The sequence below is a fragment of the Rhinatrema bivittatum genome, chromosome 17 (genome assembly GCF_901001135.1).
Source record: "Rhinatrema bivittatum chromosome 17, aRhiBiv1.1, whole genome shotgun sequence".
Taxonomy (NCBI): Eukaryota; Metazoa; Chordata; class Amphibia; order Gymnophiona; family Rhinatrematidae; genus Rhinatrema; species Rhinatrema bivittatum.
In genome coordinates this window covers 20,356,036-20,477,931 of record NC_042631.1, presented here as the reverse complement: position 1 = coordinate 20,477,931, position 121,896 = coordinate 20,356,036, and the positions used below count along the sequence as shown (strand labels likewise).

At 43.8% G+C, this 121,896-nt stretch overlaps 1 protein-coding gene and 1 non-coding gene across 2 annotated transcripts; both read right to left on the bottom strand.

The window, feature by feature from the left end:
- Window positions 1-7,270: 7,270 nt before the first annotated feature.
- Window positions 7,271-55,912, bottom strand: EIF4G2 (eukaryotic translation initiation factor 4 gamma 2; the record flags this gene model as incomplete). Its single annotated transcript, XM_029583088.1, has 22 exons — window positions 7,271-8,099; window positions 8,481-8,602; window positions 10,978-11,186; window positions 20,092-20,296; window positions 24,592-24,850; window positions 26,083-26,298; window positions 26,395-26,496; window positions 30,342-30,467; window positions 30,931-31,038; window positions 37,478-37,641; window positions 37,730-37,871; window positions 38,385-38,483; window positions 38,566-38,649; window positions 48,005-48,115; window positions 48,538-48,689; window positions 48,776-48,842; window positions 48,942-49,073; window positions 50,345-50,447; window positions 50,599-50,748; window positions 52,414-52,479; window positions 53,383-53,497; window positions 55,897-55,912. Coding segments are annotated over 22 exons (2,814 nt in total), but the record flags the coding sequence as incomplete, so codon positions are not given.
- LOC115079562 lies at window positions 30,729-30,893 on the bottom strand. The gene has a single exon (XR_003853326.1). It is a non-coding gene; the product is annotated as a small nucleolar RNA SNORD97 (small nucleolar RNA).
- Window positions 55,913-121,896: the final 65,984 nt, after the last annotated feature.

Genomic DNA, 121,896 nt, shown 5'->3' with positions numbered 1-121,896 from the left:
ATGCTGCCTATTGTCACTCATGTTAAGAGTTTAGAAGTCATGTAAGATTTTAATTTGAATATACTACTCCCAACATCAAAGCAATTATCAAGTCCAGTTATTATAAACTGCAACCTTTGCATTCTCTTCTTGGAGATTTTGAGTTCCATGCTGTGGTTCAAGCTATGCTATTGCCAACTTTAGATCCGTTATAGGACCTGCCCAAGAATGCTTCACGTGTCCGACAAGCACTGAGGAACTCGGGCAAACTTGATACTTGCTTTAAACCACAGACTCATTTCACCTGTTTTACAAGCAGCGTACTGGTCTCCTATTGCGGAGCAGATTGTTTAAAATTGCACTGTGCAGCCAGAAAATGGACTCTCTTCCTTAATTAAACCAGCATCTCCATACTTATAACCCTCACTCATTGTCTATGGTCAACACAAAAAGGGCTGTTGAATGTGCCTTCTCTCCACATAGCAATTAAGACTACTCTTTGAGACCAGCCCCCTTTATGGAATTCATTACCTTTGCAGAGGAGTGACTGTACATAATATTTTAAGTAGTTACTGAAGACATGTGTCAGGCATTGGATAGTTGAGGATATTATATTCTTTGTGAAGGCAGAGCTGTGGTCCACTGACTTTTGTTTATAGTTCATGTGTTTTGATTTTGTGTATGTGAACAAGGTAAACTGCATAGTACTTTGTATAGAGGGCATACAAGTCTCACAATAAATACATTTAACAACCATTCTCAGACATTATTTATTTTTTTGCTAGTAGGCACCATTTATACATAAAGATAGTTTGAAATTTCCCCAACTTCTCACCAATAAAATCATGTCCCAATAAGCCATAGGAGAGGTGACATGGGCATAGTTATTGCAAGGCTCCCTACAACATAGCATATTACTTTATCCCAAAAGCACTAAAACATCTCCATCAACCCTAAATTGAGTTATAAGCATTTGCAGTGCGGATCTGGCTGCCCTAAAGGCCCTAGCTGGGGAAAAAGTTGTGACAGTCTCAGCTGCAGTTCCTGCAAAAGAGTAAATTCCATGTTTATAAATCATTTCATTACAGGTACCTGTCTTCCACTGTAGTCACCACATAAAGATCTATAGGCCAGGTCAGCCCAAAATTGCAAAGTTATATATTTCTTCATATGCTGGACTCTTAAAAAAGACATAATCTAATTTTCATTCCTGTAGTACTATAGATCAGTCCAGACAGCTGGGTTTTGCCTCCTTTCCAGCAGATGGAGCAGTGAGAAGGAAAAACAACAACTCATTACACACCCCTTCTTAACCTGGTGTGCTGCCTGTATCTCCTCCCTGTAATCACTATCAAAGCAGATAAGTAGGAAAGTGGCAAAAATTGCATTAAAAATCAAAGCTCAAGCAAAAAACCAACCCAAGAATTGTCAAATTGAACACCACAGAATAAGAGTAGCTTTCTTTTGGTTTCTTCAGCAAAAACTTCAACTTCAAAGCAGACTCTCTCACAAGGGAGGTCATCTGCTCTGATCCATAGTACAAAAGGAGGGTGGAGTAGGGACCTTCCCATTCACACAACTGTTTACCTTAGTATTTAATTTCATGCACTTAGTGTGCATGTGTAAAATAAAAGTAATCTCCTCAATGGTAAACTTATTGTCCGGTATACTTTATGCTGCACTTTTTTTTGTTCTGATCCATAGTACTACAGGAATGAAAATTATCAGGTAAGAACTAATTTGCCTATACGTACCCAGATCAATCCAGACCGCTGGGATGTACCAAAGCTTCCCTATAGTGGGTGGGGCGTAGAGAGCCCACCTGAAGAACACCACTGCTGAAACTACCATCCCCTGGAGTCTGAACCTCCACACAGTAGTGATGAGCAAAAGGATGCAATGTTTTCGAGGTTGCCGCCCTGCAAATCTCTTGCAGTAACACTAGCTGACATTCAGCCCAAGAAGCAGTCCGAGAGCCTAGCAAATGAGCTTTCACAATCCCTGAGGAATAGGCTGGCCCCTACACAAGTAAGCAGAGAACTTCTTTTAAGCATCAGGCTATAGTAGTCTTGGAGACCTGTTGACCTTTCCGAGCTCCATTCCACAATACAAACAAATGATCTGAAACCTAGAAAGAATTTGTGACCTCCAAATAGTGCAGGAGAGCCCTCCTGACATCCAAACACTTCAATTCCTTAGCATGCGGTGTCTCTGAATCAGTGAGAAAAAGGCAGGAAATTCCAGACTGATTCAAATGGAATGACAAGACCACCTAAAGCAAGAAAGAGGGAACAGCTCTAAGAGACCCCTCCCGAATCAGAAATACATAAAAAGGGTTCCTTACAAGAAAGGGCTTGAAATTCAGATACCCTGCGAGCTGAGCAAATGGCCACCAAAAACACAGTCTTAAGAGTGAGGTCCTTTAAAGGTAGTCCATTTAAGAGGCTCAAAAGGAGCGTCACACAAGGCCTTAAGCACCAAATTCGGGTTCCAAGATGGAAAGACCGGCCGGATCGGAGGATTCAAATGCTTCGCGCCACACAAAAAACAGACTTCATCCGGATGGAACGTGAGAGAACTACCATCCAGCTTTCCCAAAAGACATCCCAAGGCTGCTACTTGATCCCAAAGGGAATTAAAGAACAAGTTTTTAGCCAAGCCTTTCTGCAAAAAACACAAGAATCTCCGGCACTGAAAAGCAGCAAGGAAGGACTCCCTGCTCTTTGCACCATACCTCAAATACCTTCCACACTCAAACATACGTCAACAAGGTAGAAGGTTTGCACACTAAGGGTAGTAATAACATCCTCCTGATAACCCTTCTCTCTCTGTCACCTCCTTTCAAAAGCCAAGCCGCTAGGCAAAAGCTATCTGCCTGATCAAAAAATAGAGAGCCTTGAAGATGACCCAACCTCAGGGGGCCATCCACTGTGAGATTGACTAGGTCCATGAACCACAGGTGCCGCGGCCATTCCGGAGCCACCAGGATTACTCTGCCTGGGTGAACCTTTATGCAATGGAGAATTTTCCCGATGAGAGGCCATGGCGGAAAAACAGAGGAGCACCATGTCTGGCCATGGAAGAACCAACACATCTGCTCCTTCTGCTCTGTGCTCCCTTCTGCGACTGAAGAAGCGAGGCACCTTGGTATTCCTTTGAATTGCCAAATCCAGATGAGGAACTCCCCACCTGCAAATGAGGTCCATCGCCTCTTCAGAGAGATCCCATTCTCCGGGATCGATGCATTGTCAACTCAAGAAATCGGCTTGCACATTGTGTCCCAATGGCGAGATGCTTTTCTGCTCAATCCATGAGTTGCTCTGCTTCTGTGACTGCCCTGGCTGTTGATGAAAGCCACTGTGGTTGCATTGGCGGACAGGACCCGAACTGCCCGATTGTGCATCATCAGGAGGAAGAGCTGCAGTGTTAAATGAACTGCTCTAGTCTCAAGGTGATTGATGGACCATTGGCTCTCCTCTGGTATCCAGAGACCTTGGACTGCCCGGGATTGGCAAATGGCCCCCCAACAAGAGAGACTGGCATCCGTGGTGACTACCACCCACTGGGGAATCTAGAGATTAAGACTCCGTGACTCAGATGTTCTGGAACCAGCCAAGACCAGATCTTGCGGACCGAGTGGTAAAGGGATTTGGAACTCAGACCCCAACGAGAAAGCAATGCTCTCTGTTACAGATTCATGAGCAAACACCTAAAGGACCAACTCCAGAGTTGAGGCCATGGAACCAAGGAGCTGCAAGTAATCCCATACCTTGGGCAGAGGAAGAGACGACAGCCGGCGGATTTGCTGCATCAACTTGGAGATCCGATCCGCTTGGAGGAATACCTTCCCCACCTGGGTATCGAAGTGGGCTCCCAATAAGTCCAGAATCTGGGACAGATGAAGATTGCTCTTCGCCTGATTGACCACCCATCCCAGAGACTCTAGGAGACCTACAATCCTGCTGATCGCTGCCTCGCAAAGTACTTTTGACTTCACCCAGATGAGCCAGTCGTCCAGATACGGGTGGACTAGCACTCCTTTCCGAAGAGCTGCTGAGACTACTACCATGACCTTGGTGAAAGTGCGAGGCACCGTTACCAAACCGAATGGCAGGGCACAAAACTGGAAATGGTTGCTGAGGATCTTGAATCGAAGGAACCTCTGGTGATCCCTGTGAATGGCTATGTGCAGATACGCCTCTGTCAAATGCAGAGAAGCCAAAAACTCGCCCCTGCGGACCGCCACTATGACAGAGCACAAGGTCTCCATCTGGAATCCTGAGGGCTTTGTTCACATTCTTTAAGTCTAGAATCGGCCGAAGATACCCCTCCTTCTTGGGAAAGATGAAAAATGGAAGAGAGTCCCTTTGCGCACTCCACTGGAGGGACTGGTACTATGGCCCCCAGGGCCAACAGCAGGTCAAGTCTGTTGTACCGAGCGCCCCTTTGTGTGGGATCCGCAAGGGGAGAATAGAAAGAGGTCTTGGATGAGCTGAGCAAATTCCAACACGTAGCCGTGTCTCATCACCTCTAGAAGTCAATGGATGAAGGTTATCTTGACCCATTCCTTGGGAAAGCTGGACAGCCGTCTCCTACCCGGGAACCGAGGAATGGGCCAACTATCTCATTGAGTGGACCAGACCCCCTCTCTGGCAGGCCAGTGGCCGCAAAAGGAATGAGACCATGGTTGAGCCCTGCCCTGGGGCTGATGCTGGGGCACCACTGGTGCCCTACTCTGACGGAACCTCCTTTGGCCCCGGAAGAGCACGAGAAGCAGTAAACCCCCGAGAGGGTCTGGGTCTGTCCTCTGGAAGCCGGTGCACCTTGTTTCCACCCAGGATCTTGATCAGTTGCTTCAAATCCTCTCGAAATAGGAATTTTCCCTTGAAAGGCAAATAGCTCAACTGGGCCTTAGAAGAAGCATCAGCAGCCTAATTGTGTAACCAGAGGAGTCTCCTGGCTGAGACTGCAGATGCCATCGTCCTAGAGGAAGTCTGTAGGAGGTCATGAGGCGTCCATGCCACCGCAGCCTCCAGATGCTCTGCCTGCCGTCTCTTGAGGCGGAAGCTCTTGAGAAGTTAACTGTTGGACTCAGCATAAGCTCGCTTGGAGCATAAAGTTACTGCATACAGCTGCCTGAATTCCCAGGGTGGAAACCTCAAAAATCCTCTTCAGCAGAACTTCAAGCTTTCTATCCTGAAGGTCCTTCAGTGCCGCTGCTCCAGCCACTGGTATCCTTTTAGTGACTGCTGATACTGAAGCATCCACCTTGGGAAACCGCAGGAGTTCTAAGACCTCTTCAGGCAACGGCTACAAATTTCTCCCCACTCTTGAGGCCTGCCTCAGGGATGTCCCACTCCTGTGTCATTAACTGCTGGAGTATGGGGTGAAGAGGAAGAGTCCTAGATGGACCCTTCAGTCCCACGAGGACCAGATCTACCGAACCCTGGGGCAGCACTTCATGAGAGGTCCACCCAGAGCTCTGCCAGGACCCACTGGATGAGAGGGTCCAATTCCTCTTTGTGAAAAAGGTGAACCACTCTCAGATCACCCCCCTCCAAGGGAGATGCCTTGTTGGAGTCACCCTCTAGATCGCCTTGAAAGGGATGTAGGAGTTACCAAGGCATCAGATGGACCAGCACCCTCTGCGTCAGGTACCAGGGTGCCCACCCCCGGAAGGGAAGAGTTGCGCAGCTTAACACGCAAAGAGCCCTGGGCCTCGACTCCTCTGGACCTTGCTTAGGGGCCCCTCAGGTCACTCCTGCACCGAAGCCCTCTGTTGATGAGCCTGGGTGGCCAGAATGTGCTTTTAATGCACAAAGCCTAACTCCAGTGAAAAGGCTTCAGCACCCCCCCCCCCCCCCCCGGCAGGGGATCGTGATCGCCATCTGAGCCCTCCCTGGACCACTCCTGCCAGTCCTCAGGGCTGCCGGGGACAGGAGAGAGATCCCCTCCCCCCAAGGCTCTTGCCTGAGCCTCTGCAAAAGTATTCAAAATGGCCTCCGTTCCCACACTCAGCAGGAATGGATCGGCCCAGCTGTTCGAAAGTCTGTCTCTTGAGAGAGCGAGGCAGCACCTCAGAGGTGCTTCCCCAGAGCCACAAGTCTGGCTCCCTGCAGGCAGTACATCTAGGCAGTCATGGCATTGAAGGGCTGGGTAAGGGGAAGGGGGGAGAAAAGGAGTAGAAAATGGTGCATGAGCTGCACCAGCAGCCTACAGAAACATGCACTCTGCAAATCCCATGCTCCCACAGGAAAGCGCCTTTCCCTACTACCCCCAGAACTAACTGTGAAAGCCAAAAATGCACAGCAGCCTGAAACCAAAAGACTAGAAAGGTTCCTTTCTTTTTGCTTCAATCTGACCAGGTCTATGGTGGGGGGTGGGGGGGGGACCGGACTACTGGTAAATCCCCCCCCTTGCCTTACTGTCAAAGGAGCCTCGCAGGATCACCAACACCAGCTCCTAAATGCCTACAACCAGGGGGGATAATCCCACTGAGACCTGCTGAATCCCTGGGAGGCTTCTCTGCTTGATCTGAATTTTTTTTTTCAACTTTCCTGGTACTTAGCCACACTAAATTTTTTTTTTTTTAAAGAACTGTCTACATCCCAACCAAAAGTGCAGACCGCAGGCTTTGCACCACCTCCATCTGCTGGAGACAGAGAAATACTGAGATGTAGGCAGCACACCAGGTTAAGAGCGGGTGCTTTACAAGTTTCTCTGTCCATCTGCCGGAAGGAAGGCAAAACCCAGCTGTCTGGACTGATCTGGGTATGTACAGGGAAAGCTCTGCTGCCAGACCCAGCAAGAGAACAAAGTCATCCAGGACCAGCTGATGCTTGATCCATCAGTATGAAAACAGACCCCCCCCCCCCCCCCCCAAGTCATCTCCCAAAGGGGTGGGGGGAAGAGAATCCACCCCACCAGGACCATCACTCAAAGCCTCAGCATACGTTCTACTGGGTACCTGAACCTAGAGTGGTCTATAGCTGTAGTGTCAGTCCGCATGTCTGCACTATCTGCTGAAGACCATGAAATACTGAAGAGTTAAAGGCAGCTCCAGAGCCCTTATAGGTGGTATGAAATCAGATTAACTTTTTTTTTTTTTGGTCACCATCTTCTGGCAGTGGGGGACATAACCCACTTGTTTGGGATGGGCAGGGTTGGCATAGATGCTTATGTAACCAAATTTGGTTACAAGGTCATTTTGAAATACAGCAAAATCTTTTAAAGTTGGCCACTCTCTAATGCTATTCCATGAGGATGCAACGGCTGGAAAACAAGACACAAATCAAGTATCACAATGTTTATTGATAGATACAAGTATATAAAATCAGGGCATGAACATGACTTGATAAATTAAAGTAGACTTAATTTCAATACTATAATAGAGGGACTAATTCAATTTCTCACTATTTTGTTTCACACCCACAAAACCACTTCCAAGGGCATCTTTCATCTCTCAAAACTGATCAGTTTTTGTGCAAGTAAACCATTTTTATTTTTAAAGACTTGTGCACTTGCCCAGGCTCAAGGATATTAAAATCTAGCACATAAAGCCCATTACTAGAGGTAGAAATACAGGCAATATACTATTACGGCAACAACCATCGATTACAGTTAAAGTTTCTCTGTAACAACCAAATGGATAATCAAATATTGCGACAACTCAAGTATTACACTGAGCAAAGTGCATTTCTACAGTATTCAGTGTTGCTATTCAGTTTTCTAACTTAAAACAGCCTATGGTAACCGGCAACAGAGGTGGTTCTTGCAATGGACTGCCTCTGCTTGAGAACTTATGATGTAATTATTGCATGCTGCTAATACACTGTTATCTAAACATTAAGGATACGCTAAAATATTTGATGGTAGACTATGATTAAGACATTACACTAAAAAAAACCCTTATGCAGAAGAAAAATCCTATTGACATGCTTCTGCTTTAAATATTGCGAAAGTTACAGCGGAATGAATTTTCGCAGTGGTTAGGTCAAATGCAGTTACATCATAGCAACAGTATGTCTGCACAACTTAAGGCTTTGGCTGGTTCTTTAGTCAGCTTCTTCCTCAGACTCTTCTTCTTCTGCAGTCTCCAGCCAGGTAAGCCACTGGTTCACCTGTGAAGAAAGCTCACTGTTAATTCAGAGGATCAAGAACGAACCGCCCACCTTCTCTATTCCAGCGTCATGAAACCAAAAAGGCAGTAATAAAACGGCACTCACACACACACACACACACACACACACACACACACGAAGTGTAAACTACCACCAAAAAAAGGAGAAGCTCAGAATCTGTGCAACAGTTCCCTGGACATTTCAAAATTGTTCCTATACATTAGGAAACCAGTGAGACTAACAGGAAGGAAATGTGTTATATAAAAATGCTAATGCACATCTAACTTCTTGATGATATCAGTTACCCGAATCAAAGGTGGGTATGTCTCCAAAAGATCAAACACATGTAATATTTAAAACTAAGGAGGTCTAGACGTTCACCTGGAATAAAGCTTTTCCCTTCCCTGGAAACTCTTGGGTAATGTCCTCCTTCCAAGCCAAGAAGGCTTCTTCTTCAATAATTTCCATATCATAGAAATGAACAAAGAAGCGCAGTAACATGCCTACGTTGAAAGAAAGCAAGAGCAAGATCATGTTTAGGAAAACAAGTTATAATCTCCTACAAAGAAACTGTTCTAGGTCAGTAAAATAAGGAAGACTAAGGCTATTTTTAAAAACAAGGCTTCCCAAACCTGTCCCGCTGACCCCATTTCCAGTTGGATTTCAAGCTAAGCACAATGAATATGCATATATTGGGTTCTCTAGTGCAGTGGTTCTCAACCTTTTTTCTGTCGGGACACACCTGACAGATGGTTCTCATATGCGTGACACACTGACCCATGATCGTCACAGGGCTAGATGTAAACGTACAGTTTGCATCCACGGGAACCCCCCTGACCCACAATAATGGATGTAAAGCAGAATTATGACATTCCCCATACAACTCACCCTACAAAAAAGATATTCTGGTGTCATCTCAGTAACACCAACTCAAACTCCTTCTACTTCCAGGCTCAATAGCCTTACTTATGAAAAAAAGACAGCAGTTTACCACCAATGCATGTCCTCTTGAGAAAACACAACAAATAAGACTGATACAAACGCTTACATGCTAGTAAAATATCTCAGTAACAGACACAGAACAGACCTAACATACTCCCAGGATCTGTAGTAATGCACATAAACTAATCCGCACACAGTTACACCTGTATTATGGAATACACTCAAACAGGAGCAACCCTATCTATGAAAAGGCAACACTACAAATATTAAATCAGGTCCTAAAAACCAATACACCTCTTATTAGGAAAACAGAACTAGCAAGCAGCTATAGATCCCCACACAGAAGTTATTCTGCTTATTAGTATAGTTTTACAATTAATGTTTCACAACAACTATGAACAGAATAACATCCAACAATTAAAAACTCATAAAAAACTATTAAAAAGTCTCCAAACACCAATAAAATATTTCAAAAAAAGCAGACATCACATAATATTAAATAATTAAAATGGCAGTCAATCAAGAAAAATAAACTTAAAAAGCCACCTTTACTTACCCCCTCCAGCAGCTCTCCTACTCTTCTTCCATGCAGGCTGTAGCACACACCAGAAGCAGCAGTAGTGGCTAAGCTCTATACTCATGGTCCTCTTTCTTAGGGCCCATGTCTCTCACACACACACACACACACCATATCAGTCATGCCCCCATGACCAGTTTCTGTCTCTCACACACCAATCATCTCCCAAACAGTCTGACAAACACAGTCACCTTCCTGAACAGTTTCTCTCATGCCCATACACACACACACACAGGCTTCCCACTCCCGTGTTCCACTTACATATATGGGCTTCTCACTCTCAATCACTCTCTCACACACACTCACCAGTCTCTCACTCCCATGCTTGTTCTCTCCACATGCACAGGCTTCTCATTCCCTGAATCACATTCTCTCTCTCACATTCACACACACACCAGTCACCTTATCAACCAGTCTCTCTCTCATACATGCACACACACAGGCTTCCCACTCCCATGCTCTCTCTCACATAATCAGGCTTCTCACTCCCATGCTTTCTTTCACATACACCCCCACAACACCAGGCTTCTTACTCCCATGCTTTCTCACATACCCAGATTTCTCACTTCCATGCTTTTTCTCTCACACACACACACCAGTCACATCCCCGACTTCTCACACACACACAGTCATCTCCTTGAGCAGTCACTTTCATTGTCTCTCACATATACACATACATCATCTCTCTGACCAGTTTCTCTCAATCACACACATGCTCTCGATCAAATACATTTTCTCACTTACACACAGGCTCTCAATCACACACACACATTCTCTCACACGCTGGCTGGCTGCTTCTCTCTCTCACTCACTCTCTCCTGAGCACAAATGGTAGCTGCAGCAGCCTCCTCCTCCAGCCCCCGCAGGCCAAGAAGGAAGAATTCCATCGACCACGGGAGGCTCATGCTGCTGTCTCCTTTCCAGATTACCAGCTGCTTCTATTGCTCGGGGCCGATGCTGCAGCCGCCGCTGCTACTTTATCACGCGGCACAGCTCTTTCTTCTTCCCGCGCACCACAGCTTTTTAGCACTGCTGTCGTTCCCACTGGGCTTGAACGTGCTGATAGCCCGGCGGCAACGGCAGCAGGGAAGAAAGAGCAGCGGGAGAGACCGGGAGCATGCGACACACCAGCCGGTGCTTGGCGACACACTGGTTGAGAAACACTGTCTAGTGAATACAAGTTTCTTGTGCATCATCCTCATGGGGTCACTGGGACAGGTTTGGGAAACCCTGTGTAAGTTACAACAGCAACACTGACAGTTGAACAGAAATTTGATTTTAGAATTAATCCATTGTATTCTCTGCCCCACACAAATCAGTTAAAAAACAGAAAGTGTTTCCATTAGCCTCCATGCTCACCTTTTGGAAAGTTCTTGTTGTGGCAGTGCACCTGAAGTGCATACAGAGCACTGACTTGTAGATCAACATGGTCATGTAGGAACTTCTGCATTACTGGCTTAAAGGAGAGAAGCAGCTGTTTCTCCTGTTCTAGCTGCTCTTTGGAAGGGGCAGCTGAAAGATCACTTTCTTCAGATGGGCATACCTCATTAGAAATATACTGTAAAAAGCTGCAGAATAGAAACGTTATTTGGAAATTAAGTTGTAACAGTGAAAAATTGGCCATCAGTGTTTTGTTTTTTTACCACCTGAAGTGGGACCAACCACCATAAACATTTAGTTTCAAGCAAGAGGCCAAGATTTTTAAGTGGCCAGTTACTCTGCTAGAAAGCAAGATGGTTTACTGTAAACTGTTCTCCGTAGACTGTTAAGCTAACCTCTTAACTCACAGATTTTGCTCCGAGCATGTGAGGGCATTTCCCATGCAGGCATTGCCTTTGAGCCCATCGGTTGGTTTTTAGAACTTTAGCTAGAAAGCAGACTCCAGGGAGGCTGGCAGGTATTTAGCATGGCTAATGCATCCTGCTGTCTACACCGACCACTGTTTACAGTAAGCCAACTTGCTTTCTCTGTTGACAATCAGGCTAAATTAGCCATGGTATTTTAGGGGGGGGGGGGGGGGGGGGAAGAAGAGTCCCAAGCTGAGCATTTACTGAAAAAGCAACCCAGATCCCCACCATGGAGAAACATAACAGTCTATGCAAAACTGTTTGTGAACCCAGCTACACTAACTGCACTAACCACATCTTCTGGCAACAAATTCCAGAGCTTTATTGTGCGTTGAGTGAAAAAGAATTTTCTCCAATTAGTCTTAAATGTGCTACTTGCTAACTTCATGGAATGCCCCCTAGTCCTTCTATTATTCGAAAGTGAAAATAACCGAGTCACATCTACTCGTTCAAGACCTCTCATGATCTTGAAGACCTCTATCATATCCCCCCTCAGCCTTCTCTTCTCCAAGCTGAACAGCCCTAACCTCTCCAGCCTTTCCTCATAGGGGAGCTGTTCCATCCCCTTTATCATTTTGGTTGCCCTTCTCTGTACCTTCTCCATCGCAACTATATCTTTTTTGAGATGCGGCGACCAGAATTGTACACAGTATTCAAGGTGCGGTCTCACCATGGAGTGATACAGAGGCATTATGACATTTTCCGTTTTATTCAATGTTCCCTTCCTAATAATTCCTAACATTCTGTTTGCTTTTTTGACTGCTGCAGCACACTGAGCCGACGATTTTAAAGTATTATTTACTATGATGCCTAGATCTTTTTCCTGGGTGGTAGCTCCTAATATGGAACCTAACATCGTGTAACTACAGCAACGATTGTTTTTCCCTATATGCAACACCTTGCACTTGTCCACATTAAATTTCATCTGCCATTTGGATGCCCAATCTTCAAGTCTTGCAAGGTCTAATTAGGAAAAAAAAGGTTTATGCAGTAAAGCCACCAACTCAGGGGAGTAAGTTCCTCAGATTCCTCCCGCCCCCAAGTCTTGAAATCCAGAGGCTCTCCCTGCATTAGGCTAATGAACTGTGGTTTTCCCAGCCCTTAGGGAAAGAACTGGAGGATCAGAGTAGGCCTCTCCCATACCTCCATGAACTGTAGAATTCAAAATGGCCACTGTCACACCCTACCAGGCTGCCTAACAGTCTAACTTCAAAAGTAGCTGCGATTTCTGTGAGGCTGCTTTCCCTACTTCAATTTCCTAAACAGTCCTGATCCACGTCAGCGCAAGCCCCACACAAGCCTAAGACGAAAATCTTTACCCGACAGTTTACACATGCAGCACAGCACTTCCTGCTCTGAGGAAGTTACCATGCCTCCAGCATCACACCGAGTCACACATCGACCTGCTCTCCCAGGCACCGCACACCATTCCCCTGAACCCGTACCCAAGGCAGGACTGCCACCACACTCCCTTGCTGAAATCCTCCAAATGTTTTTCTTCTGAGCTTCTTAAAAGGGATAAAACCCTGAAAGCTCAAAATACAGAAAAGAAAACTTCCTTTTTTGTTGGTCTTCCGTGAGAGACCAGGAAGAAACCCCTTTCCAGAGAAATGACAGAGCTACAACTACTGGCTGTCAGACCCTCCTTACTGCACAGCCATGAGCCAGCCAAGGACCACAGAGCCCCCTGCTCAACCCCATCAGGATGGCAGCCCAGAGGATCTAACATCCTGGGGGCAATTTCTTCCAAGGCAGTCAGATTATAGGATGGACACCCCTACCATCTGCTGGAGACAGCATACTGAGAGACTGCAGGTGGCACAGCATGTTAAGTACCTACAGTACAGTAAAGCTTGTGTTCTATTATCTGCTGGTAGGGGAGAAAAATCCATATGTCTGGACTGGTCTGGGTATAAAGAATAGAGCCACTGAGGGCAGTCTTCTTGGAGCCTGATTTTTTTGTAAGCACTTAAAAAATGCTGTTTGGGGGTTAAACGCTAACCCCCTAGCGAGTCCTTGCTGCAAAAATTCAAGCACCCAAGGCAGCAAGGCAACAGTTCTTAATGGAAAAAAATAATTTAAGAAATTGAAATATATAATCAAAGAAACAGATAGGGTTCACATCCGTGCAGACAAAAAAAAAAAAAAGTCTAAAGGGCTCCTGAAGCAATATCCACAAGGGAATTCCTGCATATGCTCAGTACAGCAAAAGCTCTAAGAACTAAGTTTTCATTCGATGCTGTTTGATGTCATTACCCATGTAACATGGCTAATTCTGCCCTGCTTGGCAACAGAAAAACATGCAGTTTTACCTGTCACTACATGTAGTCATGTAAGTTTAGAAAGAACTTAATACTATTTGCTATTTTTCTTCTTACTCTGGGTTCTTTTGAGATCAATCAGAAATGAAAATTGGTTCTTACCTGCTAATTTTCATTCCTGTAATACCACAGATCAGTCCAGAAAAGTGGGTTGTGTATCCCTACCAGCAGGTGGAGTCAGAGAACAATTAGAACTTTGGGCACTGCTCCATAACGAGAGTGCCACCTGCAGTCCCTCAGTATTGGCCTGTACTCAAGCCCACACTAACAGAACTAACTAGCGGCCAAGGTTGAAACCCAAACAAAAAAACGACAACCTGTGGCCTCAGAAACTGCTCCAGAGTAACTCAACACGGAGCTCCGTAATTAAAAACACAAAACAGCAAATCTTAAGGCAATGCAGTCTTTCGGTATCTGAACATAAGAAATTGCCATGCTGGGTCAGACCAAGGGTCCATCAAGCCCAGCATCCTGTTTCCAACAGAGGCCAAACCAGGCCACAAGTACCTGGCAATTACCCAAACACTAAGAAGATCCTATGCTACTGATGCAATTAATAGCAGTGGCTATTCCCTAAGTAAACTTGATTAATAGCCGTTAATGGACTTCTCCTCCAAGAACTTATCCAAACCTTTTTTGAAGAAAAGGGTGGGCCTCTGGTATTACAGGAACGAAAATGAGCAGGTAAGAACTAAATTTTCCTTTCCTGAACATACCCAGATCAGTCCAGAAAAGTGGGATGTACCCAAGCCACCCTACACTGGGCGGGAACCTGAAAGACCCGCACGCAATACACTCTCAAAGGACGATTCATCATCAGCTTTAACGTCCAAGTGATAATGTTTAGTGAAAGTGTGTAAAGACAACCCACACTACCACCCTACAAATCGAGGCGACAGGAGTTGACATTCCACCCAAGAGGTCGCTTGTGCCCTGGTTGAATGTGCTCTGAGTTCCAACGGAACTTGATGCCCTCGGGAAATGTAGGCGGAGCCGATGGCTTCCTTAATCCAAGGAGAGATGGTCGCCTTAAGACGCCTTGTCACCCAGTTTGTGCCACCCAAAACAGGAGAAACAAGCGATCCGAACGTTGGAAATTATTCGTATCCTCCAGGTAGCGCAGCAAATACGGACATCCAATAGATGAAGGTCCCTGCCATGAGAGGAATCCTGAGCCCAGTGCGGAAAACTGGGAAGATCCACCGCCTGATTGACATGGAAGGCCGAAACCACTTTCGGAAGGAAAGAGGGAACCGTGCGCAGGGAAATTCTATCGTCAAATCCAAAGAAAGGGATCGCGGCACGACAATGCCAGAAATTCTGAAATCCGGCGGGCCGAGCAAATAGCCACCAAAAACACTGTTTTTAAAATCAGATCCTTCAACAAAGCCCTGCGCAGAGGCTCAAAGGGGGCTTTGCACAGCGCCCAGAGAGCTAGATTCAAACTCCAATCGGGACATAAAGGCCGGACAGGCGGACGCAGATGTTTAACTCCTTTGAGAAAGTGAGCAATATCCAGATGGACAGCTAGAGACACCATTCAACCGACTCCGCAAGGCGCCCAACACTGCCATCTGAACCCGAAGGGAATTAAACGCTAACCCCCTAGCGAGTCCTTGCTGCAAAAATTCAAGCACCCGGATGATGTCCACCATCAGGTTGCAGGAGCATTGAAGACACCATGCCTTAAACAGCTTCTAAACGCGAACATAAGCCATAGATGTGGCTGGATGGCAAGCCTGTAGGAGTGTGGAAATAACCTGCTTGGAATAACTCTTCAAACCCACCGAGCCCTGCTCTCTCTGACGGCTGAAAAATCTGTCCGTCTTAGTGTTCGCCCTGGTTGCCATCAGATCCAACTGCGGCACACCCCACCGGGCGCAAATGAGGTTCTACGCGTCACGAGAGTTCCCATTCCCCGGGATCGAGCTGTTGTCTGCTGAGAAAATAAATAAATAAATAAAATCGGCCTGCACGTTCTCCACTCCCGCAACGTGAGAAGCTACAATTCCCTGGAGATGGTGCTCCACCAAGGTGAACAGGAGGCGTGCCTCGAACACAACCACGGGACTTCTTGTGCCTCCTTGGCGGTTGATATAAGCTACCGTCGTTGCATTGTCTGAGAACACGCGAACCATGCCGTTCTGTATCCAGGGGAGAAATGCCTGTAAGGTCAGCCGTACGGCTCTCGTCGAGCTGAATGATGGACCAGGACCCCTCTGTCAGACCAGAGCTCTTGGGCGGTTCTTTCTGCACACACACTGCTCCCCAGGTGAACAGACTGGCAACGGTGGAGATTATTATCCAATCCGGAGGATCCAAGTCCACTCCCCGTTCCAGATTGTCGCGGGATAGCCACCACAGCAGACTGAGTCTGGCCTCGGGGAAATAGCGGCATTGGGAGATGGAACTGTTCCAACTCCGGACTCCAGCGCGACAATAGCGCACGTTGTAACTGTCACAAGTGAGCAAACGCTCAGAGCACCAAATCCAAGGTGGAAGCCATGGAGCCCAGGACTTGCAGATGCCACACTGGGCTGCTCGCTCCACAGGAGCGCGTGAATCTGTTCTTGCAACTTCCGCAGACTATCCTCCGCCAGAAACACCTTGCCTTGTAATGTATCGAATCGCGCTCCCAAGTAAATCAGCTTCTGGGTGGGTTCCAAATGACTTTTCCGCACACTGATGACCCAACTGAGTGACTGTAAGGCGACTATCACCGTGTGGACGGACCGTACGCAATCCTCCTGAGACTTGGCGCGAATCAAGAAGTCGTCCAGGTAAGGATGGACCAGAATACCCTCCTTGCGAAGGAAAGCCGCTACCACCACCATAACCTTGGTGAAAGTCCGAGGAGCTGTGGCGAGGCCAAACGAAAGGGCTCGAAACTGGAAGTGCTGACCCAAGACCTTGAAGCGCAGGAACCACTGATTCATCTGGATCAGAATATGAAGATACACCTCCGTGAGATCCAGAGATGCTGGACACTCTCCCTTTCGAACCACCACCATCACAGTCCGTAGGGTTTCCATACAAAAACGAGGGACCCTGAGACAATGGTTGAGTTTCTGCAGATCGAGGATGGGACAAAGTGCCCTCCTTTTTTTTTTGGACCAAGAAGTAAATTGAGTACTGTTCCCGTCCCTGCTGTGCTTCTGGCACAGGAACAATGGCTGAGGTCGAGCAGCTGCTGCAGGGTATCCTGTACCGCCTCGCATTTGGCGTGAGAGAGCACACGGGACTCCATGAACACTTCCTGGACTGGACGCGCAAACTCCAGGGCGTAACCATCCCCGATTACCTCCAAGATCCAGCGATCCGAGGTTATTCTTGCCCATTCCGCGTAAAAGCTAGATAATTTGCCTCAGACAGCTTCTACGACTGAATGTGTGCTCGTGGCTTCATTGGGCAGGTTAACTGTTACCCGCCCCGAGGTGTCCAGGAGGGCCCGGAGCGGCGGCCACCGCGAAAGGACTGTTGGCGACCCGGTGTCGACTTAGGACCCGCCGGAGCGGAATATCTGCCAGATCGAAAATGGCGAAAGTCCCGAAAATGAGCCCGAGGGGGGAAAAACCTTTCTTGGTCGCTCTTCTATCCTCTGGCAACCTACAATGTGGAAAACAGAGAAAGCTAGGGAAGCGCAGGTTCAACTACCTGCCTCTTCTGGGAGACAAATACTGAAGGGATGCAGGGTGAGCACTGTCCTGATACAGGATACCTTTTCAGTTTCTCTGTCTCCCTCTGCTGGACAGGAGGCTCAACCCACTGTCTGGACTGATCCGGGAAAGTTGGGATTTTGAGGAGAGGTCCGCTGCCCAATTCCGTAACCAGAGAAGGCGACGAGCTGCCACCACGGACACCATGGACAGAGCCGAGGTCCAAACGAGGTCGTATAGCGCATCTGCTCCATACGCAATTCTGGCTTCCAACGGGCCAGCTACAACGCTCCACCGTCTGCATCCGCCACATTAGTACTCGCCTCTTGGACCCAGCACAGGCACGCTTGTTGCATAAGACTAGCGCAGACTGCTGCTCGAAGGCTCAAAGCGGCCACTTCAAAAACCCACTTCAACTGGATTCCAGCTTTCAGTCCTGCATGTCCTTTAAGGCAGCAGATCCCGCCACGGGTATCGTGGTCTTCTTTGTGACCGCCGAGACGTCCACTTACGGAATCTTCAGCAGGTCCAGCACCTGACGACAGCGGGTAGAGCTTTCCCATCGCGCTACCCACCTTTAAGCCCGCATCTGGAGTATCCTACTCGCAAGTCCCCAACTTTCGGACTTTTAGGCAGTGGAAAAGCTGTTGATGGTCCCCTTCATTATCGGAATCCTCTTGAGTAACCTTAAGACAGAGGACATCCAGTACCTGGGGAATAAGCGGACAAAGCTCATCTTGCTTAAGCAGATGGACAACAGTAGGATCATCACCCTCCACCGGAGGGAGGTCATCCCCATCAGGATCATCCGTGTCCACTGGACCAGAATCCTGATCCGGATCTGCACCCGGTAGCTGTGCAGATCTGACCCCCAGACTCTGAACTGGCGCCGCCCCTGCCCCAAAAGTCATGGGGATCCCCGCGACCATCCTCCCCAGGACGAGAGCGGACCACCAGGCGCTGCTAGGTGGCTGCAGGACATCCCTGCTTCAGAGAGGGCTCAGCGGGATCCCCAGCACGCCTGGGTCTCTAAGAAAGTCTGTCTACGTGCCAAAAAGGCCTGATGCATCAACAAGATAAACTCTGGGGAAAAATCTCCGTCTACCTCCCCATCTGGGGGGGGGTCCTGTGGGGCTCATTCCCCAGTCTCCAACATCGGATCTACTGCCATGGGAACCAAAGCGGGAGGGGGGAATCCTCTTCTTGCTCAGAGTCTCGCGAGTCACCCCCCCCCCCGCGGGGGGAGATGCCACCCCAACGGGCCTTCCAAACCGGAGCAGTCTGGGCACAACGACGCAGAGTTCAAATTCTGCCCGCGCGCCCCACAGGAGCGGCAGATAGCCAGTTTTCGTGGTGCCATGCCAGGCCACGTAGCCACGCGGTCAGAGCAGCTGAGGGAAGAAAAAAATAGGCCCGAGACCTGCAGCCGCGCCAGTGCTGCTGGCAGCGCAGGAAAAAATAGAAAAAAACCAAGGCCTCCGCGAGGAACCGAGCTGTTCAGCCACCTGGGTACTGAAAACGTGGCCTGGACATGGTACACACACTGCCTACCTTCACTATCAACCCGGAGCCCCGGGAGAGGATGGAAACGAAACTGCGACGGCTCAAAGCTGTCCCCACAGTCTGCTGCACAGCAGGCTCCCCTGGTGCCAACTCCTTACCTCAGACTGAAGAGACTTTTTTTTTTTTTAAACTTTAAACAACTAAACTTTACATGTTCCATGTAAACCGCCATCCTGGCGATAGTTATCTCTGTTACCTGTGAACCGGAGTGATATGTATTTTATACAGGAACTTCCGGTATATAAAAACCAAAAATAAACAAACTACTGAAGCCTGCACTAACAGGGGTTGAGAGAGCAGCTTCGGGGGTAGGAAGACCAGGAGCCCCCGGCCTGTACACCCCAGGACGGAGCGGGCAAAACACAGTCAGTCAGGGGTGTCTAACCCCCTGGATGGCCGGCTTCCATTGAAGGATGGCCCATGAAGGTGCCTAACACCTCAGGAAGCAAAACGAGAAGGAAAAATAAAATAAGTTTCCTAACTACCCTGAAAAAAAAAAACTAAGACTGCAGGAGATGCACCCTACCACCTGCTGGAGTCAGAAAATACTGAGGGACTGCAGGTGGCACTCGTTATGGAGCAGTGCCCAAAGTTCTAATTGTTCTGACTCCACCTGCTGGTAGGGATACACAACCCATTTTTCTGGCCTGATCTGTGTATGTTCAGGATTGGACATCTATTGGGCTTCAGTGTCAAGCATACCCACTAACCAGTATTCAGCCCCTATTTTATAGCTTGTCTATCCCAGCTATGAGCTACTGGCCAGGGGCCACAGACCACAAGCTCCTTCTGAAACTTGACATGGCCAGAGTACCATGGCTGTGCAAGGAGATGACTCTTCAACCTCATGAATTGTGAGCCCCATCTCTACAGCACTGCCAGCCAAGCTGGCCCTTGTAGTCAATGACCATGCTGCACATGCCATGCAGAAGACCTGGACAAGCCACTAGACCAGCCCAAAAACATTAACTGAATTTAGAGAGAAAATAGCCAAGTACTAGAATCTGTGCAAAACAACAGTTTATGACATACTAATTTTTAAATTCCCCAAATTCAAGCACTTAAGGTTGCTTACAAATGTCTCACCTTGTCATCAAAATATTCACAAATCCTTTATCTACATGGAGCTTAGGTGAAATGTTATCTTTAATCCACTTATAGATGGTTTGAGGGGCTGGATCTAAGATTATTTGTTTCAGCAGTTCCTTCTCCAATTTCATAAGCGGAAATAAGAAACTAAGTCCTTTCCCTTCCAGAATCTCCAACATACGATCCTTATTGTGGTCAATTTCTGAGGGGAAAAAATTCAAATACTCTATGTACAAAACAATTTCTAAACTAGATGAAAATACAGAAACAGATCTTAATGCAACTCATGGGGCCAATTTTGTATTCTTTGGTACAGTTAATTTGGGAGGCAACTACAGAAACTGCAAAATGGGCATATGTTAGGGTGCCAATACTAAAATGCTGTATAGACAAAACTGTTACATAATGGAGAAATTACTTACCTGATAATTTCGTTTTCTTTAGTGTAGACAGATTGACTCAGAACGAATGGGTATAGTGTGCTCCTGATAGCAGTTGGGAGATGGAGTCAGATTTCAATCAGATGTCAGCCCTAGTACATATACCCCTGCAGGCAGCTCTGCTCTTCAACTTGGACTGGTTGAACTGATTTCCAAATGGAGACCTCCAGTGCACTCAACCAAAAGACGCTGACACCCGGCAACTATGGGTGTCAAACTAGGAGTAAACTCTGGCTTACCCGTGCTTGTCTTGCTCTCGGGGATTGTCACCCGAGGTTTCCGGATTTTGGAGCAGCCGTGGGCAGCATGCTGAGTCCATCTGTCTACACTAAGGAAAACGAAATTATCAGGTAACTAATTTCTCCATTTCCTAGCATGTAGCAGATAGCTTTTGTACATTTCATTGGTCCTGAGTCTATTCCCGAACCGGGTGGGAGGCTGCCCGTGGCCCATTTAGTGTTGCTCTTGCAAATGCTGTGTCCTTCCAGGCCTTAACATCCAGGTGATAGAACCTTGAGAAGGTGAGAATAGAGGACCATGTTGCCGCCCTGCAGATCTCGGCGGGTGACAGCATCCTAGTTTCTGCCCAGGACACGCCTGGACCCTTGTGGAATGGGCCTTGACTTGTAGAGGCGTAGGCAGCCTTGATTACTTCTTTGATCCAGAGGGCAGTAGTTGCTTGCGAGGCCGCTTCCCCTTGTTTCTTTCCCGTTGTGAAGGACAGACAGGTGGTCCGTCTTTCGTATGGATTCCAATCTGTCCAGGTATCTGACGGAGTCTGCCAACGTTAAGATGGCGAAGAAGGCGTGAGTCTTCAGAGTCCTTATGTTCGTCTGGAGATGGCAGCGAGATGATTTGGTTTAGATGGAAATGAGAAACCACCTTCGGAGGGAAGGGGGGGTACAGTACAGAGCTGGATCCCGGTGTGGATCTAAAGGAACAGTTCCCTACTGGTTAGTGCTTGAAGCTCGGAGATGCAATGGGCTGAACGTATTGTCACTAGGAATGCAGTCTTCAATGGTTAGGAGACGTAGTGACAGACCGCGTGTTGGTCTGAAGGAAGCTTCCACTAGGAAGCCAAATACTAGATTGAGATTCCATAGGGGCCCTGGCCCCTTTAGTGGTGGTCAGGTTTGCTTGACCCCTCTTCGGAAGCGGGAAACTTAGACTGAAGGAGGCCAGCATGGCCACCTGAATCTTGGAGTTGAGGGACAACCCCTTCAAGCCATCCTGCAGGAATTCCAGGACCATGGGAATTTTGACTGTCTGCAGAAGGATGATGCGTTCTTCACGCCAGGCTTCGAATATTCTCCATATTCATATATAAGTTAGACACATGGAAAACGTGCGTGCTCAGAGCAAGGTGTCAATAGCTGCCCCAGAGTATCCGCTCTTCTTCAGGCGAGTCCTCTCAACGGCCAGACCATAGGAGAGAATAGAGTTGGGTCTTCATGGAGGATCTGTCCTTGCTGGAGCAGGTCCCTGTGTTGAGGTAGACACAGAGGCTCCCCCGCCAGAAGTCTTCGCATGTTTGCATACCATGGCCTTCTTGGCCAGTCCAAGGCCAATAGAAGTACTGGTCCCCTGTGGTGTTCTATCTTGCGGATGATTTCACTCAGTAGTGGCCATGGGGGAAAGCGTACAGGTCTTCCTGTGGCCAGGTCTGGACGAGGGCATTGATTCCCTGGGATTGTGGATCTCGTCTGTGGCTGAAGAACTTGGGAACTTGGGCGTTGAACCGGGTTGCCAGAAGATCCATGGCTAGGGTTCCCCAGCTGTTTACTATCAACTGGAAGGCTGTGTTAGACAGCATCCATTCCCCTGGGTTTAGATGCTCTCTGATTAGGTAATTCGCAGTGAGGTTGTCTTCTCCCACGATGTGGGCTGCTGAGATCCCTTGTAGATTTGCTTCCGCCCACGCCATTAGGGATTCTATTTTCAGGGAAACCTGTTGGCTTCTGGTTCCTCCCTGGCGGTTGATGTAGTCAACTGTCGTGGCGTTGTCTGACATGACTGACAGATTCACCCCAGAGTTTGTGACTGAATCGTAGGCCGGCTAGTCTGATTGCTCAGGCTTCTAGTCTGTTTATGTTCCATCCCGACTCTTGTCCCATTGCCCCTGGGCTGTCAGTTCCTGGCAGTGGGATCACCACCCTCGCAGGCTCACATCTGTGGTAAGGCGTGGATCAGTGGGGATAGTCTTACTCCCTTGCTCCGATGGTCTTCTTGTAGCCATCACTGGAGCTGGCTCTGAACCTCTGCTGGTAGCTGAAGGCAAACTGAGTACTTCTGGGACATCAGGCCCATCGTGACCCTAGGTAGCGTTGTAGTGGTCGCATGTGGTCCCTTGCCCATGGGCAGACTTCTGGGTGTAGTCCCATACCTTGGGGCAAGCACAGTTCAACAGTTTTCGCAACTGGCTCATCAATTTCCTCCTCCTTGCAGGGGGAAGGACTACCTTGTCTTGTATGGTGTCGAAGCGGACTCCCAGGTACTCTAGCAATTGGGAGGGCTGCAGGCAGTTCTTGGTTGTGTTGACAACCCAACCCAAGATTCTGCAGTACATTCTTGACTCTGGTGGTCACGGTGAACGTCCGAGAGGTAGTAGCTAGTCCGAAGGGTAGCGCCCGGAACTGGTGATGGTCCAGTATCGCCAAGCGTAGCCAGCACTGATGGTTGTGATAGGCCGGGATGTGGAGACAGGCTTCTGACAGATCCAGAGAAGTCAGGAATTCTCCTGGTTGTACTGCCCTTAAGACAGAGCGTAGGATTTCCATGCGGAAGTGCAGTACTCAGGTAGCGGCTGATGGTCTTGCTGTCTAGGATGGGCCGGAACATTCCCTCTTTCTTGGGAACGATAAAATAGTGACCAGTATTTTGTTGGTGCTTGGGCACCGAGGTTATTGCCTTTAGGCTGAGTGGTTTTGTTAGTGTGGTTTCCAATGCCTGCAGCATTGGTTTATGTTCCATGCAGTGTGCTCCGGGTGCGTGGACAATGTGTGTGCGTGCAGGCTGCTATTTGTGCGTTTAGCAGGGATGTGCGCGCCGCTGTGTGCATAAGGATTTTGTGCGCACAGCTCAGTCGTGCTGACAATACGGTGGTCAAGGGGGGGGGGGGGGGGGGGGAAGGACCCTCACATCGGATTGGGGTCTAGCCCGGATGGGGCTGCTCAACCCAATTTAACAGACACTGGATGGACGATCTGTGTGGCTAGCCGAGCCTCGCAGACCGGAGACTAAGTTTTCTACCTTACCTTGTCTCAGTGCTTCCCAGTCTCCGGCTGTGGGGGGAGAGGGAATATACCTTCACCGCCGCACTCTGTATTGCACCCGCTGCCTCTCAGCCACTTCCATTCCTGGGGGCTAAGTCCACGCCGGGAACCGGCTACTGGACAGAGGCTTACCTCTAAGGGATCTTGGAAATCACCTCAGGAATTCTCAACTGGGGGAGGGACCCTTAGATATCACTGCAGGAGAGCGGGGCTCATCTGTAGAGGTAAGATTTTCTTCTTTGGTTTGGAATTTCTAACACTGTGCAAGCGTGTGCAGAGTCCCAAACTGCTATGGAGACTGAGAAATACTGAAGAGCTGCACTTCCTGCAAGGGTATATGTAGGCTGATGTCAGCAGTTGGAGACCGAGTCAGATTTCAATCTATCAGGAGCACACTATACCCATTGGTCCAGAGTCCATCTGCTACACATTAGGAAATATGGTATTAATACCCTTCCAGATGAGTTAGTTTTGCATATCTGAATGGATTCTACAGTAATACACTTACTACAAACCTTCAACGCTAATATATCTCCCAACTCTGATAACTTTTTACCCAAAAGGACTAGGAGATATTCACCTGTTCCATCCACTGGCATAGCTGAACACAGCCGCAATACTACATTCTACCACAGTTATTTCCACCAATATGACATGCGCTTTAAGTAAATGCATTTCAGGTCTACATCCCTCTTTCAACTAACAACCAGAAGAGATCCTAACAACTAACCCAACTGTCTGGGAAAATTTTAAAAGCCAAAAAAGCTAGAGTCAGATTCTCATACCTGGTAGCATCTTCTGCATATTAACTTTGCTCTGCTGAAAAAGTTCTGTCAACCATTCACGATCTTTTAATTTGGCCAACTGCTGGAGGCAGAGTAAGAAAAGGGGGAAATGGGTGCCGCTCTCAAGTGGTTGTGCCAGCTCAGAAATGCTCACCAACTCTGCAATTATGGCACGGGCTGCAAACTGTGCTAAGTAGGATTTCACCAGTGGTATGTCCACCTCCAGTTTAGGGCACTGATCCAGTACATTCAGGAAAGCCTTAAAGAAAATAGGGATTTCAAATCAGTGGCATGCAGATAAGTCTTAATATAAAAGTGCACCCACTGTTTGAGAAACCATAACATTTCTCTCAGTAACAGGGTTTCTCTGGTAAAAATTTTTTTTTTTTTTTAAACATACTAAAGCACCAAAGCAAGAATGCAACAAGCACAGGTTTTGTCCTTTTAGATGCAAGGACATCTTAGGTTTGCTCAATGAAATTAATGCTGGATCAAATTCAGTCCCTCCCAGATGAAAAATATTTAGCAATAGTTCAGCTAAAACTAGAACCCAAAGATTTTACTACTGCATTAGCATTCAGATCTGAGCAATTCTATTAGGTATATTATCTACGGTGAAATAAACTTTGGACTGAACTAGAAACCATTTCTGTTCAGAAGAGTGCTTTCCCCTCCCCCCGACTTAAGTTTCCCCCCGTTTCTTTGAGCCTCCAGCTCAATTACAACCAGCATTATAAAGCCTGGCGCAGAGCTTTCATACCTGGGGTTTCTGCCACACCCCTAATTCTGGTCATGGCAGAGTCCTCAAGCCAAGTGACATGCACCAGGGCTCCCTCCAGAACCATATAAAATCACAGGTCATATCTAGCCTCTAGACGTTATCCTTATGCAATGACCATGGCTCTCTCTCGCCACCCCATCCCAAACTAAAGGCTGTGAACACCATCTCCTCAATCTCTAGCCCCAGCTAAGTGCTATATTCTAATCTGAATAATTATATTTTTCCCTCCAAAAAATAGAAAACAAATCTTAAAGTCAAAACAAAAATGGGCATGAAACTGGGGAAAAAAAAAAAAGACCCACACGAATTATCCACCAGACATAAGTCTAGGGGTCATGCCCATATAATTACCACATTGCTTACTGTATGTGGTTTCAGTGATAAAATGTAAGCATGGACACTCAAGTGGAGATTGTCACTGTCCATGTAAGCTAAATTTCCCTATTACTTGTACTTTAGAACAAATCCCAAAACTAGGTTGAAATTCTTGTCATTTTTGAACTATTAAATAGATAATTGTTTGTTTGGCCTTAAACCTCTTAAATTGAACTATGGAATAGAGATGTGGGGGTTTTTTTTGTGCTTTTAACTATAGTTGGGGGTGGGATCAGCCAGTGCCAATTACCTTTAAGCTAAAATTTCAGTCTGAGGTCAGTTGGAATTGGGGGAGGGGATAGGATCGGGGAGACAGGAACAAGATACAACACTACCTGCATGAAGTTGTCGCTAGTAGCTATTCCCTCCTGCCGAAGCACCCCAATCAACGAACTGGCCTTTTCTTTATCTTCATCTGATCGGTCTAATGAATGAAGTATTATTTTACTCAGCATCTCTGGAATATAATGCTTTGGAGCTCTCATTTCCCTCACACTGTTGACAGCATCGTTTGCATTTCCATTGTTCAAGTAGTCTGTTACAAAAGCATCCTGAAAATTTAGAAATTAGTTCAGTTTCCAACATAATGCACATATTACATCAAATTTTTTTTTTTTTTTTTTAAAGGGCAAAGACTAATTACTTACAGTTAGCTTAATTAGTTCTTCCTTAGAAGGTGCAGGCTTTTTGCTGTTCTTTGCAGGTTTCTCCTGGATAGGTGGTGGATTTGTTTTGAGACCAAGCTGAGGCTTTGGAGAGGGGAAGAAAAAGTTCATCACTCTCTCATCCTAACCTACAGGACTGACTGCCACTAAGCCCAGAGGCTGGCCTGTGCTGTATGCCACCATGCCATGTGGCGGGACCTGGGTTCAATTCCTAGCCTTCCTCTGCTGCTCTCCAGGTTGTCTAGGAATGCTGTGGGAGGTATTTTACAATGGTGACACCCAGTGGGTAGGATTTAGGATAACATGTGCAGGGCCCCCTAGCCAAGAACTATCACTGCAATGACCTGACAAAGTAAGTTGGGAGAGGACATAAAATGGCAAAATAAAAGTAGCTTGAAGATTGTTGCAAATGAAGGCTCATGGAGCCAGATTCTAGTTCTGGCTACGATTGAGTTGTAAGCAGCAGGAGGAAACAGCCAGATGAAAAAAAGGCTAAACAGTACAATTAGTCAAAAGCTTAGCATTTAAGGGAAAATTAAGTTTGCACAAAAAAAAAAAAAAAAGCTTTTTTTTGCCAGATGGTGAGAACCAAATTCTTTGAACACTTCAAAAGTTCAGTTTATAAAATAACTGTAGTAGATGCATTTAAGATTGTATTTCTGCTAAATATAACAAGGGCAAAGAGCACCACCATTGTTGTGAAACATGGAGCAATGTAGTCTTGCCTGTTAATTTCCTTTCCTTGAATCTGCTAGACCAGTCCAGGCAGGTGGGTGTTTAGTATCCTGCTAAGAGATGGAGACAGAAAATCAAAATCTTTTCAGTGACCTCACTGCACTAGGCATGGTGCAGGGCTAGGTACTTGCCAGTATGTCGAAGGATTGGAGAGGAAAACACTCCTATGAAAATCCTTGAACAGTAGGAAGTCTTCCAACCACAGCTCCTCTCTACTCCCAAACAGAGAATAGAAAGGCAGTCAAATGGAAGGCAGTTTTCCTCCACTGTCATCCTTCTTAGCCAAGGTTATTTCACCTCTCCATTTAAGCCAGGCAATTTCTTTCAGCATGCCCAAGAGGGGAATGTCTAGGTAAGGCTAGTTCTCTGCTTCTTCAAGGCTCCTCAGATATTTAAAGGTGATCAATTCCTTTCAGAAAACAGATGCTCAGCAGACCTTGCAAGGGAGCAGTAGCTTCAAAATTATCGTCATCCAGCTGGATCAAAAAGAATCTGTTCAACATATCTGCTGAAGGGCCTACAGGTTCCAGAGACCCTGGAGGAAGCCTGAGCTCTCGTAGGAAGTCTACAGCAGTTGCTCCAAGGCACATTTGTAAGGTGGCCACTTGGTTTTTCTTGCAATCTTTCATTAAAAATCCCATATCAGGTGTATCCCACTCCCGGGAAAGTCAGAGACTTGTGAAACGGGAAAGATCTGGTAGGACCTCTAAGGCCCACCATAACTGGATCCATTGGTCCCAACTCTGTGCTTTCCAGAGGGGTGTCAATACCCAGCTCTGCCAGAACCGTGGGTATAAGAAAGGCCAGCTCCTCTCTGTGGAATAGACTAACTTTGGATCACCACCTTCAACCAGAGGCCCCTGCAATGACACTGTGTCCGGGCCATGATCCCCCACATCAAGGTCAGCCTAGAGTGTCCTAGATCTGCGAGTCCTCTTGACGTGAGTCGTCTGAGGAGCCGCCTGCCACAGGTAGAGACGGGGAAGATTGCAAAGGTTTTTGAGGCCCTGGGCCTCTGCCGCCCTAGCTGGGACCCCCTTGTCGACATGCCTCCTGGCTGACCTCCGGGCCCTAAAGGCCTTATGCATCAGCAATACAAATTTGGCAGAGGAGGAGGAGGAATCTGAAGCCGCCTCAGGTTCACCCCTATCCGACCCAGGTGGGCTATGAGCAATCTGCCTCCAATTCCCCCCCCCCCACCGTGGCACGCATGGGAGACCTGAAAGCAGCCAAAATGGCCTCCCTTCCCACACTAAACGGGAAAGGTGTCAACGGGAGGCTGCCACACCAGAGAGAGCCTACCAGGTTCCCGGTGCCCGCTCAATTTCTCTCCTTCCCACCCCCGGGAGGCATGGAGGACATAGGCCGGTGCGAGAGAGGCACACGCATCTGCACAAGACTTACAAGGCTGTGCCACGAGGAATGGTGAGGAATTCAGCGGAGCAGGAATGAAAACAAAGCCGCTGGAAGGACAGGGAAGCCGCTCGAATCACCAAGGGTATGAGCAGAGCCACAAACTCAACACAATCTTTCCCTGCTTGCTTTAAAAAAAAAACAAACACCCCAAACCACAAACTTCGTAAGGAAGCAAAATCAGAAACTGCCCTGTGGCAGCAGGCTCTCATCGTCTGTGCAGTGTGAGTGAGCCGGGACTCCCGTATCAACCCTATCCGGCTAGTAAGGAATTCTGTGCTGAGAAAGGGTCCCCAACCCTTAGCCCTTTTGACTTAAGTACCAGGAGGGATGGTCCGCCTGGACCCTAACTACCCCCTGGGAGGCTGGGGAAACGTTCAAGCTCCTGAAGAAAACCAGACTTTTTTTTTGCCTATTTTCCAGACGCAGGTTTTGCACCTCTCTGCTGGAGACAGAGAAATATTGAGACTGCAAGTGGCACAAGTAGCAGCGTCAGTCAAAACTTGTCTCCATCTCCTGGAGGGGAGGCAAAACCCAGGAGTCTGGACCGATCAGGGAAATCTGGCTGGTTAAGACGCTGCTGGACGTCTACTATAGCCAGTTCAACTGAGTCACCCAGATTATGCTAGAATGGTGAAGAAAAACCAAAAAACACTTCGCTGTAGCTCAACACCGAACGGTCTTATCCTTACAGCTAATGAAGCCCTGTGTTTGTGTACTCTTCTCCTTGGATTCTGTTTTTAAAACCTAGCAGCTTTATGCTGCACTGTCATAAGGAGGAAGCCAGGGAGAATGAAAGCCCTGTCAGAGGTCTTCTCTTGACCTGCTTTGACCAAGTCCTGAGAAAGCCTCCTACCCAGACCCACTTATCAGGCACTGACATAGGAATTCTAGGATCATGATCCAGGGGGCCTGGTCAATTAGAGGGGACAATGAAAAAATTAGTGCCCTAGGAACAAAAAAATGACCTGCTCTATTAGGGGAGACAGCCTGGTGCTCTAGATTTGGGAATAGGATCTGCTCTATCAGAAAGACCCAGCAACTGAAGGCCTGGGAGCAAAATTAAAAATCCTGTTGCACCAGTCCAGCACATGCCACCAACTTCTGGAGACAGAGTACTGGCAAGTGCCTAGCCTGCATAATTCTTTATAGACAGTAATGTCATTGAAAAGACTGGCTCAGTCTCCATTACTTCATATGTTCAATAGGATTGTTTTAATTTTGGTTCATCTCATCTGTTTTCTATTTTCAAGTTGTGTTGCTGTTTTAACTATGTTAATGTAATTGTGTATGGAACCTTTATTTTGTTTTTAGGATTTTAAGATAGCTGTATTATGTTATTTTAATGCAGTTTAGTCAATTTTATGTGTACATTGTATATCGTATTAATAATTATGCATTTTATGTATCTGCTGTATGTTATTGAAATGATTTATGAATTTAATGTTTATTAGTATCTTGTAAACCGGTATGATGCTACCACAAATATCGGTATATAAAAATAGACAAAAGAAATAAAAGCTTTAACCCACTGAGATTGGCAGAACAGCGGAATATGCATTGTTTAAAATAAGTACAATTTAGCAGGAAGGATAAAAATAAAACCTTCAGCTCAAAAAATGTGAACTGCTCAAACTACTTAGGACAGATTTAACTAGAACTGATAATTAAAATGTACACCTCTCCAATGTTTTATTTGATGTGTACTCCTCATCTCTCTGGCTGAGGTTTAGTATCTTGCACAACTGATCTTTCTATACAAAAACAAAACACATTCTTACCTGTCCCAGAGGTGGTGTTTGAGTACGTGGTGGCTGTGCACTGGGTGGAATCATGGTTATCTGGGGCTGAAGTTTTGGCACTTGGTTTTTATTCATTAGGAAAGACTGAGCAGGCCTCAGGCTGATCTACAAACACGTATACATGTAAAAGCAGAATAGTTTGTTGATAACTTAAATACATATTTAAGGCATGTTATTCTTGAAGAAAAAATATTCTAAATAAATGATCCAATTTAGTCATAAAACATTTCTGATCTACATATGTCCTAATATCTATATAAACTGAAAATGTACTACGTGACAATGTATTTGTAGTACACAGATACCAATGTATAATGGCTTAAAGCTTTACATAGTCTTCAAATTATAAATTCACGTTTCAAGTTTTTGCCCTCATATCTCAGTCTTGCTCATAGGATGCCAGACACTTGAAGAAAAAAGCAATGAGAAGGGAAAAGTGGGAAAAGTAGAAAAGAGAAGTAAACAGGAGAGAAAAGCAGAGTTCCAGCATTAGTCCTCATAATAACGCGTCTTATCTTAATCATTGGGCAATTTTACATTAGTTATCAAAATGGATGTCTGCCTGTACCTCATCTGCATTAAGCTGTCCCTTCTTGATGAACCGAGGTGGCATATCTTTAGACTGTCCTTGCTGTTGAGATAAGAGTCCCTGATTCTGGAAAAGCTGGCTTTGCCCCTGTATAAAGAGAGGGGATGATAAAAGAAAAAAAAAAATAAGTAAAAGACTTCCCCCAAAGGAGAATTCATTTTAATCAGCTGCAATTGTCAGGTCCAACAACTTTAAACTACAAACATTCAAATATACTGCTTTGAATAGGATGCAGATTCTCTCTACAGTACAGAGCTGTTTGCTGCCAAAGACAAAATGGTTTCAGGCAAGAAGGTATATGCTGCCAGGACAACATGCAGTGTGGTGAAGATAATGGGGTCTACAAATCGAATTTGAGAAAAATGCTTACTATATAGGGCCCTAAGAAACAAACATCTCTCCAACAAAAGGAAAATTGGTTCTTACTGTTAATTATTGTTCCTGAAGTACCACAGATCAGTCCAGACAAGTGGGTTTTGCATCCCTACCAGCAGATTAGGCAGAGAACTAAGCTTTGAAGCACTGCTACATAAAGCCTCCTGCAGTCCCTCAGTATTGACCTGTACCCAAGCTAACTATAGGGCGGATGTTAAACCCCAAAGTTGGAGCTCCCCCAAACAGAAAAACCACAAATCAACCATACACACACACATTCTGACAGTTCTTCCCAGTAAGCATGCCAGAACACGGACTTGCCATAACAGTCTTGAGAACATTGAGGGGCTGGGTCTCTGGACAGATCTGTGGTACTTCCGGAACGATAATTAGCAGGTAAGAACCAATTTTCCTTTTCTGTTTGTACCAAAGCACCCCTACACTGGGCAGGCCTGCAAAAGATCCCCTCTAAAAACACTTTTGCCAAAGGTTGGCTCTCCTGGAGCCTGAACATCTGAACAGTAATGGCAAGATAGAGTGTGAAGAGAAGATCACAACACCACTCTATAAATCTCCTGTGGAAACACTAATTGACACTTGGCCCACGATGCTGCCTGTGCTCTAGAGTGTACATGCAATCCCTCTGGAATTCTTCTCCTCTTACAACGGTAGGCGGAAATGATAGTTTCCTTCAGCCAGCACACTATCATGCCCTTAGAGGCCTGTACCCATTTCTGGCACCTCCAAACAAATCAGACCACTGAAAACTGACCTTTGACTCCAGCAACTCAGATCAATTTGGGAAGGCAGGAGCTCCACAGTGATTCATGTGAAACTACCTTAGACAGGACATCCCCTCTACCAAAATCTTCAAAAATGGTTCCCTACAGGACAAAGCCTGCAGCTCAGAGATCCTTCTGAACAAAATAAATTGCCACCAAAAATACCACCTTCAGCATGAGGTCCTTTAACGATGCCTCTCTCAACAGCTCAAACTGAGGCCCACAAAGCACCTGCAAGACCAAGTTTAAACTCCATGCCAGACCCAATCTATGCACCAGTGGCCGCAGATGCTGAACACCCATCAAAAACCTCACAACATCCGGATGCGAGGCCAACAACCTTTTCCCAGTAGTATACCTCAGACACCTTAAGGATGCCTCCTGAACCTGCAAGGAATTGCAAACTAAGCTCTTCTAAATCATGGGCTCAAAGCATCCTTTTTGTTGCAAGCGCTTGTTCTCAAAAGTCAAGTTGAGAGACAAAAATGATACACCCATTCCGAAAAATTGGCTCATTTGCAGGGGCTGTTAAGGCAAGGTCCTATCTCAGGGACCTGTCAACTGTGTGCTGAACCAGATCTGCGAACCACAGATGACGCAGCCTCTCCAGCACCCCCAATACCACCTGGCCTGGATGCCTCGATGTGCCTAAACACGACCTATTAACGGACAAGGATGGAACACACAGGTTCCTTGATTGCCATGGAAGAACCCAAGCGTCTATGCCCTCGGCTGCAACCTATCATCTGCAGCTGAAGATACTTGCTGCCTTGGTGTTGCTCCTTGTCACCATCAGATCCAGACAGGGACTGCCTCAACGAGACTGGATAAGGCTGGGTCTAACTTACCTGCTGAGATAATCTGCTTGTACACTGTCCACTGTCACATGTGAAGCGGCTATCCTCTAAAATGTTGCTCCGCCCAGGCAAAAAGGTCCTGGGCTACTTGGGCAACCACGCAACTGGACCTGAAGTATCCTGCAGCGATAAAGCTTCTCTGAGATTCCAGTGCAACCGCAATGCCTCCTGTATAGGGTGCATGTGGGCAAAAGCCCAAGGTACTAATTTCAACGTAGATGCCATTGAACCCAGGACCTGAAGATAATTCCAAACCCTGGGCCCTGGCATCCACAAAATACACACCACCTGGGATTGTAACATTCAACCCTCCCAAAGGTGAAAAACACTGCAGAGCTGAGTATCTAACTTTGCCCCCAAGTATTCCAGCATTTGGGTAGGGTGACTTCACCTAATTCACCACCTAGCTCAAGGACCACAACATATCCATCAACATGCGCACAGATTACTGGCATACTTCCTCTGATTTCTTTTGGATAAGCATGAATTAGGATCCCCTCCCTGCAGAGAACTGCTGCTACCACCACCTTTGTGAACGTGCGAGGTGCAGTCACCAAATCGAACGGGAGGACCCAAAACTGGAAAAGTTACCAACAAGAGCCCTGAAGTTGGTGGTTGGTGAAACAGCTAAGTATGGGAGCTTGCTAGGCAGACTAGATGGGCAGATTGGTCTTTTTCTGCCGTCATTTCGATGAAGAGGGAACCCGCGTGGCCAAGCGGATAGTGGCACACTCAGTGTGCCAGTCAAAGTTTTCCGTGCCGGGCTCCATCTGATGATGTCACCCATCTGTGAGAACTGCCATCTTGCTTGTTCTAGGAGAAATCCTTCTCCTCAATGTGATTTAAGAGAAGCTTGTGACACCATCGCTTCCGACTTGTGAAAATTTAATTTGAATCCACTAAAAGATCAAAAAAGAAGTCTTCCATCAATGCCGGTAAGGACAGAGAAGGCGGTAATCCGCGAATGCCAATCTTAATCACTTATTACCCATCTTAATTCCAGTAATACTATCATTTTGGTGAATTACTCTCAAAGGTTCTATAGTCAAAATGAAAAGCAAAGGGGACAACCCTCCCATCAACCTCTTTGTAAAATGAACTCTTGTGGGACTACCATTCAGCAAGTTCTCTGTGCACCCTAGGTTGCATATACAGAAGCCGAACTACATTCAGCTGTAAGACTGAGACCAAAGCGTTTGAGTACATAAAGGTAATCCCATGCCACCCCGAAAGCCTTTTTAGCCATCAGAGCCAATTAGAATGGAGGTAATGTCATGGCCCCTACTACAATATACCACCACCTTCATTACAGAATGCTTGCCTCAGACAGACAATCCTGACTTGATGTTCTGCTATTAGATCTGGAAGAAAGATTGCTATCCACAAAAGTCTTAACCAAGAACTTAAGATCTAAATTTAGAAGGGATTTTGGCAAGAGTAGATCTTTACCCTTTTGGGCAATATTGTAATCAGGGCTTTATTGGTTTGGTAAGGAAAGCTGTGTCTCACATATTCATACATGGCAAATAGGGAAGTGTAATCTTATCAAAATATTGTAAAAAACTTCTCCAAAGCCATTGGGTCCTGGGGCTTTATAGTAGGCCATCTCTAATTACTAGCTGAATCTCCTGCATGCTACTCTGTCCATTCAGTCTGGCAAGCTGCGATCCTTTGAGCTGCAGAAGACTTAAGTCTGGGGGAAAAAAACCTCTAGCTTCTACATCCACTGCCTGCCTTGAGTAAAGCTGCCGAAAATGATCCAGAAACACATCATGCAATTCTTTAGTAGAGTTAATCTTATTTCCCCTGTCCCATAATGCATCAATATATTTTGCCCCTAGCTTATGCTTGACTAGGGAAGCCAATAAATTCCCTGCCTTATCTTGGTATAATTAAAACTTGTAACAAAACAGACTTCTGCTCTCTTTTATGGAGCAGCGAGTTAAGAGCTGTCAATGGAGATAATTTGTCCGACTCTCCTCTATGATTTGCCAAATATAACCTGTCTTTATGTACTTGCCATTCCAATCTTAGAGTCCATGATCCTACGCCTATGTTTACATAAACATCCCCCCCCCCCCCCCCCCCCCCCAAGCCACCTTTGCAGTCTCCCAGAACAATGCAGGTTTTGTAATGTGAATCGTATTCTCTTGGAATGCCAGCCATTTTGGGGGTAAAAAAACTTAGGAAATTAATATTCCGAGCCAAATATGCTGGAAATCGCTGTCAAATCCCCTGACAAGTATCCAACCAGCCAAACTCAACCCAATTAAGTGTATGATCAGATACCTCCAAATGGGCCATTCGTAGCATTAGTTACTTTGGAAAAATGAGTGGTTGATATTAAAAGATAATCTAAATGGAATGGGGAAACTTGCGTGTAGTTACGCTCCGTAGGAGTGAGGACACAGCGGGCATCCAAAAGATCCATTTGCTTAGATATAAACAGTATACCTTTACTTCCCAAACAATGTTCAGTAGGTTTCGGATGAGACTTATCTAGCATCAGTCATGCACCATATTTAAAATCACCCCCAAAAATGATAGAACCACACTGTGTGCTGTGTAGTTTGTCTAGTAAGGTTAAAATGAACTGGCAGTCATATACATTTGGAACAGCCATTACATAAAGTTAAAGGTTTCCCCATCAAATAACTCCTTGATCCTTAATAATGGATGTAATCTGAAAAAACTTGATTAAAGACATGAGCAAACATTCCATATCAAATTTAAGACAGCTGTCATGAAGTGGCCAATTCTCCGTATGCACTCTAGTACAGCATTAAAAACCAGTTCTTTTCCAAACTGTTTTGTATCTGCTAACAGCCACAGGTGGTCTGAGAGAGTATTCTAAGAGGTGGGACTTGCAATAAAGAATGCACATTCGAGAGTCTACCAGGTGAGCCAACCTGAACAAGGAAATCTCAAGCAAGCCTTTCCCAGCAAAGCGTAATATAAGTGACGGCACACAGACTAAGACAGACACCGATCCATGGAATAGATTCATATTTAATTCTCCATTCTACTGGTAACCAGTGGAGCACCTTTTAAAATGGTGTAATACAATAAAAAAAAGCCCCTAGTGCACATAATCGTGCTGCAGTGTTCTATATGATTTGGATAGCCATAGAGTTGATCCTGGCAAATCAACAGCAGTAAATCACAATAAATCAAATCCACCCAGCACAAGTGCCTGCAAAACAATGCGAAACTCCACTGCTGATAGCAAGGGTTTAAGCCTACATAGCATGCACAATTTAAAGAATGTAGCTATCACTATTTACCTAACATGAGGTGTCATGGTTAATTCAGAAAAAAAGTTACCCCCAAATTGCAAACTTGGCTTATGACTAGGAAGGTTACATCTCCAATATTAAACACTGTTGCAGCCTCTGGATCAGGGAATCTGTTCAAAATAACCAGCTCAGATATGTCTAAAATTAAGCAAAGACGATTGTCCTAATGGATGATAAACAAATGGAGAAAAAGATCAGGGTAGTCTGCCAGGTTGAACACTTCAGTATGAAAAACTGGACAGTCTGTATTTAAGGACTAATTTTTAAGCCTTGGCCCATGCCAATACTGAGAGATGCATGATGGCTCAGCTACATGCATTTTCAAAGCAGCATGGCCACATGTATCTTCCAGTACATGTGGAAGAGCAGGCTTGGGGGGGTGGGGGGGGGGTTAGGAAATTCCCTCTGCGTCCTCTCCTTTATTGAAGCAGAGGGAACTGGGGAAGGGCCTAGCTGCGGCGGTGCACATCTCAAATTTCCTCCTTGCGAGTGCACATGGACACCTGTGCCTTTTAAAGTTTACCCTATAATAAACTCCAAAACAAGATAGAAGTGTGCACAATGAAGCAATATAAAAATCAAAAAGAACAGCTAAGGTGGATTTCTGCTGCACCCCATTAGGAAAATTATGAAGATTCGAGTAAGTTGAGGCAAGATACACACTACCACCGCTGGACAGACTGAAACCATTTAAAAACTGACTGTTATATGCCTACCTGAGCTAGGCAAGCTAAATAGAACAGCATGATTCAGTATCTAAGGTGGCTGTGATCACCAGTAAACCCAGAACATAATTCGTTCCTTGATAGAAGCCTCTCCTAATAGTATCTAAACTTGTCTAGAAATAAGCAAGCAGGGGAGGAGGGGGGGGGGGGGGGGTGTGCAGATTGCACTGGCTTCACTATTTACAAAAAAAACAAAACAAAAGCAAAAAACACACCCCACTCCTAGAATTCAACAACTATTTATAGGCCACTAAATGCCAGAGCCCTAAGCTGTTTACAAAAAAGTCAAGTAAAGTGACAAAAAACATTAAAGATAACATTTCTTCCAAAATTAAAAACTCCATAGTTAAGTATGTATCCTGTATACCAACTAGGACGATATAATTTGGTCATCTATCCATTTTGTATATAGATTTTAGTTTGATCCCTCAACCATCCTCAAACAGAGCAGTGAAGAAAGGAAACCCACCATTCTTCTGACATTTCCTTACCTGGTTTTTCATAAAAGGTTTGCCTCCCATTTCTCCAAACTGAGATTGAGCAGGAGGAATTATGTGACCTCCATGGCCATTGAAAAGTTGACTTGAACGATGGCGTCCCATGGTGGGTGAAAATCTATCCTGAATAACCCCTGGACCAGTACCAATTCCGCTACCTAAGTATTTTTGGAAAGGAAGAGAATTGGTATGAGCCCAAGCAAGCATTAAGTGCCCAAGAACATTTCACACAGGTTGGCAACGTACCTGGCATTTGTCCGAACATATCAGCAAGTCCTCCAAGTGGGTCCCTGTCTAGTTTCATCCTGGGTGGCATGAACGGTCCCTCCAGAAAGAAGTCACTTCTCATCCCTTGAGCCATAGGAGCAGGAATAAAAACTCCAAGATCCTTTAATATACAGAATCACATTTTTCTGTTAGGGCACTGAAAGAACTATTGGGAATACAGAAACCTGAAAGGTTAAGAGACAAAAAAACCAGTACTAAATCTAATTAGGAAAGCAATTTAGGTTCTGATAAAAGTTCTCAGTATGGATACTTTACAAACCAATGCCATTGTCAGTCTGGAGTTGTTAGGTCTGTTTCTGATAAGACACTAGATCCTTTTTTGATGACATACCTGGCCAAAAAGGCAGAACTTTAATACTAAAATGTCAACCGTACTAGGATATTATGCTTGACATGTTCTAGTTCTGCTCAAATTGCAGCACACTCATGGCATTTGTTCATTTTGGGAGCTGGAAAAGCTACCATCTTTTTATAAGTTAGTACGTTTATTTTACTATTTAAAATATATCCATATAGCTTCATGATCAGAAGTTAAAAAAATTTCACCTGTGCTCAACTGCCCACAGAGAAATACATCAAGTATATTGTATTCTTTAAAACAAACTAAAATTACTTTAACTGCATCTTGACGGATTTGATTGATAGTCTTTGGTCCATTATCAAGAAAAGCTTTGCGAGGAACCCAATTGTTTTCTCGCAACTCCACGGTATCCTAGAAGATCAAAATAAAACATTTCAGTTAAAATAAAGAACAGTCTCAAACTAGGAATGTAAACAATATTTGCCACTCTCACCTGCAGCAGGAAACGAATCCTTGCTGGCAATTCCTTACTTAACCTCAAGGCGCACATACGGGCAAAGTACTGATCCATTAAGGACTAGAAAACAAAAAGCAGGAAGTTTGATTAGTAAACATTTAAGCTATTTAATATACTTTATAATACAGGCAAAGTTATAAGAACCGCCATACTGGGTTAGACTAAGGGGCCAGCCAACCCAGTATCCTGTGACCTGGATTTACCTCTATTGGAAACAAGTACAGCCAGTGTCCTTAGAAATAGCAGTGAAATTTCTAAGAAAGCAACCATATTACGTATGAGGTTCCATCCGGTTTGATAATTTGTCTTATGAAGTTTCCTGGATGTATGGTTGTCTCGTTTCATTCTTAGAAATAGTAGGTCATCAATAGAAAGGAACAGTGAAAATTTTTTCCACAGCAAATTTATAACCACAGGAGGAGAGTGTGTAAAATTTCTCTACTCAAAAGAAGTGTCCCAGATCACCATCATTCACCCATGTAGCCCAAAGAGTGCCAAAAGCCTATTTTTCAATTAAATTGGAGAAATTACTTACCTGATAATTTCATTTTCCTTAGTGTAGACAGATGGATTCAGGGCCAATGGGTTTTATGCTCCCCTGCCAGCAGATGGAGTCAGTCAGGTTTAAAGCGGTCATCGCCTTAGATACACCCCTGCAGCGACCTCAGCCCTTCAGTACTCTCTTCAAAAGGCACTGTGGACATACTATTGAAAAAACCTTAAAACTTGATTAAAAACTGATAACTGTACTCAAATGCTGAATCCCACCAAGATTATAGATGCCTTGATCTAGGGACTGCGCAACGGTTTAATGGTAACCTCTTGGAATCTATATTCACTTCACAGACAATTCCTTGGCACCATTCTTGGGCAGCCGTGGGCAGGATGCTGAGTCCATCTGTTTACACTAAGGAAAATGAGATTATCACATAAGCAATTTCTCCATTTCCTAGCGTTTAGCCAGATGGACTCAGAACCAATGGGATATACAAAAGCTACTCCTGATTGGGGCAGGAGGCAGGCCATGGTCCAGTGGGCACCACCCTTGCAAAAGCTGCGTCCTCTCAGACCTGGACGTCTAGGTGATAGAACCTGGAGAAGGTGTGCAAGGAAAACTGTCGCCGCTCAGCAGATGTCGACAGGAGACAGTAGCTTAGCTTCCGCCCAGGATACAGCCTGAGCCCTAGTGGAATGAGCTTTTACCTGAAAGGGTAATGGCTTTCCTGCCTCTACATAAGCTCTCGTGACCACCTTGATCCAGCGAGCTATGGTAGCTCCTGAAGCTGGTTCTGCCTGCATCCTTCCACCATGAAGGACAAGTAGTCGAACTTGCACACTGGTTCTGACTATCTTCCTGATCCTGTTAGGACAAGGGAAGGGGGTTTCCGAAAGGGTAGAGGGGCCCTCTTGATGGGCTAGGCCCCGCTTCAGGCTCTGTGGGCACTCCACGTGGCAGGCCTTGGCAGCACCATCTTGTGTGCAGTTTGGCGCGGTGCCATTTTCCCCCCCATTGACCATCGGTATGCAGGCCAGCCCTGTTGTGCGCCTATCGTGCACATAAGTGTACGCACAAGTATATAAATACAATCATGCACAACCAGATGCTTATACTTATGCTCATCAGGGTGGATTTGTGCGCTCGGGTCCAAGCGCTAGCCAGCTGAATGCACAAGCTACAGTGAACTACTGCTCTGGCAACAAAGAAGCACAAGCGACATTTTGTGCTGCCTGCCATATTAGAGCTGCACAGTTTGACCTAGAATCCTTCCTGTGTCAGTACTGTGAAGAAGCCCAAGGAGGGCTAGACTCTCAGAACTTCTCCAAGCCCAGCCCCTCCCCGGAGGGCAAGTCAGCCACGGCTTTATCTGGTAGCATCCCAGATCTGAGAAATCCCAGGGCTGTATCCTCCTCAGGAGAGGGCAGTTCAGCAGCGCCTACCCCAGTTCCTCCTGGGTCAGGTATAGATCCAGCAACCTTTTCTTGAATGGAATTCTCTCAGGGCCTTCAAGCCTTTGTTCAGGTGTAGTCAGCTGCTGCCCCTAGCTGGTCTGAGCCCCAGCTGGGAAGGCCTTGTCCTCCCAACTCTATCAGCATGTCTTGCCTCACCAAGGATATCCCTGACAGGGACCCATACACCATGGACAATGAAGGGGATGCAGTCTCACTGGAGGACAGGGAAATCCCTCCAGGCCTGGAGCCATACTGGACCATGCCTTGGAGGCCTTGTATCCTCTGGACCCGGCAGCCAAAGAATGCCCGTGTTTCCTGAAGTGGACACTCTGGTCTGTGCCATTTCGAAGCGAACTATCCCAGTAGAGGGAGGAACGGCCTTGAAGGATGTGCACAATAGGCGGTTGGAGTCCTTCTTTAAGCAAGCCTTTGATGAGACAGCAATGACACTGAAGATCGCTTCCTGTTGTGCCCTGGTGGCTCGCTGTCTGCTTCGAGAGAGAGAGGCAGATAGCCCGGGGCGCATTCCAAAGAGACTATGGAGCCCACCGCGGCCTTCCTAGGGGATGTAAGCTCTGACCTAGTACGTACCTCAGCCAGAGTAGCTGCCTCAGTGGTGGATGCCAGAAGACAGCTATAGCTGCGAAATTGGTCAGCGGGCACAACCATTAAGACAAATGTTACAAAGATGCCCTTTAAAAGGGATCCCTCCTATTCAGAAGCGAATTGGAAAAGCTAGCCCAAGAACTCCAGAAAAGGAAAATTAGTTCTTACCTGTTAATTTTCATTCCTGACCATGGGCTGAGCCTCCTGTCCAGTAGGTGGAGACAGACCAAAACTGAAAGGGTATCCTATATGATGACAGAGCCTACCCTGTAGCCCTTCAGTATAACCATTTGTCAAAGCAGAGAAAAACCATCATGGAACAAGCAAGTAACAGAAGAACTCGAGCAAACAAGAGAACTCTGAAAATGGGAAACAAGAGAAAACAGCGAATGAACTCTGTGCATGGACACTCTTGCATAAATGCCCACAATCATATAGAAGCTTCCGATGCCTCCTATTAAGGAACACATAGAACAGAAAAACAATGTAGGATACAGCATTGGAGGAATAGTATAAGGATCTGCGAGCAGACAGGAAGAACAGAACGGGAAGGGCGTCTGGACAGATCCGTGGTACTATGGGAACGAAAATTAACAGGTAAGAACTAATTTCTCTTTCCCTGTACGTACCCGATCAGTCCAGACCATGGGATGTACCACAGTTTCCCTAGACAGGGTGGGACCTTGACAGTCCCGCTCGAAGTACCTGCCCCCCAAAGGAACCAAAAACTGGTGCCTGAACATCAAAGCGATAATGTCGAGCAAAAGTATGCAGAGACTTCCAAGTAGCTGCCCTGCATATCTCCTGCGGGGTGACAGACCGACTTTCCGCCCAGGAAGCCGCCTGTGAACGCAAGGAATGGGCCTTAAGGCCCTCCAGGACCAGGTGTCCCTGACAGATGTAAGCCAACGATACCGCTTCCTTCAGCCAGTGAGATATTGTAGTCTTAGAGGCCTGTTTGCCCCAGTTGGGGCCACTCCATAAGACAAAAAGATCATCTGATACTCGAAAGTCATTAGTCACCTCAAGGTAACGCATAAGCACGCGTTTCACATCCAGAAGGCGGATATCATCCCCGCCGGGGCTTGCAATATCTGCAGGAGAGAACGCGGGGAGCTCCACAGACTGACATGAAAAGAAGATGCAACCTTTGGTAAGAATGACGGGACAGTCTTAAGTGAGACCCCAGAGTCCGAGAAACGTAAGAAGGGCTCGCGGCATGACAACGCTTGGATCTCCAACACCCGTCTGGCGGAGCAAATAGAAACAAGAAACACCGCCTTAAGAGTCAAATCCTTAAGGGTAGAATGGCGAAGTGGCTCAAAAGGAGCCTGACAGAGGGCCCAAAGGACCAGATTCAAACTCCACGAGGGACAAGTGGGACACAATTGTGGCTTCAAATGTTTGACCCCTTTGAGAAAACGGACAATATCCGGATGAGACGCAACCGCGTAGCCTTCGAGGTTTCCCAAGAGAGAACCTAGGGCAGACACCTGTACATGGAGTGAGCCAAAAGGAGAGACCTTTAGAGAGGCCACGCTGGAGAAAGGAGAGGACTAGTGAGACTGGAGCCGAATGTGCCGTAACACCTGCTTCCTCGCAGACCAGTTCGAAAACCTTCCAAACCCGGACATAGGCGAGGGAAGTAGAAGTTTTGCGAGCCCGCAAAATAGTGGAGATGACGTCCTCAGCATACTCTCTCCGTCTCAACCTTCGCTGTTCAAAAACCAAGCCACAAGACAAAAGCGATCCACCTGGTCGAAAAATACGGGACCTTGGCGGAGAAGGTATTGAAGATGGCCGGGGACCATCATCACGAGGTTGACTAGGTCCGCGAACCACAGCCTGCAAGGCCACTCGGGAGCTACGAGAATGACTGGACCCGCTGTGTATCTCTATCAGTCTGAGCTTTCCCTATGAGATCCGAGGAAATACATACATAAGAACATCACGCGGCCACCCCTTCTGAGCAGTGTTCCCGCCAGCAGCTGAAGAACTGGGGAGCCTTGGACATTGTTCAGAGTTGCCATCAAGTCCAGGTGCGGAGGACCCCACCTGCTGATGATTAGGACCATGGTGTCTGACAACTCTCACTCGCCTGGATGCAGATGTTGACGGCTCAAGAAGTCGGCTTGAACATTCTCGTTGCCCGCAATGTGAGAAGCTGCGAGGCAGTCCAGGTGTCACCCCTCCCACGCGAGAAATAGACTTGCTTCGAGGGCCACCAGTTGACTCCTGGTGCCCCCCTGGCGATTGATGTACGCCATGGTGGTAGAGTTGTCCAAAAGCACCCAGACCGCTCGTCGCCGAAGTAGTGGGAGAAATGCCTTGAGTGCCAGGCGATCTGCACGAGTCTCCAGGCAGTTGATGTGCCAGCAAGACTGAGTTGGGGACCAGTGCCCCTGCATGGTCTGGGACTGGCAAACTGCTCCCCAACCGGAAAGGCTGGCATCCGTTGTGACTACTATCCACTGCGGGGTCTGAAGGGACATTCCATGAAGGAGGTGCTTGAGAGAAAGCCACCATTGTAAGTCGCTGATGGTAGAGTCGGAAAGTGGGAGCTGCATCTGAAACTGCTCTGATACCGGCTGCCAACAGGTCAGCAAAGCTCTCTGTAAAGGACGCATATGTGCAAACGCCCAGGGGTTCAAGTCAATCGTGGAAGCCATGGTCCCCAGGACCTGCAGATAATACCACGCCATGGGAAGAGGCATGGAAAAGAAGCTCTGAACCTGATCCTTCAGCTTGAAAGCTCTCTAGTCTGGTAGAAAAACCTTGCTGACGCGGGTATCGAAGCAAGCCCCCAGGAACTCCAAGACCTGGGTCAGGTGGAGATTGCTCTTGTAGACTGAATTACTGTGGAGGAGCAGCACTTAAAATCAGTTGGGCTGCCGGGGCTGAAGGAGCGGAGGCAGAGACTGAACGCTGCACACTCCAAAACTCTCTCAGAGGCTGCAAACAATACAAGTAATGCAGAGAACTGTCTTTTTTTTTTTTTTTTAAAACAAGAACAGGGAGAAAAGGATCCCTGCAGGCAGCCTTAGAAAAGAATCATCCCAGCGAAGGGAAGACTACCTAGGCCCCTGCAAGAGCAAGGAGACAGGGACTGTCTCCTGTGAAAGTAATCCACAAAGTTCAAACTTTTTTTTTTAAATCAATAAAAAGATAAATACTTGTTTGATCCAAACAGCGTTAGAAGTAAAAGTAGAAAGAATCCCCAAAGGGACAAAGAATAAGGCAAACAGGGAACCACAGGGTGAGCTGTTCCACCTGCTGGAGACAGACAAATACTGAAGGGCTACAGGGTAGGCTCTGTCCTCATACAGGATACCCTTTCAGTTTTGGTCTGTCTCCATCTGCTGGACAGGAGGCTCAACCCACGGTCTGGACTGATCTGGGTACATACAGGGAACTGTGAAGTAAAGAGGTGGCTCTTAGATTCACTATCTGTCCCAATGAAGGCAGGTGCTGCAACACTGCTTCCACATCTCATCTACAAAGGACTTCCAACTTAGCCCAGATGAGCCAGTCTAGATACAGGTGGACCAGCATGTCCTTTGAGGGCTGCCGCTACCACCAACATTACCTTGGTGAAGGTTTTCAGGGCTGTTGCTAGCCCAAACGGGAATACACAAAATTGAAAATGCCTCCCCAGTATCATAAACCGGAGGTACTTCTGATGATCCGGGAAAATGCCAGACAAAAACTCCCCGCTTCTATGACAGACCTCAAAGTTTCCATCCAGAAACAGGAAACCTTAAGAGCCACACTCACCTTCTTTAAATCCAAAATGGGACAAAGTGCCCTCCCTTTGGCACCATGAAATAAATGGATACCTCCCCGTCCCTGTTCATTCAGCGGAACTGAATAAGAACATAAGAAGCTACCATACTGGGTCAGACTGAGGGTCCCTCAAGCCCAGCATCCTGTTTCCAACAGTGGCCAATCCAGGCCATAAGAACCTGGCAAGTACCCAAAAACTAAGAAGATCCCATGCTACTGATGCCAGTGACCCAGTCCTAGCACACTCTGCCACCCCTTCATCAGCCCGACCAACACATACTGCCGCCCCCCCCCCCCCCAGATTGAAGGGGGGGATGGGGGGGACTGAGTGCTGGGTTCAACTAGCCCTGCCCCAGCACACCTTGGCCTCTCCCCCCACCTCTCACTGCTGTACACTGACCCTCATTCCATAAGGGAAAATGAAAGGGAGCAAAAAAGCAACCAAACCCATCCCTTGGGGAGGGAGGGGGGGGGGGGGGGGGAAGTCCCCCCTTCCCCAAACCCACATAAAGACCTCGCTGCTCCCCTCCCGACCTCCTCCAGTCCTTACCCCCATCGTGTCTCCATAAGATTTGAGGCATGTCCCCCACTGCTCCTGCCCTCCTTTGAATTTGTAACTCCCCACCCACCAAACTCAATTTCACTTGAACCCCCCCCCCCCCCCCCCATTGTGGGTCGGGGGGGGGGTCTTCCGAAGGCAGGACCTTTAAGCCTAACAACCTTTGCAGAGTCTGATCCACTATTGCTTTTGCTGTGAGAACAGTGGGACTCCAGAAAGGTGTCTGACTGGGCGTAAAAAATCTAAGGCGTAACCCTGTCTTATGATCTCTAGCACCCACCGGTCCGCCGTGATCCTGGTCCACTCCTTGTAAAAAAAACAAGACAACCTGTCCCCTACCACTTCCAGCAAGGAGTGGACGGGCCTGGCTTCATTGTGAGGCCTTACCGCTCCCAGAACCCTGACCAGAGGTGCTTCTGGGAGGATCTGCTGGTGCCCTGAAAGGGCTGCTGACAGCTTGACCATTGTTTCAACCCAGAGGTAGCAGCCCCTCTTCCAGGACAAAGCCTCCTTTAGTCTCAAAACCGGGATCGGGGTGGAAATGTCTTCTTAGACCACTTATCCTCAGGCAACCTGTTTCCCTTGGATTCCCCGAGGGACTTCAGCCGATTTAGTTCCTCCCTAAACAGCAACTTTCCCTTACAGGGGAAATTACACAGCTGGGCCTTGGAGAAGAAATCTGCTGACCAACTGCGTAGCCAAAGGAGCCAGCGTATCAAAACCGCTGAGACCATACTCCTGGCAGAGGTATGCACCAAATCATCTAATGCAGCTACATAAGTCCCACTAGGCTCCTGAGACTTCTGAATCCAGCATAAAACAGGCCCGCTGCAGGATACTGACACACCGCAGCTTGAAGGCTAAGGCAGACACCTTGAATATGTGCTACAACCACCTCCAACTTGCGGTCCTAAACATCCTTAAAAGTGCAGCAGAATCTGCAAATAGAATTGTGGTGGTCTTGGTTAGGGTAGAGACTGCCGCATCTACCTTAGAAGTCTCACAGCTCTTACCCATCCTCCTGGTAACCGCGACTGCACCCGCTACCTACCCCGATGTGTGCCAACAGCCAAACTTCCTGGCTACATGAGCCGCTGACCTCCCCTTTTTTTTTTTTTTTTTTAAACAAAAAACTTAATCCCAGCTAAACAGAGAAAACAAAAAAGGGTACTTTTCTTTAGAGACAGCAGCAGGAGGAGAGCACAGACTCAGGGAGCCAGTCCCCTGGCTATCAGAGTCTCCAGTACCATGGGCATCCAACCCTTTGTTCACCCGGCTCCACTCACGGGATGGCCCACAAAGGAACCCAACATCTAAAGGAGCTGCTCCAACTTCCAACAATCAAAATCCAATTCAGTCAGGACTGCAGGGGGCACTCTCTGTTATATAGCAGTGTCCCAAAGTTTTGTTCTCTGCCTCCATCTGCTGGTAGGGATGCATAAACTCACTTGTCTGGACTGAACTGGGCATGTACAGGAATTTGCAAAAAAATAGTATTTTGACAAATGTGCATAATTTTTCAGAATTTAGAAAAAAACATGGTCACAGATTTTCCCCAGGAGTATTAATTTTTCACCCACCCTTCAAAATAGTGCAGCTAACCAGAAACCTCTACCTTATCCAAAATGGTGAGGAATTCCACCTAAGTTGATAAAAGAACCAAGCTTTTATCTTTTTATGAAAAACATGCAATTCAGCTAAATTCCTGTGCTGAGTCAGAGGAAATACTGAGGGACTGCAGAGAGGGAGTCTACTTATATATGGGTGGCCTCTCAGATTTTTGCTCTGACTCCCATCTGCTGGAAGGGGGAGATAATCCAGGGTCTGGACTGATCCAGGTACATACATGAATTTATTTATTTATTTTGCATTTTTATATACAGACATTCTTGTATCAGATACAAGTCATACCACAAGGAAGGGAGAGATACAGAGAAAGCTCTAGCTTGATGTCACTCATCTCATCAAAAGATGGCTTAAGAAGGGTACCCTGACCATATTTCAACTGGTGCCTAGGGGAATACCACAACTTATATTCCTGATGTATACAGGATCATTCCCTTTGAAAAATAAGCAATAAAAATAAGCAATGAATACCCATGAGAAGCTAGTTTACAAGCATGCAAAACCAACGTAATAGAATCCAGTCTAACAACCCACCACCTCCCTGGCTGCTGCATTCTGGACCAAGTGTAGCTTTATAAATAAACCATTCAGGGAGGCCCACACAAATTTATCTCAATGCCATCTGATGCCATTACCTGATTTGTGTGGCTGAGTTTCTTGCTCATCCATAGAGTGCTTTTTATGCACTCAAATACACTAGATTTCCCCCGACATCTTTGTCTCACTAGCTGGTTACCTTGAGCTTTATCAGAGAGGACTACCACCAGATCCCTTTCCTGCTTGGCAACTGCACCACACTGTCCAATATGAAACCAAGTTTTTGCATGCAGTTTGAGTACATAATTTAAAAAATGTAACACAAGGTATTATCTAGCCATGTAAAAAACATACCTTAGCTTTTTCATGGTCTAGTCTAGGTCCCACTGTCCTCATTATCTGACAGAGACACTCCAAATCCTCCCCCATATCTCCAAGTTGGACTCTCTTCTTCTTTTCCAAAAGCTGCAAAGTAAACCAAATTTAATGGCAGATAGGAGCCACATTTTTTCCCAAATCATTTGGAGAGCAAAGTGGTTAGTTATAGTCCAAATGTAATGTAATGTGGAGATGGAAAAGCATGGTGTATGGTTATTCTACTCATACCATATCTTATGTGTCAGAAAACGCCTTAATGGCACCTTGACACACGAGTAAGACACTGAGCACTTACAGAAACAAAATCCCACTTCTCTGAAAAGATTTATCTTGGCACACACCAGTCTTTAATACTGCAATTCCTAGAAGTATAAGCTGTGTGTAGCCCAGAGGCTCTTAACTCTCTGGAAGCGAATGTGAATAGTTCCCCCCCCCCCCCCCACCCAATATAGATGAAATACATGAACTAAGCAAGAAAGAAAATGTTATCCAAAAAAATAAAGCCTTACTGTTTTGATGCACTTATGAAGGATAGATTCATGAATAAGATCAAGTTTGCCAAGTTCACCGATGAATTTGATGTTGCCAAGCATCTTGATCTTAGCAATTGTTCTCTGTTCCTCCTCCTCAGGAAGGAGGGGGCCATCACGCTTGTCATATACTAGAAATGAAAGTCACGTTAAAAACTTGTAACTTAACACACAGCAAAATGGTATACGGTATCACTTAAAAAAAAAAAAGTCTTACTGTCAACATTTCTGGTGCGGTTTTCAAATTCATCTTGAAGTTTTGAAATCAGGAGGCGTCTGAATGTCTGGGAACAAAGTTGTAGAGAGTTACTATATCCCAGTACAAGCAGCCTAATAGTGAAATGTTAACAGCACATTCAGTTTCCTTGCAAGGGAAAACTTACTGTGCTTTGCTTCTGTCCTGGCTGACCCTCTGGTGACGGGCCATCAAAGTTTGGTGCATCTTCTGCCAGTCGCAGACATAGTTGAGCATACAGTGAGCTATACTTGGGCTCTTCAAGGGCTTTATCTACAATCTGCATCACAAAAAAAAATTTACATATACACACACCATAAAGTAACAAATAAGCCTTGAGCCTGATGTTATACGTTGAGACTAAAGTAAAAATAGAAAGCTTTCCAATCATTTCAACTCCCTCTAAAAGATGTCCTAGTTTAATACCAAAATGACATTTTACATTGACCTTCAATTTCTCAGGGATTTTCCTAAAGAAGAAATTTAATCTTACCCGCTAATTTCCTTTCCTTGAATCCTGCTAGACCAGTCCACACACAAGTTTATGCCATCGTGCCAGCAGATAGAGCACAGCTTTTTCCAGCGACATCACCACCGTTATTAGATGTGGTACTGTACCACCATCAGACCATAACCTCACAATGCAATCGAGTAGAACCCCCTCCCCCTTATAAAAACTAGGAACCATGGAAGATGTTGCTATCCTGCTAACCAGGAAAGTCCCTCTGCCGCAAGACAGGCAGAAAGAAGAGAAGAACAAAACACACAGGAGAATGAAATAAGTCTTACTTCCTCCTCCGGACGACAAACCTCACTACAAAAAGGGTATTCAGTGTACAAACTAATGAGCTGGGAACAGAAAAAAAAAACCAAACATTTTCAAGCAAAGGTAGCCTAGACCACCCCAGGAACTTAATCCTGTTGTATCAGCCCAGCACATGTCACCATCTGCTGGGGACCATGCTGGGTTATGTAGCACAACCAACATCACCCAGTGCTCAGGTCACTGGAAAAAGCTGAGCGCTCTCTCTCCATATGCTGGAGCATAAGCCCACACATCTGGATTAGCCTAGCTGGACAAGGTAGCATTTACACTATTTGGTTTGGAAACAAAAGTTCTCAAAAGGGGAAAAAAAATTGTATAGTTTATTTCTCAATGCATGAAACAGTCACTCTCATAGAGTATACTTGTATACTTAAAATGGAGCTACAAATACAGGATACAAACTAGTTACTCCATCAATGCATTCCCTTTAATATGGTAGCTCCCATAAAACAAGCTAAAACAAAGCAGCACTATTCGCTACAAATTTTAAAAGTACCCTTGTTCAATTTTCTTCAAAGGAAGAATGCATGGACAGGATGCATGTTGAATGCTGTAACTGATACAGGGTGAAGTCACAAAAAGAGCATCAGTGGGAAAAGCAGAACCCTGCTTCTTGGTCTGCTGCTCTAACCACTGGGTTACTCCTTCAAAGTGGTCTTTCTGAAAAACGCCTGCATGCATTTAATTCTGGTAACCATCGATCTGATTAATTCAAGTATACTTACCAGCAATATAACCCCTTTAAGGATGAGCTTTGAATCTACACCCACATTGAGGAGCTCAAGGCATAGTTTGTCAAACTTCTCAGGTGTAAGCTTATTTAATATGCTGAAAAAAAGATAGTGTTGAAAATGTTAATAGTCAAGCAAAAAAAAAAAAAAAAAAAAAAAAGTTTACATCAGCCACCATCTCCAAAGTTATTTAAAAACAGTACCTACTGCAAGCCTTGAAAGTCCATGGATTAAGAAAAATTGCTTACCCTCTTACTTTCCTAAAGATTGCATCATGTCGTTCTTTCTCACTTGCGGAGTTGTTCGCAGAGTTGTTTGCGGAGTTGACATCTCGTCTAGTGCTTCGTGAAGGAATCCATCTCTGAACACCAAGCCCTGGGGTTTTCCCCAGGTACTCGCTATAAATGAAGAATAAAAAAAAAACCAAAACACTTTACTGAACAGATGCTTAAGGCATTACCAAGACAAGCTGCTGATTCTTGTTCAACATATCCCATATACTAGGCTTACAGAGCAAATGCCTACTTCATACCCAAATAAGATTTTCTTAATAGATGTGCAATGGAAACTGCAGTTCCAGTGCTACTTTGAGAACTTTAGCCTGCAAAGAGTGTAAACATAACCAAACCAGACACTAGGAAGACAAGGCCTTAACAAGACAAGGCATTCATATACTATGTTTAAAAGACATTGCATATAGCATTGTACATCATTAAAGTTTTTAGAAGAGATATGCAATTTCAAAAAAGTATTTTTATGAAAGCTACATTAACAAGACCACCACATACCAGTCTATGAAGTTTTTTTCTGACACTGGCAAAGCAGATCTGATAAAGGAATTAATCTATGGTATTCTTACCAATTACTACCCCTCTCCCTACCCAGTGAACAGAAAGTTGCAGAGCAGCTATTTCAAGAGTAACTGAAATTTATCACTGGCCTAGTGTTCTTCTGAATCCCTGAACACTTGCAATTCTCAGAATTTCAGGAGTGGATCATGTGCTCTATAGTAATTACGATATCTTTTACAATAAGATTCTCTTGTCTACTGCAAATTATACACAAGTGTTTCCGTGAGACTAAGTAATTTTACAGCACACCCTAGCGCATACAACTTGCAAGACATGCTGCTTTATTAATAAAAATACACCAGCATGAAAGCAACTGGTGGAGTGGGGAGAAAGGGGCAGGTAGGTTGCTGGACCAGTCAATCTTCTTCACGCAGGACAATCCCACCAACCAAAATCCAGAGAAGATTCTGCAAATTACAGCTCTCAGCCTGCCAAGGAGCAAACATGGGACGAAAGCGCCAAAATAAAGATGTAAGAGTGGAGGAGAGGCTTGAAATTATGTGGCGCTCTCATGTATTGAAAGTATGAAACTTGTTTCATAATTCAGAAGTATTCATTATAATGCCTTGGCTAACAATACAAAATAGATTTATAATTTAAAAAATAGGGTATGATCATGATATCACAGTATCTTCCATATTAACTGAAAACTATCAAAGGAAAACAGAATAACCTCTGGTCCCTTGAAGGATATTTAATATGAACTAGCTTCTCAACACTTTCTATTTATTCATTTTCCTACAAATCTATTTGCTTTCTAGAATTGGGTAGACAACATGTATGATTTATGGATTGCACAAGATATTAGATGCCTAATACCTAGAACATAATCCATATTTCATACAATTTAAAACATGTTCCTGTAAAAGCAGGAATAAAAATAACCCTTATATTTCAAATTAGCTCAATATTTCCCACAGATATGTTAAAAGCTTAAATATCACTTTACTTAAAACTGAGTTGGCTTGATGCTTACTCAAGCTATGCGAGTTCAGAAATTCACAAAAGCCTAGAGTGTTAACCATCCAAAAATAGGATTTGTAATGTAACACACTATGTTTTAGTGAGAAAAAAATAGTGTTCCTAGACCAGTCAACAGAAGTCAAGCTGTCATTGTGGTCGGGTGACAATCTCCTTAACAAATGTTACAAGCATACACACACACACACAATCTATTTCACAGAGCCTGAATGAAACAAAGACAATACATACCTGTTGCCGACAGTCTTGGGATAGTGCTGAGGTGCACCCCTACCTCCTCCACCGCCCGAAGAAGCACTGTTTAAAAAAACAATGAAGTTAAAATAAGCTGCCTTGCTGTTTTCATATCTTCAAAAATGCTTCCAAAAAAAACAACTGCAGCTTTAGTGAGAACACAAAAGGGGCTAGGTGCATGCTTGTTATATAAGCAATTGGGTATTTCTCCTTCCTCTTTCACCCCACTCCCCACCATGTCCCTCACCTACCTCCAAATCCCTTATGTTGAAATACCAGCTGGTACAGTGAGCATTTCTAAACCTTGTGGCTGGCTGTGCTAATTCTGTGCATTGTAATAATGGCAAGTATCAACAAGTGTCAGCCCATGGATGGCTGAAAATGCTTGATGCATGGACCCCTGTCACTGCTCTCCTCTCCCCCACCCCCATCATGACCTCCCACCTAGCCTGGTTCCCTGCCAATGTTCCAGCCCTTTTTTTTTTAGGCATGGAATTTAGGGCCATGTACTCCATACTTGAAGAGCTAGCCTATTAAACGTTCAGCCAAATTATTAGTTCAAGGAGCAGACCTCCTTCATCCCCTCCCCACCATCCATGAGTACAGGAACAGCAAAAGGCACCGACTTTTTAAGGTATGTTTCATAGCTACAATTTGTCTCACTGGGCAAGCTTCAATAAATTTTAGATTACATAAGAGTTTTGGTTTTTTGTTTTTGTTTTTTTTTTTGGGGGGGGGGGGGTATTATTTACAAAGGCCAAAGCTATTTCAGTGACCAATTATGAACTCATCTAAATCAAACACAAATCCTCAAGTAATTCTGTATTTACATGTGAAATATGGTCAGTTTTAGTTTTACTGGCATTAACTCCGTGCCAATATGGGCACTTCAATAAAGTAGTGTTCTAACAGTACAAAATGTGTTTAAACAAAACCATTTACCCCCTGAAAAAAAAAAAAGCCTACCTGAAACGAGAAGCACCCCCTTCTGCAATCGCACTCTCCACTTTGGCGGCTTGACAATGAAGAATCTTTAAAAGAATAATATTCAAAGGACGGGGTGGGGGAGGGAAAACACCTACTGGGGAAAAAAAACACAAAACAGAAGTCACAAGTCAACTTCTTCAGCTGTCACAGTATATTCACTCTATTTTGAAGTCACTGACTTTTCACCCTCACACAAATCATCCAGCTTTTTTAAATGAAACTGGGTTAATGTGGTACCTGTATGTATAATTAACCAAGTAAGCAAATACTATGTTTATAGTAAAGAATAGCTACTAAATACATTTTTTAAACCACATCAATACAGATATAGATAGATATATATATATAATCAAATTCTCAATACATAAACTGTAATGAAAAATGTGATAGAATCCTATAGTGTGTAAGACTTTCCCAACAGATAAATATCTCCCAACTCTTATTCATCTTTATACATTAAATATTTTAAAGCCTGCAATTGTATCTTACACAAATGCAGCATTTTGCCTGCTCCCTCATGTAGATGTCTCTTATCCACTAGGATAAGCCATAGCCAGTATTATTCAACCTGCATGCCTGCCAAAAAACGGCAACTACTGGCCAAAAAGATAGTGCTTTCTGTCTGGATTTAACCTAGAGTATCCTGGAAGTCAATTTACCGGCAATCTCGGAAATAAAGTCAGGACCAGCATATGACAAATACACTAAAAGGGCACATAAGTCAATGCCAAAGTAAAACCTGGATGGCCAACAGAAAAGGTGTAGAATATTAGGCAGTTTTACTGTAACAAGTAGTTGAAACCAAAACTTTCCCCTTAAAACACCTGGATAGACTACTCAAAACCTTCTGATAGAAACCCAATGAATGAAGCTTGATCTCCACCTTGGACTCCCAATGAGAGAATGCAAGCTTTGGTTCCATTGTTTATGTCAATGGAACCTGCTGATAGAATTACTGCCTTGTTGTGATGCCTTTCATTCTATTTCAAACAGAAATGGAACAGAACCAATTAACAGACAAAATGAAAAAAATAGGATTTAGTAGCCACATACCTAGATGTATCAAGATATTAAAAGCGTTTAAACACCGTCTAGTCATACTATTTCTAGAGACAGACATCCAAAAACATGTAGCAAGGATAAATTAAAAATGGCAACTATTTAGCCGAACATTCCCAACATGTTATCCGCAATTTTACAAAAAGGGGAAGATAAGAGAGCGATCCATCCCGTGTACGTTGCATTTGAAGCAAACCCACACACAAAAGATACCTTTAAAAAATGTTCAACCCGTTAGTAGCCATCTTATGGGCACCTTACAATATAAAATGCGTTTACAGCTCGGCGTTAAGTCACCAGGCAAGTGAAACCCGTAGTATCCACTAGTGTAGGTTTCTGGGACGATGTACATGGGGGGCTGCGAGTAGACTAAGAGCAGCAGCGGCGGCTGCGCTGCGGTGCCGCTCGCGCGGAACGAGCGTGAGAAAAGACGCTTCCCCACCCCCTCCCCCCCCCGGCCGAACCGCTTCCTTTGTTCTCTTCTAAAGGTCTGCATGGCGAAGGCCTCGCCTTTGGGCCTGCCTCTAACATACCGGAGAAGCCCAGCCGGGCCACGCAGTTCTGCTAATCCTGCCGGCAAAAGAAAAAAAACGGGGGGCGCAGTAGGTAAAGGACGTGAGACTGCCTGGGCGAAGGACGATCACCGTTCAAGGTACACAAAACACGATCCTTTCGCTAAAGATCTAATTAAGGGCGGTGGACAAGAAACAGCTTATTTAAAATAAATAAATAAATAAATAAATTCCGCTGCGGTGGAAACAATTAACAAATAAGCGAGGATGCTCTTCCCAGGCTCCCTCCAATCACGTCAATGAGTATTTAACCACCAGACCCTCCAGGGGGTTTTAAGATGCTTATAGATCAGACAGTAACGTCCTGGCCGCCAGCTCTTCCCGAGCTACACGACGTAAAACGCGCCTTTCAAAGAAAGATGCCGGTTACTCTCAACATTGTTCCCATTCCAGGAAAGAGGAGGAAAAAAAAAAATGATCCCTCCCTCCCCACGCGTTTCTTCACCTCGCTCTTCAAATTCACACAAGTCGTAGAACGAAACCCAAACTATGACGTTAAAAAAAAATCTTACGAAAAGAAAAAGATATACAGATTACATACTTAATACCAACGGTTACACGATGCCTCCCTTTCTTCGGACTCGGCGCGTCCACTCGGCACATTTCAACCAAAAAAAGAAAAAGAAAAATCCCTCTGCCGTCAGGTGCCCGGCTAGCTTCATCATTTGTGCGAGGAAAGGCCAAACGAAACACAAAATCGCTTAAAACCAAAGTAGATAGGCGTCCCTGACTATCATTCCCCCTCCCTGGATAGACGCCATTTTCTACCCAACGAAAAAGCAAACTGGCAGCCATTTTAGATACAGAGCAATGAAAAAAAAAAAAAAACAAAAACCCTGCATTTCCAAAACTGTCTACTTACCTTTCCTAAAGCCCCGTCAGCTTTCTTATGGCTGGGCGATACCTAAACAAAAAGAAAAAAAAAAAAAAAAAGGAAGTGGGCATACACCCCTACCAGAACAGCTCTGCTCTCGATGGAGAACAGCCCGCTGCTATTCCACCTCCATAGAGATTCAACTCGCTGCTCCGACGTCAACTAAGGCTCTAAACTTTATTACTAGGTACAACCGAACATGAGGGGATCGCTGGGACCGCAATAGATAGGCCGACACCGCCGCTAGACTTCGGAATATAAAATAATGACGTCCAGGATATTACGAAGCAGCCAATCGAGGACCAGAAAGCGGAAGGGGGCCGTCCCCCGTCCCCCGTCCCCCCCCCCCCAAAGGAGAAAGCTTGGTTGAAAAGTAGCACAGCCGCAGTGCACCACCGGTATTCGCGAATGCAATTAGGGAAACAGGGTTGCGTAAATGGCTGTGTTCGCCTAGCCGGCAGGTAATTGCGTAAACAGAAAGAATGTAGCGAAAGAGTCATGGTGATGGAGGCTTGGGTCTTATATTGTTATATTTGTATGAATTATTCCTCTTCTGTTTGATGAAAGACTTTTTTTTTTTTTTTACTATTCCTTCAACGGCCCACGGAAAGAGATTTTCTTCCTTTCTGTGATATGACTAACGTGACAATTTTCTTTTGTGTTTGTAAGTATCTGTAAAAATGGGGTATTATCTGCCACCTAGTCAGGGAGGTTCAACCTTATGTAGTAACAACCAGCATATTTTGCCCAAATAGTATCAGGCCTGTTCCATATATGCCGTTGTGACTATGGCAGCAATATAAAGAATATCTTCTGATTAAAATAATTATTCTAGTGTAATAGAATTATACAATACATGTAGCTGAAAAGGTGCAATTTAAAAATAGTACTTGCTTACAAATTTATGACATTTTGAGTTCAGGAATGCATCCACTTGCAGGGCTTGCAAAAAGTGTAGCACAGTCTTTGCTCCTAATGTATGTGCTATTATTATAAAAATAACAAAACAAAACTGTCCAGTGTTTACTGTAGATTGCTTTTGTGTAATTTCCATTCAAAAGTGTTAGGGTTTCATAAACCTTAAATTCAAAATATTAGTGAAATATAAACTGAGGTGATGTTTGCTAACGAGCCGCAGTATATAAAAACCCATAAATAAATTATTATAACATAACATAATAGCATAGTAGATGATAGTGTGAAAAGCCAAATGAGCCATCTAGCCAGTCAGGTTTTAAGTTACTTAGGTGTTATTTTGCTTATCAACTATAGCGCTTCTTGTTAAGTCACTGAGCCTCTGATCTCTCCATATTAAATCTAATATACATCTTATCTCTCACAATTGCATGGGTTTTATTTTTAAGACTCCCAACATTCTATCATATTTATTTTTAGAACTTTTTATTTTGGGACTGTCTCTTTTATAGTGTAGTGTCTTATAGTATCATACAGAATTTAGAGTTAAACCACAGCTCCTTGAACAAGGATCTCAATATATTATTGATTTTTTTTTTCCTTTTGATAGTCTGCCTTTTGCTAGAAAAAGCACATGTTGGATTTATCAAGTATCATTGATTTGTACTGCGCTGAAGAAAAGACACAAAACAAGATCACATAAAAATAAAACCTGGTCCTACAGCAGGCTACAGAACTTTGTTCTTTGGCGGCTTATGATGTAGTTGATACTATCTGCAGATGTAAATGTGGTAATTAGCAGCCTGTAGACTAATTAATAACTAAGTAGAGCAAGCATGGTAAAAATCATTCGGAAGCAGAGCTGAGAGCACATGGAAGGAGAGAAAGGCTTCCAAGATGGGGAATGAAGTGAGAAGAGAAGGCTCCCAAGACAAGTGGAAGTTCCTAAGTGCCAGAGGGAGTAAGAGTGGGAGTTCCATTAGCAATGGTTACATGGAATAGACTTAGTTTTTGGGTACTTGCCAGGTTCTTATGGCCTGGATTGGCCACTGTTGGAAACAGGATGCTGGGCTTGATGGACTCTTGTTCTGACCCAGTATGGCATTTTCTTATGTTCTTATGTTCCAAAAGGGCAGAGAAAATCAGAGGCTTAAAGAGGCACAGAAGGAAAGAGCTTGGAGAATAGCTCATAAGAATATAAGAAATTGCCATGCTGGGTTAGACCAAGGGTCCATCAAGCCCAACATCCTGTTTCCAACAGAGGCCAAACCAGACCACAAGAACCTAGCAATTATCCAAACACCAAGAAGATCCCATGCTACTGATGCAATTAATAGCAGTGGCTGTTCCCTATGTAAACTTGATTAATAGTCATTAATGGACTTCTCCTTCAAGAACTTATCCAAACCTTTTTTGAACCCAGTTACACTAACTGCACTAACCACATCCTCTGGCAACAAATTCCAGAGCTTTATTGTGCATTGAGTGAAAAAGAATTTTCTCTGATTTAATCTTAAATGTGCTACTTGCTAACTTCAAGGAATGCCCCCTAGTCCTATTATTCGACAGTGTAAATAACAGTCACATCTACTCATTCAAGACCTCTCATGATCTTAAAGACCTCTATCATATCCCCCCTCAGCCGTCTCTTCTCCAAGCTGAACAGCCCTAACCTCTTCAGCCTTTCCTCATAGGGGAGCTGTTCCATCCCCTTTATCATTTTGGTTGCCCTTCTCTGTACCTTCTCCATCGCAACTATATCTTTTTTGAGATGTGGCGACCAGAATTGTACACAGTATTCAAGGTGTGGTCTCACCATGGAGCGATATAGAGGCACTATGACATTTTCCATTTTATTAACCATTCCCTTCCTAATAATTCCCAACATTCTTCTTTGACTGCTGCAGCACACTGAGCCGACCATTTTAAAGTATTATCCACTATGATGCCTAGATCTCTTTCCTGGGTGGTAGCTCCCAATATAGAACCCAACATCGTGCAACTACAGCAAGGGCTATCCTTCCCTACCTACAACACCTTGCACTTGTCCACGTTAAATTTCATCTGCCATTTAGATGCCCAATCCTCCAGTCTTGCAATGTCCTCCTGCAATGCATCACAGTCCGCCCGTGACTCAACTACTCTGAATAATTTTGTATCATCCGCAAATTTGACAACCTCACTTGTCATATTCTTTTCCAGAATATATATATATATATATATATATATATATATTGAAAAACACCGGTTCAAGTACAGATCCCTGAGGCACTCCACTGGCTACCCTTTTCCACTGAGAAAATCGACCAATCCCACTTCTGTCCTTTAACCAGTTTGTAATCCACGAAAGGACATCGCCTTCCATCCCTTGACCCTCCAGCCCTCGTAGAAGCCTCTCATGAGGGACCCTGCCAATGCCCTCTGAAAATCCAAATACACCACATCCACTGGTTCACCTCTATTCACATACCCATCAACCCCTTCAAAAAAATGAAGCAGATTTGCTAGGCAAGACCTCCCCTGGGCAAATCTGTGCCAACCATGCTCCACGATTTTGATCCTGCACTGTTCCAGCCCTTGGGTTTTTGGTTCTCTGGGCAAAGAAGGCTAGTCTTCCCCTGATAAGATCTGCAGAATGTCAAGTTTACTCAGAATACTGTGACTGGTAAGGTTTTCTGATTATGTGTAACACCTGCTTGGGAGGGAGATCACGCTTCTAGTCCCTGCTGAGCACTGATCCACTTGCAGGGTTGGAAAACATGAGGGGTGAGACTATATCTGTAAGGGCCTAAGAGGAGTGCATTAAAAAATTACCAGTCAACACTTGAGTGGGCCAATTTTCAAAGGGTTTAGGTGCTTAGCCTTTGAAGGTAGACTCTCTCTTAAATTGGCTCTATTGAAACTTTAATAGGGCTGAGAGCATACATTTAGGCTCCTGCTTTCACTAGATGCTTAAAAAGTAGGCAGCTACAGGGGCAGAGTTCAGGTAGAGAAACAATTTTTAGGGTCCTAATTTATGTGAATTTTCAGCTGAAAACCTAGTCATTGAAATTAGAAGTCTACCACTTCTCTACAATAAATACCCTTCTCACAGACTCTCTTATCATGTATGTTTATCTTAATTAGACTGCAAGCTCCATGAAGCGGGGGCTCTTTTATAGGCATCTATACCAGCGTTCCCAACCCTCTGCGGGAGGCACACCTAGCTAGTCAGCTTGTCAGGTTTGCACAACGAATATGCATGAGATAGATGTGCATATCCTAGGTCTCCAATGTATGCAAATCTGTCTCCTGCATCTTCATTAAGGAGATCCTGAAAATCTGACTGGTTAGGTGTGCCTCTAGGAGAAGGTTGGGAAACATTGATTTATACAAAACTAAGTAATGTAGTATGTACTGTATTAACTTTGTAAGTAAGCCTGACCATAATACAAAGCAAAATCTATCAGGGAGTCAATAACTGGAAACGGCACTGTATTGAGTGGACAAATGTGCTAACTCTAATATGGAGGCGTTCCTATGCAGGTGATGCTAGATTTTAATCTGATTACCAGCAAGACTGAAGAGTGTTATTAGACTAGACTAAGCACGGATTTTGCAGAAACACTCAGCCCAGTTCCTACTGTAAAGGCTATAAAGAAATGAGATCCGGCTAAGCATTTGTGACAGTTGAATATTTCCGACGAGGCCAAGCTTGGAGCATGCCTGGAATGGCAGGAGGTGATCAGTGAGGTGCTTGAACCGCTATTGCTCATCAGCGAGCTTGAGAATCTATAACCAATGACACTGTGGCTGTGTTTACATCAGATTTTGTGGTGTAGTAAACAGAGCGTGTGGAGTGGTTTTTGAGAAATGAACCGGCAGCTAGCGGATGAAGTTTCTCATGGAGAAGGAGCCGGTTATACCCTCGCTGAGCAAATATTTGAAAGGATCTTCTGTGGAAAGGCAATGGCAGAGGAAACATTTAAGGAGAAAGGTGAAAATGACAGGGCAGCATTAGACTGTTTCCGAAATACATCGGTGACTAGCACTCCTTGATGGCTCGTTGAAAGGTGATTATTTAGAGTTTGCTGCCGCAAAAGGATTTCGTTGGCTCACCGTACGCCACACAAGCATTCATGGGTCAGGTGATGCTGCTGGCGATTCCTGCCAAGGCAAAGTTATCACTTAAAAGGCAGAATAGGTTCACACATGCATTTCCAGAAACTGTGATGCACTGTCATTTGATAGTCTGATGTCAGTTTGTTATTAATGCTCTGAAGAACATTGTTTTAATATAAATCTTTTAAATAGATATTTCAGGAAAAAGCTTTAAATAAAGTGGGGTGTGGGGAATTTGGAGCAATCGGCCTGGGCCCAGTGCTATTGTGGGCCTCATACTGCTGGGTAGACCCAGCCCTCGGTTGATCTGCCAGGCATCACTTCATTTTCCTTTGCGGAAATAGGCCTGGAGTCGCTGCAGCCTCTGTGTCGCTTGATGAGAACTCAGCCAGTATAGACCAAAGGGGACTCTTGCCCTGCATCCCCCTAGGGTCAACCCTATTCGTTGTTTTTGTCTGAAGTATGCAGTCTCAAACTCCATTATTACTTTCAGGGCTGATCTTGGTCATGGCCAGAAATGCATAACCAGAACTGGAAGACAGAGGTCGATCTGACTGCTTACCCCAGAGTAAGTAAACAAGACCTGGAGGTCAGAATCTGAAACCACTGCCAGAAAAAGTGAGGGTCAATAATCTGCTAACATTTGACTGCTGTTAGGAAGGGACTCTGAGAGAAGAAAAGCAAAAGTTGGTTCTTTGTGGTTAGTTTCTTGCAATCGGGAACGGGTTCATGGTCACTGTATTGCAGATGGAGTACATTTTCAAAGCTTTAGAAACCCTTGCTGTGGATAAAAATAGTTAACCCACCTAAATTTGGTCATTTCCAGCAAAAATGATTTTTAGCCGTACTTTTGGGCATGTAGAACGTCGGGGTTCTGGCGTACTTGAAAACTGCGATTATGGGGACAATTCTTAAACTCTCTCCACATGGGGTCAAAGCCTGCAGGGACTTTTTACGCTGTGGTTTTTGCAGGAACTTTGAAGAGAGAGTACATGCACTTCCACTTTGAAGCTTTCTATGGGTACTTTGCAGCTGCTTTTTTGTACAGGTACATTTTTTTTCCCCCCCATGGAAAACCAATGCATGTAGAGTTGAAAATGCAATCTATGCCCTACACACCCCTCGAGAGCCATAACAGGTCCTAATAGAAAGACATGGTTTAACGGGACATAGTCAGCATGGAGTTATACAAGGGATTTCTTGTCTCATCTGCTACTTTCTTAGCATTCAGACAAGTTAATCCATGACCGTGGGTCATGCACCTCTACCAACAGATGGAGACAGAGCAAAGCTGATGTCATGGTATGTATACCCCTGCATTGACATCAGCCCACCAGTATTCTCTGTCTCCAGCAGATGGTGGATGTGCATCTCCTTACTAGGGGATGGCTTAAAAAAATTTTTTTAGGAGACAAGAAGGAAATTAATTTGTTCTGCTCTCCTGTGATGATACCTTATGGTCCCTCTCTCAGTTGAGTTTTCCTGAGGTGATATCTGTGGATCCCTCCTTCAGTAGAGTGCCTTGGGTCCGGTAGCTGGTTTTCCAGTGTGGACTTAGCTGAGAGGCTAGCAAATGCAGGAAAGCAAGCGCAGCGGTGAAGGCCTTTGCCTTCTCCCTCCAGCAGCTGGAGACCGACTCTATACTTGGCCGGGACGGGCTGAGCTCAGGTAAAGAGTTTATTTAAAAAAAAAAAAAAAAAAAGCCGATCCAACGTCCATTTCTGCTTCCGGGGGAGCTTGGGGAGTCGTGGCAGGTTGAGCAGTTTGGCCAGGTCCTGCTCTCAGGCTTTACTCCGAAGCCGAGTGGTAGGCCGCAGCAGCGTTTGCATGCTTTCTCTACGTGCAAGTCTTCTGTGAAACAGTGTTTGACATCGGTTCATGCTTGTGCACCCGGGTAGGCGCCTACATGGACCGCGTATCGGGGGCCTACATTTTGGGTGTCTGTAATGTGTGCTTTTTGGACCGAGCTTGTTCTCGGGCGACCTGTCCAGGCTCGCTTGTGCATATGCGCAGTTGGGTGCACAATTGTCAGATGCCTTTGGGAGTGTGCTGCTAGTGGGTGTTTATCCATGGCACCGGCAGCAAAGAAGCCTAATTGCCTTACCCTTTGTATTCGAGCATCTCCGCTTGTGTCAGCGCTGCTCGGAGGCTCAGGGAGAGTTGTCTCTGGCTGATGTTTGCTGAGCCCGGCCCTTCCCAGCATGATGTGGGATTGGAGGGGGATCTGTCAGAGGTTTTGCTTTGTTTTGGGGCTCCCTAACTGGTTCATTCGCAGGGGAAGGCAACTCAGTGGGTGCAGGACCGACGCCCCCTGCTTTTGTTATGGATCCTTCTTGGGTGGAACTTTTTTTTTTTTAAAGGCTGCAATCCTCTCTTCAGGCACAGTCTGCAGAGCCAGCCAAACCTAAGAGTTCGGGATCGTAGACTTTGGATCCCCGCACGCCTAGTGCCACTGGTCACGCTGATAGGGACCCAGATGGCACGGATGATGAAGGTGATCCTTACTCCCGGGAGGATGGGGAAATTCCTCTGGGGTTGGAACCATATCGAACCGTGTGGCGTTTCTTTCATAGAGATGAGTTTGCCAGCTCTGATCTCCCAGACGCTGGCGGTGCCGGGTGCTTATTCCATGTCTGAGCCAAAGAAGAATCCCACTTTAGTTTCTTTGTGTAAAGCATCCTATTTCTTCCCCATTATGGATGCTATTCAAGAATTGATTGACCTTGAGTGGAGTGCCCCGGAAGCTAATTTTAAAAGGGGGGGATGAGCCTTGGAAGTGCTGTACCCCCTGGATCTGGCGGCAAGAAAGCAGTTGCACTTTCTGAAGGTGGATGTGCTGATGTGTGCCAACACCAAATGGACAACTATCCCTATAAAAGGGAGAGCAGCATTGAAGATATGCAGGATAGGAGAACTGAGGCTATCCTTAGGCAGGCCTTTGAGGTGATGGCAATGAATTTGCAGATAGCCTCTTGCTTGCTTCTCTCTCGCTTGCTGCTTTCTCAGGAAGTCGACAAGTCTGGTTTGGATTCCAGGGCAATGATAGAACCAGCAGGCCACCTTTTGTAGCTGTTGAGGCTGCGACCTGGTCTGCATTTCTGCCAGAGGACTGGCTTTGGTGATGAAGGCCAGGTGTTAGCTGAGGCTGAGGAATTGGTAGGCCGATACAATTTCAAAGTCAAATCTTATAAAATTGCCTTTTAAAGGGCCATTCTTGTTTGGGAGTGAATTGGAAAAAATGGCTAATAAGTGGAGTGATTCTCAAGTTCCTCCGTTACCAGAGGATAAAAAAGCAGGCACTGCACTCGTTCAACACGAGAGGTCATGCTAGGGGTTTCAAATGACCCTCTAGCGAAGTGGATTCTCGGAGGGCTCGACCTTTTGGGTAGGTCTCAGTCCTTGGTCGCAGGCAGCCCAGATGGGGTGTGGACTCGAGCAGTAGTGTCCCCTGACCTCCTCAATGAGGGTGTGCTGAACCCACCTCTGGAAACAGGACATAGGGGTTCGCATATCTCCCTCCTTCCTTTTTAAAATTGTATTTTATTTTTTTAAATCTGAGGTGGGTCGAGATCATGTCAGACCAGTGGGTTCTAGAGGTGATAAGAGACAATTATGTTCTGGAGTTTCTCAGCGTTCCTCAGGACATTTTCATGGTGTCTCCCTGTAGCTCTCCGCAGAAGAGACACACACAGTGGAGTGTGTCTCTTCTGTGTCTCTTCTCAAGGCTCCTCAGCCTGCAGGCCTTAATCCCAGTGCCTGTCACAAAAAAAATACGGGCCGATATTCCATTTATTTTCTTGTATCCAAGGAGGAGAGTTCCCTTCCCCATTTTGGATCTCAAGGGTGTCAAATGTCATTTGCGAGTAACTCATGTCTGCATGGAAACCTTATGCTCAGTGATAATGGCAGTTCAGTCGGGAGTTTCTTACGTCTCTGGATTTGTCAGAGGCATATCGGCATTTTCCCATCCAGCTGGAGCATCAACGGTTTTCTGTGTTTCAGTGTTTTGGGATGACCTTATCAGCTTCAAGCGCTTCCCTTCGGTTTGGCCATCGTACCCAGAATCTTCTCCAAGGCAGTATTGAGAGAGGAAGGGATTCTGGTCCACCCGTACATAAGACAATTGGCTAATTCGAGTATACAGTGTTCAGATCTCATCTTTTGTGTACCTTTTCATCACATCAAATCTTCACTGATCTGTGCTGTTCATGCCTCTGACAGTGCATATAAAAATGCCCCCCCCCCCCCCCCCCCCCCCCCAAACCTAGGTCACCACCAAAACTTCACCCCGAGTTACTGGTTTCCCCCTGCTATAGTGTTCTCTCTCCCTCTCTGAAAAGCCTGTCTGGGCACTTCTAAGCTTGCGATGTGAAAATATCCCGACTGCAGTAAAATGCCTATGTGATGCGGTATCTGGGAAAACTAGCCTAGCCACACCCCTTTTTTATCACGCCACTATTCTAGCAAAATTTATAGCAAAATGATGAATCTAGGTCAATGTTAGGAATTATTAGGAAAGGAATGGAGAATAAACAATGTCATAATACCTTTTGGATCACTCCATGTTGAGGCTGCACCTTGGGGCCAATGCATTACAGTGCGCTCAGCCGAGCGCACTGTATAACCCGCAGTCAGACGGGGGTTAAATAGGCGCTAATCCACCCCCTAATGCAGTACGGGGATTAGCGCCTATTTAACGCACGGCCGATGCGGAGTGAATGCGATATCGCTCATCACATGCAAATGCATGTGAATGAAGCTATTACTCATTCACTCCAATGCAAAAAAAAATAAATGTGCGTCTCAGATGCACACTTATCGATCATCCATTAACGCCTGCCTGGAGCAGGCGTTAATGGATGAGCACATTGAAAAAGTACAGAAAAGCAGAAAAAAACTGTTTTTCTGTGCTTCTTTAAAAGTTAAACAAAACCCACTGCCGGCCGCTTTGAAGACAGACACTGATATAACCGGCAGACCGCAGGGTCGCGCTAGCAAGGAGGCGCTAAAGTCACGCAAGCGACCTTAGCGCCTCCTTGCTAGTGTGACCCCCCCTATTTTGCATATAGCATGGCGCCCCCCCCCTCCCTTGCGGGTGTCATGCACACATTAAGAAAGCGGGCGCTGAAAAGTCAGCGCCTGCTTTCCGCATTTTTTTATCGCATCGGCCCCTTTGAGTATTTAGTGCAGTTCTGGTCGCCGCATCTCAAAAAAGATGTAGTTGCTTTGGACTAGGTACAGAGAAGGGCGACCAAAACGATAAAAGGGATGGAACAACTCCGTTACGAGGAAAGGCTGAAGAGGTTGGGTCTGTTCAGCTTGGAGAAGAGACGTTGGGGGCGTCCCAGCCATGGGGCTCCATTGCTGTCGCCTAGGGTGAGTCCTGCAAGCCACTAACTATAGCAACAAGGAGAAGAAACATTGGCAAGAAGTGTTCACACTTGTTATAACAGTTGTACACTGTGCATTTTGTGGAAGAAATGCAAGGCCTTATGACCATGACAATGTTAACTTTCTGGGATTAACTGTCATAAGAGCTAAATTCAGTCTTATGATGCAATGACTTCAGCGTTCTAGATCCCAGAAATGACACGAAAGGAAAATGTAAAATGAAGGAAACAAAAATACAAATGAAATTAAATAACCACATAAAATTATACTTTTTTTTTAAAGTTTAATGATAGGTGAATTTCTGTGTAATAAGCATAAAGAATGTTGTCCTAGCCAGGTGCGAATTTCTTTCCCAAAGAAGGAAAGCAGACGACATTAGCTCTTCATACAGTGCCTGGTTTCAGAACAGCTTGATACGATCTTGCTTGCTTCCTATTTTCATGCGCAGACTTGATTTCCCTAAGAAACGCAGGATTAGAAATCCCAGCATGCAGTGGAATGAGACCAAGGCTGGATCAGCCTGTCCTAAAAATGGAGCTAGTTGGGAACCCTATTTAAGAGGCTTACATTATAAAAAAAAAAAATTGTCTAAGCTTGCTGAACTAATTTGACCCACAAACTCCTGGCAGGTTTGTCGGATTGGTTAATGAACTCTTTTAAATTCACATATCTGTATTTACAGCAGAGAAAAATAATTACATTTGACACTTACTTTCTTTCTGGTTTCTGCTTAATTTATAAATAAATGCTAAACGTCTATTGATGCTATTTCTGCTGAACCGCTTTGCTGATCCCTATCATTCACAAGTGGAAATATGTAATAAACACAGTCACAGAATGACCTCTAGGTGGCAATTTTTAATATCAAGGCATGGCCACTGTAAGAAGGCGCCACACTTTGCTTTAAAATTAAAATCTAAATAATGTATTTGGTCAAACAAAAAAAAAAAAAAAAGGGAGACTTTGTAACCAGGAAAAGAGACAAGCTTGTATTCTCGGGAAGCCATTGGACGGAGACCGTAAGGTCCTTTCTGATGCTCCTCTGTCGTGTGATCTGTTAATGGCAGAGTTGGACAAGGACTTTGAGAACTTTTATTTTTATTTTCTTTATTTATATTCTGCTTTTTGGCACAACTAGTAATCCCCCCCCTGAGACGAATGGGCCTGCAGAAAGCACTTGTGCCTGACTGATCACATTTGAGTAAGTCCTAGATTAGTTGGACTGTGAGATGCCATTTTCAATACAGTTCTTCTTATTGCTTTCTTTAAACAGAATTGTGATCTGTTCAGTTCTAAGTTCACCTTTCATGACAGCCCTGTTATTTTTAGGATGTTGATTGGGTACTGAGTCAGATCTTGTTGTGAAGAAAGCTGCCAGGGATCCGTTTTTGTTTAATCTAAGCTTACCAGGATTGCAACACACATTCCCCAATGTTTAAATAATGTCTTAGATAAAATCTGCTCTGCTTTTTTTTTTTTTTTTCATGGGCAAAGTTTGGGGGGTTTTTTTTTTCCTTATTTACAAGAGCTTTATCTCTGTAAATGGGTTTGACATGAAATATTTCATACAGTTCCTCCATAGATGTTAGTTTCTATTGATGTTTTGCCACAAGAATAATATGGGAGAATACTTCCTGAAAACAGGAACATGACACAATGATACCATCACAAGCTAAAGCACAGCTGCATCAGATAAAATCAAATAATATAACAGTCACATTGCTATCAAAATCACTGTTTTATCATAAAAGGCCTGATTCACTAAGCCTTTCTGCCATTCTGTGTCTTTGGGGGAGGGAAGAGCTTAGTAAATTAAGTCCACAAAGAAAAATGACCAAGGACTATTCATGCCAGTAAACAACATAACATTTATTAGACATGCAGAAGGGCTGTTCTGGATGCTTGACCTTTGAGAGGTCGGGGTAGGCTTCATGCCTGCCCAGCCAGGATAATATGGCCCCAGGCTCGCTGATGCAAGCCTGGCTGGCATGGTGTAGAGGGGGAGGGGACCCTCGAGGTGGCCGGCCGGTCATCCGGGCTCCTCCGTGCTTCCTGCTGCAATAGGCTTGGTGGTTCTTTTGAACCACATCAGGGTGGGAGCTGATTGGCTTCCGAGGCGATTAGTTGGGAAGGGGGTGGGGGAGTGGAGCTGGAAGAGAGACTACCTGATTCCTCTGGGTCCGTCTCTCTTCCCAGCAGTGCTTCTGGCATTGCTTCCCACCCGCCCGCCCTTGTTGCTATTGTTGTTTGGGGCTTTATCGTTGTCTCAGCTTCAGTGGGGGGGGGGGTAGCCCAAGCCGATTGGTGGGGGGTTGTGCGTTGGCTGACCTGACAGGGGGCAGGTCAGTGCTCCCTAGCCAAACAACTGGGTGCAGTTGTGGCTGGTACGGCTCCTTGCTGGACGGTGGCGCGGGGGTCGATTTATTCGGCTCCTTGCTTGATGGCGGCGGGAGTCGTGGGGGACATGAGAAGGGTGGGCGCTTCATACAGGCTGGGATAGCCTGGATTGCCGATCTTGCTGGCTTGTGGCGGATGAGGGAATTCAAGATTATATGTGTATGGCTCGGGCTCTAGGGTGTTTAATAAAGCTGCGGCCTGTTGAATTCCAAATCTGTGTTGTGTATTATGTGGTTGTAAAGGGGCGGGCTTGGGCGGCAGCGTCGGTCCTGGCTGCCCACATCATAAAACGATTCAAAAGTATTGGAACCTCTTGACGACAAAGATTATAATACACTTCATGCATTGCTTGTCGAGATTCTCCCTTGGTTTCCACAGATCCCAAGGAAACACCTAAATAGGTACTGAAATGCCTTGATTATATTGTTGCTATGGGTGATACTATCAAAATATTTATTAAAATAGATGTTAAGTTTAAAATGAGCGCGAATACGCTGAAATTGAAAATTGTGTGCGCAGTTGCACGCACATGATTTAAACTATGCCTGTCGCCTGCCTATTTGTGCTCCTTATTTAAAGTATTCCACATCTCTTTGCTAGGAGTTTGCGGGCTTTAATGTGCCCAGGTAGGCGGATTTTAAATCCTGCTTGCATGAAGGGCCTTCCCAGTTTTAGCAGTTAGTCCGCCAGTTTGTCATCCAGATCCCTCTGGTTCTTCAGCCTGTACTCGTCCAGCCGTTTTAGGCCTGAACAGAAATTTATGCAGGCTTGCACCTCATCGAGAGCAGAAGTAAACATGCCCGGCTAACAGCCCGCCTCGCGCTGCAGCCAGCGGATTTAAAACGCGCATCTATGCGTATAAATGTTTGCCCAACTCCGCGCCCCCCCCTTATTCTTTTCTACTTGTGCACACGTATATATGCACGTAATTTGCAACTCTAAAAATACGTGTCGCCCACGTGCAGCCTGTATACGTGTGTAATATGGACGTTTTAACGCAAGCAACGCTTTTAAAATTCACCCTTCAATGTCTATAATTGGGGGAGGGGGGTTTAACATGCACCATAAACTCTCTCTCTTTTCAGTGTTTCAACTTGTTGCTGACCTTGCCCGGAAAAGTGCCCCCTGCCCCTTTCCAAAGCATAAGAACATAAGAAAGTGCCATACTGGGTCAGACCAAGGGTCCATCAAGCCCAGCATCCTGTTTCCAACAGAGGCCAATCCAGGCCATAAGAACCTGGCAAGTACCCAAAAACTAAGTCTATTCCATGTTACCATTGCTAATGGCAGTGGCTATTCTCTAAGTGAACTTAATAGCAGTGCCCTTACAGGTCCAGCTGGGAGCAGTGACAAGAATATGGTAAAAATACATTCAGAAAGAAGTTATTCGCTCTTCCTAAGGGTGCATGGCATTGTCTGATTACATACAGGATGGGCACAAAAAGAGGGTAAACCCCACTTATCAGCCAAGCCCCATGTCATCTAGAACCGTGGCAGAACATTTCTGACTGGTGAAGCCTTCGAATGCTGTGCTAACCGTTCCAGGGGTTAGCTCACGTTTTTGTACTCGCGCAGTAGACATCGAGTTCGCGACTGATGCAGTAAGCTAATAGAAGGCTATTGGCGTTCTAAAAAAGCAGGCTAACCCTAAAATGTGCACAGAAGACTCGCTTAGCGCACACAAAATATGATGTATACGCATAAAATGCTTTTTTTTTTTCTCTGCCTAGAAAACATTTGTGTGTGCACAGTTTCTGGCCATAGAACAAAATGTATGCACACAATCGAGTGAATTTTCAAAGGAGTTATGCACGTAAATGTAGCGTACTATCGGAGCAATTTTCAAATCCATCTATTTGAATAAAGTGCACTTGTGTGAGTAAATCCTATGGACAATTCAATGGCATATATTGTAGCAATTTTCCAAAGTGCATTTACTTGAGGAAAACCCAGTTTTACGCATCTAAATGCTTTTTAAAATCTGACCCAATTCTGCACCTAAAAAATATATATGTACAAAGCATGTTTCCTGCCCAGGAAACCTGATGTGCGCAGGCTCTGTTTTATATTCATTCGTTCAGAGTACGGGACCCCCTGCACCTTGAACTTGAAGGTTCAGCTGCACAGACTTAACATTAGCCCAAGTAACTTTTACTCCAGCTCTGCCCAGGAGAAACCACGCGTTAAGCCAATGCGCCTCTCTGCATCGGGGAGTTAACAGCGGATGCCTTCACTAACACGGGATTCAAATGGGGGAGCACTGATTTTGTATGCACACTTCTTGGGCTTAAAAATCCCTGCTCCGTGGAGAGTAAAGTCTGCACAACAACAGCTGCGCGCCCAGCTCTGCGCCCCCTTGTTACATCGGCGCCTTCGTTGGCGTTAAACGTCTTGCCAAGGATAGGATGTCTCTCTTGTTTTGCCCCTTTTGAAAACATCCTTGGGAAATGTCGGGTTCTGTGTCTCAACAAGGTTTTTCAACACAGGGCACAAGATTTCAGAACATGACGTCCTTGCGGGTCGAGGCTTGTGTTAAACTCGTTTTACATCAGTTCTCTCTATTCTTTTGATAATGAATCAAATGATTTAGATTTTATTTTTACAATTTTTTATGCCTTAAACTGTTTTAATATAAATTTTTATTTGCCGTTTTGTTGAAATGTGTTGTCTAGGAACTACTTACATTTTTTTAACTCCTCCCAGTTTATCAATGCTTTATCATAGGATGGAAATAGTTTATCTCTGTCCAGCACAGAGAAAGTAAAATCAGATATATACTAAAATTACAGCCATTTCACTCTGATAGTTCCAATTGGGATCTTGCAACATGAGCCTTAGTTTGCAACCACCCAGGGATCTGGATGACATTTGTTCATTTATTTATTTATTTATTTACAGTTCTTATATACCGCACAATGGGTAGGGGACTATCCGTCTAGGCGGTTTACATGTTAATACATACACAAGCAATATTGTACAGTTACAAAGACAGTTCATAAAATCATATATAAACATATTAAAATTCAGATAACTTTTCAGGATCATGTAGTGTAATAAACCTAATATATATTTTAATGACATTTTAACGTGTTATCTATTTTATTTCTATTTGTATATTTTTTTTATTAATGCATTTGTCTGCGTTTTTATTAGTCTTATTACCTGTTCTAAACCTATTTTATATCTACTAATAATTTTAATTTACATTGTACTTTTATTTTATACTATATTTATGTAAACCGTTGTGATGGTCCCTCTAAACGACGGTATATAAAAATTAATAAATAAAATAAATATACTATCTCTCTCTCCTTCACTTAGGCTAGCCATTGTGGCAGTGGCCTCAGGCTAAGGGTCATGCATTACGCTCCGTCCAGATCTCTAATCATGGTCCCTGAATCTGATTGTTTGGTGCCACTGTTGAGCAATGGCCAAGGCATCCCTTCCATTGAGAGCTGTGAATGCGGCCTCTGCAGCAATTCCCAGACTCGGCTGTCCCAGGAGGCAATCAAACTTGGGGCCTCTCCATTTCAACTCATGGTGCTGAACTCAGCCGCCAGGCTGATCCCATATTTAGCTTTTAACGAAGCTGAGCTGATTATTAATTCAAGGCCAAAATATCTGTTTCTGCAGTGTGACAAAACAAAGATTCTGCAGACTGAATATCTCCAGATCCTCATCCTTTCATGCAGCATAGAGGCCTAGGCATGTGGCGAGGTAATTGAGGTAAAAATGGTAACTGAATTGAAGAACACAGAGGATCCCTAGGTGCGAAGATATGAAGGGAAAGACCGTGATCCTCGAGTCTGACATGGTAAGAGTAAAAAGGTGGGTAGACTAGATGGGCCTTGTGGTCCTTCTCTGTTATCAGATTCTTTGTTTCTATGTTGTTGACTTTCTCTAGAGGTTTATGTACATTATTGTTTAGAGGCTAAAGGTTTATTCATTATTCAACAACTTCACTTCACTGCTATCCATGAGTGAGTGCTCACACTGCTTTTTTTGTTTTTGGTTTTTTTTTTTTTTGCTTGTGCAACTGGATGCCCTCTTCAGCCTGGCTTTGTTTCCCATAATCAGTTTAAATCTTTCTTGTGCTCCAGGATACATTCTTCAGTTTGTTTTCAGTATGCATTAGAGATTCTGCCGGTGCCATGTACTTTAAAAACCTTGCAGTTTCATTTATATATCATTGCAGTAGCTTTGCAAAACGCTACTAGGTGACTCACTTAGCTGGTCGGATTTTACCCAACTAGGTGGTGGCTGAAAATAGGTTTAAATCTAGCCAACCATATTTTGGCTGTCCTAGATTTAAGCTTGCAATTATTTCAGCTAGTTTTGGTTTCCTAAGTTAGGCAGCTAGTGGTGAAAATGAGTGCTAGGTGCCTAAATTTCTTCTCCCAACCTGAACCCACCCCCAGGGCCACTGAGAGGGGGTGGGGGTGGGGATAGATATTTAGCTTGCTGAACCCTTAGAAAATCCACCCCACTGTGCTTGATCCCCCCCCCCCTAGACCAGTGGTTCTTAACCTTTTATGGCTTACGGACCCCTTTGAGAATCTGACCATAGCTATGGACCCCAGGTCAAAAACCCTTGCCCTAGACATAAATGTGTAAATGCATTCTGCTTAGCACCGCATAAATAGGCAAGATGAGAAAAACTAATCCTTTCTCGGACAACTAAAGAGCCTGGTTTCTGCCTACATCACAAGCTATAACATGTTTTTCTAGATTTGCTGCTTAAATTGAAATACAGCGTGAAAGCGCTGCTGTTTTAAAGAGGTGGCAGCAGGCTATGATATTTGAAAGCTTTGTTACGTGCTTTATATTCTTCCTTTTTGGTTGGTTAATTAGTTGGAACCCGTAGGAGCTGGGTGGCAGTGCTCAATGTGTCCCTCAGCCGGCATTCAAGAAGAAAAGAGTCAAATGAGGTTAAATTGCACGCGGACAGGCTGTGCTAATCCTTTTTTTTTATAAATTTGTGTTAGAGGATAACACTGACACACATCTAAAGCATGAATGCAGCGTAAGTGCAACCTTGCGGGCCCTCAGAATAAAAGGCGCTTGCCTTTTACATACGAACGCACCACCACGACGTATCTATCTGTATTCCAAGAAGCCAGGCTGCTTTGAAATAAGGCAGGAATGCAGCCAAACAGTTCATTCCGGATTTCAGGACTGCAGTTTTTTTACAAATCAACTTTGCTTCCAGAAAATTGAAATCATATGCCCGAAGTAAGCCTGGCTTCTCCTCTTAACACCCACAATCTGCTCCGAAAGCTCCCTTTTAAAGATTCTGGCAGTTTTTTCTAACATTGTCTGTCTTTCAGTCCATTCTCTTCTCGCTTTCCCCTACACGATCCAGCACAGTGTTGGAAATAATGTACCAGGGAGCCGCTCTGTATAGCATAAATATGTTCCCATATTTCCACCACCCCTCAAGCCTTTCGTTTTCAGTTTTTATTTTAGTTTTTCATGGTCATTTCTAGCTATTTCATTATTATAATGAACAAAAATGGGAGAAAATCAGAGTTGAGTTCCCCCTCCCCCCCCCCCCCCCTCTGATTTTGATCATTTTAATAAATACTGAGAAATTCTTGGGGGAAAAATAAAATAAAAAAACTGAAATCAAAGGAAACTAAATATTGGATTTCAAGAGAGCATGTGATAAGTATGGATGATTCCTAGTGAAGAGAAACAAGAGTATGACCAGAGTCCAAGTAGAATATGTGATACTGGAAAAGGAAGGACAATGGTCAGACTAGATAGGCCCTGTCTTTTTTTTTTATCTGCCATTCTGTATTAGGTTTCTATGAATAGGACCTTGAATGAAAAAGGAAGAAGCATTGTTAAATTTCTCTTTCTTTTTGGAAGTTTGCATATGGCCTGTAAAATGTTCACTTGTGTTCTTTACATTCTCAAGTGTATATGCATAGGTTGTTTTGTGCTGTATACTGTAACGTTGGCTAGCAGCTAGTTAATGTGGGCTATCGGCGCACACAGATACAAAAAATATAATTCCATAAGGTTATGTTTTTGTGTTTTCTTCTTTAAGTTAATCCAACAAAGCATTACTTTATTTTCTGCTGCTGCTTCTTGATTGGAATGCCATATTTTTCTGAATATCTGCTGAGAATATGCTCGCCCTGCGTACTTACCTTTTCGAGAACTTTTTGCACACAGGCTTTTGAGGCTAAAGTTATCTGAAAGCACTGAATATGTCTTCACAAGACTGCATTGTTAGAACAGACCAAAATAGTAGTTTTTCATATTGCCCTGCAGCAAAAAGCACAAAGAAACTAGCACAGTTGAAACTCTCTACAGTTAACCTTTTCATAGCTACAGCCCAAGATTTACTCACTGAGAACGTGCACTGGAACGATTTCCAAAAGCTTGGAATCCTTTTGTATGCTAAAATTTTAATAAGTAATGTGGTATGGATGATTTAAAAACTAATAGGTATTCATATAGGGGGTCATTTTCAAAGGAGTTACGCATGTAAATGTGACATACTATCGTAGCAATTTTCAAAAGCTATTTACTCGAGTAAAGTGCACGTACTTGAGTAAATCCTATAGACAATTCAATGGCATATATTGTAGCAATTTTGAAAAGCCCACTTACTTGAGTAAAGTGTATTTACTCGAGCAAAAACCAGTTTTGCTCGAGTAAATGCTTTTTAAAATCTACCCCATAGTGTTACACGATATACTCAAGGCTTCACAGAGACACACACACACAAAAGACAAGTCCCTGCTTTTTGGAGCTTACAATCTAGTCAAGACGGACAAAAAAAACAAACCACAAAAAGAGACTTTGAGTTGAAACAATGAGGCTATAACTGGAAATGCTTAATATACTGCCAGAAATTAAACTCTACCAAAATCATTTAAATTACCATCAGTTCTATGCACATTCACCAAGATTGTGATGATTCTGATGGCCGGGATTCAACCCAGTTTCCCACCTGTAGTGGATTTAACCCAGCACCAAACAGAAATCCGCCAAGCTCTGGCTACAGAAGCCGCCATGCAACAGCAACAACTTTGACTGGCAGTTCTACACGCTAAATCAAACTCTGTCTTACATTTATGTTCTCTTGCATCTATCTGCTGCCTTTCATATGGTCTATTAGTGTATACATCTTTCAATACATACTTTCGTTAATATGACCTTTTTGTTTTTTAAATTTAATCTTGGTTTTCCCAAGTTCGTTCATGATTTTTTTTTTTTTTCCCTTCCTATTCCTCTCTGTTATGATCATGGTTTTAGATAACGTAGGAGATGATACCAGGAAAAGAGCAATTGACCATTCTAGTCTATCCATTAAATAATTCCTGCCCACCTTGCTAAGGATGTGTCCCAGCAGCCAGCCAAAGAAGCTGGACAACTTATTGTCACTACCTTCCTGGATAGATGATGATGCAGGTTCCCATACCTAATACAACACCTATCCCCCCTTTTGTCTTACCGCCAAGCTTTGTAAGTTTTAAAACAGATCCTATAACCAGTTGAGGGTATTGCCTAAAAATCCAGATCCCTAGCTCCCCATGGTCTTGTTAGAAAATAAACAGCCAGTACTGATGAGGAACACCCAAAACGGGTATATGAATGAACATAACACATATAGATAAGGTAACGAGCACATTAAACATTCCAACGCTTTTTTTGTTTAAGAGCATGGTTAGGAAGTGATCGGGACTTTAATGAACTAGCGAGCTGTATTACCTCCCGAAGCAGGCATTCTCGCCAAAACGCCCTGGGTGTCGGGCTCATTTGGCACCTTTTGCCTATATTTACCTGCTCCTTGGTAAGATTTGAGCGATAGCCCCATGGATGGTGGGCTAGCCTGTCTCTAGCATTGGGACTATATGCATTGAGCGTGTTTTGCACAGATACACTTTTTTTTTTTTTTTTATTTTCACTTATTTACATATAAAGAAAACTTGAAAATGATTCTTTACACACATACTTGTGGTAAATGATTATAAATGTGATGCTGTACAAATGAGCAAAGTTGAGCCAATTTGTAGTTAACAGCACGTTGTATGATACCACAATTTAACTATCTGATATATATATTCATTCATATACCAGTTTTGGGTGTTCCTCATCAATATTGGCTGTTTGGTATCTGTTTGAGCATTAGTTGATTCACTCCTGCTTAGTTTTTTAAACTTTTACTTGCTAGAAAATGCCCAGCCTCAGTAGCCACCACCAATCTGCCTGAATCAACTCCTTGCTTGCTGGTACCAAGCCAGCTGCCTCCTGGCCTGCTGTGTCCCTAGATGGTGTTTTCTTTGTCTGTCCCTGTTATCTTTTTATCACCTTGCTGAACCATACATTATGGCCTGCTGTGTCACTAGGTGGTGCTTCCTTTTATCTGCCCTTTGTTTTCTCCTTATCACCTCTCCCCTTGCCTCTGCTTTGAAGGGAGTGAAGGAGAGGTTGTTTGAAATGCAGCAATCTCCCAACCCAACACACAGGGAGAGCGGGCGAGCGCAGGCCACTCTCCTGTGCACGCGATTCACTAAAACAAAATATTTAAATTAGGGCCCGCGGTAAAAAGAGGCGCTAGGGACACTAGTGTGTCCCTAGCGCCTCTTTTTGGACAGGAGCGGCGGCTGTCACAGCCGATGCTCAATTTTGCCGGCGTCTGTTCTCAAACCCGCTGACAGCCATGGGTTCGGAAACTGGACGCCGGCAAAACTGAGCGTCCGGTTTTCAACCCGCGGGCCGACTTTAAATTTTTTTTTTTTTTTAAATTTTTGATTATGTTTAACTTTTGGGACCTCCGACTTAATATCGCCATAATATTAAGTCAGAGGGTGCACAGAAAAGCAGTTTTTACTGCTTTTCTGTGCACTTTTCCGGTGCCGGCAGAAATTAACACCTACCTTTTGAATCTCACGGGAATAACTAATAGGGCCATCAACATGCATTTGCATGTTGCGGGCACTATTAGTTTCGGGGGAGTTGGATGCGCATTTTCGACGCGCTAGTACCCCTTACTGAATAAGGGGTAAAGCTAGCGCGTCAAACGTGCATTCAAATGTGGGTTAACAGTGCGCTCTGTTGGAGTGCACTGTACTGTATCAGCCTGACACTCAGAAAAGAGAGAGCACAGTGAGAGTCACAGTAGAGGTTTCTAGGTGGGTGCAGATTTTTTAACTTTCATGCAGTAAAGTGCGCTCAGGCTGAGCGCACTGTTGGCCCCCGTTTGGCCATGCGTTTTCGACACACTATTTTTACCCCTTATACAGTAAGGGGTAATAGCGCATGGAAAACGCGTGGCCACCCCCCCGAAACTAATAGGGCCATCAACATGCAAATGCATGTTGATGGCCCTATTAGTTATTCCCATATGATACAGAAAGTAAAATGTGCAGCCAAGCTGCACATTTTACTTTCAGAAATTAATGCCTGCCAAAGCCAGGAGTTAATTTCGGCCGGCTTCAGGAAAATGTACAGAAAAGCAGAAAAAACTGCTTTTCTGTGCACCCTCCCACTGGTAATATCATAGCGATATTAAGTCAGAGGCCCCAAAATAAAAAAAAAATAAATCTAAAATCTACCCGGGTCCCGCGGGTTGGAAGACGGATGTTCAATTTAGCCGGTGTCCGTTTTCCGAACCCGTGACTGTCAGCGGGTTTGACAAGACGCCAGTAAAATTGAGCGTCGACTGTCAAACTCGCTGACAGCTGCTGCTTCTGTCAAGAAGGAGGCGCTAGGGACTTGCTAGTGTCCCTAGTGCCTCCTTTTACCACGGGCCCTCATTTGCATACGGGCCGATACTGAATCGCATGCCCAGGAGAGTGTCCTGGGCGTGCGCCGGGAGAGCGGGCACTCGTTGGCTCTCCCGCGGGTTTTTCTGTATCTGCCCGTTTGTTGGTAGGGTTTGTTTCATTGTAAGCTGCTGGTTTTTTTTTTTTTGTTTGTTTTTTTGCCCCAATATTCAAAAAAGGATGACCCTGATAAATACAGACCAGGGAGCTGATATTGATACTGGGTAAAATAGTGGAAGCTAATGTTAGAACAAATGTCTTACTGTGGATTGATAACTGATTAACTCCTTTCAGTACGAGAAAAAAACAATATAATAGGCTCACTGACGAATATATTCGGGGTGGACCAGAAAGGGGTTAAAAGATCGAAAACACAGTAGGGATGTGCAGCCCCAAAGTGTTTGGTTTGGTGGGGATATTTTCATTTGGATTGTTTGGTTTTTTTTTGTTTTGTTTTTCAGCTCTGTAAAAGAACAAAAAAAATTTAAGCAAACTAGAAAAAACACTCCCAAAACCAATGAGTTTCTTTGACTATGTACGTACCTCTGTTATTCGCTAGGATTTGTGGATCAGCGGGCTACAAATTATAAATTAAAAAAAAAAAAAAGTAGCTCGAAACTAGAACAATTTACAAAGAAGGGTCCCAAAATGATAGAAAGAATGGATCAAATCCCTTGTGGTGAAAAGCTAAACAGGTTAGGGCTTTTCAGCTTGGGGAAGAGGTGACTCGGAGGGAATATGTTAGAGATTTACAAAATCATGAGTCATGAGGAACAAGTAAATAAGGACTGCTTGGTTATCCTTTTAAATAATACTGGAACTAGGGGACACCCATGAAACTGATAGCAGACTTAAAACAGATCTTTCAGTCCATACATAATTCAACCGTGGAATTAATTGCTGGAAGATGTGGTCAAAGCTAATAATATAAAAACCTTTAAAAAACAAAATGTTTGGACAAATTTCTGGAGGCAGAGCCATTCGCACTTATTAGCTAGGCTGGCACAGGGATTGCCACTTCCTACCTCTGGGAATGAGCAACAGGGAGGCGCAGTCTTCCAGGTGCTTCTATGTGGTCCAGTTTATCCATTTTCGGAGAGGAGGATTCTGCGCTCGATGGACCATTGATCTGACTCAGCATGATGACTCATTCTTATAAGGGTATTAATAGAGGTAGGCAACCTCCAGTCTTCACGGATACCCATCTGCTTGAGTTTTCAGAATATACCTACTGAATATGCATGAGACTTGCATACAGTTAAAGCAGGGTGCATGCAAACCGATTCATGCATATTCATTAGATGTATCCTGAAAACTTGAGGTGATTGGTGTCCATGAGGACCGGAAGTTTCCAATCCCGGGTATTAATACATCTTTGGCTACTGCTCCTGTAATCGATGAATATAAAATTTTTTATTTTTTTTTTAATTTTGGACGGTGCAGAATATCTTCACACACACCCACATACCGAATATCTACTTTTACCGCTGTTGCTATTCAGGTTTTCTCATATACTCGCTTTCAGGAGGCTTGAGATTTGGGTAAGTTGATTTAAAAAAAAAAATAAAAAAAATCAAATACTGTCTTTCTTTCTGTATAATGTCAAGCATATACCTGTTTCATAGCTATATCTTAATTATGGGGGCAATCCAAACACATGGAATGGGAAATAGCTCCCTGATGTCACCGGTTCTTCCTCTGCCATCAGATTTTGCAAAGAAATAGAAAACAGACCGACATTGGGCTCCTTTGTCTAATTGCTGAACTCTACTACAGTAATCTGTTTCCACTACTTTTTGTTTAGTTTTGAATTATTGTGTTTTGTTCTGTTGGTTTTTTTTTTTTTTTTTAACCCCCCCAGGGCATGATTTAAATCATGCACATATTCTATTCTGCCACATGATGTCCTCGTAATCCAACTTAAACAGTGATCCTACTCTGAATTTTAAAGCTTTTTTTTTTTTTTTTTTTAAAGATTTGCAAACCTTGACTAAACTTTACCTATTTACTCCTTTCTACTGGTTAACATCTTAAAGACATCCGTTTTTTTCCTTTCTTTAATTTTATTTATATTCCGCTCTTTGGCACCTTTTATAACGAGCTTAAGTACTCCTGAAATCTAATAGCAGTAGAAAGGGAAATCCTTCACAGGACAGGGTCACGTGACCAGCAGCCATAGCAACATCCCTACATTGTCCGAGGTGCCTTCAGCCTGTTTTACATGGACAATGCCTTCAGCAGTGAGAAGTTACAGTGATTGAGAGCAATTAAAAAAAAAAAAAGATGGTGGGTGGTGTATGCCTGCTCTAAGCCTTGTGCACTGCCTCTTCTAGGTTACATAGAGCTGCCTACAAATTTCCTTTGCCAGTTCATGGATTAACATCGGAAAAATGGAAGACATTTGATAACAAATACATATAAAGACATTTGGCGAAGAGAAGTGCTTTCGTTATCTTTTATTTGCATTAAAACATTTATGCTATGTATGACCAATGCTTTGAGCAGATACTAGCTATAGTTCATGGCATGGTCCGGGTCCTTCATATGTATGATGGTCATCACACTTATTTAATGACTCTCATCTTAATTTCAGCAAAAAATTGAGTAAACCCAATGTTACTTTTGACATTTATTTCAGAATTCCATAATAGGAGTGTGCATGCTCATTGTTTCATTTTGGGGTGTGTTTTTTTTTGTTTCACCTTATTTTTTAAAAAAGCACAGGCTAAAATGGTTTACAGTATGCTCTTTATAAATAGCATGTGCTATTTCAAAAAAAGAAATTAATCCCCTTCCCTCCACAAAATTTTGTGATTTTTTTTTTTTTCTTTTCATTTTAGAAATTTTTAATCAAAATGACATAAGAAATGTGGGTGATACTTCTCATGTTTCAAACTACTGCACATAGAAGTCCTCAGTTAAACAAAATTCTCCAGCAACTAGAAATCCAGGACTGCTTGTTCCAGTTCAGGGGTTTTCTTTGGATTCAAGGCACAGCTCCAGGGAGTCAGGAATTCCCTGGGCTTTTAGGCAAAGCCTCGGGGCACGAGATTTCACATTATGTAAACTAATGAGGGTGAGATTCCAGCTCAAACACTGGAGCTCCATACTTCAGTCACTAGTCTTCTTTGGGGATCCTTCCTGGTGCTGGGAATGCCCCATGCTGATCTGAGGAAGGGAGTATTAGCTCTCAAAAGCTAGTCAAATGTATTAAGTTATTCAATAGCAGATATCACCTTTTTATATATCATTTTATCTTTGTTAATCTTTATTTTTGTGTATTCAAGTAAACTAAAATGGCAACCATACTATTTTAGTCACAAACTTCAGCAGCATAATATATGGTAATTAATAGGGATGTGCAGAGGGACACCATACATTGCATTCGGGATTCGTATTTATCGGGGGGGGCAGATACATTGCATTCGGCAAAGGGGCCCCCCCAATACGTTTATTCGTCAATTTCTATTCGTTTCTCCGCTAAAATTAAATTAACTACAACCCCCCCTCCTGACCCCCCCCCCAAGACTTACCAAAACTCCCTGGTGGTCCAGAGGGGGGTCCAGGAGCCATCCCCTGCACTCAAACCCTTGGCTGCCGGTTTCAAAATGGCGCCAATAGCCTTTGCCCGTACTATGTCACAGGGGCTACCGGTGCCATTGGTCAGCCCCTGTCACATGGCCATCAGCGCCATCTTGTGCTCCTACCATGTGACAGGGGCTGACCAATGGCACCGGTAGCCCCTGTGACATAGTACGGGCAAAGGCTATTGGCGCCATTTTGATTACTGGCAGCCGACGGCCTGAGTGCAGGAGATTGCTCCCGGACCCCCGCTGGACCATCAGGGACTTTTGGCAAGTCTTGGGGACCCTCCTGACCCCCACAAGACTTGCCAAAAGTCCAGTGGGGGTCCGGGAGCGACCTCCTGCACTCGGGCTGTCGGTTGCCAGTATTCAAAATGGCGCTGATGGCCTTTGCCCTCACTATGCCATGAGAAGTTTCACCCACATTTCTTATGTCATTTTGATTAAAAATTTCCATGTCACAATGACCAGTTTAGCACAATGATGCTTTTATGAATTTTTATGTTCATCAAGTTGAACCTTAAATTGAACCTTCAGAGTTGTAATACCCTACACAGGCCATGTTTCAAAAATAAAACTTCATCGGGGGTGGTTTTTTGCATGTCCATCTCTCACCACTCATTTATACAGTATGTGGCTTTTAAATAAGCGTAGTTAATACTTATGTACATACTTGGAGCCACCAGTTTGTCAATACCTCCACCAGTTCTCCTAGACAGTTCAGCCAGAACTCCTATCCAAAAACTACAGATGAAAGACAATTGTGACTTCAATTGCGTGAGTCGGTTAGCAGGGGTAAAAGTGAAGGGACAAGTTTGGTAATGTATGCATGTATACTGCTTACAAAATAGCAATTTGTGTACGCCCCAATACTGCCCCTTTTCCCTGTTAATATTTATGTGTGCCACTGCAGGTGTGTATATATATATATGCTAATTTTACATAACCCTTTGAAAATTACCTCCTGTGTGTACAGCCACCACCTGCAAGCCCAAAAATGACAGAGAAGTAAGAAAGTAAGTCTCCCACTTTAGGCAGTCCTCTTGGGGGGTGGTTCACACACGTGGAAAAAAATGTAAATCATCATTTAAATTGCATTTTAGGCAGAGGCAAAACCACAATGCTAACATTACCCACACTTTGTGGTGATTTGAACTCTGTAATAGCCCTCTGGAGACAAACTGAATTGAATTCTGATTTATTCTCATCTTAATGATTTATTCTGATAAATACAATGCAGGTAGTGTGCTTAAACGTTATAAATGGCAATAGTTTTCACTGTTTTTCAAAATACTTTGGGGTTCCTATACCATTATTCATCTGATTGTGCTGTAAAACGGGTGCCTATGATTTTGAGTACTTAACAATATTAGCCTCCATTGATTGCTTTATAATCATCAGATATATTGTGTTGTGTTTTAATTTGAAGGACCATTAGCTAATCAACACAAGTTTTAGGGACCCTACTAAATGACCAATAAGAACATCGAAGGGCCTGATTCTTCAAGGTTTTTTTTTTTCTCCATAGACACACAACTGGGGGACAAGCCTTAAATGCTGGTCTTCTCTGCACAGATTGAAGCTACAAGGCAGAATCGAAGACTCATTCAGGCATGACTTTTATGGCCAACTAGAGTTGGCCCCTCCAACCCCAGTCTTTCTAGTCCCTTTCTAAGACCTTCTTTATACTAAAGCCCTGCTGTGCCTTCTGCTTAGAAGAATATTTGTGTGGCCCTACAGGCCTATTGCTTATAAGAGAGATCCAATCTAAGCAGGATGTTGTTCAAACAGGAACTATTTCCAAACAAGGGTTCATGAATTCCAGTTCCGGAGAGTCTGCACGCCGCTGGACAACACCGCTTGCTATTAATGGCTTAGTGGTAGAAAAAGTGGCATATGCAGTTCTCCATCTTCTCTGCAGAGACTATTACACTGCAGTAATTTATTATTATTACAGAAGCTTCAACCTGTACGCATCCAATCCTAACTTGGTAGACAGCAGGACTATTTAAATAATTAAAAAAATAACTTTTGAAAGATCTACACATGAGAGAAATTTAATTCTAAGCCTGATTAGACTGACATTGGTTGTATGGCTTATCCCATCAGGTTGCATGAGTCTTGTTTTAGCAGAGGTGTTGCTAGGTACTTAAAAGATCCAGGGCACAGGCTCATAAGTCCTCCTCTTCGCTTCCACCAATAATAAAATCAATCACAATCTACAGCTTCCCATCTCCCTCCCCCCACTAACAATCCTATACAAACACACAAATCATCTCTGTTCTGTGTCCATGCAGCTGTCATCAGTGAGTCATCGTATATAATATGCGACAGGGAAACACCATATTAGTGTGGTCTGGCAGAGATCCACTGGCTCTCCCCATACCTGCCTTCTACCAAACTTTATCCAAGCAGAGACAGGACATCCCTGCTTATAAAGCAGGAGGCTGTGCTACCAACATTTTGCACCATTGTCACAAGGTGCTGAGATTGCATGTCAATGGCGTCTCTAGACAAAAGGACCTTCTAAACAAGTTTCAACCGTCTAGTAAAACTACCCTAAAATTATTTAAAAGCATCAATCAAAAAAAAAAAAATTCAAGACAGAATCCTAATATAAATGCTGTATCTCAAGTTCTACAAAACTCTGCATTCACAGAAACTCCCCCAACAAAGGGCACAGAGCAAAACAAGGATATTTCCCCTTACCACACACTATATAGAAAAATAATCAAATTCTGCTGTCACCTCAGTAACAGCAATACAAACTCCCTCCACTACCAGGAACATGCAATTCAAAACACTGCAAAAAAAAAAAAGTAATCTATAGTAAATCTGCCATATCATAAACACCCTAACTGCCAGACTCCAATAGTACTAACAAACCTATCTATGAAAAGGTTGCACTGCAAATAATACACTAGGCTCTAAAACACCAATATACTTCCTATTATGAAAACAGAACATATCAGGCTGCTACAGATCCCTACACAGAAACTGCATGCTAGCAGAATACCTCACAAAACAAACAAACACACCAAATATAGAATGAAGAATCCATAAAGTATAAACAGAAATGAGCAGACAAAAACTGAACTGGATGCCACAGGAAGCCAAACTCTGTATGCAGTGCAACAAATGGGGGAAAAAAGAGAGGTCACTATTCCTCACAAAATAAATAGTAAAATCAAGCAAAGCAAAAACATCAACCTTAATATGTATTTTTTTTTATTAAAGTTTTACTATTTCAAAACAGCTAATAAAAAGAAACATCCCATAATTTAAAAACTCATGTAAAAATTGTTAGTATTCCCAAAAATAAAAAAAAAAGTCTAAAAATTGGACACATCAAAAACACCCAATAATTAAAACTAGTAAACAAGTCCCTGCTCTCAATACCTGGGAATTTTTGATTTCCAGTTAACGGGAGATTGTTATGGATTGGGGGGGGGGAGGGAACCTGCACAAACCTTATCCTCTGTCATATATACATATGCTCACATACACACAAGTTTTTCATACATTCTCTCTCTTTCCCCCCGCCCCTGTTATACATACACAATCTCTCTCTGTCACACTGCCTCTCATACACACACACACACATTAATATATGCTCCCATTATCTCTCACACACATGCATGCTGTCTCAGATACTCTCTCACACACACTCCTACTCACACAAGCTCTGACATAGAAACTCCTTCTCGAACACACTTATTCTCTCACACACATACATGCACTCCCACACACTCCCTCTCAGACTCTCATTCTGGTCCTCCTCCCCTCAGTCCCATCGTACCTCCTCTTGGGCAGCTGTGGGATAGAGTCCATGGTGGCCTTGCTGGTCCTCTTCTTTGGCTGGTGTGGGATGGGGTCCATGATAGCACCACTGGGCCACCTCTTAGGCCACCGCAGGTTGGGATCCATGGCACTTGGGGCACTGTAGAAGAGACCCTTGACTTAGGACCTATGGTGCCCTGCTTGTTAGATTACTATGATGCTGTAAAATCTTATTCATGTACATCTCTACTTGATTTGATGTGCAGAGTTCTAATAGCTGTATTAGACCTGGAGAAAGTGGAGGCTTTGTAGGGAGTATTATTTTGTAATGTAACGGACTAACTAAAAGCTTGTTATAGTATTTGAGCTTTAGAGACCATATAGGTCCAATAACCATGTAATGAGTTTCAGAGTTCCCTCATTTTGTCACTCTTTAATTGGCTGAATAGCCTCTAATGTGACATTCTCAGGTTTTGTAGATGGTTTGTTATTAGATCTGAGGAGTAATGGTTTAAAGTTGTCGTCATTCTTACTGGTCATTCAATCTGGTCACATTTTAGTATTCTTTTATGAGGCACTTTAAAGTGCATTAATGCTCTAAATGCAGATTGATAGATTACTTTTACAATTTGAGCTATAATGACTTGCAAATGTCAAATCCCAGGTTTTTGCAGTACAGTGTTGTGGAATTTGGCACAGACCAGAGAGAAAATGAGGTCTAGAGTGCTCATATAGCAAGGATATTCACTATAAAGTGACCTATGTAAGGAGCCTTGAGCAAAACCAGTTTTAACATGGGTTCACAAAATAATCTAATGGGCTTGTTTAAAAAGCCACTTAAGAAACCATAACATGATTTAGCTTGCACATGGTAGAAGATGAGAAACAGTATGGTCATGCTATCATCATGCATGCAAACCTGAAAAAGCATTGGCTAAATAGTTACTGAGAGCATGCTAAATAGCGTGAGCACATTAAACTGAGCATGCTCGCCTCTCTTTTCCTCTTGGCTCCTCCTGCAGGCTTCCAGCACAACTAAACTTGGTACATGGGTGTTGCTTGTCAATGTAGGAGAGGAGGTCAAAGGAGAGTGGCAAGTTCCAGGAGAGCAAAAAACTGGCAAGACTACATGTTTACAACCATTTGTCTTGTGTCAGTGAGGATCTTCAGAGTTGGGGGGTCAGAGGACGTGATGGGGACAGAAAAGGGCATTCAAAGAAGGCGTGTGGCTGCCTTGATTCAAAAGGGCACCAGTATCTGACCATTCCCCATTGTACAGCACCTGCTGTACTGTAGACACTGCAGTGGCTGCACCACAGAGTCTGCTACTGCCTCAAAGCTCCAGACAAGAGCTCTGCACAAACAAACACACACAAAAACAAACAAACAACGGGTTAGATGAAAAATAGTTTTTGAAACTCAAACTGTTCTTCAGCTTTAAGGCTCCGAATGCCTACAATGGTCTCTGGCTTCAGTAACGATATCAATGACAACAAAGATCTTTGTCCACTGGCAGTCGGTTGCTTGGAAATACATTTGTATTGTGTAAAGAGAGGTAGAATTTTTTTTTTTTAAGTCATCAAATGTGTGTCTTCTCTGCCTATCTCTAGTCTCCCTCTTCATGTCTCCTTTGTCCTGCTGATGCCCCTTTAAAGTTTTCTTTGTATATTTTGGTGAGGGAGAAAGTGAAGGGGGGGGGGGGGGGACACCCATTGGCTAGTCACTTGCTTCTGGGAGGAGGACCCACTAGAAAGCATTCCCCTGATTTTGTGACTAACCAGATGATGAGATTGGGCTTCCTACAAAAAAAAAAAAAAAAAAAAGACAGTCATGGACAGACATTTAAACAGTGTTCACTGGCTAATAGAGAAGTGTATTCACTGGAATTGAAATGGGAAAAAATGTAACCATTTCCCACTTCATTTCATTTAGTTTTTACATTTTTTTTTCACTGCTGCCAAAATACTTCCATTTTATTCTGCATATATTTACAGTGCTCCTTGCAGGCCTCAGTTGCTGCTGTTGCCATTTTGCAATAGCGGCAGCTACGGGACAGGAATGACAGAGGGATCACTTCTGACCCATGAAAAAATGTTCCACAAGGTGTAAAAGAGTTTGAGTGGGGGCAGGAGAAGGCGTGGGAGTAGGGGGTCTCTTTTTTTTTTTTTTTCACTTTTGTTTTTCATTTTCTTGTTTTTGTTAAATTTTCTTTCTTTTTTTGGGTTTTTTTTTTTTTGTTTTTTTGTTTTAAGGAAACTAATCCCCCCCTCAAAATGGAATGCAAAATTAAATCCTACAGGCCAATGCACACACAGCAAGGATAGCAATGATATTGTGAATCTTGAATCTTAGCCATTTCCTCATCAGTATGAATGCTCTGCAGCTCATATGTTGTGATATGCAGAGCAATACTGGAGCATCTGATGCGTCACTGCTTTGTTTCAGAAGATCTATTTGTGGTTTGAATTGGTGTGTGTGTGTGTATATGTATGTATGTATGTATATATATATATATAAATATATATATATATATATATAATGTAAAAATTTGTGCAAAATTGTGTGCTGGCTGTGTTCGTTTTGGCAAAGAGTCGTGTGGTCAAATGTATTCATCATAAACTGGCTATGGATACAATTGTTCAGGATCATCATCCTGTCCACTGCCTTCATTTTTCAGGCCCCCTGTTTCTAGTTAGCTGAGCCCCCTCAAAAGCGTGCTCGGTGATCACGCTGTTTAGCTTGCCCTTGTTGAGTAACATACATTAGTAAGTTAACACAAGGACCTAGCAGGGATTAAATTGCATTCGGTTAGCATGTGCTCACTAAATTGCTTAGAGGGTGAGCATGCCATGCAATTTAGTGTGAGCTTAGGAGCCCTCTAACTTTACATACAATGCTTCTTCATTTGCACATGTGGACATGCAAGGGTTTTGTATGCTCATGCTGACATCTTTTCAGGCACAATATGCCCTTCCTGTATAACTCTCTATTTTTATAGAGCACAGGAGGGCCTTACGTGCGTGCTAAAGTTTGTTGCATAGGACACGGAGCGTTGCAACAAGGCTTGTGCAGTTCAGATCAATGCCCGGCTTCTTGCCAGAATCTCAGCAGGTTTCACAAATGCATTCCCTTTCTGTCAGGAGGTATCATGCAATTCCTGCAAGAAAACTGATAGCCGGGCTCCTAAATGTAGTCGTGCAGTAATTTTTTTTTTAAAGTACACTAAGATTTTGTAAGAGTAAAGAGCAGCAGCCGTTTAGAGGGGAGGGTATTTAACTCAGAGACGTGGCACAGTGGTTCCTGTGCTGCTGTACCAGACTGTGATCTAAAGATCATCGTAGGCCTGTGACCAAGACAAATACAAAGCAACCCTGAGAAGATGATCACAACTGACAAAGAGGACCTGTGCGCTGCATGTAGTAAGAAATAAACAGGAGGCTTTGTTTAGCAGCATCTATTGCTTGGGACCTAAGCTGCTCGTAGAGAGAATGATTAAATAAAGATTGGAATTGCTTCTCTGAAGGTTATAAATATATAGTAGTTTGTGGGGGATTTTTTTTTTTTTTTATCAAGACTACTGTCAATGTTTGTTTTTTTTATTTTTTTTTATTTTTCAAATTGCTTCCTTGCCCTCCAGCCTCTGCCTTGGAGATTACAGGGAGAGCAATCACCAGCTCACTCCATCTTATTGTAGTAGAGGAGAAACAGGCTGCCATGTAAGAAATGACAATCTTATGGGATCTATGCACGAAGCATTTTTTCCATAGACACTACGAGCCCTCTATTAAAAAGAAAAAATGGCTCAGCAGGCAAGAGAACCAGGCAACTTAGTCCAGTTATGTTTATCTGGATACTCAGCAGAAATTACAAGCTGTCTGCCGAATATCCAGAGAGTTATCCGGATAACTTTAGATCAGCTAATTGTCCACCCAAACTTAGAGCTGGATTTTCTAAGGTCGCAGACCTTAGAAAATCCGGCAGTAACGGGGGGTGGCGAAGCAGGGGGCGAGCCTGCAAAAGCTGACGTCCATGTGTGCGCACAGGTGGACGCGTGCGCGTAAGTTTAAAAATCTACCCCAAAGTGTCCTTCTCGTAACGAACGCCTGCATATTTCAAAGTCCTTATCTTGATCGGGGTTTACAGTTTTGCTCATAGACTACAAATGTTCAAGTCATCTTTTTAGAATGAATAGGCCTTATCGAATAGCAAATGTATTGCAGTTTGCGTAATTCTTAGTCAGCTAGTGCTTCATATCCACAATTTCATTCTGTGCCTGCCTTCTTTCTAAAACTTCTATATTAAGTAATTTGGTTCTTTCTCTTTGTATAAAAGACAAATTCAGCAATAATAAAAAAAAAAAAAAAATCAACCAGAAATTTGCGACATCTTATTTATTTCTCATTTCTTATATACCGCACACCAGATTCTAGATCTGGCCAGAGTGGTACACAATAAATATACAACACAATAAAATACATTCAGAATAAAAAATTCAAAGCATGCATACTGGGGTGAATTTTCAAAGCAGCTATACACATAGAACTAGCATATTTGTGTATATGTTAGGGGTATTTTACAATACGCGCGTTATCTCTTATGCACGGGTTATAAAATACTATTGTGGATCCCCACGCAGCATATATATATATATATATATACGGCCGCACAGAGTGGTTTGAAAGTTATCCTCCTCATGATGTAATTAATCTGGATTAAAGAACACTTCCATGTTCATCCTCCTGCACTTATTTATTTATAGTGATCCAAAAGATGGCAGATCTCTCCTCCCCCCCCAAGAAAATCCTGGAATTTAAGTCAATTATGTTCTCGGGTAATAAAGCACATTTTTCTGACCTTCCAGAAGGTGACTCTAGCAAATCCCAGATCAACACCAGTTCACATTCTCACTGTTGAAACATGCAGAAAAGCAGAAGCCCTAAGGGTGCTGACATTTTATGTTTCCTGTGTGTGATAACATTTTTAGGCTTTCTCTGGTAGACGGACTCCAGCGCTGCAAGGGTGTAGAGCAGGGAATACGGTCAAACCTTTTGTTAATGCTTTACTCGTTAGGAAATGGAACCACAGTAGTCTCTGAAAGGAACTGAGAGAGCCATTTAGTAGCAAGCGTAACATTCTTTTCCTTCCGTCTAAAAGGAAAGAATAAGAAATTAGAAGTCTAAATGTCCACAATTTTAAAGGCTAAGGGAGGAAGATGTAATGACCTGGTTTGCTGTGTCGCCTTCCAATTCCCTTTAAAGTTTTGGATATGAAAGGAAATAGTTATAAAAGGAATACGTGAGTAGTTTAGCGGCCAGTCAGCAGCAGATCCTTTTGCAAAGTTGCTGGTTGGAATCCTGGAAAAGATGTCTCAGGAAGGCCTAGGCCAATGAAATCACTGCAATGATTGGAAATCCTTTTTTTTCCAGATTTCAGCTGGCCTTGGTCTGGTTCTGGATTGCTGACTCTTGCCTCAGTGTGCCTGTGGAATAACAAAAAAAAAAAAGCTGGTATACGAGCTGCTTCACCTCTGCATTCAGCTCTCCCACTTTAAAAAAGCCAATAAAACAGCAAAACACAGCACTGACCTGTCCTTGGTTTTCTGTTGCCTTTACAGGGATGTTTTTTTTTTTCTTCCTTTGGGCTTTGATTTCAAGAATAAGTAAAACGAATGTGTGAGTGAGTTGTTGACTTATTTCAGCTATTTGCAACATGCAGTTTTTTATTAGATTTTTATTCCCTGGCACCATGGCCGGGATAAGCACACAGTTTGACTGATTGCTCAAGCATTTGGTTTACTTACTTTTTGAAAATTATATTGGTTTTTATTTTAAATCAGACTTCCTACAAAAATAAATCTTGAGAAACTAGTTGCATGCCTACTGGATTGGGCCTGGGATGAGCCAATCTAATATCTAGAAATAGATGTACTGTAGGGTTTTTCCCATTTTGGGTCTAATGTCCCACCAACTTCATAGAAATGTAGTCTCTGAAATCTGTAATAAGAAAATTCAGAATTTTTCCGTGGAAATTTCTTATGAATTGAAAAGTTTTTGGACTCTTGACAGAATAAAAGAAATATTAAATTACCACACCCAAGAAAAATATTAATTGCAAAGAAGCAAAACATTTTGCCACTGACTAAGCTAACTAGGGATATTTACCATGAGTGAAATTAGGCCAAAATCTTACCAAATAATTTAGTTGTGTATTATATTTCTGGTAAAAAAAAAATTCTTGTCAATATCATGGTGTGTTAAATAATGTAACTATCCTGCGTACAGGAGTAGAGTAAGATGGTGGATGGACTGTAACTCGCTCTCAGTGGATGTTAAAGATAAGAAAAAACAGCAGTTAACAGTTTGCTATGGTGAAAACGAAGGTTAAGCTTGGGTCTTTCCTGCTGACTCTGGGCCTTCCTCAATCTTGGGGATCAATTGATTAATTCCTCCACCATGAGCCTAGGACTCCTTGTTCCTTCAGAGATGGGCCCTTGGGAGTTGAGGTGAGGATGGATGGATCATTGGAGATATCTTTGAGCCTAGAAGAAAGGAGAATTCCATCCACACTGGCGGTAGGGATGCTCAAGGATTTACCGGAGCAATCTCACTGATATCAGCTCGACCAACAGTCTGGATGGAAGTAAAGGAGCAGTTCTCATCAATGATGATGGAGTTCAAGGGCTCAGCATTTCTCCCTTTCTAGGTATGGAACCTGAATCAGGTGATGGAAGGTGTTTTAGTCCTGAGGAAAATGTACCTATGTTTGATTTAATTCAGATCCAGTTTTTCTTGGATAAGCCAGAGGTAATTACCCTTTATGCAATGTGGCCGGCAATTGAAGGATTGGGGAATATCCTGTTGGGGCAGTTTGGACAACTATCCACTCAGTTTTGAGCTATGAATCTTAAGGTCCAGGCTCAGGATGTTTTAAAATTGTGGATTCTCAAGAAAAATTGGATGTTTTGTGAAGCAAAAGTGTAAAAATTACAACTCAGGGATACTTCTTTGATTAAGGACAATCTTTCTTTTTCTACATAATAAATTGGAGAAGTTTGAAAGTGCTATTAAGCAAAAAAATGTGCATTTAATCAATGTTCCCAAAATAGAAAACATTTCTCCACATAAGATATTTAAAAGATATCTCTTGGAGATTTTAGAGATGCCATCCAATGCCTTTCCTCCGGTTTCCAGAACATCCTTAGGGATCTTCATTTTCAGGTTTTTATTCTATTTTTCCCAGGAATTTATCAGTATTTATTACAATAAGAACAATGATAATTACCTAGAAAAATGGCAAGTAATTTCTTTTCCACTGATTTCTTCCATTTTGTTCTTGTAATAGATACAGATAAAGTCTCAAGAAAAATATCATAAAAATAGAAACCGAAGGTCTCTAAATATGCTTTTTACCACCAGCTAAAGGGGCAGTTAAATCAGAGGAGAAGCAGGAACCTTCACAGATTTCCTTGGACAGTTTGGACCTCATTGCTTTTTTGCAGAATACAGGATGGACGCAGGCTCTTCCCAGAACCTTAATCGTCAATTCTGTCTTGGAATCTGACAAGGATTGGGTGTTAAGGTTGTGTGGCTATTTTTTTTTTTTTAATTCAGGGAAGCTATATTTGAAAATAGGAGTGTGTAGATTTTAGATTTTTCAGATCTGGCCAAGGTCACACCGGAGAAAAGGAGGTAGTTTCTGATTTTGAGGCCTATACAAATGGAGGTATTTGTTTTTCTTAAAGTTTCCATATAAATACATTAAGTATCATAATAAATTTTTTTAATCTCAGTGTTGCTAACCAGGTTTCTCACTGACAAGATTGCCTCTAGCCCTGTAGAAGCTCCCTCCCCTGGGGAGGGTAAGCCGTGTTTTCTGTTAATAACTTGTATTCCTTATCTCATATGCATTGGTTCTCACTGATCTTTTTTCTTGTTTTCCTTGTTAATTAACTTTCTAGATGATTTAATCTGATTGGTGTGTTAAGCTATGTGCTTTTTTGTGTAGAGCATGTTTATTTATTGAGATGTGTATTTTTTTTGTATTGTATTTTATAACACATCACTTATTTTTCTTTACAAGTCTATTCTTGGTTATAAATTGCAGAGCTATAAAGTAAAGAAAAAAAATCCTGAGTGCATATTAATCTTTTTATTTATATTTGCCATGAAAATAGGAGAGATTACAGATATTACAACCTATGGGGCATATTTTAAAAGCCCTACGCGAACCGAGCCTATTTTGCATAGGCCCGGGACGTGCGTATGTCCCAGGGCTTGAAAAAAGGGGCGGGGTGTGGGAGGGGAGGGGGCATGGCCAGAGGCCTCCGTAGGCCCACTAGGCTGGTGCGCGCAACCTACGCCTGCCCGGAGGCAGGCGCAACTTGCATAATAAAGGTTGGGTGGAGGGGGCGGAAGGAACAGGGAAAGCCATCGGGGCTCCCCTAGGGCTCGGCACACACAAGATGCACAAGTGTGTGCAGCCCCTTGCACGCACTGACCCCGGATTTTATAACCTGCGTGCAGCTGCGCGCGCATGTTATAAAATCAGGCGTAGATTTGTGCGCGCCGGGTTGCATGCACAAATCTACGCCCGCGCGTAGGTATTAAAATCTGGCCCTATCCATGTAGCTCTATATACAGTACCTATGTGCCTGTATGTATCAGTTGAGGCATCCCTATAACCCTCCGTCAGTCTGTGGATTTATGTATATATGTAACCATGTATTTCTTATGACAGAATGGTAGATGTCTAGACCTACATAGAGATTACAAAAGAATTTAGACTGCTCTCAGAGTTCTCTTGAACTATTGCCTTTTTTTAACCCTAGTATCTGACAAACAACGATCATTTAAGCTTAAAATAAACAAGCCATTTTGTATGAAATGTGCATTGTAAGACCATAAATAAAGGAATATCCTCAAAGAAAATGAATTTCCACTGGATGTCACTCTTGTCCTAGATTTGGTCCAGCTTAATCCTACAACTAGGACAGCAGAGAACTGAAACCAGCAAAGAAATTGGAGAACAGTTACTAAGAAACATCACAAAATGATAGAAAAATGTTGCCTTAATTTCATATTTTGCTCCTTTAGTTTCGTAAACACTATACAATACTTTGCACAAAAGATCCAATTAAACATAAAAATAATTAACGACGGTGGACCTTATTAAAACATTTTTCTGTTATTCATATAAAAGGACCATATGTTTCACACCTGGCATTGTGCACTAGATAGATAAGGAAAATGAAGTGAGTTTAGATGAAGCTCTCCATTCCAATGAAGGCAAAAATAGGGATCTATGAATTAGATTGACTGGAACTCAAAGCAGTTAGAGTTCAGCTTGGTTTAACTTGGAGAAAATCCATTTTTTTTTTCTTCAAGATCCATGCAAGTAGTCCAGGTTTTTTTTTATCCATCTGATCTTGGCAAAATCTAAAGCAATGCATGTTCCAGGAAATCCACTGATGCATGGAAATCTGAAGTGTTCTTTTTCGCCTGCATCCACGGTGCATTTCTGTGGGTCGGCTGTAGATTTTGCAGGTGATTGGCCTCTCTCTCTTTAAAAAGGCTTCACAAACCAATTAGCAAAGCTGCGGATTTTGCTTGGGTTCCCTGAACTGGTTTACAAACCTCTTTGAAAGAAGTTGGTACACATGTCTGCAAAGTAAAGAGAGTTATTGCACCCTTACAGATGAGTTTCATGGAACTTCTTAAGTTGTAAAAACTCTAGAGCAAGGAAGAGAACTCGTGCTCAAGGGAATATATTTATCTGACAAAAAGCAGTAGGGGTTTGTGAAATGAGCCAAACTGCAATAATCATTAATAAAGCCTTCCCCTCCCCCTCAAAAAAAAAAATGCAAACAAATCGAGCCAAAATGAAAAATGTTCCCCTGCATATCCCTATTCTCAGTTGAGGCAATGCCACCACTGAATCAGTCCCTGGGGCCGAGCTCTTTTTTTCTTAGACATCCGGGTTTGGCGGGCTCTACATAATCCTTAGCACGTGGAAGCCCACCTCAAACACAGAGGATGTGATGCAGCTTTGATGATGCATCTGGGTTCCAGAAGAGGGACATCTTCTTCTTCTTTTATAAGGCTGGTTCGGTGGTGCTTCAGAAGCATCCTTGATTCTGCGCCGTGGTGGAGGAGGTCTGGCACGCTCGGGTATGGGCATTGCAATGCTGGTTGGCAGTGGCTGCGCCCGCTCTGTGTGCTGGCCAAAGCAGAAAAAGGCCTGCAGGCCATGATCTGAATGTTGTGCCCCAGGGCTGCCCAAAGACACTTTTTTTCACAAAACCTAACCAATGACAGCAGCTGTTCATCTCTCTCTAAGGAGAGGCTTCTACTATCAGAGTCCCCACTGTATCAGCAGAAGGAGAAGGGAGGGGATGCCCTAACCCTGGCATGGAGGGCTGTAGGGTCCTCTTCTAGAAAACTCCCTTCCTGATCAAACTGGACCTGTGCTCACTCCCCGTTCCATGAGTCACCTTGTAGTGCACAGCCTTGGAAGGTCGTCCCCCCCCCCCCCCCCCCCTGCTCTTGGAAGCTCCGCCTCCAGAGCTCCTATGCTTTCTGGGAATTGACGTTCTCCTCTATTTTGACTTCTGTTTTGCTCTGAAAGTTTTTTTTCCCCACATTTTCCCTCTTGCTCAGCTCCCTCTAATAGATCCTTCACATGGTATGGGCTAGGCAATACTCTTACATCCCACATTTGTATAACTTTCAGATGTGATAATTTGCTCTACTGTGATTAACACTGGTTTGGCAAAGCTTTCAAACTATTCGGGGATAATTAATTCAAACTGTAAATGTTGTTTCTTCAATTACCAACCAATCTTTGTCTAGCTCTTGATTTATTATATATGGAAAAATGGATTAGAAGAACTAAGTTTTCATTACAGGTTGAGCACTGCCAGTTGAAATATAATTTAATTGCATATCTGTGTAGCTCTATATCCAGTACCTATGTGCCTGTATGTATCTGTTCAAGCATCCCTATAACCCTCCGTCAGTCTGTGGATTTATGTATATATGTAACAATTTATCTCTCATAACAGAATGGTAGCTATCTAGACATACATAGTAGAGAGAGAGATTGTAAAATACTGTTCAGTACTTTTACCAACGATGAAAGAGATCAAAATGGGTTTACTATAGGATTTTCCTATTCCTGGCTAGGGAAGCATTTGCTTAGCATAGCCCATAGTATTATACAGGTGTACTTGTATGGATATACTTTTATTTTTCCTTTGGTAATTTTGCCCAATTTAGTTTTCCATCTTTTTTTAGAAAGTCAAAATCAGTTTCTAAAATAAGGGAAAAAAATTCAATAATGACACAAAATTATTCAAGTTGTTAATGTCTCACAATTCACTTGTGATTTATTGCAAGACTGGGAGACACTGCATGCAAATGGCAGATGACATTTAATGTGGACAAGGGCAAAGTGATGCACTTAGGGAAGAGCAATCTAAATTATAGCTTCACAATGCAAGGTTCCACATTAGGAGTCAGCACTCAGGAAAAGGATCTAGGCATTATCATGGATAATATGTTGAAAGCCTCTGCTCAGTGTGCAGCAGCAGCTAAGAAAGCAAATAGAATGCTAGGGATTATTAGGAAAGAAATGGAGAATAAAACAGAGAATATCATTAGGCCTCTGTATCATTCCATGCTGCGACCTCATCTTGCATATTGTGTGCAGTTCTGGTCACCACATCTCAAAAAAGATATAGCACAATTAGAAAAGGTACAGAGAAGGGCAACCACGATGATAAAGGGGATGGAACAATTCCCCTATGAATAAAGGCTAAAGAGATTAGGACTCTTCATCTTGGAGAAGAGACTGCTGAAGTGAGGTATAATAAGGACGCGTGAGGTATAATAGGACGCGTGGGCAAGGTGGGACAGGTGCTGCGCATCATGCGGCTCCTGCGCATTTTCTGCATCCTAAAACTGGTGCGCCACTCGACAGGGCTGCGCGCCTTCAGCTTCACCTTGCGCCAGTGCTACCAGCAGGTGGGCTGCCTGTTGCTCTTTATCACCCTGGGCGTCTTCGCTTTCTCTGCCATGGTCTACACTGTTGAGCATGACGTCTCTGGCACCAACTTCACCAGCATGCCCCATGCCTGGTGGTGGGCAGCAGTTTTCCCGAATCCAATACCCAAGGAGAAACCCTACGGCAAGCAAGACCTACAGAATCCACCATCCATTGAGAGACCTTCGGTACTATGTAAATAATTACCACAAAGAGATATTACTGCAAAATGTAAATAATCTACCTCTGTAAAGTTTATATTTATTCTTTTCTATTCTTGTCTCCTTCATCTCCCAGTTTCAATGACCTTGTTATATTGTAACTTTTTGCCTCTTCTGCACTGGTTAAAAGAACAAAGTTATTACACACCCCTGTTATTTGTAAACCGGCATGATATGATTGTATCATGAATGCCGGTATAGAAAAGCCTTAAATAAATAAATAAAGGTCTATAAAATAATTTGCAGAATGGAATGGGTAAACATAAATTGGTGGTTTGCTTTTTCAAAAAGTACAAAGAACAGGGGACATGCAATTAAATTACTAAGTAGTTTTATTTAAAACAGACTTTTTTTTTTTTACTCAATGCATAATTAAACTCTGGAATTCATTGCCAGAGGATGTGATGAAAGCTGTGTGTGTAGTTGGGATTAGAAAGATTTGGACAAGTTCCTGGAGGAAAAGTCCTTAAGCCATTATTAAGGTGGACTTGGGGAAATCCACTGCTTATCCCTGAGATAAGCAGCACGGGATATGTTTTTTTAGGGACCCTGCCAAGTACTTGTGACCTGGATTGGCCACTTGGAACCAACATACTAGGCTTGATGAACATTTGGTCTGACCAAATGAACATCTTATGTTCTTATATTCTATCAGATCAATGCAAAAAATAAATATAAATGCATGCAAATCAAGGTGCTATAGAAATATTCCGATAATGGGTGAGATTTATGATTGTGATCTAGAGAATCCATTTTTAGTTTAAAATACTTCTTCTAAGTATGCAATTGAGGAGAAAAGAATTTTTGACTATGAGAGAAAGAGTTATTCAAAAAGGAGCTAAATATGTATTGCGTTTTCCTTGTAAATGTATTTTAACATATCAGAATTCAAGATACGTATTTAACTATCCAGATCAGCTGCAAGAGTACCTAGATGCCTAATTCCATCGTAACATACCTTAGTAGTAAGGGAAGAGAAATGAAAGAATATTAGTTCTGACACAGTTTTTCTATGGTAATTGCTTATAAATAATACTGCTCTTTTCTTTCTGCTTATTAGACAGGTTTCGTTATTTCTTTCAGTACCAGTCTTAGATTATCACAGATGAGATGTAAGATGTTTTTCTGTAAAATTGAAATTTTTGTTTGAATATTTGGAGATCAATCTGTGTTATCTTCTGTAATGACTATATAAGTTAATAAAAAAAAAAATAAAAAAAAAAATACTTCTTCTGAAGGGGTTTCCGGGGGTGGGGTGTGTGTGTGTGGAATAAACATAAAATTAATGTAATGACCTTGTTTTGGGATTATCTGCTGTATAAGATGATTGCAGGGAGTAGCCGACATCACATTCCTTGGCGCTGTCCTTTTGTTGCTCTGTCTTCTGATGTAATGGCATGACTGTTTATCGTAATATGCTGGGTTTGAGTGTCGTGTTGTGCATTTTGTTTTACTAAACAGATTTAAATATAAATTTAAAAAAATACTACTTTCCCACCCATTGAAGGGTGAGGTACGGTAGATACTTTTATTTTTTTTTTTAGCGAATTTGCTAAAAAGGAGATTTAAGTGAATACCTAATGTGTGTCCCTTTTATTACTAAATAAGAGGCATAAATATGTGATTATATGGTATCGGCTGTCACAGGTCTTATGACAAGAATTTTCATGGGTCTTCATAGCTGCAAACCAGTTTAGTGAAAGTGCATTTTCTTTAGTTGCAGTGTATTTATATTATTGGAATGCAATCAAGTCATGTTGACTGTCACAATTCAGTAGCCTTGCATTCCTTTTTTAAATGGAGATCCAGATAAATTGCTCTTGTTGGTTTATGGATACATTTTACTGAACACATAAGCAAAAAAAATGTTTTCCTGGTGATTTACCATTTGTAGCATCATCTGAAACCTAAAGAGAGCAGGAAGGCAGAATGACCTATGTAACCTTTATTCACTGAGTGATGTTCTGGCAAGTCGTGGAATCGCTCCTGATGATAAAGTCAAGGGAGATGGGAGATGTACGGTTCAGCAGTAGGGTCTTTTTTTCTCTTCGTGACGGTAACTTTACAAGAAGCATGCGGGCACCCATAACTTATCCGGCTAATTCCACTCTTCCGCAAAACGCCTCCAGCCCGCCCCCAATTTATCCGGCCAGATAAATCCCTGAATATGCAGTTTTTGGCCATTTTATAACTGTTATCTATCTAAATGGCTTTTGAATGTGGACCTCCGCATCTTTTTGTCTTTTTTTTTTTTTCCAAGGTGATTAGCAATGATTGAATGCCCCTGAAAGATGTGCGGATGGTCAGTAGCTGAAGCCTTTATGATTGGCGTCTCCGCTCACCAGTTTCAAACGTGTGCTGATTCAGCCTTTGTGGGGTTTTTTTTTTTTTTCTTTTTTAGAAAACTGAAACTTTCTTTGAATAAATGGAGGGTCTCTAGGCCCGGGATGCTATGCTGTCGTTTCTTAAGTAGCTTGGAATCATTTTCAATGCTAATCCGAGAGAATTGTTCTGGGTGCTAGGCAGCAATCATGGTGTACAATTGAGCTCTTGCCTGGATAGAACAAAAATCCAGGTGAGTTTTTAAGGCCTCAACAGCTTCTGCCTGCATTCCTTGAACAATCTATTTTTAGTGGCTGTGTCATGGATATGCACACTGAATCACTTTTATAAAACAAACACCCCTGGTCACAGAGCATATTTGTATTTGTAATGAAATATATTCTAAATTCTGCCATGTTAGTCCATTTGGATATATAGGTTTTTGCTTGATAAAGGCAGAGCAGCTCTCAAAATTCCAGTAACAAATGTATTGCGTTAGTCCTATTTATTTATGTGTTTATAAGAGGAATATAAGGTGTGGGTTTTTGTTTTTTAATCGGAAACAACCTAGAAAAGTCGCCTAGAAATGTTGATAGGCAAGTTATACATTTTATAAATCATTGCGCATCCAAAATCCCCCCCCAAACTAATAGCGTTCATCACGTGCAAATGCATGTTGATGAGGCTATTAGCTATTCGCCCCAGAAACAAGAAAAAAAATGTGCACCTGGTCTGCACATTTTTATGCTCAGAAATTAACGCCTGCCCTAGAGCAGCCCAAACAAGCGTGCAGCAAATACTGCTTTTCTGTACATCTTCCAACTGAATATCGTGGCAATATTAAGTCAGAGGAACCAAAAGGTAAAAAAAAAAAATGCCTGTGGTCAGGAAAAGGGATGCTCAATTAACGAGCGTCCATTTTCCAAACTCACTGACGGCCACCTCTTCCTGGGCATCCGCTGCCAAGGAGGTGCTAGGGGCGCACAATTGTCCCTAGCGCCTCCTTTTTAGCATGACCCCCCCCTCGTTTTAAATATTGTATTGCATGCCCAGGAGAGGTGGCCGGGCGGGCTTTCAACACTGAGCACCTGTTTTCCGTGTGTCTTTATTACATCGGCCTGAAGGTGCATTCAAACAGGAAAGGTTTCAACCCACAAAGTTGTCCTTGGTTGTTTTCTTGAAACACCCAAAGTCTTGTATCAGATGTAACTCAATGGATGAGCCCTATTCTGTAGCACTATTACATATTATGACCGCCGCCGAGTGCTCTGTAGATGGACTTCTCTTGGGGTGGGGTGTGGTATGTGGTGGGGGACTTTTAACAAATGTAACTCAGCTGATCGGAGAGCTCAAAATGGAACATAATCCATCAGTAACTCTGATAAACACACAGCCCCCCTTTCACGGTTTTATAAACTAAAGTTAAAATTGTGAATTTTGTGCTTTGGCCAATAGGAAAGTGGAGAGATTTCAGTTAAGATATCACTGGCTGACCTTCGTCTTCAAGTTGCAAATTCCATTTTTAACCTGCAACGTGGCTATTATGGAAGTCTTCCGAGTCACTGGCATTCCAAGGTGTCGTTACTATCGACCGAGAATTCGATGCAAACGACTTGCACGACAGGAGGCATGCGGCCAGTTCATCCTTTGCGGGTGACTAAAGCCGCGTAACTGCGGAGATAGCAAAGCCTCCTCTGCCTTTTTGTTCTTTCTTGTCTTATGAGCACCAGTGGAAACTTGGGGCAGGGGAAGCCTATGGAGAGTGTGACCTCCTTTTACAAGACCGGCACTGCTGTAGTCACAGACACTTATCATCAAGGTTTTTGCCATTCATCAAATCAAGCAGTTAACTTATTACACTAAAATCTTTTCGTCTAGCACCCATGTGTTCTTGTTGCACAGCAAATCAACGGCACATTTTAATATTCAGTGAACATCACCAAAGACAAATGGAAGTTCCCAGACTTTCAGCAGAGATTGGTAAGAAAATGCTGCACATATTTGTAGCTATTGAAAGCGTTCTTTATTAGAATGTGTAAGCATGGAAATCTGTTTAGCATATTCATGAAAGTATGCAGCGAGTACCTAGCGAGCTTGAAAGGAAACCAAGCACAAGGAGAAAATGTCTTATTCAAAACAGACTGTAACTGAGCGCCTCTGTCTTTTATGTTTTGAGGAAAATGTCTTAACAATAGTTTGAAAATGTGAATAGAGGTGTGGAATAATACCTCAATGCATATCTTTTCTCTTTCTGTTCTAGTGGAAGGGGGATGGTGACTTAAAAGTTATATTGCCAATTATTTATGTTGCAATAGGGTGACCAACCCATAACATCAGGTGTCCTTTATGTGGGAGATGAATCAGATACAGAGTTGTGCTCTTCATTCCGTCAACCAGGACTAAGGTAGGCAGCTCCGGTACTGGTCAGGCTTTCAGGGTAGCCACACTGAGTATGCAGGGGCGTGCACTGTCTCCACTGCATGCAGATGCAAGCTCATTGTGGTTACGCTGAAAATTCAACTCACTTGCCTGGAGTTGCCTGTTCTTGGCTCAGTGAGTCTCCATAAATCTGACCAGATGATATAATAAAATGTGGAAATTAAGGTTTTGCTGTTTGTGTGTCAGCTGTTAACAGAGCTGAACCCCCCCCCCTCCCAAAAAAAACCAAACAAAAAACTTAGCCCAGAATCCTCAAAGGCTCACTAAGTGGTCTGGTTTTCAAGCTATCCCTAATGAATATGCATGGGAAATTTGAATGCAAGTGAGGCAGTGTGCATGCACGTTCATCTCCAAGCTGAAAAGTCTTAACCTCTTTAGTCTTTCCTCATAGGGGAGCTGTTCTATCCCCTTTATCATTGCGGTTGCCCTTCTCTGTACCTTCTCCATCGCAATTATATCTTTTTTGAGATGAGGTGACCAGAATTGTACACAGTATTCAAGGTGCGGTCTCACCATGGAGAGATACTGAGGCATTATAACATTTTCCGTTTTATTCACCATTCCCTTTCTAATGATTCCCAACATTCTGTTTGCTTTTTTGACTGCCGCAGCACACTGAGCTGACGATTTCAATGTGTTATCCACTATGACACCTAGATCTCTTTCTTGGGTTGTAGCACCTAATATGGAACCTAACATTGTGTAATTATAGCATGGGTTATTTTTCCCTATATGCATCACCTTGCACTTATCCACATTAAATTTCATCTGCCATTTTGAATCCCAATTTTCCAGTCTCACAAGGTCTTCCTGCAATTTATCACAATCTGCTCTTGATTTAACTACTCTGAACAGTTTTTTGTATCATCTGCAAATTTGATTCTCACTCGTCTTATTTCTTTCCAGATCATTTATAAATATATTGAAAAGTAAGGGTCCCAATACAGATCCCTGAGGCACTCCACTGTCCACTCCCTTCCACTGAGAAAATTGTCATTGTGGATATCCTGAAAACCAGGCCTGTTTGTGGCTCTTGAGGAGCAGAATTGGCCATCCCTGTATTATTGTCTTAATTTTTAGTAGTTTCCAGCATGGTGGAGTAAAAGCACTCTAGCAGTGGCTCAATCTGTCCACTTTCTCCATCCATCCGGAAGTATGATACCTTTTAGCTGAATTATACTTTATTGGCTTGAAACCTGGGGAGGGGGGGAAGAGGGCAAGGCCCACCATAGTCATATGAGCTATTTAATTGAGAATAACCAGAACCTGATGAGGTTTGGATAATTTTCAGCAGCATTACATTGAAAAATACTTGAAATTCCATGAATATGCATGGTTTTCACTTTTCTCCTCATTTTAATATAACCTTATAACCCACTCCTCCATAGTTCTCTATCCTTTTGATTTTGTAAGAAATCTATTTCTTTTTTTTAAAAGCTTATGTGGGCTTCAGCATAACAAGAGTATCAGGAAGAAAAACAATTGGATGAGTGCTCAAGGACATTTTGTTGGCTTAGTGTAATCTCCTACAGAGTTTTCTTAACAAGATAATTAGAGATGAGACATAAGACAGAAAAATACTGGGGCAGATTTTCAAAAGGTTACATGCTCCGGAGCTTGCAAAAAAGGGTGGGGAGGGGGTGGGGCAGTCCGGGGGCGGGGTCAGAGGCTCCCAGCGCAACGGCCATTTGCTGCTGTGCCGGGGATCGCGTGCCGTCAGTCAGCCAGGGCAAGGGAGGTAGAAGGGAAGGTGGGGTGGGGGAGTAAGGAAGTTCTCTCCGATTTCGGAGTGGCCTGGGAGGGAATGGGGGAAGGCAGCATGGGCTCGGCGCGTGAGAGGTGCACAATTGTGCGCCACCTTGCACGTGCCAACCCCCGATTTTTATAACATGTGCACACATCTATTAAAATCTACCCCACTATGAATAGTAAATCTAACACCAGGCACAGGTGCAGGGAAGGTGGGAAAGATGACTCCCCCCTGAACAACCCGGAATGGAAGAAAAACCTTTAACAAATGTCGATTATGGAATGCAATATCCTTAGGCAATGAGCCAGAATGGTATCCTGCCTGAAAGACTCGTGGCTTTCAGAACGGAGTGAGGTCGATATGCAAGAGCCATTTAGACGGGTAAAAAAATTATCCATCTACATGCCAAAACTGGCGCATTCAGCCACTCTTCCGGCTGACTAGTTATCCGGCTAGAATTTAGGTGGATAAGTGGGGGGCGTTCCGGAGACATGGGGTGGTGTTCTGGGGAGGAAAGGTAAAGCCACCACACAGCAGCTGAAAATGGACCCCAAGAATCACAAGCAGAACAGGCATCTAATGCAGGGTAGAGGAGATGTAGACGAGATTCTGTAGATATGAAACTGACAAGGCTGCATCACCTGTGGTGAATCTAATAACTGTGAAAGATTCTCCGTTTTAATATGGGAGCTGACATTTTGCATTTATGCACAAAACAGACAAACGCAGACAGCAGCAGCAGCACATTTCCTCCAGTTCACCCTGGCCAATGAGCTTTAGGGGTGTGAAGGCCAAAAATGTTTTGGTTTGGTTTATTTTTTTGGGGGGGGGGGGGGGGGGGGGGGGGAGGAGCATGATTTTGTTTGTGTATTTTTTTTCTATTCTTTTCCAGAAAACAGCTCACCTGATCCCTCTCTCTAGTGCTCTGATATCTTTTCCCTCCCCTCAAACTGTGGTCCCCACACTTACCCCTTTCTGCGGGGGTCTTGGAAGAAGAAAGGGGCAGACACGATCCTCAATTGCCCCTACCCTGCTGGCTCCTGCTTTAAGAACTCACCGTCACTTCTCTTGTTGCTGGGCTGTGGGGCAGGGCAGCCTTTTCCAGTGGGAGCTGCCACCCGTGTAGACCACCACTGTACTCCCCATTGCTGCTGTCCTGTGCACTTAGCAGCCTACCTGAGAAACCTTTGCTGTCTAATCACCCTGAGCTGATCATAAGGACATAAGATCTTAAGATTTGCCATACTGGGTGAGACCAAAGACCCATCAAGCCCAGTATGCGGTTTCCAATGGTGGCTAAGCCGAATCCCAAAAGCTCGACAGATTCCATGTTCTTATTCTATAGATAAGCAGTGGATTTCGCTAAGTCCATCTATTAGCAGGGAGCAAGGGGGCAAGTCCAAATAGTATGCACACAAATTTTTTCCTCTTTCATACACACACACTCTGACACAGAGGCTCTCAAACCTGTCCTGGAGAACGCCAATATGCATTGTGGAAATCCTGAAAACTTGACTGCTGGCGGGTCCACCAGGAAAGGTTTGGGAACCATTGCTCTAAAAAACAGACACACACAGACAGTCGGACCAAGGGTACATAAAGTCCAGCATCCTGTTTCCAACAGTGGCCAAACCAGGCTACAAGTACCCAGCAAGCACCCAAACATTAAATAGATCCCATGCTACTAAAGCCGGCAACAAGCAGTGGCTATTGCCTATTGATTAATAGCAGTTTATGAAGTTCTCCTTCAGGAATTTAACCAACCCTTGTTTAAACCCAGCAATGCTAATTACCCTAACCACATCCTCTGACAACAAATTCCAGAGCTTAATTGTGCATTTGAGTGAAAGACTTTCTTCCATTTGTGCTGCTTGCTAACTTCATAGAGCGCCCCCTAGTCCTCCTCCTATTATCTGAAAGGGTAAATAATTGATTCACATTTATCCGTTCAAGACCTTTCTTGATTTTAGAAACTCCGATCACATTCACCCTCAGTTGTCTCATACATGCTCGCTCGTTCTTTCTCTTCTTTCCATCAGCTGCAGCAGCTTCATCCTCTGTCCCACACAGCATATGGGCCGCCGCCTCCTTCAGCTGCTCGGGCTGTTGTCACCTCCTTGCCTCCTTCTGGCAACCAGATCAAAGAATGCTCGATCAGACTCCTTTTCCTTCTGTCTGTGTGGCTGACGCTGCCTCTTCACCTTCTTTCGGCTACCCGAGCCGATGGCACTCTTCTTTTTTTTCTTCCCACCTTCCCATGTGGCCGCCGCCCCTCCTCCTTTCTGCCTGCATGGGCCCAGATGATTTTCTCTTCCAGGGCCCATGCAGGCACCACTTTGCTTTACTCTGAGGCTTTGCAGAGTTGGCCCAGAGACTCTGTAATTCCTTCCGAATGCCAGAGTCTGTGGGCCAAATCCGGAGAGTTCCCAGGTATGCTCATCAGCCTCAGCCTCTCAGCCAGCAAGAGGCTGACACAGAGGAACAAGTGCCTGAAGGACAGCTTGAGTATTCTGACCACAGCTGCTATCTCAATTTCTCATTGGCATGGGTCTCAGGGCCAGCCGGCACCATTGATAATGTGTTTTACAGCCACCATAAAGTACATGGCCATTCAACAAAATGGAGCCAGCCAGCTCTGAAACTGCCACCACTTTGCTTTACGGATATGTGTTTTCCAGCAGCCGAAAAAAACCCAAAAACAGATTAGAACTGGTCTCAGGACCCATTGGTGTCCTGAGACCAGACACAGCCCTAATAAACCAGTTACCGACTCACCTCTACGACATCATCTCGATCCCCAGGAAAAAGAAACGAGGAGGTGGTATTCTTCTAGCCTCCAAAAAGGAATTTAAACTTAATTCACTTCCAATCAAAATCATCACACCTACAAAACTCGAATTAGGACTTTTCAAATCTAAACTCCTACAAATTCTTCTAATATATGCTCCGCCAGGACTTCTGGACTCAGATATTTCCCCCCTAATAGAAACAATAGCCAAATACATCAATATGGACTCGCCAGCCATAATAATGGGGGACTTCAACCTCCATGTAGACGCCTCTCCCCTCACCCCTAACTGTGAAGCACTCCTTTCCACCCTGGGTGCAATGGGCTTTAAACAAATCATAGAAAAACCAACCCATAAAGCAGGACACACTCTGGACCTCATCTTCATCAATTCTAATATATCTTATAAAAATGATCCTATCTGTACCACAATTCCCTGGTCAGACCATTCAATAATTACAACCACACTCATGACTCAAGAAAGCCCTAAACCTCCCCAACCACCTTCCACCATCCAATTTAGGAAAACCTGCACTTCTGACACACTCAGTGATCAACTCACCAAAGAACTCCCCAACCTGGACACCACGAGCCCAGATGCAGCCTTCCTCTCTTGGCACAATATCACCGAGGCAATAGCAAATAAATTATGTCCTAAAACGGTGAAAATAATCAACTCAATACAGAAGAAGAAACAACCCTGGTTCTCCCCAGAACTCAAGCAGATGAAACAAATCCTCAGACACAAAGAATACGAATGGCGTAAGATCCCCAACTCCACTAATTTAGCTGATTACAAACGCACCCTCCACAACTACAGGATCACCATCTTAAAGACAAAAAGAGACTTCTATGCCCACAGAATACACGACCTTCAATTTGATGCCAGGACCCTATTCTCTTACGTCTCCCAACTCACAAAATCCCCTACACCCACCATTCCAGACGACCAAGCACAAACCAAAGCAGACGAATTAGCACTCTACTTTCAGAAAAAAACTGCAGACACATTAGCACGCCTACCGAACAATGCAACTCCACCCTCCATAATTTTCAATTCCAGGACTTATATTGGGGCCATCCTTGATTCCTTTGAACCTACAACACCACTGGAAATCGAATCTATACTTAAGAAACTAAAACCATCAAACCACCCAACAGATCACATTCCAACTAAACTACTGCTTCTCATCCCGAATACTATTTCCAGAGCATTGGCCAACATTATAAATTGCTCACTCTCCCAAGGAATCTACCCGGACAGGCTGAAAACCGCATCCCTCAAACCTCTCCTGAAGAAACCTAACCTCGACACAAGTGAACCTTCTAACTTCCGCCCCATATCCAACCTCCCTTTTTTAGCAAAAATCATGGAGAAAGTTGTTAATACACAACTTTCCGTATACCTGGAAGAGCACAATATCTTTCACCCATCCCAATATGGCTTTCGTAAAGCAGCGAGTACAGAAACCCTTCTTATCTCCCTTGCCGACCACATCCTCATGGGCCTAGACAAAGGTCAATCTTTTATCCTAGTCCTTCTGGACATTTCATCCGCATTTGACACCGTGAACCACTCCATCCTACTAAATCGCCTAGCAGAAATCGGATTAACAGGATCTGCACACAGCTGGTTTAACTCCTTTCTAAGTAACAGAAGCTTCAAAGTAAAAATCAATAACAACGAATCCCCAGATGTCAAATCAACATTAGGAGTACCACAAGGCTCTTCCTTATCACCCACACTATTCAATATATACCTCCTGCCCCTCTGTCAACTGCTCACGGACCTAAAATTAAAATTCTATCTATATGCAGATGACGTACAGATTCTGATTCCCATTACAGAATCTCTCCCTAAATCTCTCGCCTTTTGGGAAATCTGCCTCAAATCTATAAACAGTCTGCTCACCAACTTGAATCTAGTTCTGAACGCAAATAAGACTGAACTCCTAATCATCTCCTCGGACCACTCGGCCGTAATCAATCCACCAGCAGGCAACACCCAGATCACGCAAGTAAGGGACCTTGGAGTAATCATTGATAACCGTCTGAATCTTAAGAAAGCCATCAATAACACTACCAAGGACTGCTTTTATAAATTACAAGTCATGAAAAGGCTCAAACCCCTCCTCCACTTCCAAGATTTCAGGACAGTGCTCCAAGTCACACTCTTTTCCAAAACAGATTACTGTAACTCTCTTCTCCTCGGGCTCCCTACTTCATCTATCAAACCACTACAGATGCTCCAAAATGCTGCGGCAAGAATCCTGACTAATACCAACAGAGGAACACACATCACCCCCATACTACAGAACCTGCACTGGCTGCCAATCAAATATAGAATATTACACAAGGCTATCACTATAATTCACAAAGTCATTCACAACCAACAACAACTAGACCTCCAGATTCCCCTCAAATTATACACATCAGACAGACCGATTCGAGAAGCATATAAAGGCACCCTGCAACCCCCTACAACGAAATCTACCCGCCTATCATCTACCAAAGAACGAACCTTCTCTACAGCTGGCCCAGCCATCTGGAACAAGATGCCCACAGAACTCAGATTAGAACCATGCCCGTCTACCTTCCGCAAAAAACTTAAGACATGGCTCTTCATCCAGGCCTTCACTTAACCAACAGTTCCAGCAATTCCTCACTAATTCAGACACTGACTCCTAGCTAAACTCTATGACAAGTGTAGCCTATACACTTACGCCTCTTCTCATCATATTATTGTATCATCTAATTATCTAATTTGTTCAGTTATGCCTTCTATCGCTCCGGCTATTCTAGCCATCCAGGTTAATACCCCCTGTTATATGTAACTTTCATTTCTTGTTATATGATTGACTTTGTTATTCCCCTCATGTTATTTGTAAACCGATCTGATATGAATTTCTTTCATGAAGGTCGGTATATAAAAATGTTAAATAAATAAATAAAAAATTGTGCAATCTGGATTGCTCCTGCCTCTTTTCATAATCCGAGATCCCTGTGGAATATTAGGGAGATGTCCCATATTTTACCATTGAAAGCACCAAATATGAGACATAAAAGCCAAGAAATATGCAGACCAAATATTGACAGGCCAAGACTCTGTCTCAATGGACAAAGAAGAGACATTGCCCAGATGAGAATTTACATTAGGATACTTTATCTAGATCTACTATTTGTAAGTTCCTATGTAAATAAAAACCAAGGAAGAGAGAGAATGTAGCAACTTAAGCTCCTAAGTAGGAGTCGGGGACTGGCCAAGGGCATCCAGAGGTCAGAAAGACCCCCACCCTTTGAAGAAGGTGGGCAGTCTGAGACAGAGAAATACACTGACTCTGGCATAACAGCTTGACATACAGATGTGATAGTACTCTTTCCCCCCCCCAAAGAAATGGAAAGGAGGAAAAGACCTACAATGCGGCAAAGACCCTCCACCCACTACGTGATTATGCATGAGCTTATGCATATTTATCAGCTGGAAAGTACAAGTTGGGGGGGTAGGTAAATGGAGAGAAGGGGCAGATCCTAAGAATGAAACCAGAAAAGGAAGCCTGAGTGACCCTGAAACCAGAGAAGGGACCCCTGAAAGAAAAGGACTCAGAAGAGTAAAAGGAGTCCAAAGCAGACCAGCACCCCCTGCTATTGAGGAGGGAGAAGACTAGGTGTGGCCAGGAGACCGGGGCAGGAAACTGGAGAGAGGAGATGCCCTGCTCAGGTATGGAGAGTGACATGGAGTCTGAGATGGTGAGGGGCTAGAGCAAGCCCCAGACAGCCCGGCAGGTACCAGAACCAGAAGCAAGTCTCCTTCCTGGACCACCACCAGCTCTGCCAGTATCAAACCCAGGAAGCAAGTCTCCTTCCCTGCACACATTCTCCAGATCTCCAGCCAGCATCTGCTTCAGAGGTGAACAGAGGGATATCGCCTGAAGCTGGGACCAGGGGTAAGTAAGTTTGCCATATGTATTAATATATCAAGCAGGCTAAGGTTTATGGCATGTGTGAAACCACCCATGGTACAGAACTTTCTTTAGGGAAAACTGGTGCTTAATGGCCAGGATGTTAGAGACAGGAATTGTTGTTTTCCAAATTCTAAATCCTGCCAAGTCTGATAAGTCTGAAATTGTAACCGAACTTTATTGGCACCTGTTAGAATGTACGATATCCTACATTTACTTACCTTAGTCTATGTGCCTATTTTGTAAACCGTTGTGATGGTATATAACTTAGCGACGGTATAGAAAAGTTTTTAAATAAATAAGTCTATTTCTGAGGAGAACACGGCTTGGATCGTGAGGTGGAAGGTAAACTGGAAGGGTCCTGTAGCAGACAGGTCCCCGCACCCCTAAACCTGCTTACAGAATGGGTAAAGGTGGACTGGGGAAGACAGGGGAGCAAGAGATAATTATGAGTTGGTCAGGGGAACCATGGATGCAGGGGGCCAGGGAATATACCCTATTTTCCAGAAGCAAAATATCTGAAAATTCTTTATTTTTGGATGAGTCAAAATGTGCTTGTTTGGTTCCAATAAACTGAGTCAGAAATCACCTCATTCATTGTGTTTTACCCAGCTGGATAAAATGAATACACACACATCCCTAATGAGCTTCAATAGTATTTCTAAGGGGCTAAATGTAGGAAAAAAAGAGAGTAGTTCATTTTCCATAACACCCTGAAATTGTAGTCTCCCTGAAGAGTTTGCCGTTTTGAATGATAATTGCTGCAAATGTAGTGATGTGGAGACTATGTATTAGGAAATGGAGAAAGGCCCTTCCCCCCCCCCTTCCCCTTTCCGAATGTTTTTAAAATAGATTATTGAAAGTACATCCAGCAATTGTGACTTTCAGGTACGGTCACTTTGAGACAGATTTGCATTGAAGAGCTAGGGCAGCGGTGGACAGCCTGCGGGCCAGAACTGGCCCATCTACCGTGCGCAGGATAACTATTGTCTCTGGCCTGTGGAGGGTTTGACCTGTCATCGGGGATGGCTCAAGGTCACGCGTGTCAGCGCATTGTTTTTGGGCAACTGTTGATGGGGGGTCGGGCCCGCCGTTTGAGTACGGCGCTAGCATCTGCCTTGGCGGGGAGAAGTTTGCCATGGTGGCATCAGCATGAAGATGTTTGTGGGGTGGGGGGTGGAGAAGGCATGAAAGAAAAGAGTGTGGTGAGGAGAGGTGGATCTCGGGAATGGAAGAGGGGCAGGAAAAGCATAACGGCAGCTGTGAGAAGGGGAGAGGAAAGGGGAGGTCTTCCTTCTCAAGAGGGAGACTTCGTTATGTGCTGCTGGGGGGAGGGGTTGCTTCTGTCTCTCTGCCTCGCCTCTCCTCTCTCTTTCTGTTTCTCTCTCTCCTTCTTCTGTCTCTCTCTGTCTCTCTCACTCTCTCTCTGTCTCTCGCTCTCTCTGTATTATTGCCACTGTTGGTGCTGCTTTGGTCCTCTCACTGTGCCGCGAGAGATTTTTGCCACTGTACTTGTGTGATTATAACTTGCTGGGGGAGGTGAGGTGACCCCCACCCTGCTTGAGGAGCTCCAAGGGGGACTCCCTGGCCCCCTGGTGCAAATAAGTGCCAGTATTGTGGCTCTGTTTAAAAGAAAAAGTTTGCCCACCTCTGATGTAGGGGATTTTTCAATGAAAGCAGCAGTACTAGCTAGATTTGTTAAAATAACTATTTGTTTTGTTTCTTGTGTCTTTGAATCTTATAGTCCATTCACTGAACACTACTACTTGAGATTCAAAACCATTTGCACGCTTAAAACTGGGTTTTACGTGTATAAATGCACTTTACCTATGTACGTAAGCTTTTCAAAAATTGCTACAATATGTGCCATTGAATTGTCCATAGGTTTTATCCGTACACTTAATGCAGGTAAATGGCTTTTGAAAATTGCTGCAACAGTATGTTACATTTACATGTGTATCTCCTTTGAAAATTCATCTAATAGATTTTGTTTCTCATTCTCGCTCTATGGGGAAAAGACCTTGACGCATTAGGCTCTTGAATGTATTGTCTCAGGACAGGAATCAGCTTCCACTCTAAGGGCCCTTATCTGTTTGGTTTCCAAGATTTTTCTTCCTGTTTTATGGTTTGCTTTCATTAGAAAAAAAAGGAAGAACAGAAGATGTATATGACACACAAACATTTTGTTGTCCGTCGTTCTTGTCTATGCTTATTTATCTAAAGACAGCCCTTAGCTAGCTAGTTTTATATATGTGTCCATGGAGTCTGCTTGTAGATGTCATCAGCGAGAGTAAAATTACTTAGCTGTATGACAGCAGTTCTGTGGAGTCATACAAAACACCCTCTCCCCCTCATGGGAGCTGTTCTTCATCCCTCTTCCTATTTTTGCTAGATTTTTTTTTTTTTGTGGAAAGTACTTCAGATGTCCCTCTGGAGAGGCATGTGGCTAATATGTGTGACTCCACCGAACTGTTCTCATCTACGAATGGACATTACAGATTATTATTATACAGCAAAATTACTTAAGTTACAGCTATAATATCTGCAGTGAATGGTGCTGGAGAGGTTAAGATAGCCTCACAAAACTAATTAGTTTTATGATAATTTTGGCATTTGGATATGTAGATATCTGGGCATAGTGCACATAATTTTGATGAATGCTTTCCCCGGGTCTTCATTCATTTCTATTGATACGTATCGCACACTCTTTCTCCCAGGGCCCATCAGGGATGGAGCATATTCAAGAGATCTGGATGGGAGATTCTTCTAATCAGACATTTGCTCATAAAAAAAAAAAAAGGTGTGAGTGAATGTACATAGCATGCAGAGTTTTCCTCACTTGTTTCATTATAGATATGAGAAACTGAAAGTCCACACGAGGATCCCTCTCGTTGGCGAATCAGCTGCAAAAGCCCATGTTGCCAGTATCAAGATTACCAGATAATTTAGGAAATGCTGATGTCCCATATTTCACTAAATGCTGTGCCACATTTGATGCTAGCAGCTCAGTCTTGCAAATATTTTTAATATCTGAAAAAGAAATCTTTAAAAACAAAACCTCCTTTTGTCATTTAACAATTGTCTTCTCCTAGTTATGCAGGCTCTGTCATGGCGAGGAGGCATTAAGATTCTGCAAATATTGGGGTAGATTTTCAAAGGGGTACGCGCGTACCCCCTGAAAACCTACCCCAAACCCTCCCTGCACGCGCCGCCGAGCCTATTTTGCATAGGCTCGGCGGCGCGCGCAAGCCCCAGGACGCACGTAAGTCCCGGGGCTTGCAAAAAGGGGTGGTCGGGGGCGTGGCCAGGGGGCACGGTCAGGGATCGGGGGCATGTTGGGCGCTCTGGGGGCGTGGCCGAGTGCCCCGACACAGCGGCCTGTGTCTGGGCCTGCCATGCCGGCGCGCGTAAGTTACTGCTGCCCGGAGGCAGTAGTAAGTTTTCCGATAAAGGTAGGGGGGTCTAGATAGGGCGGGGGGGGGGGGGGGGTGGTTAGGGAAGGGAAGGTGGGGGGGGGGGGGTGGGAAAGAAAGTTCCCTCCGAGGCCGCTCCGATTTCGGAGCGGCCTTGGAGGGAATGGGCAGCGCGCGCAGGGCTCGGCACGCCCAAGTTCCACAAATGTGCACCCACTTGCGCGCGCCAACCCCGGATTTTATAAGATACGCGCGGCTACGCACATATCTTATAAAATCCAGCGTACTTTTGTTCGCGTGCGCTCTCTTTTAAAATGTACCCCCCTTTTTTTTTTAGGCTTTTCTAATGTGTGAAAGAAGAAGCAACTTTTAAAGGGGCAACTAGGCCCGAGTTTGGATCCCCTGGCAATAAATACCCCCTCCACGCTGGCGGTTCCATCACCCCTCACCCTCCTGACATTGAACATGCTGTTAGCCCTACCCCCAGCTCAAACTCTGCTGCCACCCAACTTCCCAAAAAACGAGTCCCCTTCCCCGAAACTCCTCCTAGCCCAAGGACAGCTTCCTGGCTTTGGGGCAGGAGTGATGCCCTATGGCTTCTGCTCTGCCTGTGCTGAAATTCAAAATGGTGCAGACTGACCTGAGGTTCCCCTCTGCTGCACACGGCCTACGTCTAGGGGGGCAGGAAGACTGGGGGGGGGGGGAGAGGACATAACATATTCTATCTTGCAGGATGGGGGCTAGGGGAAATTATACCAAGCCAGAGAGAGAGAGGGTAGAAGGGGGGGGGGGGGATTGTGATGCAAGGAGGAGCAGAGTTTTGTGGAGAGGGGTGGTACCTGCAGATGCTCTTAGGGAAACTTAAATACACCTCTTAAGCTATAGTTAACTTTCCCCAGCGTATTGCAGATTGTGAGATTCATCATGATCCGTGTTAAGTCCTTTTAATATTCATGGGCTGTTTTGCATGTATATTTGCATCTGATGCATCTCATGAATGTATTATTTGTGTCCTACCAGATTTTTTTTGTTTTGTTTTTTGTGATTTAGGCAACACTGAGGTGAGTGCTGCCAATACCATAAGCTATTGCAGTTTTAACATATGATACTGCATTATTGTGACTTATTAAATAGGCCCCCCTGGGTGAGAAGAAGCAGTTCTGCATCGGGTGCACTCTTTTCAGCAGGTTAATTGGATTTAAGCTGCAGAATTTGCTTGCCTGATATTTGTGAGAGAGTTCCCAGGAGACGGGAATGCATCAGAGTGCCGTTTACAGGACAGAAGAGCTTCAAGCGAATAAAGGTTATTCTTGAAGCCAGTTGGACACTATGGAAACCCCCCTGCAGCATAGAGAGATTGTCCCGCCCGTGGGAGGGTGCATCGGGCTGATGAAATTGTCAGCCATAGCTGTAGCCCTTAAGAGGACAATGCTCAAACGATTTTGCCCAGGTAAAACCAAGGGCTGAAACTGCCCTCACCCACTATGGGTAAAAGTCCTCCCATTATGTAAACACCCTGGGTACTTTTAGCAGTGCCACGATGGGGAGGACCATGAGCAGAGGGTGGGTGAGGCTAGCTAGAACCCGGGCAAATTTCTTTTTAAAATCCTCACACGTGCTGCTGTATGGGGCAGACTCTTCACCTGTACACTACACAGGTACTAAAGATACTCCCAGGACTGCGAGCTCACAGATTTTCAAAGGAACACTCCCAAGAGGAATTTTCCTTTGAAATGAGCTTGCAGGCAGCCCATAAAAGTGCAATGAATTATCTCCTCTAAGATCTTATAATACAAATGAATACTGAGGCAGTTACAACCCACAACAGAAGGCATAGGGGTAACTTGCATTGAGCGGCAATTAGAAAACCCAAATACCTTGCTGGGCAGACTGGACAGACCATTGTGCTCTTTATCTGCAGTCATTTGCTATATTACTATTAAAACCAGGCTAATCCCTCTTTTACTGACCTCTTCTTTCCCTAAACATTTATTTAAGATCTTGATTAGTAGTCTAGCTCTCTGTGGGTGGTGGGGAGAGGTATTTTTCAAAAGGCCTGTGTAGGTAAAAGGGACATGGATACTTTTATCACACACAATTTGTGATTAATTTCCCTGGCCATATCTCGTTGAAGATTAACGAGCATGAAGTGGGTGTGATAAACGACATGCCCCACATCCAGGGGCTCATGGGAGGAGCATAAACCAGTGGCGCACACATTTGATAATCTAATGTACGCATTCTGTTTTAGTCCCAACAACTTAAATTACCTCCCTTCTCCCCCTGGCCTGGAAACTCCTAAACGTGTACACGCGATGGAAACCAGTGTGGGCTTCTAGCCAGGCAGTGGAGGGCAAGCTTCAGACAGGCCAAGTTCCCTCGGTGAATGGCTTTAACTTCGTTCTTTGTTGGGTTCTACATTGATTCTGTTTTATATTGATTATCTGCTATTAACTCTGGGTGGGATTTGTTTTATGGATTGTATTGATGAGCTTTGCTTCAATGGCATTCTGCTACTGATTGTTTGTCTATTGTTATTGTGCTGTCATATCGATTGTGATTGTACACTGATTATGTAGTAAGTCGCTGTGCTTTTTATTTCATAGGAAAAGCAATTTATAAAAGGGCAGAAAATAAACAGGGAAATACATAAATAAACAAATGCATAAAAAGAATCGCCCTCTAAAAGGGCCTGGTTTACAAAGGCTTTTTTTTCTTGCACAAAACAGCTTAGTAAATCGGCTCTTTGCGGTATTAGATTAACAATTTATTATTTAATTATTTATTGACCTTTGATATTCTGCCTTTTTCCACAAGTAGCCTCAAGGCAGACTACAGAACAAGTCTTAACTAACAGTTGCAGTACATTGGTCACAGGTCATAAACAATCACAGTTGAAGCAAATTTTACAATGCACAGCATTGAGAGCCCCAGTGTGTTATAACTTTATGAGCCCTTACTTGATGGTTCAGGTAGATAGGTCAGAAAGACTGAGTGTCTGCTGGGGGACGCTAAGGCAAGATGGGGCTTTGAAGTATAGAGCTAGCGGTATTTGATTCCAGATTTTTGGAGCATAACAGCCAAAAGCACAAAGTCTCGTACAGCATAGTCTAGCCAAAGCTAGGGGTGGGGAGAAGAAGAGTCTTATGGGAGGATTGGCATTCTTTAGGGTAGGGAAAAAGAGAGAGATGCTCAGGGGCTTGTTTGTTCACAGGCTTGCAGACCAAGCAGCGTGCTCTGAATTGCATCCTGCTTTTGACTGGGAGCCAGCCAGAGTGGCTAGTGTAGCATTGGTATGGTGTGGTCAGTTGCTTCTTGAGACTGTATTCCATAGAAGCTGCGTCAGACTACACTTGTGGGATGCTGTTGAGTAGAGAGCTGAAGTAGTCCGTTCTGAGGGTGATGAGTGCATGTATCACAGCAGCAGGACTGTGTTTATCGAGGTGGTTGGCGAATCTGACGCAGATGCATATAAAAGGAGGAGTTTCCAACATGATGTTCTGATCAGGTTGCAAGAGGTTACCTGCCGGGGAAGATAAAGATCGAAGGAGATGACCTTGAAGACTGAGCCAGAAAAGGCCCGATTTGGCATCAAAGACCAACGTTTTCTTGACGTTCCAATGAATGACTTAAATAGCAATGAGTCCCTGATATTTGGCCTGCAATCCAGATTCTGCAAGTTGAGCTTTTATTTTTCTAACAGATGATACAGGGGTTTGCCTTTCATTCACGTTCTTTTTTTAACACATTTTCATGCAGTGTCTATAGAAGAGAAATGTAAGATGTGACATTAGGTAGGATCTTTTCACACTGAAATTTAAAGATTCCATTCAGTTGCTTTACTTTTTAATTGTAAAATGTAGGTGAAAATCTTTTGATCTTGACGGTTCAGATTTTTAGGACACGTTAAGGATAAAACCCAGAAATCCAGCACTTGAGCTATTTTGCTGCTGTGCTTTTACAAAGCCATTTTTGTGGGTAAGTACAGATTTAGATCGGCCATCTGGAAAATGCTGCCCCTCCCTCAAATCCAGCTAAAAGCACGTGTGCTGTCCCCACATCACATGCACTCGTAGCCGCATTGAGCAGTGATGTTCCCAGGATCGTGTTCAGGGAGGGAAAGAAGAAGGAAACTAGCGTCTGCAGGCCGAGGTTTTCAAATCTTTGCACGTCATGTTCCATGGAAAAAAAACACTCGCACAAAAAGCAGAGGCAAATGTCTGGCAGGCTTTGTGGGAAAAGTAGGTGTTTATACTTTATTTGAAAACCGGCACAAAATCCATGGGTAAAATGCACCCAGGGACTTCACCCCAGGGCGGAGAGTTTAAAAACTGTACCTGGCCATTTGGAAGCCCATTTTCAGTAGCAAAGTGGAACCCAAAGGGGCCCATATTCAAAGCCTAGCCAGTTAGCTAGATAAACGAATCTGCCTTAACTTAGCAGGGATATTCAGCTGCACGATGTGCCGCTGAATAAACCCGGATAACTTTGAGTTAGCTGGCTCGGTTCATCCGGTTAACTTTAGATCTGTTCGATAGCCGGATAAGTCTGAATATGGGCACTTATCTGGTCTAAGTTAGCCAGGCAAGCAGCTCCTCCCCCTTACGCCCCTGTCCTGCCCACTGCTTAGGCAGATAAATGCTTAAGCCAAATAGGTACTTAATCCAACTGACGGTCACTGAACCTGGCCAAATATTTAAACACTAGCACATTGCCGGCTATGTCCTTACTTCTCCAGCTAAGTGGCACTGAATATCAGCCCCAAAGTGGGAAAGGGACTCAAACATCCCTTCAGGGGCTTAAAAGAGAGAGAGAAAAAAAAAAAAGCAAGAGCTAGCCCCATAATTCCCCAAGGTTAATCAACAGCAGAAATACTGTACCGCTTAACTTTTTAGAAAAGATTTCAAATTAAAGACGGCATTTAGCCTATGAAACTTATCTCAGTTCAAGTGAAAAATCATATTTAAGACTTCCTGGGTGAAATAATGACACTACAAGGTGTTTTTATTTGGGGGTTTTTTGTTTTTTTTAAATTAAATAAGGTTTTAAGCACTGCCATAACAATGAATAATCAATCTGCTAGGGATTATAGTATGCTGCATTTGATAGATACTGATGGAAAATAATCATTTTCAAATTAGGATTTACTGGTTCTATTTTTAAATTGAAGGGGAAGAAAGGTTCCTATCCAGGTGGATTTCTGATCCATGGTTTACTTCTATACCTCCTGAGGAAATCCAACCTCCTCACGGAGCACACTGGGGATTCTGTTGGGTTGATCTTTCACTCCTGCCAGAGTATGATTTCTGATGGTTCTTGCTGTAAAAAAATAAAATGTGCGTCATCGAAGTCTTACAATTCAAGCATACAGTGTAAATAATTCAGTGGATATCAACCTGTCGCATACCTTCAGTATCCTGTGTGGCAATTTATTTCTCTAACATGGACCTCCCATGTTGGATATCAATGCCATGTTAACATCCGGCCAAATAAGGGATATATTTTGCCCTTAAACATTAAGAAGGTAATTTTGAAAGAGTTACACATGTAAAATTAGCATATATGCATTACAAATGCATGCACATGCTGGACCATGGGCGGCATGTTATAAACTGCATGGCTCCTACCATACAGTTTTATAAAATATTAGCATAAATCTCCACGAACCCGCTTCCGCCCAACCTTAAAGTTCATCCACGCTGCACCATTTGTGCGCGTGTGTGCAGTTTATAAAAGACTGCATATGTCTACCCCCAAAAGTACCTGCATATGCTTCAGTACGTGCGTACATTTGTAATGCGGGAACGCGCGTGTTTTCTCTTCCCGTTTTTACAAAAGTCACATGCGTTTACTTTATGCCCATGATTCTAAAAATGCGTACATCATAACCCAGAAATAAACGCGGAGGCAGGTATGTTATACAGCGCGCGCGTGCTCTGCTTCTGAAAGTACTCACTTGCGCGTGAATTTTGGAATCGGCAGCACTTCACCCAGACCTCCCAACCCAAAAAAAACTAATAGACAAAAGTGCAATTTCAATTGTGTGAATTGGTTAGCAGGTGTGAGATTGTACAAACGAGTTGGTAACGTGCACGCGGCCGCAGCTTACAAAATAGCAACTTGTGCACTTGCTTCTGAACCCCGCCACAGAACACCATTAAACCGCCCGTTTTTTTTCGCTCTCAAGATTTATGCGCCATACCGCAAGTGCGCCCGTACTCTCAACGTTTGTGAAATACCATATTCTCGTGTGTGTGCGTGTGCTACTTGCGTGCGTAAAGGCTAAATTTTATGGGCACAACCCCAGCATAAGTCTTCTTTTTTTTTTTTTTTTTTTTAACACTTGTCACCTAAAAATGCAGAAAAATATGCCGCCTTTTTACGCTATATGGGTGGCTATGGGCATCCAAGAATAAGAATACGCTTGTGGTTCTAAAATCATCTCCTCTCTCACTCTCAAAGTGTTTGTCACACCTTTTATGGCCAGCAAAACTTTTGAATGTGTGAAGGGCACCACGATAATGTTTAGAGTGCTCCTTAACATACCCAGCCATGCATCAAAAATGTAAAACCTTTTGTTTACATAAAGGTGAGGAACCAGCAAGGCAGTTTGAATGTTTTATTTTATGGGCGTCAGTGACAGCTGGCAACCTATTAGCGCAGCCATGCTAGATAATTATTTGGCTTATGTTTTGCTGAAATGTCACTTACCATAGACAATCTACAAACTTACATACATTTTTTTCTTCTGCAGCAGATCAGGTTTCCCCTTATCCTAAGTGACAGGCCGATACAGTACAGTGCACTCCGGTGGAGCGCACTGTTAACCCGCATTTGAACGCGCGTTTGACGCGCTAGCTTTACCCCTTATTCAGTAAGGGGTAATAGCGCGTAAAACGCGCGTCCAACCCCTCTGAGACTAATAGCGCCCGCAACATGCAAATGCATGTCGATGGCCCTATTAGTCATTCCCGCGCGATACAGAAAGTAAAATGTGCAGCCAAGCAAGGTAGGCCCTAATTTCTGCCGGCACCGGTGAAGCGCACAGAAAAGCAGTAAAAACTGCTTTTCTGTGCACCCTCCGACTTAATACCATGGCGATATTAA